At 43.5% G+C, this 144179-nt stretch overlaps 2 protein-coding genes across 2 annotated transcripts; both read right to left on the reverse strand.

The window, feature by feature from the left end:
• Nucleotides 1–35771: 35771 nt before the first annotated feature.
• On the reverse strand, nucleotides 35772–108834 carry LOC147894045 (outer envelope protein 80, chloroplastic-like). The gene is made up of 16 exons (XM_087384575.1): nucleotides 108081–108834; nucleotides 86310–86403; nucleotides 86003–86085; nucleotides 85815–85912; nucleotides 85658–85727; nucleotides 85480–85573; nucleotides 85252–85336; nucleotides 85091–85126; nucleotides 84798–84951; nucleotides 84543–84698; nucleotides 83721–83791; nucleotides 83548–83626; nucleotides 83344–83459; nucleotides 83106–83253; nucleotides 38086–38155; nucleotides 35772–36786 (listed from the first exon to the last, which is right to left on the reverse strand). The coding sequence occupies exons 1-16, from the start codon at nucleotides 108663–108665 to the stop codon at nucleotides 36632–36634; spliced, it is 2094 nt and encodes a 697-aa protein (XP_087240701.1). The 5' UTR covers nucleotides 108666–108834; the 3' UTR covers nucleotides 35772–36631.
• Nucleotides 88918–90603, reverse strand: LOC147894046 (uncharacterized). The gene is made up of 3 exons (XM_087384390.1): nucleotides 90329–90603; nucleotides 89615–89845; nucleotides 88918–89452 (listed from the first exon to the last, which is right to left on the reverse strand). Exons 1-3 carry the CDS (start codon nucleotides 90601–90603, stop codon nucleotides 88918–88920), a joined length of 1041 nt encoding a protein of 346 aa, XP_087240516.1.
• Nucleotides 108835–144179: the final 35345 nt, after the last annotated feature.

Genomic DNA, 144179 nt, shown 5'->3' on the forward strand with positions numbered 1-144179 from the left:
AGTATTTCATTACACAAATACACTTACAATTGGGTCTATAGTGTGGAAGATAAGTAGGATGATCTTGTAATACAAGTTCTTGGTGCATGTAGACATGTTGTATCCGAACCTCTCTGATGCATCTTGTGCCTTCCTTTTTTACTCTAAAATCTTTCAATTTGCCCTTCCAAGAAGCTTAAAAAGTGTTAGTTGATTGCTGTTTTCTTCGCTTGTTGGGTTGCATTAGAACCCAATCTCCTTTCGCCACTACTATCCTTTTCCAGCTACCGTCCATATTCACAGTATTGGAAACTTCTACACATGACATTAGTGAGGTAGGTCTTTGCGGAAGAGATACTTTGTACATCCACATCTTCACCAGGTAGAGTGATAGACCGCTTCCTAGTGGCACGACCAAAGTTTTTGGTTGCCATCTGAAATCCTCACTCTAATACCTGTGAAGTCAAAGAAACACACACTAAAATAGTAAGACATTAAAAAAAATTAACGAAATTGAGAACAAGTGAATAAACGGTGAAAGGAGCTTATTGTGTTGAAAGTTTAAGAGCATCACAACAACACTGATGCAACGAGGAATGCTTGTCAAAGAGAGAATGGAATGGATCGTCATGGTGAACGTAGAGGAATGGCATTGGAGAACAAGAGAAAGTGGATGATTGTTTTGGGTCACCATGTGGAAAGGTTTCAAAATGGAGCTCTGTTTCAATTTTGGGTCCACATCTCTTGATACAATAGGCAAACCGTAAAAGAATAAAAAATAAATCTTCTCATTAATGCCACACGCTTGTAACAATATAAAGTACTATTTTCTTTTCCATATTTGTGCCTTTTTTTGTGAAATTTCTACGTTACATTGGCCTTCTCCTCATTGGTTGAGAGACTTTTTTTTGAAACCCTAAAAGTCCCCAAAATGAGCTTCCTTTTTTCTAATGAGATAGATAGATAGATAGATATGTTATTGTGTGTGTGTGTGTGTGTGTGCGCGCATGCATGTGTGTGATACACACACACACACACACACATATGTACATACATATATATAGCTATCTATAACTATACATACATACATATATATATATATATATATATATATATATAGAGAGAGAGAGAGAGAGAGAAAGGAAAAGGGTGTGGGAAAATAATTAAATTAAAGAGATGACAAAAAAGAAGTAAATAAACATATATAGGAAGAACTTTGTATGTAGACTACTTGATTGGATAATTCTTCTAGAACTCGTCTTATAAAGGAAAGGCATAACTCATGGCATTGTATGAGAAGTCTAGACACTATCCAAGCAGTAGAAGAACCAAATCACAATGAGAACACAAGGCGGTCATGCATAGCTAAAGTAAACCATCTCTAAACCATGAATAACAAAAGTATATAGTCATAGAGAGGTAATTAACAGTTGGTCAAAACCCAATGCTTATGATGACAGTCTATCAACCATAGCTAGTACAAACCTAGTGCAAGGAGTTACAATAAGAAACATTATCATCAAGTGTTAAACTAAGCATGTAAGAAACCTCACCCAGAGTCTATGCAATCAAATTATACGAGTACAATTACAAGGCAAAAATACTTGGGTAAGCTTTCAAGCAAGCGCCATTAAAAAAATGTATGCAAAACTAAAAAAGTACAGAAAAAGTCAGGAGAAAAGGTAAGTGTCAATGTCCAAGACCAAGCTTGTAGGAATGTACATCAAGACTCATGCAAACAAATTGCATGGAGCAAAAAACCTCAAGTGTGTATTTGGTTAGGGGCCATTGCACAAAGCTAACCGTGCCAAGCACAAAGGAGGCAACACGAGAACTAGGAGTCCACAAGCCAAGGTTCATAAACTCATGAGTCCATGAGCAAAGGTAAGCAAGAGAGGAATCAAAGTCCACCATCAAGTAAAGACACGCAAATCCTCAGGCAGCTTGCCAAAGTGGGTATAAAGAAGAAAGGATAGCCAGTGATCGAAGCAAACCAGGGACAGAGAGCACAATGTCATAGAAACAAGGCACCAAAGAAGTTCTCAACCCAAGAGATAGCCATGTAGAGGGAGTTGCAAGTCTAGCTATTAAGGAAGGTCAAGGGGGCAACCATCAAAGCGACAAGCTAGCAAAACGGTTGGTAAGAGAGGAACGGAGTTAACATAGTGTTTAATGTGCAAGGCCCAATACTTCCAAAGTGCTAGGGTAGGAACGAGGTGAATGGGTAGGTAGCTACATACAAGCCAGTTACCAAGACAACAATGTAGGTCAAAAAGGAAGATGCCATAAGCAAAACAAGATTCTTATACGAGAATGTAATCACCAAATTTGGATGCCCCATTGAAATTGTGTAGGATAGAGGCACACATTTTGTCAATGAGGTAATCCAAGAACTCTTGTTTGGCTTTATGGTAATCCATAGAAAAAGCACACCCTACTACCCCCAAGGGAATGGACAGGCCGAATCCACCAATAAAATATTATGCATTATCCTCACCAAGGTAGTAGAACCACATCGTTTTGATTGGGCAAAAAAACTAAATGCAGCCTTATGGGCATACCGAACCACACTTAAGGTCAGTATAGGGAACACACCTTTTCAATTGGTGTACGGCCTTGAAGCTATTGTCCCACTAGAATTTGTAATACCGAGCCTACACCTAGCAGTACAGGAATGCATGGGAGATCATGAATCCTTGAAAGAAAAACTCTATCAATTGGAGAAGCATACAGAGACAAGACTAGTCACCTACCATGCCATGACAACAGAAAAATGCAAAAGAAAGGCATGGTTTGACAGAAATCTTAAAGCTAAAGACATCAAGGAAGGTGACTTGGTCTTGTTATACAATACCAAAGTACATAAGGGCAAACTCAAGTATCTAGGTCAAGGACCCTACTGAGTCAGAAAGATGAATCCCATCGGAGTTGTGCTACTAGAAACATTGGATGGAGTCCAATTCAACACAATAATAAATGGGAGCCAACTGAAGCGCTACTACTTCAACACACAAGCCATCCCCGATAAAAATGAATATTTGGGAAACCCAAGTCTTTCTTAGTTAGGATTAGATTGTATCATGAGCACTCACTTGCATATGTACATTTTCACACTTATAGGTAGCATCAATCGATTTCAACCTAGGGCTCAGAAGTGATGCCTGAGTTCCAGCCACCCTATGAAATCCCAAGAAAAAAAAAAAGCATATAGTTAGTAGTCCCCACCTAGCTACTAGGTCACGTGCACTCACACGCTTTTGCTTAGACACATAGTCGATTGCATGAGTAATTGTGCCACACACTTTCATTCCACACTCTCAAAGCATGTGTAAAAATAATATCTCTCACAAACACATACAAATGTCATACTTGCATGCCAACTAATCTAATGATCAATGGTACACCATATGCACATGGATATAGGTTCAAAAATAATGCCGCCACTAAAGAGGATGCGTAGAAAGAGCCCACCACCTCAACTACAAGATCCCCTCCAGATTTTGCAGACATCTACCTCCTCTCAACCACAGTGACCATAGGCATTTGTGGTTCAGAGCGATAGCTCTGAGGAGGATTCTGTGCAGGACATGGATGTTGGAAGATAGCATGGAAGCAATAGAAGATGGATACAATGAAAAGAAGTGCTCGTAGAATGAAGAACAATGAGAGCCATATGTAGGGCATCTCTACATGATCACTGACATCATCGATGACCTCTGACCAAAGGCCACCAAGCTCATCTACTCCCCTAGAATCTAGCGAACATCTAGATGGTATCTACTCCCACCTAACTATACCTCTAGCACACACATAGGACCAAAGGTGTGCTAACAAGGAGGCATGACCTTGATACATCCCAACAATGGAAACCCAAGAAGAACAAATGCCACCCCAGTCACCAGCCTACACAACCATTGACGGGGTAGTCGTTGGAACTTGTGTGGCCACCTACATCAACTTATGCTCATTCCAACACAACAACAACTTTCTTAGAGCAAAGGGGTCTGGACAGTTTGTATGAGAGCCTAAAATCCTTGGAAGACAGTCCTACAATGGCCACATACATCAGGGACTTTCTCCATTCTTACCACTCTAGCAATGCATAGGTTGGCAAGTATGGCACCATCACTATACATTAGAGCCCACTCAACATTATCCTCATCATAGTATAGTCATTCAAAGGGTCTTCTCACTCCCAACACAAGGTGCCAAATACCCTACAAGGCCTATTGAAGCTAAATTTCTCAAAGTATAGCCTCTCCTCACCAAGGGCACAATGTTCCATAGGGATGGCATATTACTGTGCACCATCATTAAACCTCGCCTCAAGCAAGTAGCACAATTCCTATCCACAATCTTGGGGTTAAGTGCGGCAAGAATCAATCCCTTCCACTCTGCACATTTTTTTTGCTGAGTAGGAAACTTAGTCATCTTTTTCACAAAAAAACTGGATGGTTCATTAGGCCTAAAATGTAAAATTCTACAGTTATTGGCTATAATCATCAAAAAGGAGCTACAGGAATGAGAAATGACTCTGTCCCAGTCACTAAAACCTATTGAGGAGTTGCACATTCCCTTATCACTAGCATGGGAGCCAGCACCAACTTTTTCTACTATCACATTGGCAAATGCAGATACATCAGAAGAAATGCCTATTTTGGAGGTCGGAATTGAGGAATTTTCCCTTGAGATGCTACATCTCGGTGCACAACTGCAACCAATATATCTCCAATAACACCAGCAACCAGAGCTTGAGGCAAGATCGGCACCAAAGCCTAAGGCTACATTGGCACCAGCACTGCCCATCAAGACCATGCCAGTCCATGAGCCATAAGGGGAACTAGTGCCAGATCAACAGTAATACTACTGTACCCAAGTGCTAGAAATACCATTGGAACAACCCCCCACAAGTACTATAGAATCATCAGGATGGCTACGTGGGCAGTCCTCATCACCGTCTGTCATTCTCCATCATCAAGCTAGCCAAATGATCCAAATGTCCGAACTATTCATTAGCTTGGCCAAGGAGATACATGCAAGAGAATTGGACAGATGGACTATAGCAGAAATCAAAGACCAATTCCAGGCAATCGCCATAGAGGTAAGGCACTTTGGGCACAAATAGATGAAAGAGGTTGAAGAAGTGTGCATGAACCAAGCTCTCTAAGCTCAAGAGAAGGAAGTGAGAGATGTGACCTCCAACCTCCACTAAAGGCAAACCCAGCTGACAGCAATAGTAGAAGCAATGGCAATCCTACAGACCTACTATAACTCCTTGACCTCCGCACATGCTCCACAAATAGAGGCATTGGCACAAGCTCGACTCACTCTTATCCACAAAGAAGAAGAGCTCTAGGATTGCCAAGATAAGCTTGAAGACATGCAATAGTCTTTGGCAATACACATGTTCAGCATTGAAGAGCTTACAAGGGAACGCAAAATATTAAAGGACCAACTTGATATTGTTAAAGAGGCCAGCACTTCACACACACGTCTTGGACCAATGGTCCCTTACCAGTGAGGACATTCATCAACAAGCAAAGTTCATCTTGCAAATGAGAAAGCTTAAGGAGGCATATACATCCATCTACCATAAATATAAAGAAAAAATGAATGAGATGCAATCCCAAAAGATAAACATCTCCAAGCTTGAACTCCAATTGCTAGTTCATAGCAATGAGGCAATGGAAGACAACATCAATGAAGTCCCACCACAATGCACAATGGTGGTTTTCCAAGAGCTTGTGACAGTTGTACAAGTGTAAGATCACCTCAATGCACAAGTGCTTGTCCAATGGAAGCAACTCCAAATCAGGATCATATCCACTCATCTGGGAACGTTCCATAGGGACCAAAACTCTACACATAATTTGCCAAGACTTGTCCGAAGATGAGAAAAATACCTTCTGCCTGTCTACACATGCCGGGTTCATAGCACTCAGGATGTATGCTTTCATCGCATATGTATGCCTCATGGGTAGTCCTCCCCTCAGGGTTATTGCTGGTTTGTTGCCATTGCTACAAAGGCCATCACTATTATTTGCAAGGCATGACATAACCAACATCCCACCCTTGCAGCAACTGATGATACCATCACACCAGTAAAAAGAAGTGTCAAAAGATGACAAGGGCCTATCTCACATCCAACTTCCCATATCTAACCACTCTCTCTGCCAAACTCATTTCCATTGCTGCTACCACCCTCTTAACCTTCCCTAAGCTTCATCCTAACATCTATTCCCTTCATTGTCTCTTTGCCCATGCCTCTCACCATTTTCCAACTAACCCAACAATCACAAACTTACGAGCCCCTCACACCTAGCTTCTTCCCTTCGCTTGCTAATCCTACCCTCGAGGATTACCAAGCTACTCAAACTCCCAAGAGCCTCATATCCAAGTGACAAGGAAGGTGGTTTGCTACCACAAATCCCAGACCTGTCACATTGCAAGTGCATATTGAACTGCCATCTCCTTAAGCGATTGAAATGCCACTGCGGTGTGGTAAAGAAGGGTGTAGTCATGACCCTTGTATCCGTAGCGGGAGTAGATGGCACATCCGTTGAGCTATTGGAGCCATGCCTCTCCTAGCGGTGAGTGCGTTTGTGATCGCACAATTTTGTATTCCCCTTGTGTGGGGGCCGGGGTACACTTCCTTGACGTCTTTGAGGGGGGGCGTGCCTATTGTTGTAGACACCTCTTGGGTAGTCTGTTGCATAGAGACATCTTCCTTCGCTTGCAAATCTTCAGATGGGAAGCCAAAGGGCATATGGATTGTGCCCGAGGGCATGCACTGTGAGTCAGAGGGACTGGTGGCTTGCGAGATAGGGGGTTGGGGGTTGAGGCCAAGCTCTGACTCAAACTCAAAAAACTCATTCTCCGAGTCCATAGGGAAAAGGATGGCAACTGAGTGAGGAGGGAATTGGTAGAAGAGGAGGAGCATGACATGAACTGAGTGTTGATTTGTTGTTTGGAAGAGGGTAGGGGGCAGTGAGATTTTTTACAGAATTTTGATAGTGTCTAGCTATAGCTGCTATGGCGACGACTTGGGGGGATAGGATAGCTTTATATAGATTTTGCTATCCCCACGTCTAGGGGGATGGCATAAGGCGATGGTCAGTGGGATATTGGGATGGTGATGGTTGGCGAGATATTTACGAGAAGAACCATAAGAATGAATGGAGGGCAATGACCGACGGGATAGAAAAAATGCGACGGTCGGTGGGGTCTGAAATGGAAATGACCAATGGGATATTGAAATGGCGATGAACAACGGGATACTAGTATGGCAACGACTGGCGAGATAGCTAAATGGCAATGGTCAGTAGGATAGCTAAATGGCAAACAACTAGCGAGATAGTGGGATGGCGACGGTGGTGACGGTCAATGGGATAACTATCTGACTCCTATCTGATAAAAGTAAGGAAAGGGGAAGAAGGGGGAAAGTGGAAAGGATAGGAGAGAGAGAGGGGGGAAGGGTCATGAAGGGGCGGTTGTGTATGTCAGACGTACGGGTGAGGCATGGGGTGGAGTGTGATGTCAGCATGCAAGAATACAAAAAATGCAAAATGGACGTACTAACCCTAATCACCTAGTGCTGACCGTGCATACGTGTAGGCATATGTGTAGGGAAGTGACTTGTGGGTTGCAAGTGCATTGGGGTGATATGCCTACCGTACTGACTCACCTAGAGCTGGACTCAATGAGTGATCATGTGGAATGCGATGTTGACGAATGTCACACTGCCACATAGCATGTTAACAACCATGTAGAGTAGGTGTCTAGCTTGTGTTTCATTCTGGTTGCTAGAGGTGCATTGGCATGGTGATGATCCCTTGCAATAATATCCTTTGTTGCAAGATAAGCGGGTTCTTTTGTGATCACCCTCGGTGCAGACACTTGCTCTCATGAGTCGAGCAACACCGTTGGTGATGTTATGATCAAAACAACCTTTGTTGGTTTGCCTTCGGACTTGGAGGGAGGTTCTTGTGTAACTCCCTACATTATAGGGGTCGGTTATTGTGTTGCTTCCTCGCTGTCTTGGGTGATGCTCATGTTGAGTTGTACGATTTGTGGTACTAGGGCATGTTCGGGACTCTGGGGCTTGGTTGTTGCGACTAGTTTGATGGTAGGTTCTTGTGGTACCGCATAGGGTTGACACAGGATCTTGTGTTACTATCTTTGGGACCCCTTTGGTTTGGGATTTGAACTTCAGTACCCAGACGACCTGCTTGTTGCCTTTGTAACTATCTTGGTCTTCTAAGAGCTTGGTGGCAAACTGGCACTTGGGGGGATGTTGCGGTTGGGGGGGTGGACTAGGGCCTAGGAGCCGAGGTGATGGATGGTGCTATGTCCTTCTTCTAGGTGGAGTTGCCCTAGAGAGAGTCGTCCCCAAAGTGATTAGGGATCCATACCCTACTTTGATCTTTTTGGGTCGTCGGTTGCTATTGAAGTAGCATTGAGCACAGAGAATAGCCTCTTGTACCTATTGTTCATGGCCTTCTTGAGTGGGCAACAGCAGTGGCGGAGTAATGGGAAATTGTATCTGGTTGCCACCCTGGTTCATACTCTACTCTTTTCAGGTTCAAACTTTCTTCGAAGGGTCAGGATGTGGTCAGGTTATGCTCCTCTGGTTGGGCTAACACACACCTGATAGCAAAATTGGAGGCATCTATGTGAACGTGGAATATTAGATTCCAATCCGAGGCTCTCAATACCAGTGCGGTGGCCAAGGCTAGTTTGAGGGTTTCGAAGGACTTCTGGCATTCCTTGGTCCACTCAAATAATACTAATAATTTGTATAATGGGCGGGCTATGTTTGCATAAAACGAGATGAACCTTTGATAGTAGCCCGTGTGGCCAGTAAATCGTTGTACTCCCTTGGCATTGGTGGGGGGTGGTAATTCCAAAATGAGTTTGATTTTTTTGTGGTCCATGGAGATACCAAAACTTTTGGCTAATGGGATCATACAACTTGTATGCTTTACTTTCTTCACTGTAGCCAACCATGATGCATTTGTGTGACTTTGCATCCAATTTCCTACAATGATCATCATATATGTGGGCATATGCTATGCAACCAAATATGCGAAGATGCCCAAGGTGTGGCTTATGTCCAGTGAATGCTTCATAAGGTGTCATACCCTGTATCAGTTCAGTAGGAAGCCGATTAAGCAAATAGTTTGCTATTGTTGCTATTGCTTCTGCCCAATACTGATTCAAAAAATGCTTCTCACTCAGCATTGCTTTAGCACTATCTACTAAAGTACCATTCTTCCTTTTAGCTCTCGCATTCTACTGAGGAGTATCTGCACAAGTGATTTGTCTTCGAATGCCGTGACTTTTGCAAAAGTTTATGAATGCTGAAGACATGTATTCACCTCCTCTATCTGATCTCGTGACTTTGATCTTCCTACTTGTCTGGTTTTCTACCATGGCTTTGAATTCTTGAAATCTAGAAAAAACTTCAAATTTCTCTTTCAGAAAGTAGACCCAACAATATCAGCTATAGTCGTCATCAATGAAAGTCAAGTAGTAAAGTGAACCATTGATGTTGCACGTCTGGGCATAACCCTATACATCTATATGTATCAAATCAAGAATACCTCATGCTTAAGAGGTGCTTCTACCAAAGTTGGTTCGCTTTTGTTTGCCGAAGTAGCATGCTTCATAAACTTTTCTAGGAAACTATAGCTTTGGAATCCTGATTGCCATATTCTGATTCCTGAAATCTAGCAAACTCTTGAAATTGACAAGACCATATCTCGTGCCATTTTGCAGATAGTGGCATCTATTGTGGTTGAGCTAACATGGCATGCAAATTTGGTACTATAGCTAGCATTTTATACAAGCGTCCTTCCTTGACTTCTTTTACTACTAGAGCTAAAATTTTTTGGATTTGCCTTTGATAGTGCATTCATCTCTATCGAAGATGACTCGATAGTTGTGTTCCGTCATTTGACCTACTGACAAGAGGTTCTTGCTGTTATAGGGTACATCTTTCACTTATCCTTTCGTACTAGTGAAATTGTTCATGGGGATAATGTCTATGCCTTGAACTAGATTCGGTGTATTATTTGCTGTGTAGATGACATCTTTTTACCTTGTAATGATTTGATCTCTATGAACCATTCTTGAGGATTTGTCATATGAGATGATGCACCACTACTATTGATTTACCAAGGATCCTGACCTACTTGGTCGACTTGATAGCTGAAATCCTCTTTTGTATTGAAATCAGTGTCTAGATACACTATATCAGTCTTCTACATTTCCTCGTTTGCAAGAAACATACTCCCATGTTCATTTGCAAAATGACTATGACTAGAATGTCCACCACGATGATTTCCTCTTTCGTGGAAATTCCCTCGATTATTGTTGGATTGACCGCCTTGGTCGTATTGGTTCTTGTGATGACAATCTCTTTCATAGTGTCCAAACTTATGATAGTAGTTGCACTGGATGTTTGACACATTGGTGGATGCATTCCCTCATCCTTGGAATCTTCCTCGATTGGAATGATTTTCTCTTTGTTGATTCTGATGTTGTTGAGGATGATGCTGATGTTGATTCTGACTTTGATGATGATTTTGTTGTTGCTAATGAAGGTGACCACTACTCTGGAATGATCTAACTCTTCCTTTACTTCTGCCTCTACTCTGTCTGTGAAGCTGTGAATGCCTGATCATTAGAATGACCTTTCTGTGCATGAATGGCCTGTGTCCTGAGCTCTTCACCAAGTAATACTGATTAAAGTTCTTCCAGTGTTGGAATTTGCTATTGGATAGCAATACTCTGGACTAGATTCTTGTATCCCTCTCCTAGTCCATTCAGGATGACTTGAACCATTTCTGTTGGATTCATGGTCTCTCCTGCTGCTGTTGCGAGTTGATTGTTGTAGTCTTTGATCTTGAGTACATAAGCATGACTGGTTTTACTATTGTTGCGAAAACTCTAGTTGATTTGGTTTCTCAGTGTGAGAATCCTAGAAGTGTTCTTGTACTCGTAGAGAGCTGTGAACATATCCCATGCTTCTTTGGATGTCTTGATGGTGTTTAGCTATCCTAGCATGACATCTTGCACATTCTGCTTGATCAGATTATATGCATACTTATCTTTCTTATCCCATTCTTCTTGTGCTCGGGCAATAACAGGAGCTACTACTACAGGTGTGGAAACTGCTGGTGTAGCTAGAGATCCCACTGTTGGTGCTGTGACAATAGGTGGAGTAGAGCTACTACTAGCTAGACCATCCAATAGGTGGAGTAGAGCTACTACTAGCTGGACCATCCAATGGTCTATGTGTAGATCCATCGACATACTCCCATTTGTCCTCAAGTATAAGAATGGTCTCCATTTGGTATTTGCATGTGCCATAATTGGAGTTTTCTAGCTTCATAGCTGCCTCCAGATTGAAGTTGCTAGATGTAGACATGGTGCAAGAGGTGTACTCAAAGTGTCGTGAAAATCACTATCTGAATCAACTGCAAAACACTTACTGTGGCAAGTGAAATATAAACTATCGGTGAAGGTAGAACTGCAATATATAATCTGATCTGAATTACAAGGCTTGTGGAAAATGATGCCAGGAATAGCCAAGAGGCTTTATAAGGCTAAAATGATGTGCACAATGCTGTGAAATAACCAAATAGGCTTTACAATGATGGTATTTGTGTGTGAAATCCCTCAGTAGGTCGATGTAGTTGCAGCAGAGTCTTTAAAGGCTCTTGGCGGTTCTCACTATTTTGCAAGCATTCTAGACGTCTTGGGATGTGCACTAGATGAAGGAAAACTAATGTACTTCGGTGCTCCTTCCCAAGTTCGTCTACTATCCTTGATGGACCTGATTTGGATCCCTTTTCCTGTGCAGCTCGAAGTCTTTGTAGTTCTCTAATGGTAATAATGCAGCCCTTATCCTATGCTCCCGTATCCTGGTGTGCCACTCCACATCGTGCGAAGCCCATGACCCTTGTACTCTCTATATCCATTGGGGCTGCAGATCTTAATGTAGGCGTTGCTTCACGCGTGCCATCAGATCGTGGTTAGGTGCTCTCTACCCCTGGTGTGGTAAGGTTCATGGAACCTTAGACATACCCACATATCCATTGTCGGGGCTCCTAGCACATTTAGGATTGCTTGTCATTTTTTGGTATATTTCTAATCAATGTCTATAATCGAAGGTTGGACCTCTATGGGTTCCAACCTTGGTATTACCTTGTCCTCTAATTTCTTGGGCCAAGAATGAAGGCCTTCTACCCCCCATGGGTACTAAGGTTCTCCAATTCGGAGTAAGTCAAAACATCGAGCGACTGCATTCGAGCGAGCCCAGAGTTCAAGCGATGCTTGTGATGAACTTTTTCTGAACCTATAGTAGCAATAGTTTTTTACTAGAAATGGTTGAATCTACATGACCATATTAGAGATTGTTCTTACTTATTTTTCATATGATTCTTGGCAACATACAAAGATAAAACCTACTATTGGGGATAACTGATAAGTCCATACAAGTCAGCAATGATTCAATGAATACCAAATGAAAATTTATTGGCAACATACAAAGAGAAAACCTATTATTTGATAAATAATAAATCCATGCAAGTTAGAAATCATTCAATAGATACAAAAGGGGAAATGTTGCAATGTCTACACCTCGAGGTAATCACTCAAAATTATGTAAGGTAGCACGTGAGTTGAAGGGGTTTCTTTATCTTGTGGACTTACATACAAACAAAAATAGTCCCATCCATGATATAGAAGCTCCTCCTATAAAAATCCTTCACAAAAAACTATTTGTAGCAGGGATGTTTTTATCGAAGCTATGCTCATATATTAATATAAAATCTTGGCATAACTTTTCAAGCTCCTTTTTTTTTGTTTCACAATATCAGTCGGATTTAGTACCTTTTAATATATTTTCTTTTAAACTTGGAAGAAAAAAATGTAAATCCTGTTGGTGAAACTTTACTTTTTTTTACATAAAAGTTTCAAATCCTGGCGAATGTTTCCAACATTTATTTTTATTAGGGCATACATACTTTCGATGCCAATATAAAATTTTAGATTCATAACGAAACTAACTTGAAAAAATCATCCATGATTTGTAGCTCATCAACGGCCTGTCCATTCCCTTGGGCGTAGTAGGGTGTGCTTTTTCTATGGATTACCATAAAGCCAGACAAGAGTTCTTGGATTACCTCATTGACAAAATGTGTGCCTCTATCCGACACAATTTCAATGGGGCATCTGAATCAGGTGATCACATTTTCGTATAAGAATCTTGTTGTGCTTTTGGCATTTGCCTTTTTGATTGCTTTTTCAGCCCATTTTGTAAAGTAATCAGTGGCCACAATGATGTAGCGTGCATGTGTTCCTTTTGCTGCTGGATGGATGGGACCCACATAGTCAATCCCCCATTTTTCAAATGGTTTTTGTGCAACAACTGTTGTTAGGGGTTTGAAGTCTTTGTGTTGTGGTTTACTAGTCTGTTGGCATACATCACAACCTTTTACATATTCATAGGCATCTGGGCCACAGTGCCAAGTTATGGCCCAAATAAAATGTGGCAAAAGGAGCCTCTCAAGAGGCCGCAGCCTCTTGGGCAGCTCCCGCAGCCTCTTGGGAGGCTCCTCCTCCCATTATCTTTTGCCTTGAAAATGGAAATTTCACAAGAAAAACACATACTCTAACCCCTTTCTTCGACCCCTCCTTCTTCCTTGACCCTTGCAAAAACATTGCAAAACATTTTTCAAAAATTATTGTTTGTATGTAAGGCAATTGATTCCTCACAATATCATGGGTAGTACAATAACTCTAAAAGTAAGCAATGCATGCTACTTTTTTAACATAAATCATCACACTAGAATGTCAATTTTATGAAATTCCTCGCTTGAATTATCACCTCGCTCAAACGCAGTCGCTCGAATTCTGGTAATCCTCTCCAATTCGCATAGCGTACGAATTGGGGGAATTTATCATCCATACCATATTCAAATTGGTGTTATTCTCATCGACCCCTAATCCTTGTGTAAGTATTAAGGTATTATACACCATAGTCCCCTATGGTCTGGCATTATTCATTGATCCCTCATTCAAGAAGGTCTCCTTTTATACCGGTTAACCACCCCCTACCAGGGGAAGGGGAAGGGTGTGTGTGTGTTTTGATTTAAAAGTCACATCAATAAATGAGCCATACTAACAAAAATTCTAACAAAATTTAGAATTTATAATCATATTGAGTTTGAAATAGGAACACAAGATTGGAAAAGGGCATCAAATCCATCAGGTAGTCCAAGTTCCAAGGTCAGGGTCCACTTACCTACCACCATCCAAACGAACCAATTGTTAGAATAATGAAGTTGAATTTGGGTAGACAAGTAATGTCCCTAGCTTGTTATCGCTTTACCAAAGAACATGAACAAACCTTTCAGAATTCTAAAAAAAAGGGGAGCTCTAACGAAAATTAAGAACATAGCAGGGTTTTACATTCTACAGAAATCTAATAAAGTGAAAAAAATCCTAAGGGGGGTAATCCATGCCCAAGAGTGAAGAAATGCATGAAAATATTAGTTAAAGAAGGAGGGTAATCCTCATCTATGAGTGGTATTTGAAGGCCAAACAAATTGTATTATTAATTTGGACAAGTTTTACAAAATAATAAGAAGGGTTGAAGGATTTAAAATTTAGGAGGGGACAAGAAGTTTAAATAAGGAACCCTTATGATTTTTCAATGAAGAATAAAAATGTTAGCTGAGGGGGGTAAAAATGAGACCCATAGATAATACAACAAGTCATCAAATCCTCATAAAAAGGCAATAAACATTAAGGAACAAAAATACAAATAAAGTTTATTTAAAGGAATTTAGACATAGTTAAAGGTTTAAACAATGAATGGGTTAAAACGGCTTTTATAAACTGACAATCATAAAGCAAAAATAAAATTATATACCATACAAATGAAAGCATACAATGAGATAACTTTTAAAAAATGAAAGAATAAAGTAAGGAAACATTAAAGAGAGTGTTAATAAATTGAATACCATTAGAAAACCAAAAGGGGATTAGTCCACATCTTAAAGATCATCAAAGGGCAGCAATCCACTCTCAACAGTGAAGGCCCAACCAATAACACACCATGGGATAATACCCATTATTATGTAAGAAGTTTTGCTCAAGGGGGTTAGTCCACGCCCTTACCAAAGACAATAAAACAATCAATCAACCTTTATGGTTACCCATTAATTATAAAAAGACTAGCTAATAGAATAAAGGTCTTCAACATAAAGATAAAGGTAGTAGTAAAATGAATATATATATAAATAATATATTTATTCATTTATTTATTTATGTATGTATTTATTTATTTATTTATTTATATCTATAAGTTAGGAAGGGGTAAATTTTTAAGAAACTCCCATGTAAAATACAACTAATTAGAGTATACATATGCATAATTATTAAGAAAATACCAATTAAAGACAAAAGAAAGGGGTTAGAGATTAACACAAATTTAGTTAAAGCATATAGAAAAACAAGGCCTAATATACTATAAAAACCTTACAAAATGAAGAGGAAGGTAAAGAGAACTTCACTGTACGTAACATAAAGCTTGCAAAGGGGCGTAAGGCTTGCATGAGGCCACTGCACACAACAATATATATATATATATATAAAGCGAAAGAAACATGCGCGGAGTAAGCTTGGAGGTAAAGAGGAAGAGACTTGTGTCTATAACGATGGAGCCTTCTCTTCTGCGAGCAAAATTCTGGATCAAGACTGACCGAGGTCAGGGAGTGCAGTACCCTATGAGGAGGAAGCGCCATCGGAGAGCCATAACGAGAGCCAGAAGGCAGAGAAAAGCTAGAGACGGGCAAAAAGACGGACCTGAGAAAAGGTTAAGGGGAAAGCTGCGCAGCTTAAGAGACAGTAGCTAAGCATCACAGCAGGAACTTGTAGAAGAGCGATCAACTGGAGACGAAGCGAGGTAAGGCAAAAAGGTAAAAAGGCTGAGTGGTTGAGAAGGGAGAGAAGCTTGCGCAGTGAATAAGGAACAGGTCGCTATGAGCGTAGAGGCAACACACAACAGCTTCGATCAAGGATAGACTATGGACTGCGTGGTAAGGTGACTAAGGGAGATAATGCCGTCTCACACAAAGAGAAAATGCCATCCCAATGAAATCTTTTTTTGAGAGGCTTGAGAATGAAAACAAGCGGTCGTGAAGCATCTTATTAAAAGTAATATCGACTAAGAGGTTGGCGATAGACGAGAGTTGTAAGGATGGGAAACCAACAAAGTGGAGGTGAAGGTTGAGCGCCTGTGTTGTAAACAAGGAGGACTAGAGCCCGTAAGCTAAAGCACGTAAAGGTGCCAAACAATGCACGAAAATGGCAGAGAATCCAAGAGTGGAAGAGAGCAGTGCATGCTACGTACCTGGATGAACACGGTCAAGAGTATCACGGTGAAAACAATAGCTTCAATCAAATAGCTACCTACCTGAATGAACAACGATGTAGACATTTTGTTTTGAGGCAACGCAGACCTTTAGTTCTGAGGCAAGGGAATAGAGTACCAGCAGTCCTGAGAGACACAAAGGGAAGCTAGAGCGAGCGAGCGAGGGAGGTAATAGCTAAAAGGGAAGTAAAATAAGTTCACCAGTGGGTTGTTTTGCATTGCTAGTAAAATAAGTTCATCAAACCTATGCTTGGCTCGGCACTCTATAAGGGGAGCATCTTGCCTGGGCCACATGGTTTATGGGTCTTGGTTGCTGAAGATGGACCAAAGAGCAACATCCAATGGACTTTTTGATTGATGAACCTATGTTATAGAATGCAAAATCTTGCTTTGAGTTTGCAATGTGTCTACATCTTGGTGCACCCTAGGAGCTGTGTCACAAAGTTTGTGAAAAATGGGATGACCACTTCACTGGCTTGCCTGATTCTACCATGTTTTCTTTGGCCACAAATGCCCATGAGATGTTACCTATGCTCTTGTTTAGCTTGATGTACTCAAATAAACTTCCTAGATGGATGTATGTGTTACATTATTGGGCCACCAAAACTGTGGATTCTTCTTGTCAGAGTAGGGTAGATTGAATACTTTTAGAATGATTTTTTTTCTTATCTACGCCTTCCTCTCTTCTATGACTAGCAAGATGTTGTTAATGTTGTAAGTATTGAGTTAGCACTTTTATGTCCCTTGTGCAAAAAGTGCATCCCAAGTAAGTGGTGCAAATATTTCTAGGCCATTGTTGCACAATTATCCTTCGCTAGGCATTATCTAATTGATTGGACATGGAGGAAGGATCCGTAAAATGGACTAGCAATCGTGCTACTTGTGAGGTACAGTGAGTGGGTGAGTCAAAAGAATCCACTAAAGAGAGCTTAACGCATGACAAAGAGGAATTCAAGGAAATGGAAAAAGAAATGGGAGCTTGTGTGTGAAGGGAGTTTTTGCATGCACAATGAGATATAATAACGAAATGTGGTGTTTTGTGCTTTACATACACTAAAGTGGAATGGATTGTATAATAAATTTTGTATGATGGTGCAATATGGCATTCTTGAATTGACACTCTTCCATGATGTGAACTTGATACACCCTTGAATAGATATAATGGCAAGACATGAAGGGAAATTACATGGTAAGGCTTCACCTTACTTCCATTAAATAGATTGGGAATTGAGTTCCTTTGCAAATTGGCCAGTTGTACTATGCCATTGGAGAATACTTCCACTAACTTGATTCATCCATTTCAAGATAGCTTTAGATTAGCTCTCATTGGTTTGCATTTGGTATTGTAGATGGGAACAGGCATGCCTTTCTTGAGGTGCTCCAAAGTAATATGCCAAGTACACCAAGCTTTCCTTGTCCAATTAAAAAACATGTTGTGCCCTTGTTGAAGTTATCGGTGGATGGTCGCAAGTCCTCCCAACTTGCATTCAACGAAAACTCTAAAGCTCATTATTAAAAATTCTAAGGACACAATGGGCCCTAAACCATAACCCATGAAGGGTAGTGACCTTGGATGCGATCCCATATGACCAAAGGTTAGAATGTAGTTTGACATCACAGTTTTGTTTGTTTGCATTGAGTATCTTCATGAGAATAGAATTCAGCACCTTGTTAGTGGACTCGGCAAGCCCATTGCAATGAGGGTAGTAGTTTGGTTAGCCACACAATGTATAATCAAGAAATCATTTACCAAGATGTTGAATTCTTCATTCATGTAGTGTGTGCCTAGCTACTATCAAGGGGCACACTACATGATATTCTCATAGATGAACTTGACACTCGTATTTATAGATGATATTCTCATAGATAAACTAGGTAGTGCTCCGAGTTGAGCAGAGTTGGTCACCACAATGATGTATTTATTTTGGGTGTGTTTCTCCAACAGCTTGAAAGTTCCCAAGAAATATATGCCCCATCTCTAGAAGTTATCCCAAGGCAACAAGCTTGGTTGCAAAGGCATGCGATCGTGTCTCTAAATGATGTACTCCTCCACAATCTAACTTGTATGATTTTTCTTGCCATTATCTTAGTGCAAATTTGGCCATTGGATGTGGTGAGTCCTTGATGCACCTCTATCAACACTACATCTCACTCATGGGAAGCACCCATCAACGGAGTACTCCAACCACACCTTGCTTATAAAGTTGTCCCCTAATTAGGCTGTATTGCCACGCTCATATTGCTAGCTACCGCCACCAACATTTTTGAGGCATGCCTTCTAGAAATGTACCTTTGATAGGTCTCATCATATTCCAACTCGGGCTTTCCACAGCAAAAAGATGGGCATCAAGTAATGTGGTGTTCTCTAGGTGCTAGGAGTTAAGAAACATAGTCAACTCCAACATGGGATTTTCCTAGCTTATGCATAATCCAAAAGTCAAACTCTTGTAATAGTAAGATCGAAAAAACCAATCTTTCTTAAAGGACTATTTTGTTAATTAGGTACAATAATAATTGGTGATTAACAAAAAATAGAAACTAGTTTTCGAGTAATTACTGATAAAACTTCAACACTGTATATACCATCCCTAAGGCATCCCATCTTATAGTGCTATAGTTGCACTTAGGGGGTCATCATACACCTCAAAAGATACACTTGATTATCTAGATGGCCATCAAGACAAGTTAGAATAATACCAATGGCATATCTTAAGGCATTAACATGGAAATGAATATTGCATCCCACCTTGGTTATTGGAGGATGGTTTTGTTGTAGCTTGATCTTTTGATGCCTTAAATGTTCTATAGCAAGATTGTCATCCCAATGAAAGTTCACCTCTATTTTTGTGAGTTTGTATAATGGGGATGCATAAAATATAGTGAGTTTTTGTGAATTTGTGATATAAAATGTATAAATTAGCATAATTCAGCTAGATTACTTGGCTTGAGCATTTCCTCAATAGCCTCTATCTTTCAATCCTCGGTCTCAATCTACCTTGGACACAATGTGGCCAAGCAAAATACCAAAGTTAATACAAAAAAAAACACTTAGCTATATTTAGGGAGGTTCCCACTTCATGGCATTTCTTGAAGACCTTTATGAGATGGGAGAGGTGGCTATCTTCATTCATATATACAAAAAAGTATCTAAATATACATCAAGGAATTTTTTAAACCATGAATTGCTATAAATTTGAAGGCGCAATCTCAAGCCAGACAACATGACTTTACATGCAAAGCATTCCCATTGGGTGATGAATCGCATCTTTTGTTGATCCTCCTACATGATCAAGATTTGGTTGTACTCAATAAAGTCATCCATAAATAAATATGGCTCATAGTCAACTACCTGGTCTAGGATGTTATCCCTGAATGGAATCAAGAATGGGTCTGGTATGTCCATGCATTTAGCTTAGGATAGTTGACACACAAAATCAGAGTTCCCATTCTTCTTTGGGAACACCAAAATGGGGATAATCGATCACTTCTGTTAATCACATATATGAATCCTAGTTTAATCAGTTGATCAATTATATCATCCTTTACCTACTTGGTATGATTTGGGTTCATTTGATACCTCTGCTAGCATATCTACTTTGCATTACAGACTAACGAGATCCTATGCTAGCAGATGGTAGGGAGCACACTTCTCAAGTCCTATAGTTCCATGCCAATACATCTCAAAAGTCCACGAACAAGGTCTTAATCTTGATAGCTAGGATGGCATCAACATCTAGCTCACTTTAGCTACTCAAGATGTCTCTTATGTTCCCAATTTTAGGTCTTACATGGGCTTTGATATCAGGTTCTTTGTACACACCGTCATCATATTGTGGCTTGGATTCATGAATTCCCTTCCACCTTATCTATCTTCCTCATAGAGCTTATACCCCAATCGAGGCATAGGGAGGGTGAGTTCAAGTTAATGACTAGTGAAACTATTGTAAGCTACATAGCCAAGAGCTATTATAAACACAACTACTTGATAATATAAACTGAGTACTACTTTCAAACTACTATAAATAGAGAACTACTTGATAATATAATTGATGTTGGGTTCTTCAACTATATGTCTCTTTCTACTCTAGCATTCTTTGCATGTCCATATAGTTTGCATGCTTGGTGTGTTGCTCTGTGTTAGTTATGTGACATCTATTTTGGTTGTTTTTGTAATGACTTTTAGCCTCACATAGCATCCCATAGATTATAAGAGATAGAAAGGTTATGCTGGCTGTTGTGTGCTAGAGAGTAGAGAGGGTAAGCCAATCACTAAGTGAAACTATTGTAAATTGCATAGCCACGAGCTATTATAAACACAAAACTACTTGATAATATAAACAAAGAACTACTTGTAAACTACCATATATAATCTAATTGATGTTGGGTTCTTTAAGTACGAGCTGTTATAAACAAAGAACTACTTGTAACTACTATATACAGATAACTACTTGATAATCTAATTGATGTTGGGTTCTTGAACTATATGTCTCTTTCTACTCTAGCATTCTTTGCCTGTCTCCATCTAGTTTGCATGCTTGGTGTGTTGGCCCGTGTTAGTTATGTGATGTCTATTTCATTTGTTTTTGTAATGACTTTAGCCTCGCATAGCAACCTGTGGATTGTAAGAGTGAGCATCTTTGTCTATGTGCTAAAACTTGGCCAAGAGTGATTAGCTAGCCAACCTGGGAACAAAGGATCAGACCATCAACATTTGGAGATCATCGAGGCTCTCAAGCAAGGCAAAGGCAAGGTAAGAATTGTAAAGGTAAAAACCAAGGACCATCACACAGACTCGATGCTTTTTTTTTGTGAAAATTAGATAAAGGATGAGTGCAAGTTGTGGCAAGAGACTTGGTTGATGCTAACGCAATCATTAGATCCCACAACCTAGCAAAAGGCTTGGAGAGAGCCCAGCCCCAACCAAGGACATTAAGTGGACAGAGAAGAAACAAGTGGCAACCAAGCTTGCCAAGGAGCTAAAAGAAAAAGCACCGCAATAGACTTGCCAACAGCACTGCCTTTGGTTTTATAGTCAGGTGATAGCCTGAGCCAAGTACTATCAAGTACTCGAGTCCAAAAGTGATTAAATAATGGGAAACCTTTTGTATTATGAAGGTTAGTCTTACAATAGTAGAACTACTTTAGATTGCCCCATACTACCAATAATTTTTCCTATAGCAACTCAAAGCTATAGAGAAACCTTAGATTCTAGCTTCACTTATCATGATTCTAGTCATTGACATGCCGATGATAGATGATGAAGTTCTAGTCATCACCATCAAATTCAACGAGCAAAGTATGCCTGATGTAATCATGGATGGTGGTTCAAGAGTGAATATCATTTCGGAGGATATTGCCAAGAAGCTAAAGTTGAATTATTTTGGACGGTCACCTTTTCGAGTACGTATGGCTAATGAGTGACCAATTGAGCCCAAAGATGTGCTTCAAGATGTCATTATCACCATAGGTGAAATTCATTATACAATCAGTTTGATCGTCATTTCTCTATATATGAATTCCTATCCAATATTGCTGGGTGGACCTTGGTTGAAAAGTGCAAAGGCATTGCATGATTGGGGATTTGAGATTATGATAGTAAAGACTAGAGATAGTGACGTGCAAATCCCTACCAACATGAGTAAAGTATCGAGAAGCATGATTAGGGATCTAAGATTATCATAGTAAGGATTGGAGATACTGACGTGCAAATCCCGACCAACCTAAGTAAAGTATCGAGAAGCTATCAACCCAAAAATCTAGAAGCAAAAGATTAGTTTTCGTAGGATGTTGCTGATGGAAATGCACATTTTTCTTCTGAAGAGATCAACATATTCCAAGTGGCTCTGATCTCAAGTAAAAGATAAATGAAGAGAAGTTGGCAGAACAATAGAACTTGTACCTAAGTCAATGACCTAAAGATGTGACTAAAGAACGTGAAATAGATGAGCCAAGGATCACAATTACTCAACTTGGTACAAAACACTTTGTTCCAAAGCTGCAACTTAGGAACTCAACATAGGCATGACCAAGCAGCCACTAAAGTGTACTCATTTGGTGGATGATCAACTCGAAGTTCTCATAACTTTATTTTTGCAATGTAAAGATGTGTTTGCATGGATTTACATAGATTTGTTGGGAGCAACCCCAAAAATATGCCAACATAGAATTCCATTAGTAGTGAATGTCAAACCTTTGTGTTAGCAAAGATATAGGATGAACCCTAATTAAGCAAAGCTAGTAAATGCCAGACTTGACCAACTCATCTGAGCAAGATTCATCTATGCAATTGATAGGACCCATTGGTTGTTTCCAATCATGGTAATACCTAGGAAGATGGCAAGCTCTACTTTTGTGTGGATTATAAGAAGCTGAATGCCAAAACAATGCTAAATCATTTTCCAATTCCTTTCAAAATGGAATCTTTAACTAGGTTGTAGGTCACAAGATGTATTTGTTTATGGATGGCTATACAGTGCTTGAGGACTAGTCGAAAGATACCTTTATCACAAAATGGGGTGCATATGTAACTAAATTCATGTCATTGGGTCTATGTAATGTACCATTTAGTTTTGCAAAATTCATTGTTTAGAATTTTGGGAATTATCTAACCGAGTTCAATGATTTTTGTCTTTATGTGGCTATTTCCTTGCATTTGGTCTATCTCAAGAAGGTGTTTGCCGGATATAGACAGGCTAGCATCTCTTTGAACATAGTTAAATGCATGTTTTGTGTACCAAAGTTGGTGTATTACTTGGTCATGCGATTTCAAAAGAGGGTATTTGAACTAAGCTAAACAAGATCCAAGTCATTGAAAAGATGCTTGAGCTTGAGATCTGACTCAATCGAGGTCCTTTTTTGGATTCATCATCTTTTATAGAAAATTTGTAATGGATTTTTCCAAGAATGTAGCTCCGTTATATGAGATGACAAAGAAAGATACCAAGTTTTAGTAGGTTGAGGAATTATCTGTAGCATTTGGTGAACTAAAGGAATAGGCAATCGAGATGCCTATTCTCAGACAACCCAGGTGGGAAGTGATTTTTCATGTTCATGTTGATGCCTTAGGATATGGAATTGGCATTATATTGGCATAGCCAAATGGAAAACTAGATTATCTGATGTACTAATGCAAGCTGATCAATGACACCTCTTGAGTGCAATTGTAGCATGACTAAGCAAGAAGCTCTTGGGATGGTATATAGTGTGTAGAAGTTGACAATATTTACTTGGAAATCCATTCATATTTTATGTTGATCACCAAGCCTTGCTTTATTTGATCAATAAAATAATGATTTAGGGTTACCACCAAGAGTTCGACTTTAAAATTATTTATAAGCAAGGAAAATCTCATGCAAGAGCGAACTGTTTCTCCCAATTGCCTACCTTGGATGAACCTAAAGGAGTCACTGTTGAGCTACCAAATGCTCATTTGTTTGCTGTGGATTTTATAGAGCCTAGTATGATGAGATGCTACACTATCTATCATAGGTAACCTTTCCTGAGCATGTGCAAAGATAAGTGCATGCACTTGGCTTTGGAAGCCTAGAAGTACAATTTGATTGTAGGATAGTGGCAGAAGAAATCTTGCGGTAATGGGGTTTACCTCATGAACATGCCATTGTTTGCCAAGACACACACTGGGCCCACTTTAGTGGCGGTGCTTGAGAATTTTTGCAAGCAAGATTATGGTGGAGCACTTTATTTAAAGATGTGCATGATCTATGTGTGGAATGCAATTTCTATCCAAGAATAGAGAGATTGCTAGCCCAAGATCACATGCCATTATAGCCAAGCTAATCATGGGAAGCATTCCAATGTTGGGGCTTGGACTACATGGTCCTTTCAATAATATGGCATAGTACACATAGAATAAGTATATCCTTGTGGCCAAGGATTATGCTATGAAGTGGGAAGAAGCCAAAGCCTTAAGAGATGTAGCATGACTAAGTTAATATTTTAGAACATTAAATGTAGGTATGGCTACCCCATTGATTTTGTTAGTGATCAAGGAATCTATTTTAGTAATTAAGTCTTTCAGAAGTTGACAAAGAGTTAATGGTAATGCAATGAGTTGCTTTGACATGCTATCCTCAGTGTAATGGGCAGGTTGAGTCAACCAATAATATTCTCAAATCAATACTCACAAAGATGATGACCACACATTGCAGGGATTGGGATACCAAGTTGCATGCTACACTATGGGCTTATTGCACAGCATATAAGATAACCACTAATTTGACATCTTTTAGGATGGCTTTTGGATTGGAAGTAGTGGTCCCATTGGAATTTTTGGTTTTGAGTCTTTGAGTAGCTACAAAACATCACCTTGCGGACTAGAGACGATTGCCCCAGCTAGCTGAGGTGGATGAGCTATGCATCCAAGGAGCATGGCCACAATACATGATTCAGAAAAAAAGGAATGCTTGGCATGATTGACACATTATGAACAAGAATCTTAAGAAAGGCATGCTCATTTTGTTGTATAATGCCAAAACTAGGGCCATTAAAAACTAACCTTACACTTGCATGGAATGGGCCCTACAAGGTCACTGAGGTCTTTAGTAATGGTATATATAGTGTAGCTAGAGGATTTACAAGGGCAATTGATTCCTGAGTTCTTCAATGGAAGCCGAGTGAAACCACACCAAACTTCGAATGGTTTGGTCATAGTATCCAAACCAAAGTATTTTGTGAGAAATTGCCATATGGTAACATAGATCTTAATCAAGACAAGACTGGTAGTCATCATTGGGTGGTCTTCAAAATCACTCTAGTCGAGTCGTCACATGAAGTAATTACTCCAACGGTGCATCTTCTCCATCAACTAATTATTGCATGGGGACTAAAAGGGCACTTTAAATTCTATTGCATGACACTTTTTAGTGTATTTTCCTCTTGCTTATGTTCTCAATGCCCCTAGCCTCTTTCACAATTGCTCTCCATAGTTGATGCCTCCTTTTGTATTGACATCATCTTTCTTGATGTTGTTATGGTTTCCTCTAATGCTGCTTCTTCATCGAAAGTAAAGGAGATACCTTGTAAGTGTAAGAAGACCTCCACAAAGTTTAAAGCACCACATCCAATTGGCAAGCTAGCAAAAATGCAACTAATGCTGAAGCTAAACAAGTTGAGGCCATTTGCGAACCTACCATGGTAGGAGGTTTGGGACCTTGAACTCTTGGAGACACATGATGTATAGGAGGATAGCCTTGACATTGAACAGCATCATGTTCATCTCTACAAGAGCCTACTTGGCACCATTTTTGTGATGCCAACTACACCATTGGCTAGCTGCAAGAGTTCTTCAACTAGAGTACTTTTTCTTCTTCATAGGGTTACTTGATCAACAAGGCCACTGACATGAAGATGCGTCCCTTCTTTTGGTTCGTATCAGAGTAAGAGCATAAGGTATATTCCACATGTATATGCTGACAAAGCCCTATTTGCATATGAAGATAAAGTGCCAACAGAATGGCTTGGCATTTTTCCCAAAAAAAAAATCACAATTATAGGCAGTTTATGGGAAGGCCAGATAGACTGCAAATTTGAGCCATGGTTGAAAAAAGTGAAGATCTCTCCTAGATCTTTTGAATTATGTGACATGGGACACTAACAAATTGCATATCACCATTTGCCTTGTTGTGCAAATTTGTCCACACTGACTGATGTGCGTCCTGGGCCCTATTTGCTGCCTCCCAAGATCAGCGCTTGAATCTCCACCGGTATGAGTATGATATCATGAGGATTCATGCAACTTGTAGTACCATAGTGCAGACATTGCTGGGTAGACATGAAAACCTGCAACCATGCCACATGAGAATTGAAGGAGATTGTAGTTGCCAATGGGTAGCTTCTCTACCTAGTGTAGAGAGCACTACAAGTAATTACAGAGAATCATATACTGGAAATACATGGGACACACTCATACAGAATGGAAATACACAACGAGGCACGAAAACAAAGAGAATACAAGAGGAAGACCCATCTCTATTTTGTAACATCCACAAAGAATGAATGGAAGATGCAACATCCAAAGACTCGAGTCACATGAATACATGAGTTTGGCTGACAACTGTCTCACCTGTTCGAGCGGTTGCAGCTACTCACACCTCTTGATATCCCTGCTTGACCCCTAATGCTATTAATGCCTTAACAATCCCTAACTAGGGAAGTGCTACGATGACAGCATTGATCCTCTATTCTATCTTAATGATGACAAGCCCAAGATGTAATAATAGCTAACTAGCAAGGAATCTGGGATAAGGGATTAGAAACCATATATATAATCATGCACTAGATTCCTCTCCAAGCCTTTGTTTTTGAAAGGCACATGCATGATCGAGTTGCCCCATGGATTGAAAAGGTGGATTACTATGAGGAAAAGCAAAAGGAGATGTAGGAAGAACTAGACAGCCTAAAGGAAGCACTTGCTAAGCTACAAATAAAGCACAAAGGCTTATCAAGGCAGCATCAAGAAGCTTTGGGACTGCAAAGAACCACATAGTCCACTATGGACTTGTAAAGAAGGCAGCAACAATTAATGAATCAACAAGGAGAATAATTCTAGTCCCTTGCCACTCCTACTATCAAGCTTCACAAACACCGAGTGTACAATGCAGCCTTCTGTAGTAAAGTGGCCACATTAGAGCAAATTCAGGCCATGTTGCACCAATTTGATGAGTTCCAGGAGCACCCAAGCATAGTCTCTTGGCACAAAGATCTTGACGATGATGAGGAAGGAGAAATTGGTCAAACAGGCCCACTCACAGTCTCACATCACACCTCTCAACCAATACAGAGTAGCCAATGGGCATGGAGACCATGACTATGGATCAAACTGGCCAAACTGCCCAAACTATTAGGGAGAACTCAGAGGAAGATACTATATTATAGGCCTTATTTCTTCTCAACTTTGATCCTCTCCATGTACCCTTTACTAGTACAGAGCTTAACTCCCTGAGACACTGTAAGAGCATTAGTACATAGACTCTCCCCTCCACCATCCAAAGGTAGCTATCTAGACGTCTCTAGAGCATGCATTTTTTGCGAGCCCCTGACCATTTCCAATGAAGTATTGGTTGTTTTACCCTCTCATGAATCAGGTGGCATTTTGCACTCTATGCCTAGGGGAGCCAATTTTCCCTTATTATATAGAGCTTTGTATTCACGTCTTGTACTAGCTCTGGCTCCCCATTTTTGGATTCCTTATGGCCTATGCACCGTTGGGAGAAATTGGGTGATCTTCCACCACATTTTCATTATATGTTTGGGCCTACCACCACAAGTTTGATCTAGTAGAGTGAAGGCAAAGGCAGAGAAGTTCAAGAAATCCTACCAGTTCGAATGTACAATAGACAAATCGATCCATGTGTCTCAATCGACTATGGCCAAATACACCTATTTATTTACCTACTAGCTTTAGTGATAGGCTCTACTATTTTATAGGCCACAACTATGTGACAGTATCTTTAAATTGTCTACAAAATCCCCATAGAGAAATGGATGCACCTCCCTCTATTCGCACACTTTACAAACCTCACCGTGAGGATGTGGGCATCATACACTCTAATGCTCTCAGGGTGACCCAATAGTGGATTAGAGAGTGGAACTAGTACTTGGAGTGTGAGCTCGTCAATATTGACTCACTCTATCCTTGGTCACTTGTGTAGACTCCTTAGCATCCATAGCTCCATCCATGGCCTTTTGCATAGACTCTTGAGCACCCAGAGCACAAGGGTGTAGCAGTTTTACTCCAAACATCCAAAATTCCTCACCCTTCCAGTGATTCGACCCTCATCAAGTGACCTCCTTTAAGTCTACAATGGCAAAGCCCATTGGCTCCCAAATGATGAACCCATTCCATGCCTTGCAATCTATATGGCTACCAAGTTTTGAACAAAGACCCATCCACATGCCTAGGAAATTGTGAGGACACAACAAATGCAAAGCTAAGGCAAAATGTTCACCAAGTTTCTAGACAACTAGGGTCAAGACTAGGTCAGGTTACCATGACAAGCTCGGATGGAGACCATGCATGAAGGCATGGGTAGAATTGATTAGCCAAGCGATACAATCTCAAGTTAGTAGGAAAAGCCAACACAAAATATGCTAGGCAACCAATCAATAGCACTGGTTTAACAGGGGTTTAACAAGTTTTGAGGCCTTTTTAGGAAGGCAGTACATCTCAACTGTGTAAGTCCATACGTATGTAGAGGATGAGTATGTGTTAAGGCATTAACAGTCTTGGGGTTCAAGCGAGGATACCGAGAGGTATGAATAGCCATAACCACTCAGACGGGTGAGACGATTGTAAGCTGGACTCATGTATTCATGCGATTCTAGTCGTCAAATGTTGTATCTTCCATTCATGCATCAAAGATGCTACGCAATAGAGATGGATCTTCCTCTTGCATTCTCTCTGTCTTTGTGCCTCACTATGTAATTCCATTCCGCATGAGTGATCCCATCTATTTCTAGTATATGATTCTTTGTTATTACTCGTAGTGCTCTTACACTAGGTAGAGGACCTACACATTGGCAACCACAATCTCCTTCAATTCTCATATGGCGAGGTTGTGAGTTTCGTGTCTACCAACCACAATGTCCACACTATGGTATGGCGGACCGAGTGAATCCTTGCAATATCATACTCAAATCGACAAAGATTTAAGCGCTGATCTTGGGGAGGTGATAGGAATTCGTAAGACCTAGGACTCGCTCTAGTCAGGTAGACGAATCTACATGACAAGGCATATGGTGATTTATAGTCTATTAGTGCCGTATGTCATTTGATTTGAAGGATCTGAGAGGAGATCTTGACTCTCTCTGGTCCCAAACTAGAGCAAGTTTTCATTTCGCATGCACACACTATTGCAAAGACCCTCAGAACCACTAGTGCCAATGACACAACAACCACGGTGTTAAACCACATTTGTTAACAAAGGCACCATTCTAATATCAAGACATTTTTGCAAATCTTATAAGGATCATAGAGTAGCTTATATAGGAATTGATGCTTTGGAGGCCTAAGTAAATTGTAAAGAGAGATAATAAAGGGAGTGCAAGGATGAAAAGGGTTGGCCCTCGCTTAAAAAGGTGAGATGTCTATAAGACCACAAGCTTGACTTTGGTCTCCACTTATTGTATTGCACATTGGGAATACAAGATTGCTTTCTCTCTATGAGTTGTGAAGGTTATCTTGTTTCCTTGATGTGCCTTTGTGATTGCCACTCTCCCCTCTTGTCTCTCCCCCTCCCTTCCCTTCTCCCATCTCCCTCCCCCTCACTCCCTCCTCATTCCCATCCCCTTCCCTCTTGTGGAATCACATTCCAATGGTCTGAAAGCCATTAGAGTGACACTAGCGGTTGGCAAGCACTTGCATTATTCTCAACCCGGAGTAGAGTGGAGTGGAGCTCACTGGCATATTGGAAACAACCCGAGTCATAGCCAAGACTACACATGTTTGGTGCCATTGCCAGTGAGGATAGCCAAGTACGGCTTCGCATTGTCTTCCGTTATCTACCCATTTCCCAATGCTTTCTAGCATAATTAGGAGTGTTGGTTTTGGAGAATACGATGTGGTTGAGAAGAAGAAAGAAGAGAGGATGTTTTTGCCCAATTTTGAAGCATTTAAGTAAATGTGAGTTGTTTAATGGTGTTTGTTGTTGTTAAGTCTTAGTAGAAGCTAACTTAGAGGATTGCTAAGGTGTTTAGGCAAGAAAATCATTGTGAAATGATGCTTTTGGGTGAATTTTGAGTTATTGGGAAGTCCAAACTGTCTATGATCCTAAAAAAATCATTGTGAAATGATGCTTTTGGGTGAATTTTGAGTTATTGGGAAGTCCAAACTGTCATATCATAGAAAAGTCTCCATTTTTTCCCCCACGTGTTTTTTGATCTTGTTTTTGGTTTTCAATAGGTTGATTAGGTGGCATAGGACTCCTAGAAGCTCACAAACCCTACTCAAAAACTCAGAATAAGCAAAAAAATAATCAAACTCCTATTGACAGATTGTGTGCAGAGAAGATGTTGCAATAAGTCTTACTGTGGCACCACATTGCAATAAGGTTAACATGAAGGGACCTTGCAATATAACGCACCGGACATTGCAATAATCCACCTAATCTTGACACTTCTAGCTAGCATTTAATGTTGCTAGCCACCTACCCACATTGTTAGGAAAGTCAACTTAGACATTGCAATAGGATTAATGCAGCACCCATAGCATTAGATAATGCAACGCACGGGGAGATGGTCACAACACAGCGTGTGGTGGGATGAACTTAACGCAACGTAGTTCAATCAATCATAACTCTATTCACAAGGAGATAACCTTTATGCATCACCATCACAATAGCAACATCGCAGCACTGTTGCATTAGCTGTAATGTAGCGTCCGGTCAAAGTTGCATGTGGGGCCCCTCTGGATTGACCAATTGCCTCACCTACATGCACCTGGGGTCTAGTAGGGTGCTTGCATTTGAACCAAAACCGGAGGATAGAGTACCCACTTTAGCGTAAGCTCTAGCTAGGAATCCAACCTTGAGCTCGCACTTCATACACGAGCCTCACCAAGCCAATATTTCAAGTTCTAAGGATTCCATGAGCTTTGATGGACAAATGGTTGAGAACCCAAACCATGGGGCCTCCATCATGGCCAATTCTAGTTCAATCCGATCCCATTCCCCCACACCTTCAACCACGGCCTCACATGGCTGAGGGAATCGATATCCAACATAATGGGAAGGTTTGGGAGGTTTGACCTTGACTTGGTAAATCCATTTGCAAGGCAAACCAAAGTGCCAAAGGAGCCTCAAGGTCCTCCATCATCCATACCAAAAATCCATGTGGAGTTTTCCCATTCCCATCGTATCGGTGAATCCTATGGAACCACATGTGCAATTCTATGAGGGGGAGAACCATCCTTTAGTGGCACTTGTGAGCCAAGGATGCCAACCAACTATCAACCACCAAATCCTACAATGAGTGAACAGACGAGCCTTAGGGGGACATGTTACTATGAACAATGGCTTCCCAACCCCCCTCTATATCAAACTTGGGGAGGAGGCTTAGAAGGCACTCCCTAGCCCAGGGATTGGTTTTCCCTTATTTGAGTGTGGAGGGCTTCGTTGAGCTTGATGTCCCTACTGAATTGCATGTAAGTAAGCTGCAAACTTTTCATCTAGCTCGGCATAATTTTTTTTAATCTATGGCAACCTGGTTTAAAGTCTTGACATTGTTTTTCTAGGCCTGTTGAACGAGATCATTTTGATTCTAGCTCTACTGGCACTTACTAATTGAAGCTAGAGATCTGGGGTGGTCTGCTTGTACGTTTTTGCTTGCTAGAGAAGCTATTTGCCCATAGCCTCTAGTGAGACTTTTTGGGCCCATTCTTCTACCAATTCCTATTCCAGTTGGAACCTATTGAACATGGATAGGAGGAGATCCATGGATATTAGAGCATATATCTCTCATCACCACTTTTATAGCTGTTTTGTTGAAGATTGATCGGTGCTTCCCATAAACTGCTCTTCCATTATATTAATCTTTAGAGCATCCTTTGAGTAAATATTTTGGTACTCTATGGTAGATTGGTAGCTTGGGGAGGAGCAATGGGCAAGGACCTTTCGTTGCTCGATCTAGTTTTGAATTGTGGGGTCGGCCATTGGTTCAAGAATATTTTTGCCTTCATTGTTGTAAGAAAGCTAGACATCTATTGAGTGTCCATGATTGGGAGTCTCAAATTATTCAAGGTAGGTGGTTAGACTACTTTTAATCACTTGGGCCCTCTTGGTGCAGTGGCCCTTGGACAGCTTGTTCTCAGATGATTGGGTCCTTGGAGGGCTTAATCCTTGCCTTTTTCCAATAGCCATGTAAATGCCATAGCTTTTTTCTTATTGTGCTCCTCCATAATGGTGGCCCATTTGGTTTTCGCTTTAGCCTGTGCTTTGGAGCGATGGAGAAGATGATGAAATTAGCACGCAAACGAATCTTTTTTGTCAAATTCTTCCGGAAGGCTGTGAAGTGTGAACAAGAGGCATGGGAGGACCTTTTGATCAACCAAGGGTTGGTTGATTATTGTGAAATCATTCCCAAAGGCCTGTGCGACTTCATGTAACACTCAGCCACCCTTCATCGTCTGTGAAGATTTTCTTAACTGCCAATGAACACAATAGAAACACCTTCTACCTCGGGTGGAGCAGTTCAAGAACCCTGAGTACCCTAGCTGGCTGCAAGCATACCAAAATCCATCCTCACTACCACAAATTTCTACAGTGCGGATGCACCCTTCTAATTACAGACATAACAAGATGAATTTCACTCGTGGCCTTTCCAAAGAGAAGAAGAAGAAGAGAGAGAGAACGAGAGAGAGAGAGAAGACTGAGTCGAATGGATGCATTGAAAACCCCTTACAAAAGCCTATAAAGAATTCAAAGGAATATAAGTGGACCAATCACCTTAAAATAACAAGGTAAATGATATATATCTATCATTCATTAGGCCTACCTGTGGGTGAGTGTAATGCTTAAGAGAGAGCATAAAATTGGAGGCATGAAAAGGAAAGAGCGTACAAAGAGTAGTAAATGCAAATGGTCCAAAAGTCAACAAGATGAATTTCATTGAGAGAGAAAGGGGGGGGGGGCGGGCTTACCTGGAGAGAGAGAGAGAGAGAGAGAGAGAGAGAGAGAGAGAGAGAGAGAGAGGGAGGGACTTGCCTAGAGAGAGAGAGAGAAAAGGAGAAGAGAGAGGAGAGAGGGGAGAGAGAAGAAGAGAGGGAGAGAGAGAGAGAGAGAGAGAGAGAGAGAGAGAGAGAGAGAAAGAGGACGAAGTCACTAAATGCATGCATTAAAGCCTCTTACAAGGAGCATACTTGGACCAATCACATTTGTACCAAAGTCATAAATACTAGCCTGCCAAAGTTGCTAGCAACCAATAGGAAATTCTCACCCCAACAAATAGAAATTATCAGGATTTTTAGCTTTGCAAAACTCGAGCCATTGCTACAGCTACCCAAAGGCAGGCCCCAAAAATTCTACAAATGCCTAATTTTTTATTTGCCAAATTTGAAGCATTGCTAAGGCTACCCAAAGGGCAGGCCAACCAGAGGGCAAGCCAAAAAAAAAAGTCTTAAAAAACACCTATTTTCCCTTTCTTATCGCACATCTTCACTAAGGCCTTTCTATGGGCAGGCCAAAAACCTCTTTGTTTCGTTCAATCACAGCAACCGTTGACATTCCATGACAAAAATGGACACGTCCGAGTTCAAGAATCACCCACCACCTTTAAGAGCAGTCACACACACATCTTCACTAAGGCCTTCCTATGGGTAGGCCAAAAACCTCTCTGTTTCGTTCAATCATAGCAACCATTGACATTCCATGACAAAAATGGACACGTCCGAGTTCAAGAATCACCCACCACCTTTAGAGCAGTCACGCTAGAGTCCAGACCCATGCATTTCATGGTGAAGTATGAGTTCTCTAGTGTGAATTCAATGCACCAAAATTGTAATCTAGCCGATGGGACTCTTCATGCTTTAACAATAATAATATAGTGTGAAATTGGATTTTCCTGCAAAAGTGTCTCTCCTTTCAAGAAGTCGACAAGGAGACAAGGTGGTCTGCAGGGCCTAATGGGTCCTCTACTTCCCACCTACTTGCTTCGAATAGTCATTCGTTTGTGGAAAAGTCTTCTCGTCAAGGATCTTACCCTTCGTCCCACCCTTTTCCCCTTGCTCGAGAGGGGTAGCGCACCCCAACGTCTCAAGGTCTTCTTCATGCACGCACTTATACGATTTAAGGTGGAAGCAACCCACTGTATGTCGCATGCGCGAACAACGTCCAAATTCAAAAATGATGTTGAACCCTCTCTTTTTAGCAAGAGATTCTATTTGAACATGATTCAAGATGGACTCCTTGTAGCTTGAAAAACACATGCTATACTTGTAAATGTAGGATCCCGTAGGATAGAATAGATGCATCTTGCAAGAGGTGTGAGAGCACATTGAAAGCAATATGGTAGATCTCTATTATGATTGTGAGAGAGAGGACTCTCTCTTATAGAAAGGGGGAGAAGGTAATACCTTCCCTACATAGTGGCAATCAGCCCCTACATCAGTGGGAATCAATCCCTACATCAGTGGAATTGCCTGTCTTACATCATCACTTAGGTCACACACTAGATACATCATAGCACTTGATGTGCCTTTACAACACACACAAACACACATCTGACTCCCCTAAATGCACACATGCACCATAGAGCAAGCCCTTGATCATACTTACCCCAACATAAAATGGTCCTTGAAGTTATTCAAAGTTTAGGCCTTTTGGCTCGAACACCTCCTTGGTACTTTACATCACTTTACAATAGTCTTTGAAAGCCATTGTCAATGCACGTTTGGAGAAGGTTGTAGAGGCTTGAAAATGTATTGGAAAAGGCCTTTTGGAGCTTTGGTTAGATGGCTTTGAGAGCACCTTGGAGTGCCTTGAAGAGGACTCCCAATTGGAACGTATTTCCAATAAAATGGAGCCTCGAAATGATTAAGTCATTAGAAGAAATACTTTGTGCAATTGCTAACATGGTAAACCCATGTGAAGCTCGATGATGATGATAGGATAGAGGTCACCGTGGATGAGGGAACTAGATTGTGTAGATTGACACCGTGTGTATGATCAATATGCGTCTAAGATCTCTTGATTGCAATGTCTCAGTTTGTGCTTTTGTATGTAAGCTCAAGCTCCCTGCAAGTTGAGGGGCTGGTTCTCAAGGCTATTGCTAAGCCAATCATCATCCCCCTAAATATGTTTTATCACTAAGAACTGAAAAGCCAACCATGTAACTCCTTTAAAGAGTCTTTCACAGAATCAAAATTGCCTCTTGGCACTTCACGATCATTTCTATCTTTTTTTTCCTTTTCTGTTTATACAAGAATGCTTACCTAAGGTACTAATTTCTTGGCACAAGTCCATTCCTTAATTTGAAGATGCCTCAAATCATGTGTGATGTTGAAAACTGTCTGCATGTTTCGTCTTTAGTAGATTTAGACCTCCCAACCTCTCTATAAGCAAAAATAAAGAAATCATACAGATGAGATACCTTAAACCCTCTCTAAAATACAAGATATCTGAACTTAGCTTATCAAGACCGAGGGGCATTGAATGTACATTGAAAGCCTCTGAATTTTCTGCATGGATTGCCCTGGTGAAGAAATAGATAAGGCATTCATATGGAATATAACTGTGAAATATAAATACAGAAACAACTTTAAGAGCTCTAATTCTTCCAATTCTAACTTCATTATCTGTGTGGAAATAGGATTAAAAGGTCAGAGATGAAGGTCAGATGCAGCATGCGGACAAGCTTCCTTATGGATAGAGAAAGGTGCCATGTTTTCACGGATTCATACTTCCTTTGCAAAGACCCTTTCACCCTGAATTTCAGACATTCCATTACCATTGGGTAAAGTCTGTAAACCCTTTGTTGCCCTTCCACAGGCTGGATACAATAACGCATGCACATATAAAAGATAATGAAAGAGAATGCATGCTAGCTTCATCACAAAAAGCCACAAACAAATAATGATACTCCAGATATTGAGTCGAATCCTTGAAGTTGCAATCATCATAGAGTCCCACTTTAGGAAAAACCCACCTACGTAGACAAGATGCTGAATGGACACATAGAGGCCAAAAGGAGCTCCTTATTGTTTAGTATTCCATTGTCAGGTACAGAACAGAGCTAAGATAAACTCTTCGAGAGTCTGAACCTCATGCCGGTCTCATCTCTGCAACTAAGGTAACAATAGGGGAAAGACCCTGTAGTATGATGAATTTCTGGATACCAGAGAAAAGGAAAAAGTTCCGTCGGGACGTTTCTTCAAGGTGCACTTCCTGTACACTCACAATCAGAATACTTGGAACCATCAAGCAGACTGCAGGGCCCAGAAAGAATCACAGCTTTGGTACTAATGCCAAAACAGGTACAGGAAAAATGGAATTCACACACCTGCACAAAAGACACTCCAACATGCAAATCACAACCCCTCCTGCTGGACAATTGTAACTCTAAGATCAGTGGCATTTTATCTGCCAATGATCAAGGTGTGTGAATTCACAGTGCTCCGTTCTGTCTCATTTGTTCCCATCTGTCTGCCAGCATGGCAAAATTGAGGTACCATGGCAAAACAATTATAAGGGAACCTCACTGTCAATTTCTGTAACCAATTCCAAAATGAAACCGCCGCTGATTGATATCATTCAGTGCATACTCCAGACGCAAGGGACCAAGGGGAGAGTCCACACGAATGCCAGCCCCATATCCAAATCCAGTTCCTGGTTTCCCACGGGCACCAGCAGGGTCCCCTGCAATTTGGTCATTCACTATCGCGTAAACAAACAATAGCAAAAACAGCATGGCTCCTGCTCTTTGATGACTGCACGACTCTCTTTCCCCAAAACTCACTCCCACACCGCCACACCCAATCCCCCCCCCCTTCCTCTTTTCCCAAAACTCACTCCCCCACACACACTCAAATCCCCCCCCTCTCTCTCTCTCTCACACACAACGCTACTCTCTCTCTCTCTCTCTCTCTCTCTCTCTCACACACACACACACTCACACTTTTGGCTCACACCAACACCCAATAGAGCTCTCTCTCTCTGAGAGAAAAATACGGGGACAGCATAGACATCCTGAGAAATCTGTTAGAGCATCCGGCCAAAAAGCTAGGAATCTACTTAAAAGAAGTCCTGGAACATCGCAATGAAGTACTCAGACTAGCACACTGGAACATCGCAATGAAGTACTCAGACTAGCACACAAGCTAGCTCAACAAGTACTCACACATAGCAGCTTTTGTTAGATGTTTGTTTCACTAGATGTAAAATACCACTATTAGTTAATAGTGGTCATCAGTCCCGAAGGGTCTCACGCAGACTTTAAACAATCATAGTCATAGTCATATCATCTCTCTCTCTCTCTCTCTCTCTCTCTCTCTCTCTCTCTCTCTCTCTCTGTCTCTGTCTCTCAGAGCTCTCCTCAAGGGGGACCGACAGAGACGAGGGGTCACCCTGGACATAGCCCAGAGAGTTCAGAGCTCGAGGAGACCTGAACTCTCTCTCTCTCTCTCTCTCTCTCTCTCTCTCTCTCTCTCTCTCTCTCTCTCTGAGCTCTCCTCAAGGGGGACTGACAGAGACGAGGGGTCACCTTGAGCATAGCCCAGAGAGTTCAGAGCTCGAGGAGACCGCACCCCCCCACCACACCGTGAGACGGCTCGACAGACGCAGATACAAGATATTTTCACAGCTCACCAGAGAGCCATCACTGTGCCGGGTTTAGGTTTCTGAGCCGCAGTTCCGAGGCCGACTGGAGTCAGCTTGTACTTGACTGATGTTTGACATATTATGATTTTGCTAGCATAGATTAGGCTCAGCAAGGGCCCTAGCGCGCCCTTTGCTCCATCACCACTGAGGCTTGTATGAGTCTACTTTTTTTGTGCACATAGGCACGTGAGGCCTCCCGCGGACATTAATACACCTCTCTCTCTCTCTCTCTCTCTCTCTCACACACACACACACTCATACCCACACCCAATCTCTCTCTCTCTCTCTCTCTCTCTCTCTCTCTCTCTCTCTCATAAACACACACACACACTCACTCACCTGGAACAGTCTGCCCGGAACCAAGGTCTGTACCGTAATCAGCAAAAATAGCACCTTCTACTGGTCCAAACTGATAAACAACAAACATAAAATACATATCAAGCATCTGGAATACAAAGATGAAGGGTACCACACATCCTGCAACCAAAAGTAAATTTATCAAAAAGACACACGAATGTGCATGCATGTAGGCACCCAAAACTAAATCTTCTTCCAAAAGCAAGCCTTTCGTAAGGTAAGCAAAGCACACAAAGGCCCAGGTTCAATATCTCAGCATCGTGAACACAGATAAAATGTTAATGGTTGCTAAGGTAACTAAAAGACCTATTATGCCAGCTCTAAGACTCCACTGCAAAACAAATAGTACAGGTCGCATCTATACTATTTTTCATATGGTATTCCCAAGATCAATATGCTGTCTTACTCTCAATTCTCTAAAGATGGACCAAGTGCAGCCATGACAATACCTGAATCACACTTTTATACAATGCTCTGAGTTTTCAAATCGAACACCATTGAGCACAATTGCATAGTTGAAGGCTGATGACACCTGCAAAGGGTGAGCAAAAGTCTGCCTTGCTCTCGATGCCTCATGTTTCCTCTGAAACTCTATGCCATCCTTTTGCATCTTCATCATCAGAATTAGGAACCCCTAGCTGGGCTGAGCCCCCAGCCCAACTAGGGGGTTAGCTCAGCCAGGGGGTAACAGGAGATATGGCCAGCAAGGCATGGCCCAGCCTACCTTCCTCCTCTTCAAAAACCCCTTCCACTCCAGCAGCCTCCAGTAACAAAGTCAGATACTCCACAGTGGCAGCCAGGACGCCTTCCCCGTATGCACATATATATGAACGAGGTGGTCTTTTTGACCAACCAATTCTTGGATATCATGAACAAATTTACTTCCTACAGGATCAAGTGAGAGAGCTGAGGATGCAGCTAACGGATGCCATAGCTAGAATTCAAGTCTTGGAAGGACCTGGTAAGAAGGAAGTCATTGACGAGGTTATAAAGTCATGCAATGCTTCCCCCCCTACCCCCTGTAGGCCATCCTCTGGTGGTTCTAGTGATGCCCTATAGGCCATGGTATGTGCCTTGTAGGCATAAATAAAGACACTTATAGTGTTAGTGTCTTTTAGGCCACATAGGACACTTAGTCCTATGTGACACCTAGGACACTTAGTCCTAGGTGTAGGTACTTGTACCTTGTACTCTTTAGTTTTGGATGATCCAAGTTTGACGTGACGGGTGTTCTTCTGCAACCCTTTGCTACCTGCACTCTCTCTCTTCTATCCGATCCTACAGTGGTATCAGAGCCCGGATCTGCTTCATGTCCCCGTACAGTCCGTACAACTGCCCCGTGCGTTTGCGTACTAGTTGCCCGTACATTTGCGTACCAGCTGCCCGTACATCTGATGTACCTGCTCAACGCCGTACCTGCTCAGCGCCGTACCTGCTGTACAAGCGCTGTTGTACAACATACCTGCATCGCACGTTCGTACCTGCAACGCCGTACTTGCTCAACGCCGTACTTGCTGTACAAGCGCTGTTGTACAACGTACCTGCGTTGCACATCCGTACCTGCATACAGTATTGCACCGTACTGTACTCCCTTGCGCTGCACCTTGCGTACCTCCGTACCTGCAGACAGTACTGCATCGTACAGTTTTCGTACAGCGTACCAGCACCCCGTACTGTCATCCGTGCAGTTGTGTTTACTCCTGGATTTGGTACAGCATTTGGCACGTGTTAAATCTCTTGCAGTCTTTTACTGTTTTTTGACAGTTTTTACTGTCAAACCCTAATTTCCAACAGAAAAATTTAGGGCTTTTGACATCTGGACCTTCAACCTGTCAATACAATACTTTTGACAAGGTTGACAACTGAAATCCTTCCAAAAACTGAAGTTTTCAGTTAATTTCAGGTTCAGGACTGTCACATTGTGCCACCTCATCACTCAGGTCAACAAAATTTGGGGCTTTTGTGTTGGAAGCTCAATTTCAACTGTGTTTGGGACAGTAACTCATATTTTTGCAGTTTCAAGCCTTGAGGCTATACACTGGGTCAGATTCGCATACATTAGGTCACATTTGCAAAAATTTCAGCAAAATTTGGGGCTTTTCTGCATTTGCCCTTTTTCTAGCCTATTTACCCTCATTAAAATTTGGGGCTTTTGCCAGATTTGCTGCTTTTGCAGTGAACATTGCCTGCCACAGTCACATTTGGGTCAAATCTGCATTTGCCCTTTGTTTGGGTCAGAAATTTGCAGATATTTGCTGTCATTTTTTGGACAGCCAGCTTTTTGCTGTGATAGCCTTGAGGCTTTTGGGTTTCGGATCTTTTTCAGGGTATCACATTTGCTATGGCTGGGAACAATCAAGATTTATTTGGAGTTCTTCGTGAAGATGATAAGTTGGATGGCACCAACTATCCAATGTGGTCTTATCTCATGAAACATATTCTTGTTGCAAAGCATTTGTGGAATATTGTTTCTGGGGCTGATCTGAGGCCAACCAATGCTACAGTGGTTGCCTGTACTGTTGGTCCTTCTGCAGGGGGTACTCCTCCTGAAGCCTCTTCCTCTAGCACTCCTGCTACTGCTCTTCCACTCAAGAACAGTCAAGATGGGATGCTGTTACGCTCTAGCCGAGGTAGCATGACCTCGGAAGAATCAGTCGACATTTCCCTTAGAGGATCCTGTTTGTAATATATCTGTTTGCGCTTCATGTAAATGATCGGGAGGGAATTAAAGTCAAGGTCCTAGGTGAGGGCTGATAGTACCAGACTAGGTGGATCTAAGGCTAAGGGCCTAATGCAAGAAATGTGCCTAGGGGCAATTGGAATTAAAGTATCCCAAGAGAGGGGTGAAAAGATGCATTAGGAAGGCCCTATGATGGTGACATGTGGCATCTAGATCCATCTAGGGAAATGGGGCTTGTTGGAGTTAGTGAGAAAAGGAGAATGTACCTTCACGTATGATTTTGGATTTCGACTCTCTGTGAGCTCTCACGCTTCAACACGATTTGGCTGGGAGGTTACTCTGTGGTGCTACTCCCGTGATTTGCTATAGTTAGTTGAAGAGATCGTAATATTTGGTATCAGAGCTCAGGTTGACGAGGGGATTACGTACGAAGAGGTTAGCGTTCAAGCTGGGCGGCAAGAGGCACGGACGGTTGATTCGGCTCTGCACACAGCTCGCACTATCTGCTAATTCGTCACGCAAATAGCTTGGAATTAAAAAAATTGGCTCACTCCTACGCTAACCAGCGGATAGAGTGGCCGCCTTTGCAAGCTCTTCTTCCGTTGGCTAATTTACAAAGAGATCGTAATAGAACCATAGAATGGATTTGGTTCGGTCGATGAGCTGTCTACGTGACCTTGGAGGGCTATGACTGTGGGTCCGTGAAGGAAGCAGGGTGGCACGGACGGCCATCGAAAGATTTGCGAAACAGACAGCGAATTGGCCCGTGGATTAACGAAACAGATAGCGAATGAGTCCTTGCATGTGCGACAGTTAGAAGCCACGCATTTTCTCGTTCGGTCGACGGAAAAAGCAAAGGATCGTAATATTTGGTATCAAATATTACGTAACTAACCCGTAGGCTGAGACAGACTCCAAATAGAGAGCAACGCTTTGGCAGAAGAAGCAAAAGGTGATATCATTTGCTATCAGGGACTTACGTGGAGGCTGCAGGCTTCGGGACATCTGCGCTAAGTGAAGACTCCAGGGGATTAAGTCGGGTGGCAGGAGCGAACAACCAGGGAGCAGTTCTTTTCCTTTCTGTACAAAATTTCAATTTACAGTTCATTCATTTATGTACAGCAGAAGGGAATCTGAAGTGAAAAAAAATAATTTTGTGGACAATCTTTGAGACTATGCTTGTGCATATGCTTGTGTGCTTCAGTCAGAGTTGATTTGCAGGAATTTCCCTAGTATAGGGAAAAGCAGTATTTGGATATATGCATGTGTCAATTACCTAGTCAGTATAATTGTCAGATTGCAGGTATTCCCTAGTATAGGGAATTGTGTCAGTTTGTAAATACAATGTTCTAGTGTGTTTTTTTTTTTTTTAAAGCAAAACACCCTTTGACCTGAATGGAAGCAAAAGAAGGAGCTTCCAGGAGGGACCCTGGTGAGTCAGGAGTCCGGCCGACCCATCAGGTGTCGCGCCCAGTAGCTCACACCTTATCTGGCAAGATTGCATTACTTGAGGATGCCTTGCAGCAGTTATTAGCGCAACAGTTACAGGCAAATGCAGGGCAGTCTGAACTTAGAAGAGTGATACACAGTATGTCTGCCAGACCTTCTCGAGATGAGAAAGGAAAGGCTCCAATGGAACCGGAGTCTAGTGTCCACACGGTCGAGCCTAGGAAGGCTAAAGTACCCAATATTGCCAATTATAGGCCGGAAAAGTATTCTAGTCGGATGAATGACCGTAGTTCTGATGTCATTGAGACCTGGTTACACAAATGAGACAAGGCATTCGCCATTTGTGAAATCAAAAATGATATCAAGAAAATCCGCGAGGCCACCCACATGTTTAGTGAGGCAGCGGATCGGTGGTGGATTAAACAACAAAAAGATGGTATTGCATCCACTACCTGGGAGGGGTTTAAAAGGGAATTCAGAAAACACTTCTAACCTCCTAACGAAGCATCCCGAGCTTGGGATCAGTATAGAAACCTTCGTCAGAGAAATTTGTCAGTGGCAGAATACACTGATAAGTTTCGAGAGAGCGTAATGAAGGTTGATGAACCCCTACCTCAATCAATCCAAGTGAAAGATTTCATATTTGGATTGAATGATCGGATTAAAATGGAAGTTCGGGCTAAGTATGCGAACACGTTGGATGATGCAGTAGCCATAGCCCTGAACTATGAAGATGCCAAGGGCAGCAGGCAGCGCAGGTCGTAACCCAGTATGGGTACCAAAAGAAATTTGGGTTTAAGAAGAAGTGGATTAGTAAAGGGAGTGGTTCTCAGCCGAGTGATCAAGCCAAGCAGGCGAAACCAACTGAAACTCCTAAATCAAGTACCACCATTGGAGTGAAGAGGAAAGTAACACCAATGGCAGCCCGGGCTTGGTCAAAGTCTCCCTTAAACCCAGAGCAAAGAGAAAAAGCGAGGAGAGAAGGCTTGTGTTTTGGTTGCCTTCAACCTCATCAGTGGAAGGATTATCCACGGAATAAGGATCGTCGGATGGCTGAGATGGTAGTCTCAGAATGCGACGTGGAAATGGAGGGAAGTCCCAGAGCGGAACAGATGCAGATTCAGCTAGCGGGATCTTCTCAGAGGTCAGTACCTTGTTTGTTATGTGTATCTGTTGCTAAGCTAGTAACGAGTGCACCTGATAACATCCTATCTAAGCCCGCAGCAACGGGGTATACAGCCTTTAATGATACGGAGTTAATTAAGATGAAAGGGCAAGTGGCCAATCATGATGTCATTGTGTTGTTTGACTCGGCGTCAACGCACAATGTGATTAACTCCAAGCTCGTGAAGAGGCTGAAGTTAAAGACTAACCCATCTGACTATGCGTATACAGTCAGGATGGCAGATGGAAGTTTAACTGAAGTATGGGACCAAAGGGTTACCCAGTTGGAGCTTCGTATTCAGGACTATGCTGAGAAGCTTGATTTTGAAATGACTAAGCTTGCTCATGCAGATATAGCCCTGGGTATGGCTTGGTATTCTAGGAAGAATCCAGCCATTGATTGGAAAAAGCACGTATATCAATTCAAGATGAATGATGTAATGTATGTCTTACGAGGTGAGAAAGATGGACCTCAATGACCGTTGGTTTCCGTGATGGAAATCCGAAAAGCTCAAGAAGAGTTTTCATTCCTTTGTACGGCATCGGTAGAGCCGGTTGATGATTCTTCGGCTAGCACTGATGTTGTTCAAAGTGGTGAGATGGCCAAGCTGGCTAATCTAATAGCAGAGGAGTTCTCTGAATGTTTTAGGGATGAGTTACTTTATGGGTTACCTCCAGAGCAGAATGTTCAGCATAAAATTGAACTGATCCCGGGGGCAGAACCTATAAATAGACCTCCCTATAGAATGAGTTTTACTGAAGAGGCGGAGGTGCGTAGACAACTGGAAGAATACCTCAAGTTGGGGCAGATTCAACCAAGTTTCTCACCTTTTGCTTCGCCAGTGTTTCGCCTCTGTATAGATTACAGAGCATTGAATAATATCACTGTTAAGCACAGATATCCGATGGCTCGGATTACTGATTTACTAGATGCATTACATGGAGCCGTGATTTTCAGCAAGATAGATCTTAAGTGTGGCTACCATTAGATCCGGATTAGAGCCGAGGATGTGCATAAAACCGCTTTCAAAAGCAGGTTTGGTCATTATGAGTTTTTGGTAATGCCCTTCGGACTTACCAATGCTCCAGCTACATTCGTCATGCTTATGAACGATTTACTACGTCCGTATCTCGGAAAGTTTGTAGTACATTTTATTGACGATATTCTAGTGTTCAGTAAAAGTATTACTGAGCATCGTGAACACTTAAGAATAGTGTTCAGTACTTTGAGGAAAGCCTGTCTTTATGTAAATAAAAAGAAAACTATACTGTGTATGGTTAGGCTTGAATATTTAGGATTCATAATTACTCCAGAGGGGGTAGAAATGGATCCAAAGAAAATGGTTGTGATACTGACTTGGCCGATGCCTTGTCCCGAAGACCCCAGGACCCAGGTCAATAATGTGACTATTGCCTATCATCAGGACCTGGAAAGCATGAGGGAGCAATATGCTAGTGATGCAGATTTTGGTGAGATTTTACAGCAAATGCAAGAGGGGCAATCCACCAGTCACTATTCCCTGAAAGATGGATATCTAATGAAAGATGATTGCCTATGCATCACCCAAGAGATGAGGAAAAAGATTTTGGAGGAATGCCATGCACCTCCCTATGCTGGACATAGAGGAATTACAGCAACAACTCTAGCACTAGAGAGGTATTTCTTTTGGCCAGGTTACTGAATGCCTTACGTGTCAGAAAGTGAAGTATGATAGACGGAAGGCACCTGGCCTACTTATGCCTCTTCCCGTGCCTCAGGCACCATGGGAAAGTATTACAATGGACTTTATGTTTGATTTGCCAAGATCAAAGTCAGGGAATGATGGGATTTGGACTATCATTGATAGATTCAACAAGCAAGCTCATTTCATTCCGGTTCGCAAAACCATAAAGGCAGATCATATGGCTAAGCTTTTCATGGCACAGATCTTTAAGCATCATGGTATGCCTAAGTCCATTGTCAGTGATCGAGATCCCAGAATGACCAATCTATTCTGGAGAGCTTTATTTGATAACGTGGGGATGAATCTGAATTTTTCTTCTTCTTTCCATCCCCAGACAGATGGTCAAAGTGAAGTAGCAAATTCTACAGCATTGGATATGCTGAAATGCTACGTGGGTGACCAAGGTTCAGACTGGGAAAAGTACCTACCATTGGTAGAGTTTGCTTACAATAATACAGTACACAGCTCTACAAGGAAAGCCCCCTTTGAGGTCATTTATGGGAAGGTGATTATGCCACCTATCCTGAGGACCAAGGATGAAATATTTGCAGCTGATCAGTTTGTGAGAGACCTCCAGACAGGTTACAGCCAAGTCCAGACAGCAATCGAAAGGTCTCAAGAGAAACATAAAAGAGCTGCAGATAAGCATAGGAGACAGTTAGATCTCAAGGAAGGGGATTGGGTACTTTTGAAGTTTGAAAAAGCTAGGCTCCGCAAGTTTAAAGGCAAACAGAAAGTGTATGCAAAGTTATCTCCCAGATACTATGGCCCTTTCAAGGTTACAGAAAGAATAAATGAGGTTGCATACAGGTTATCATTGCCAGAGCATTGGAGGATTCACAATGCATTCCATGTGAGTCTTCTAAAGAAATTCCAGGGGCCAGAGCCTGCAGAGCCAGTATCAGAGGATCCACCAGAAGTGGATGAGCTGGGGGAGGTCCTTCAGCCAAAGCAAATTGTGTACCATACTATACGCAAAGGCCCTCAGGGCAAGGAGTTTTACAGGTATCTTGTAAAATTCAAGAATTATACGGCATTAGATGCCAAGTGGATGGACGAAGACATATTATCCGATCATCCACAGCTTTTGGATGTTTACAAGGAAGCTTTTCAGTTGAGGTCAACTGAACAGAAGGCGAGGGGATGTCACCACAATGTGAATATCCTAAGTCAAAGTATAATTGACCATTTATTTGATCATAATTAAAGAGTTTTATTATGGTCAAAGAGTTCTTTTAATGGTCAAAGAATTGACTACGGCCAAAGACACTTGACTCTAGTCAAGTAAACCTGACTTCGGTCAAGGAGACTTGGTTTATTACCAAGAGGGTTAACTACGATTAACCAGAGAACTACAGAGCTGACTACGGTCAGAGAGTGTTGACTTCAGTCAACGAGACTTGGCATGCGCCAAGAGGGTTAACCACGGTTAACCAAGATGTGTCAACTTCAGTTGGAGACTTGTGCCAACTTCGGTTGGAGAGACTTGACTATAATTAAGGCGCCTCGACCCTTGGTCAAAGCCTCTTAATTATAATCAAGAGCGTTGACTTCGGTCAACCAAAGAATAAATCTATTTTTTTATATTTGTTATGTGTGCACATGTATTGAGTGGGGATGCCCACTGTGACTAGAATTAGTCCACAGTGTGTTATTTGCATGCAAAGCGCTAACAACTAATGGGTGCCATGGTGGTGCGCTTTAATTAATTGTTGCAGGCACTAGGAAGAGTTATTTTCCTAAGCGCTACGGGAGCCTAATCAGAGTCTAGGAGGCAGTTCGCGTGACCAATTGCTTCGAAGACTCCAAAGTTGCCCTTAGTGGCATGTAATTAGGAAAGTAATGTAGAAATTGACAAGTGGCTTGTTGCCAAGAAAGGGAGCCTGAGAGCTCTTGTAATATTATTCACGTTGGATTTTGTATCAGGCAGCTCTACGCTGAACTCTTGTAACAGATTCTCTCCTCAAGAAATAAAATACCTTCGGGGGGGTCCAGCCCAACATGTTGTCCTGGGCCCTAGCTGTGTGGAGAGAGAGAGAGAGAGAGAGAGAGAGCTCTTATGAGTGTTTCTGCAGTAAATTATGAGCATGAGGTTCCACGAGAGAGCTAGCGATTGCATAAAGAAATGAGAGTGTCTGTGCTGTCTTTTACGAGGGAGTATTTCATTGGCTCAGTATTTCATTACCTTCTCCGGACCTATTTTCACCATGCAGGCTCGCTTGAGCAGAGGGCACGCCTCGTTGGCCAGGCTAAAGAGGCAGTGTTTCCACTCACACTTTCAGGACCCTTGGACCAAGTGCTTACTTTTTGATTCCTTGGTCCGACCAGTAGGGATGTATGGCAACCCTTGTTGGGGTCCAGAGATTCAGAAAGGGCTCGTGTGGAGCGACTACAAGTACTCATGTCATCACAGATGATTTGTAGTAAGCCGTCAGTTCTTACCAAATTATCCAAGTTGAGTTTGGTTCATCTCCGTTGCAACTCCACGCAGCATTTTAGGTCATCACCTACCTAGATCGAGTCAAGGCATACGGGGATCGCACCTCAAGATGTAGCAGACTATCGTGTCTTGCATTCTCCTCTTCTATGGCTCTATCAGATGCAGGTGACCAGAGGTGCTGGTATGCGCACATAGTGAGGTGGTTTGAGCGATTGGGGCTCCACATGGACAGACTTCCCCCCTTCCTATATACAGCATTGATGCACCATTCTCCCCACTACAGTATCACGAGGTCAACCAGGTCATAAGTGGGGATCTTCTACAGCTACACACATTCTAGACCTCGTTGGAGCAAAGTGAGCTCCCAGTCAAGCTTAGTCTCTACAGAGATCATTGTCTACATATCTCAGATCAAGGGTTTATTGACCCACTAGGATATACGTGAATTCATTTACCCCATTCGCTAAGGATCTCTATTGGGCACTTTCGGTTCTCTTCACATAGACTCTGCATTGAGAGTGGTCGAGAGAGGGCTTGCCCAGGGAGAGACGTATATGCACATTATGCAATCTACAGGAGATAGACTCTGAGGAGCATTTCATTTTCAAATGCCCAATTTACTATGAGATCCGAGGACGCTTCTATTGTCTATTCAGAGATAGCTCTAGATTGTTTTCTCGGCTCCTCTCCTTTCCAGTTTAGAGATGCTTGGCCGCGTTCATCCATGAGGCAGTCAAACATCGTGAGCGCCTACTTCGATCACAAAGACAGGAGGGGCATACCCTACTAGACTCTTCGCAGAGCATGATCACAGAGTTCTTCCAGCCGGACCATCCAGGCTCCCACTCCACAGGCCCTAGACGCGATCGAGACCCAGATCCAGTGACACGACAGCTCAAGCAGAGGGTTGACACAGATATGCTTGGGGACATTTCCTTCTTGTTCAAAGTGCAAGTGCAACCGACGCCCACAGGCGGCCGACAGCATTCTATCTCTAGTTTTATGCTCTCGCTCCCCCACCCTTGATGAGGGAGGCTTAGAGTGGACCACAGTTGTGACATTGTATTCAGATGAGAGTATCAATGATAAATATGATGATAGTGACGATGGACGTGACTATTCGTCTGATATGACTATGTAGCATTTATTTTTTTGTTCTCTGCATGGGTGTTGATGCTCGTTAGTAGCTCCACCCTTTCAGCTTGCTTGTATCAGGTTTCTCAGTCTCATAGACCCATCGGTCTTCCGACGTTAATAAACTCCCTCCCCCTCTCTCTCTCTCTCTCTCTCTCTCTCTCTCTCTCCCCCCCCCGTCCGTACTTCTCCATCCGTACAGCCCATCAACAGCCTATCAGCAGCCCGCCACACGTCAGCCCTTCGCCTCAGCCAGCAGTTACCTTAGCCAACAGCAAACATACTAACCCTAACCCCGAGTTGGGCTAAACCCCCAACCCAACCCAAGGGTTAGGTTCAGCTAGGGGGTTCAAAAGACAGCAAATTATGGACTCACCTACCCTCTCCTCCAAGTCCCCCTCAACTCCTTCAACCTCCATCAGGACTCGGTACTCTACAGTTGCAGCCATGACACCCTCTCCTTATGAATGGAATTACCAACAAGAAGGCTCAAAACGACCCATCCTTGGGCAACAGGATCAGATTTTTTATCTGCAGCAAGTAGTGAGAGAGCTACGATTGGAACTGGCAGAAGTAAAGGCTCGACTTCACATTCTGGAAGGGCCTGGTAAGCAGGCAGTAATTGATGAGGCTGTAAAATCCTGTAAGGATTCCCCCCCTACCCCGCAGCTAGTCTCTACAGTCAAAGATCTGGATCACATTGAAGTACAAACTGCTAAGAAGGAATTGATTGTGGAAGTGGACACCAAAGCAAGTAAGTAAGTTTGATATTCAAGCAGAGATTAAAGAACACGAAGCTAGAAGTGATAATGCGCTGAAGATTAGAATAGGGGGACTCCCAGAAGATTGGTACAAAGAGGAGGATACATATAGTGAAATATTGACAAAGATCAAAGCAAGCTTGCCCAACATTGAATGGGTGGATGATGATGAGCAGGATGATGACGACTCCAGGCCAACTTCTATTATGCACTATAAAGGTAATGCAATCCTTACACTGAAGTCAAAAGATATGCGGATCAAGCTCCTTCAACAAGCAGAGGAGCTTACACAGACTCAACTTGCCTGAAAGGATGGAAAATGGGCACTTTACCGTGAAGGCGTAGCTCTAATTAGAGAGTTTTAATCAAAACCAAAAGACTCTCAGTCTTAAACTGATGTATGGCTGTTTAATCTTTCAGACTATTGTAGGTACTCTAAAATAATGTGGGTTGCTTTTGTACTCTTTGGGAGCTGCCATGTGCCCTCCCTAAAGCAGATGTTCTAGAGGGTTTCTTGCTGTCCCATAGACCTTTTGGTCTCCAATGGACGTTAATACTCTCTCTCTCTCTCTCTCTCTCTCTCTCTCTCTCTCTGTGGCCTGACTTTTTTGGCTTTTTTGGCCTGACTTGATATGATGTACTACATTAGTATTTCAGTTTATGTGTTTTCTAGTACTCAGCGAGGGCCTTAGCGAGCCCTTCGCTCCAGCCCACTGTGGCTTGTATGAGTTTACTTTGTTTCTTTTGTCCCATAGGCCCGCAAGGCCTCCCGTGCACGTTAGTACATCTTTCTTTCTTTCTCTCTCACGGAGGGGCATGGGCAGCGGGCTCTTGGGCAGGCAAGTTTCCGGAGACAGCACTCCACCCTGGACCACATTTTCACTTTGTGGGCTATCATTGAGGAGATGTCAGAAAGTCTTTGCTTCCTTTGTAGACTTTCGGAAGGCTTTCGACACTATCCCGCGATCCCGCTTGGTCACGAGACTACAGGAGATGCAGCTCCTAGAGGTCATGATTTGGGGGGTGATGACCTATATGAGTCCGTTCGAGGGAGAGTGCGCGCCCCAGGAGGTATATCAGAGTGCGTGGAGAGCACTATTGGGGTGAAGCAATGCTGCCCCCTCTCACCGACTCTATTTGGACTCTACATTGATGAGATCACATCTTTCATAGACCGCCTAGGGGGCGAGGGCCCACTACTGGCTGACCTGATGGTGCAGATACTGCTATATGCAGATGACATAGTACTCATATCATCCACAGCAGAGGGGCTGCAAAAACACTTCCAGGCTCTGGAAGTGTTTTGCAGAGAGAGAAACTTGACAGTCAACCTTGGGAAAACTAAGGTTATGATCTTCAACATTTCACGACCAGCACTCCATCGACATAGCTTTACTTACCGAGGTGAGCCAGTGGAGATAGTACAGTCATACACCTACCCGGGAGCGGTTTTCACTCGGCCAATCTTCACAATGACCCATGCAGCTGGAGCACGACACACACGAGGGCAGGCGCCTTGGCCCGATTGGAGAGACACTGGTTTCAGGCACACTACCAAGATCCACCGACGAAGGGCTGGCTTTTTTATACACTGGTAAGGCCGACAGCAATGTATGCAATGCCCTTTTGGGGATGTGATCTTTCAGCAGTGGAGTGGAAAATATTTGAGAGGCTACATATTATCATGGGGTCTAGGATGATTCGCATCAAGTCTTCAGTCCCTCACCAAATCATACAGGCAAAGTTCGCCATGGCACCTCTCCAAATTGATGCCATTTTTCAGACGGTGACATTCCTCCACAAAGTCTAGGCCCTACCTTCCTAGAGACTACTGAGACTGGCACTACATCGTGGTATCCACGTGTCTCCACATGGTTGGGCAGATTTGGGATCCGGATGGATAGATTACCCCCCTTTCAGTATAGCTTAGATGAGCTGATCCCATGAGAGATCAACCATATCATTCGGTTAGACCTCCTTCAGCTCTACACGTCCCGAACTTGGGGGGGAGGGGGGGTGGTCAGGAGTTCCCCACAAAGACTCGGTTCTATCGTGACCATTTCCTGAGGATATCAAAATATGGCCTCATCGTCAGACCCCAGTATCTTGAGGATAGGAGAGTATCGCATGCACTGAGGATTGCCATAGGACAGTTGCAAGTGTCAAGCATATGCACACATCAAGGAAAAGTGTGATGGCAGCAGGTGTAATCTGAAAAATATACTAGAGCAGCCAGCCTAGAAGCTCAGAAACTACCTTAAAGAAGTCTTGGAGCGCAGCAACAAAGTCCTAGGGCTAGCACATAAACTAACTCAGCAAATACTCACAGCATAGAAAGCTTGGTATCACTCCATGTAACTGAGCACTGTTTGTTTAATAGTGGTCACCAGTCCCTAGATCCTAAAGGACTTTCATACAATCATTTAGGAGGCGAAGTCGAGGCACTAGAAAGTCTACACTTGCTTTGTAGACTTTTGTAAGGCATTTGATACTGTCCCACGCTCCCACCTGAGCAGGACGTTACAGGAGCTACAGCTCCCAGAGATCATGATCTGGGGGGTTATGAGTTTATATGAGTCCGTCGTAGGGAGGCAAGAGGTCTATCAGATTGGGTTGAGAGCCCTGTTTGAGTGAAGCAAGGCTGCCCCCTCTCACCGACTCTCTTCGGGCTCTATATTGATGAGGTCACATCTTTTGTAGATCGCCTAGGCAGAGAGGGCTCACTTCTGGCTGACCTGATGGTGCAGATACTACTGTACGCAGATGGCATAGTCCTCATATCATCCTCCACAGAGGGATTGCAAAAACATCTAGAGGCCCTGGAGGTGTTCTGTAGAGAAAGAGACTTGACAGTTAACCTTGGAAAAACCAAGGGTATGATCTTCAACACCTCACCAGCAGTGTCCTGTCGCCATAGCTTCACGTACCGAGATGAGCCAATGGAGATAGTGCAGTCTTACACATATCTGGGGGTAGTGTTCACCGGACCAAGTTTCACGATGATTCATGCAGGTACAGCACAACTCACAAGAGGACGGGACGCCCTCACCTGACTAAAGAGGCAGTGCTTCCAAGCACACTTCCAGGACCCTCTGACGAAGGGTTGGCTTTTTGACACCCTGGTGAGGCCGACTATTATGTATGCATCACCTTTCTGGGGGAGTGATATTTCAGCGACAAAGTGGAAGAGATTTGAGAGGCTACAGGTGACTATGGGTTCCAGGATGATTCGAAGTAAGGTCTCGGTCCCCCATCAGATTATATAGGCAGAGTTTGCCATGACCCCTCTCCAGGTTGATGCCATCTTTCAAACACTGACTTTCCTCCGGCCTTACCCCAGTGGAGATTACCGAGGCTAGCACTGGAGTCTTCTAGGCGACTGGCAGAGAGCGGTGTTGATACAGCATGGTATGCACAGGTATCCACATGGTTTGGTAGTCACGACATTCAGATGGACAGACTTCCCCCCTTTCAGTACAGCATGGATGCACCACCCGAGATGATCCCGCGAGATGAGATCAACCGTATCATTCAGTTGGATCCCCTCCAGCTCCATACGTCTAAGACCTGGGGTGGAGAGGAATTCCCCACCAAGATTCAATTCTACCATGACCACTTCCAGAGGGTCTTGGAGCATGGTCTCATTATCAAACCTTAGTATCTCGAGGACAAGAGAGTCTCACATGCACTGAGGATCGCCATCGAGCAGTTGCGAGTCTCATCACATCAGCTGAGGATTGAGGCAGGGAGAGCTACAGGCATACCCAGAGAGCAGAAGATCTGCAAACTATGCCAGATGGGAGAGGTTGAGACACAGGAGCACTTTTTATGTGTCTACCCAGTCTACTATGAGATCCAAGGGCGATATCACTGCCTCCTTCACGAGGGATATGGCTTTGGTCTACTTACATGGCTGATCCATTTTACCGATCAGGTTTGGTGTTGGGCTGTATCTGATTGAGATGCGACGATAGAGAGATACACTGATGCGCCAGACCAGAGAGCAATAGGAGGCGATGCCATAGCTCCCCGAGATCGACAAAGCACAGACATGTGTTACAAATTTCTATGCATCTGAGTCAGCTACCGGGTTGGATGAGGGAGAGGAGCTTGATGAGATGAGAGCATAATGGATCAGCAGTAAGAGCTTCCGCCACGATGCTGCCAGACGAGAGGCACACACTCCACATGCTACACGGACAGTGACCAAAGCACGCACGATCGAGGTCCGGTCTATTTCAGCCCTCCTCAGAGGAGACCGCCAAAGACGAGGAGTCAACCTTGATGTAGCCCACCGGATACAGAGATCAAGGAGACCATGCCCTCCAGTGCATCCAGAGACAACTCGACACATGCAGATACGAGAGCTCCTTACATCCCATTAGAGAGCCACCAAGGTCTCTGGATATATGAAGCCTGGGCATGTACTAGGAGCTGTTGATACTCTTATGCTTTTTGCTACTCTACTATTTTGCTTACTAGTTTAGCACTTTAGCTTTCAACAAGGGCCTTAGTGAGCCCTTTGTTTCAGCCCACAGCGGCTTGTATGAATTACTTTTGGTTTTGTACTTTTGTCTCATATGCCCGCGAGGCCTCCTCCAGATGTTAATACATCTCTCTCTCTCTCTCTCTCTCTCTCTCTCTCTCTCTCTCTCTCTCTCTCAGTATCTTGAGGATAGGAGAGTCTTACATGCACTGAGGATCGCCATCGAGCAGTTGCGAGTCTTGTCACATCAGCCGAGAATTGAGGCAAGGAGAGCTGCAGGCATCCCCATAGAGCAGAGGATCTGCAGACTATGTCCAATGGGGGAGGTCGAGATAGAGAAGCACTTTCTATGTGTCTACCCAGTCTACTATGAGATCCGAGGGCGACAAGATGCAGCTGCTCCTTATGCGTGAAGGAGTTTGGGATGTTTAGGATAACAAAGTCGATACACTTGATCAGCCATAAGGCAAGTTATGGAAGCAACAGAATGCAAAAGCCATTGCCCTCATTGGTCTTTGCTTGGCCGACTCTCTCATCCATCATGTGGACTTCGAGTCAACAGCTAAAGAGATTTGGGATCGCCTTGAGACGTTATTTGGTAATAAAATCACCAACTCCAAAGTCTTTTTGAGCTCAACTTCTATGATTTGAAAATGAAACAGGGTGATGAGTTGAGAGATCATCTAGCAAGGTTTCAATCTCTTGTTCAACAACTCTCAAGTTTGAAAAGCGCGCTTGATGATGAAGATAAGATGGATGTCCTCATGAAGAGTATGCATGGGATATCACACTTTGAGCAAACTTTTGAAGTACTAAGCCTTGCCACTACCATGTTTGATGATATGGTGGCTCTACTCATTGAGAAGGACCGTCGTAACAAAGAAGCCATTCTTGCGTCTCCTGGTGATCAAACATTTGCTTCCACAAGCAAATGGAAGACCTACAGGAATATTATTTGCAGGTTTTGCAAGAGAAAAGGACATATTGAGGCTAATTGCTTCAAGAAGAAGGAATAGGAACAAGAGAAGCACCATGCCAACCTTCTTGTTGAAGAGCAAGCCGAACCTAAAGAGCCCCCTGAGGAGATGCATGCAGCCACAGCTGAGGTTCATGGCCTCTCTCTTGAGGAGCCTTATGACTCAGATTGGGTTTTCTAGGCCCTATATGCTATGTGTTTTTGTGTTGAGTCAATAACGGTTCTCAGCTAGGTTGTCCCCCAAAAATGATTGTATGGTTTTTTACTTTGGTATGATGGTATTGACCACCCAGTTCCAAGTAAGGGGGGATGACGAGTGATGGTCCACCCTTACCGGTCGCAAGCTGACTGAGAAGTCACTATCACACAGGAGCTGTTGGAAAGTTGGACTTGCTCTTTGTAGTTTTGCGGTGGAGGAGGATCGGTCTACTCCTTGCGTGTTGAGTCTCACACTCTTTGCTCTGGAGGGGGGTGTTAGAGATATCATAGCCAAAGAGTGTGTGAGATGTGTTGTGAACTTGTGTGATGTGTTGTACTAGGAGATCTAGTAGTGGTTTGATGTGCGAGTGCCACATGTCACCATTGGACTTATCCCATATGCACTTGGTGCTAGTATGTGTGTGTGTAGCCTGATGATGATGAATGAACGAGAGCCTTTCATGGTGTCTACATTTCAGTATCACTTCTTCCCTCCCTAGCATATCTCTCTCTCACTCTCACCAAAGAGGCACAAAGAGGGAATGGAGTGGATGGAATCATGGGGCATAACAGCGCTGGTATACCAGAAGATGCATGATTGTGATACAAAAAACACTACAGAACCTCTGGCGAGAAACCCGGGAACAAAAATGTAATTTTATAAACAAGAAATTAACTCAATGAACGGCTATAAATACCTCGGGGAAGATATATCAACATTTAAAAGGCATTTAATCTGCAAAATCAAAACTGGTTCACATGATCTCAAGGTCGAGAGAGGTAGATGGGAAAAACCCCGGATCCCCAGAGAGGAAAGAACCTACATAATCTGCCCCACAGGAGAAATAGAAAATGAACAGCATGTACCTCTGAGATGTAGAGCCTATGCACACATCAGTGAAGGCTAGAGGGACAGCAAAGAACTAAAAAATCTGCTGGAGCAGCCAGCCAAAAAGCTAGGAAGCTACTTGAATGAGTTTTTGGAACATCGCAATAAGTTACTAGGTCTAGCACACAAGCTAGCCCAACAAGTACTCAATAAATAACAGGTTTGTAATATTCTCTCACTAGATGTAACAGATCACTATTAGTAAAAAGTGATCACCAGTCCCATAGATCCATACCCTGCGGACTTTAACACAATCATATCATCTCTCTCTCTCTCTCTCTCTCTCTCTCTCTCTCTCTCTCTCTCATTCTCATACACTATGAAAGAGAAGAATACCCAACTCAAGAAGGCAATACCACAAATCGAATAGGATGAGAAGGACATATGCCTTATCACCCGAAAAGGGAATCAAGTACAGGTCTACTTCAAAAAAACGATTTCAAGAATCAAGATTCTCAAACAAACTAATTGGCTGAAGGGCACTAGAGTTTGGATATCTGCAGAGCTCACTCCGACTCAGCTCAAACAAAGAGCAAATGAACTTACCAAAGCGAAGGAAGCACGTAAAGAGGGCAAATGGGCAGTTTATCAAGATGGGCAGTGAAACCGGCCTCTAATCACTCAGAGGGCAGTGGAACTAAACCTTTAATCACTTCAGCACTTATTTACAGCTCACAAAGCATATATCACAACCATTAACCATTGCATGATCACCATTTGGCATTTACCCATTTGTTCACAAACAAAACCACTGAAAAAGGGATGGAGGCTAGAATGCCCCTGCTCAACAGACATAGACAAATGCACCCGATTGGCCCCAAACACCGTGGCGCCCCTTTCGGTATTTCTTTATATTTCACAGTGAAATGATTACAAGTTGCATCTGGGAGACCTTCCCTGCAACTGAGCACGCAGCCCCAATTCACTAAGCCTTCGCAAGGCTTTCAAGCATATAACACCATCACATAAGTGCACTTAACCCGTAGGCTCAACCCAAAGGCATTCTCTTTTCCGAGTGCAATTCCATTGGCTGTCCAGATGCAATCACACTGCACCCCAGCTGCACTCTCTTTGAGTGGTTTCCAGATGGCATTCACAAAGCTTTTCAAAGATCCAAAATAAAATCAGCAAAGTACCCAACCAAAGAATGACTCATGTAGCACTGCCTGGGCACCTGTGAGCCAAGAAAGAGGTAGCACACGAGGCCAACCAATAGCTTATGGCAAAAAGAAATTGCAGTAGCAAAATCACAACTCACCAAGCCCTGAAAACTCGAACCAAGTCCTCAATCGCCAAGAGGACATAGTAGCCAATGCCCAATTGCATTCTCAGCCAAAGAGGAGTGCAAAAGCATGAAGAAAGAGCATTTACAAGAGCCAACCAGCAAGAATTCCACTGAAAAATGCGAAAAGAAGCACTTCTGTCGCGAGGAAGTGGGAGTTCTTGGGCTCAAAAGAAGCGTGCTTCAGAGAGGAATGCATTGAGAAGGTTTTGGAGAAGTTTCATCGCCGGAAAGTCCTTCAAAACTGAGAAAAACCAGTCAACCAGCGCGTGGACCACTCGAAATTCAACAGAAAGCTGTAGCTTTGCAAGAGGAGAGGCCCAGGAGGCAGTAGAAGAAAAAAGGTCCAGAAAAAGCCACTTTTGCAAATTCGACCAGCAAAAGAAGTGCTCAGCTCTGCCCGTTCTACCAAACGCACGGAGGGAAAAGCATATCACTACGAAGGGGAGGCAGAGGGGAAGCCATCGGGCCAAACGGAAGTCGAGGAATCCAGACGGGTGAGGAGTTATGAAGAAAAACGGAATTCAGCTGAAGGAGGCTGAAAAACCAGTCCAAAATCTCAACAAAGGGAGAAGATGAGAGAGAAAACCACACATGTGAAGTTTAGAAGGCCCAGGAAGGTCCAGGAATGGCAAAGGAGCATGTAGAAGGCACTAGAGCCACCTGGAACTCTAGGGGGGCCACTGAAGGTACATGGCCCTCTAGGAGGCCCATTAAAAATGCCACATCATCATTTCCCAACAACCACTCTTTTAATTCCTTGGAATGCCTTTGGGCCTAGGGATTAATTACGCTTATGTGCTAGGCACCATGCCGCGTTTAATTACACATTATTAAGCCCACGCTTGGACTTTTAAAACCAAAGTTGTCACGGTCTTGTAGTACATTAAAGTACTTAGAATTTCACGCCCCCGTGACATACCCCTCGCTTAAAACAGCAAACCACAATTTGCTGCCCCAAAACACAGGAGCGAGCATGAAATATAGCATAAAAGAGTATACAAGAAAGCCGCAGCTATAGTATACAGAGACAGTGAAAATATGGCTAGGAGAGGCATGCATCCATCCATATATACTGCTCAAAATCTATGTGATCCTCGGCGATCAATAGTCAAGATGCATCAATATCATGAAGTCTCACAGCAGAAATACTGTCAGCTCAGTATCTCGGATGAAACATACAGTGTCATCAAGCGACCTCATGAAATCACAGTGAGCCTGTCTGTAGTGAGGGAGTGGAGGTGCTACCCCCCTCTCGAACATCAGGTAATGCTCCAGACGCTCGCTCTGCTGAACTACCTGTAGGAGCCCAGACCGCAGTCGGCTCTAATTGGAAAGCATCAAGGTAAAGCTGCAATATCCCAGGTGAATCTGCCAGTTCACCTTCCTCCATCCATTTCGCATCAAGTGATGGGTAATTTTGAAATTTTACCAAGTAGCGACGGATAACTTTACCCTTGATCTTTCTATCTCTGTGTGCCAGAATCTGCTCTGGGACCAGAAGTTCATCCTGTTCTTCCACTTCAGGCTGCACCTCATCAGGTACATCCTCGGGAATATCTCCATGATATTGCTTTAATAAGCTCACATGAAAGGCATTATGTATCTTCCAATGCGGAGGCAACTTCAACCTGTAACCTACCTCGTTTATCTTTTCAGAAACCTGGAAAGGACCATAGTAACGCATGTTCAGCTTTGTGTACAACCTTTCCTTGCCTTTCTTATTTTTCAGCCTTGCCTTCTGAAAACGCAGCAAAACCCAATCACCTTCTGTGAATACCAATTCCCTGCGGTGCTTATCTGCTGCTCTTTTCTGCTTGTCTTGACTTCTTTGCAAGGCATATTTAATCTTCTTGTAAGCCTCTTCAAGGCTTTCCACAAAACGATCAGTTTCGAAGATTTTCTCTTTTGTATGCAAAATGGGAGGTATCTTCCTGGCACCTTCCACTATTTCAAAAGGTGCTTTACCTGTGGATGTGTGCACCGTATTATTGTAAGCATATTCCAGCAAAGGCAAATAATGCTCCCATTTGCTTTTGTGGTCTGAGACATAGCATTTAAACATATCCAAGATGGTAGAGTTTTCCTGCTCCGATTGTCCATCAGACTGAGGGTGAAAAGATGACGAAAAATTCAGCGTAGTGCCCATATTTTCAAACAGTCCTCTCCAAAAGAGGCTAGTCATCCTCGGATCTCTATCACTGATTATGGATTCAGACATCCCATGATACTTGAAGACATGCTGCAAAAACAATTTGGCCATTTGATCTGCTGTAATTTTCTTTCTTACTGGCACAAAGTGGGCTTGTTTGCTAAACCTGCAAATTATTGTCCACAATCCATCATGTCCAGTAGGAGTACGTGGAAGATCAAACACAAAATCCATAGCTATGCTTTGCCATGGTCTATCCGGAATTGGCAAAGGGTGTAACAACCCAGGTGCCTTCTGCCTGTCAAACTTTACTTTCTGACAAACCATGCATGTTCTCACATATTCTTCCACATCTTTCCTCAAAGATGGCCAATAAAAGTATTGCTCCACTGCTGTAATTCTTGCTGTAATTCCCCTATGTCCTGCATATGGAGGAGCATGACTTTCCATTATGACTTTCTGTCGCATCTGATCAGTGACACAGAGTCGTCCATGCATCAAAATGAAACCCTCTTTCAACATATAGTGATCATGCCTTTGACCATCAGAAAGCTGTTCATAAATAGTTGAAAAATCAGCATCATTAACATACTGAGGATCTTTCATCATATCTAACACATTGTTGTAAGCAATGCTCACTGCTGAAACACTGGGTTTCTTGGAGACTGCTTCAAGCTGTGGTTTCCTGGAAAGTGCATCAGCCACGACATTTTTGTTACCCGGCACATGTACAATTTGAAAATGAAACATTGAGAGGAAGTTAGCCCATCTCATGTGCTTTTCAGATAATTTTCTCTGCGTGAGAAAATATCTAAGTGACTGATGATCAGTTTGCACATAAAAATCAGCTCCAAGAAGGTAATGTTTCCATGTGGTCAAAGCATGTATCACTGCTAACATTTCCTTCTCGTATGTCTGCAAGTACAATTCAGCATCTTTGAGAACTCTACTCTCATATGCAACCACTCTGCCATCTTGCATCAAAGTGCCTCCTATGCTGTTCCCACATGCATCACAAGTTACAGCAAAGGGTTTTGCAAGATCTGGCAAGATAATAACGGGTTCAGAACACAATTTTTGCTTCAGCTCTTCAAAAGCTGCATTTTCCTTTGGTCCCCACCGAAACGGTACAGCTTTCTTTTGTAAAGCATGCAAGGGAGAAGCAATTTCTGCAAAGTACTTTATAAACCTCCGATAGTATGAACACAACCCAAGAAAGCTTCTGACTTCATGCAGATTTTTCAAAATTGGCCAACTCCTTATGGCCTCAACTTTTGCAAGATCCATCTTGACTCCATCCTTTGACACTATATGACCGAGAAAATGAATCTCATGCATAAAGAACTCACTTTTCTTGGTGTTTATTAATAGCTTGTGTCTTTTCAACTCTTGAAACACAATAGTGAGGTGTTTCCTGTGCTCCTGCTCATTTTTAGAGAACACAATGATGTCATCGAAGAAAGTGCCCACAAACTTTCTGTGTGCTCTAAAAATTTTGTCCATCATTCTATTGAAAGTGGCAGGTGCATTAGTCAAACCAAAAGGCATCACAAGGAACTCATATAAGCCAAATAAAGTGCGGAAGGCACTCTTGTAGACATCTTCAGGCCGTATCCTTATCTGATGGTATCCACTTTTAAGGTCAATACGACTGAACATTGAGGAACCTTCCAACCGATCCAATATATCATCAATGCGTGGAATTGGAAAACGGTTCTTAATTGTGACTTTATTCAAAGCCCTATAATCAATACACATTCTCCAACTGCCATCCTTCTTTAGCACAAGCAACACAGGGGAACAGTAAGGAGAATTACTTGGCTGTATTAATTCCTTTTCCAAGAGTTCCTTCACTTGTGACATTATCTCTTCCTATTGTGCCTTACTGACACGATAGGGAGGTATATTAGGCGGTGAGCTTCCTGGAATTATATCAATTTGATGATCCTCGGGCCTCTTGGGAGGTAATTCTTGAGGAAGTGCATCTGAGAAACAATCCTGAAAATCTGAAATAAAAGCAGCCCTTTCTCTGTCTAAAGCAGAAAGAGTAGAGCCTTCCTGAACTGGTTGGCTGTCCTCTTTGACAAAAATCAAGTACGCTGAAATATGACGCTTTATTACATTGGAAATACAAGAAGCTGAAACTACAGGGATGGACTCCCCTTTCAACTTTACATCAAGTACATGATTTTTGCCTCTATGAGTTAAAGAAATCTTCTTGTTTCTCATCTGCACATCAGCCCCCACCCTGTACATCCAAGGCATCCCAAGCAAAGCATCACACTCTGGCAAAGGCATAATGTAGAAGTCCTCTGCATCCTGATATCCCTGGATATGCATCCTCAACTTGCCAATGATAGGAGTGACAGGTGTGTTGAGTTCAGGGTTGGCCATATCACACATGCCGGATGGCCCCATTTCCCCAGGCTCGATGCCAAGCCTTCCTGCCATATCACGAGTTATGAAATTTGCCTTTGCCCCAGAATCAAAGAAAAACAAACAATTCTGATTTCTGATTTTTCCCCATGCTCTGCACATCTCAGTCTTTTTCATTTCCTCTTCATCATGTGCATGTGGCAAACTCCCAATCACATCTGGAAGAAGTCCTGCATAAGGTTTAGGTTTTTTGCCCTTCCGATCAGCCTGTTTATCACCATTCTTATCATCATCTGACCTGTCTCTTTTCTTGAATGGGCAATCATAAGAGCGGTGTCCCTCTCCTTTGCATATAAAACATTTGTTTTGCTCCATGAGTGACTTTTTCTCTTCATCAGATAACTTGGTACGGGGCTGTTTATTAGGCTGTCCACGCCTTTGACCAGCTTTGAATTGGGCTTTTCCTCCCTTTTGAAACGGTCGTTTGCCATAATTTTTATTTTCAGATTTGATGTCCTTATCCTGGTGTTTGGCAGCCCGTTTGTTGTCTTCTTTCTTGCTGTCCATAAAGCCCAAATTCTTCTCCTGCATCCATGCATATGCTGTCCTTGCATTCTCAATTAATTGAGTCATAGAACCCACCTTGGTTTAGATGCAATAATCACGTAGCTCACTAGGCAATCCACAACAGTACCTCTCTATTTGCTCTTTCAAAGAAACATGCCTGTAAGAGCTCAATGGCAGCAAAACATCCCAAAACCTCTGGGTGAAATCATCAAGATTCTTGCAAAGTTTGTATGACAAGTCATGCCAGTGTGAAAGTACTTCAACTTCAAAAGTTGGAGTAAGCCAAGTAGAAGAGAACACTTGCTTAAATTCCAGCCAAGTAGTAGGTGCATCTCCATGAAGCATAAGGTTGGTGTACCACTTAAGTGCATTGCCTTTCAAAAATGTGGCAACCTTCCTCATCTTGGATGCTTCTGTAAACAAACCCCCAAGAAATGCAGCATCAAACTGTTGAAGGAATGTGAGGACTTTGTACCTGTCCTGTACTCCATTATATGTATCAAACTTGACATGAGAACCACCATCCTTAAATTCTTTATATACACTTGATATTGGCTGTCCCAAAGATGGCTGTATATTTGCAGCATTCCCTTCACTAGGGAGAGCCATGCTTGGCTGAACATTAGGCATGGGAGCATATGCTGTGGCTTGCATGCCTGGCTGCATTCCCACATTGTCATACATGACTTGTTTTCTATGCCCAATTGGCGGTGAAATCAACATAGCATCAAAGATCGAATCTGTACCAAAATATTCAGGTTGCTGCCTCAAATATGGCTGAGGTGGTTGAGCCACATTTATGGACTGCACATTATTATTTTGAGGAGTAGAAATACCCAAACCAAGGCCTTGTGCTAGCTGCTCATACTGTTGCACTGGCTGTACTTTTTGTACCTCTTTCTCAAGTGCTCTTTTGGGCGATTCCTCTCTCTTGGAAGTCACTGTCTGAGTCATTTTTGATGGCTGTCCCTCATGGGAAACTGATGCATGAGTGTGCTGTCCGCCATGAGAAGCTGATGCATGTGTGTACTCACTCTTTCCGTGCTTGTGCTTTCTTGATTTCTTCTTCTTCTTGGCATTTGTTTGCACAATCTGAGCCAAATTTTGAGCCAGCTGAGTCAAAGCAGTCACTGCACTTGCAAGCTGTGCATTCAACATAGTAGCATCATCTGACTCACTGCTAGAACTAGTATCACCGTTGAACTCAGTTGTAGCTTCATGTGTGGCCTGCTCAAAAGGCATTTGTTGTGCTTCCTGCAGCTGTACACTAGCTGGATCATTAAGGCTTTCCTGCCTTCTCCTTTGAGGAGTTGTGGAGCTCTCTTGCTCATAGGTACTCACCATGTTTATGGTTGTAATATTCAGCTGTCAAAAAGTGCAGCAAAGATATCCTTCCACCAAACTACCGAGGCCCACCTCTTGAGAAAGAGTGTGTGGTATCCCGGCAATGGAACCAATGAAACCGGCCTCTAATCACTCAGAGGGCAGTGGAACTAAACCTTTAATCACTTCAGCACTTATTTACAGCTCACAAAGCATATATCACAACCATTAACCATTGCATGATCACCATTTGGCATTTACCCATTTGTTCACAAACAAAACCACTGAAAAAGGGATGGAGGCTAGAATGCCCCTGCTCAACAGACATAGACAAATGCACCCGATTGGCCCCAAACACCGTGGCGCCCCTTTCGGTATTTCTTTATATTTCACAGTGAAATGATTACAAGTTGCATCTGGGAGACCTTCCCTGCAACTGAGCACGCAGCCCCAATTCACTAAGCCTTCGCAAGGCTTTCAAGCATATAACACCATCACATAAGTGCACTTAACCCGTAGGCTCAACCCAAAGGCATTCTCTTTTCCGAGTGCAATTCCATTGGCTGTCCAGATGCAATCACACTACACCCCAGCTGCACTCTCTTTGAGTGGTTTCCAGATGGCATTCACAAGGCTTTTCAAAGCTCCAAAATAAAATCAGCAAAGTACCCAACCAAAGAATGACTCATGTAGCACTGCCTGGGCACCTGTGAGCCAAGAAAGAGGTAGCACACGAGGCCAACCAATAGCTTATGGCAAAAAGAAATTGCAGTAGCAAAATCACAACTCACCAAGCCTTGAAAACTCGAACCAAGTCCTCAATCGCCAAGAGGACATAGTAGCCAATGCCCAATTGCATTCTCAGCCAAAGAGGAGTGCAAAAGCATGAAGAAAGAGCATTTACAAGAGGCGACCAGCAAGAATTCCACTGAAAAATGCGAAAAGAAGCACTTCTGTCGCGAGGAAGTGGGAGTTCTTGGGCTCAAAAGAAGCGTGCTTCAGAGAGGAATGCATTGAGAAGGTTTTGGAGAAGTTTCATCGCCGGAAAGTCCTCCAAAACTGAGAAAAACCAATCAACCAGTGCGTCGGACCACTCGAAATTCAACAGAAAGCTGTAGCTTTGCAAGAGGAGAGGCCCAGGAGGCGGTAGAAGAAAAAAGGTCCAGAAAAAGCCACTTTTGCAAATTCGACCAGCAAAAGAAGTGCTCAGCTCTGCCCGTTCTACCAAACGCACGGAGGGAAAAGCATATCACTACGAAGGGGAGGCAGAGGGGAAGCCATCAGGCCAAACGGAAGTCGAGGAATCCAGATGGGTGAGGAGTTATGAAGAAAAACGGAATTCAGCTGAAGGAGGCTGAAAAACCAGTCCAAAATCTCAACAGAGGGAGAAGATGAGAGAGAAAACCACACATGTGAAGTTTAGAAGGCCCAGGAAGGTCCAGGAATGGCAAAGGAGCATGTAGAAGGCACTAGAGCCACCTGGAACTCTAGGGGGGCCACTGAAGGTACATGGCCCTCTAGGGGGCCCATTAAAAATGCCACATCATCATTTCCCAACAACCACTCTTTTAATTCCTTGGAATGCCTTTGGGCCTAGGGATTAATTACGCTTATGTGCTAGGCACCATGCCGCGTTTAATTACACATTATTAAGCCCACGCTTGGACTTTTAAAACCAAAGTTGTCACGGTCTTGTAGTACATTAAAGTACTTAGAATTTCACGCCCCCGTGACAGGCAGGCACTCATTCGAGACTTCCAACCTAGACCCAAAGACTCTCAGTCTTAAACTGATGTTATCTAGACTTAATTCAGAGTAGTATTTGAAATGTAGTAGTTATGTTATAATAATTTTGAGCTGAGATGCCATGTGCACTGCTCGACTTTCTGATTTATCTAGATGTTGTAACTCATTTTGACATTTGGCACTTTGTCCCATAGGCCCGTGAGGCCTCCCGAGGGCGTTAATATGTCAAATGCCAAGGCTTTATTTGAAAAGATGGGCGTCAACCTCACTTGTGATTCAGCTTGGAGAGTGGCTAAGGCAGATGTACCGACAAGGCTCATGGTAATTAAATTGTGGACAGCAAATGATAGATCCACCCTCATGAACATGAGGACCACACTGAAGGGCACCAAAATCTATTTGGATGATGATCTCACACTCCTATAGCAAGAGCACCGGAGGAAGGGGATGTTGCGAGTTATGGCAGCAAGGCAAGAAGGGAAATGGGCAGCCTACAGAGACGGGAAGGTGATCATCCGAGAGAGGGCAGAAAGAGGGGAGCAGGAAGAAGGTGCAGTGAACAACACATGACAGTGTCAGACCCACGAGAGGAGAAAGAAATAAAGTTTATTAAAGTCTTCGGAAGACCGATGGGTCTATGAGACTATGAAAAACCTGATACAATGAGCTATGGTAGTGGAGCTACTAGACAAGCATCCACACCAATGCAGAATGCAAAAAAATGCAAAATGGCAGTACTAAGTCCTAAGTACAACATAGTCATGTCGGTAGTCGACTATATGTATCAATCTCAACATCAGCATCGACATCATCATAATCATCATCATCATCATCATCATCATCATCATCATCATCATCATCAACAGCAGCAGCAGAACATCAGGATGGATGAGGAAGTGGAGGCATGAGGTCAGCAATAGAGCATTGTCGGCCCCTCAAGGGTGCAGTCTTGGTAACATCTCCTGGTCGTAGCTTTGCGTCTAACCAGGGCCACTGTGACCCCCGTCAGTTGGGCACCGACCCTAAACAAGGAGGGGATGTCCCCAAGTATGATCTGTGTGTCAACCCTCTATCTGAGTTGTCGGGTCACAGGCTCCGGGTCACGGTCATGCCCAGGTCTCGTCTCGTGGGGGTCTATGTGATCTAGCTTAAAGAACTCCGTGATGGAGCTCTGAGAGGTATTAGTCAAGAAAGAAGTCTGCTCATGTCTCCGTGCTCGGAGTATCCTCTCGCGGTGTCTAAGCATCTCAAGAACGAAACCAGCCAAACACCACTGGTCTGGGTAGGAGAGGAAACGGGCCAAAACCCCATAATTATCTCTGAAGAGGTAGTAGAAACGCCCTCGGATCTCATAGTAAACGGTGTAGGCCATCTTCTCCCTGTTCTAGTGATGCCCTATGGGCCCTGGTATGTGCCTTGTACGCATAGTTATAGGCCCTTAGTGTATTTTGTACCTTTTATGCCACATAGGACACTTAGTCCTATGTGACACCTAGGACACCTAGTCCTAGGGTCTACCTACAAGTACTATGTACTTTTCTTTTCATTTTAGTCTAGTTGACGTGACGGCTGATAACTATCGACTCTTGTACCTTGTACTTGCTCTCTCGTTTATCGATCCTAAAGTGGTATCAGAGCCAGCCTTACACTTGTTTTCCAGCTCTCCTCAGCCCCTTGAGTCCTCCATTGCTCATTGGGAATCTGATCCTTTGCTGTGCAGATCCAGGCGCCCAGCTCCCGCGACCTCAACTAGACTCGGATCCAGGCGCCCAGCTCCCGTGACCTCTCCAAAGTCATCTGAAGGAGGCGTCCTGTTATCGCGACCTGTTCAAAGACCCCCACAGGAAACACCTGCAGCCACGCACTTATTTCGAGGTGCCTGAGGGCTGTTCCAGCTTTGCTCCAGCCGCCTTTTGCACTTCAATCTGCTGCAGCAGCTCCGTGGTCTGTCATACTCTACCTACAGAGGTCTTTTGGATCTCAGCCTTAAGTTCAGGGGACCAGAAGCTGATTCACAAGCAACATTTGCAGTCTTTTACTGTTTTTTTTTTTTTGGGACAGTTTTTACTGTCAAACCCTAATTTCCAACAGAAAAATTTAGGGCTTTTTGACATCTGGACCTTCAACCTGTTAATACAACACTTTGGACAAGGTTGACAACTGAAGTCCTTCCAAAAATTGAAGTTTTCAGTCGATTTCAGGTTCAGGACTGCCACATTGTGCCACATCATCACTCAGGTCAACAAAATTTGGGGCTTTTGTGTTGGGAGCTCAATTTCAGCTGGTAACCCTGTTTCTATACCTTGCTGCACATATTTTCAGTCTATTTGCTCTCTCTAATTCATCATCTGAGCAAGAAAAGGGACCGTGTTGCCTTGAGGCCCAGTTCAGCCTCCTGGAAATATCTGTAGTTAGCTCACAGGTGTTTGGGACAGTAAATCATATTTTTTGCAGTTTAAAGCCTTGAGGCTATACTTTGGTCACTTTGTCAGTGCATTTCTATCAGTACTATTTACAATGGCTGGGAACAATCATGACTTATTTGGCATTCTTCGTGAAGATGATAAGTTGGATGGGACCAACTATCCCATGTGGTCCTATCTAATGAAACATATTCTTGTTGCAAGGCACTTTTGGAATATTGTTTCTAGGGTTGATCCAAGGCCAGCCAATGCTACAGTGGTTGCCTCTACTGCTGGTCCCTCTGCAAAGGGTACTACTCCTGATGCCTTATCTTCTAGCACCCCTGCTGTTGCTCCCCCAACTCAAGAACAATCAAGATGGGATGCCAGAGATGCAAATGCACATTCCTGTATTGCTTTATCATGCAAGAGAATCATTATTCCACACATCCGATCTTGCCGGACAGCAAAGGATGCTTGGGACAAATTGGCTTCTCTTTATCAGATTTGCAATGAGGCACGTGTTGCATATTTAAGAAGGCAATTGCAGGAAGTCAGTATGAATGAAGGTGACTCTATGGATGCATACTTGACAAAGGTCAAGGACCTCATGGAACAACTTGCCAATATTGATGAGGTGGTGCCAAATTCTCAACTTGTCAGTACCACATTGAATGAACTGCCAGATACATATCAAGGGTTTGCTACAACCCTTCGATTAGTGGCCATGGGTAATCCAGACCACTACTCTTTTGATCAGCTAGTCACATTGCTTTTGTAGGAAGAGCAAAGTCGAGCTAATAGACAAGCTATTATTCCTGATCATGCATTTGCTTCACAGCACACAGGAAGGGGCAAGGCTTCCAAGCCTATGGGCAAGCCTAAATCTGCGCCTAACAGTGGCAATTCCTCCAATGCATCTAAAAATACAGCAGATAAGTCAAAGAAGAAAAGATGCAACTATTGTCGCAAGCCTGGACATGACATTTCAGAATGTAGGAAGCGCATGTTGGGGTTAAAGGCACATTGCCAACCCTTATATTAAAGAATTAAAGATAGGACACCTATGACTGTCTTAAGACAGTCATAGGGTAAACCTAATCCTAATAAAACTTAAGTGAGTTTGTGGTGTGGCTCACTCATCACTTCACACCCGCACTAGTGTGTCTCTCTCACTCTCTCCCTCTTGCTCTTCTTCCCCCTTCTCGGTCCCTTACAACTGGTATCAGAGCCTAACCTCTCTTCACTCCCTAGCCTACCCTTCCTTCCTAGCCCACCCTCAACTGCACCCACCGTACGGACAGATCCGTACGGCTGTACGGCGTCCGTACAACCGTACGGACGGAGCTCGAGCAGCGAACTGTGGTGCAGGGCGGCATCGCGAAGACAGTACGGCGGCGCAGGCTGCAGGGCGGCATCGCGAAGGCAGTACGGCGGCGCAGGCTGCAGGGCGGCAGCGCATTGCGAAGGCAGGGTGTGGGGCAGTGCTGCGGGGCAGCAGATCAAGGCGTGGTCACGGGCGCAGTTCGGGCGCGGGCTTTTTTTTGCATAGCAGCTGCTAGCTGCTAGCTTGCGCAGGGTGCGCAGGATCAGCCTGTGCACAGCACTAGGCTGTGCGGGACCAGAGCGCGCAGCGCGCACACTCAAGTACGGATTCCGTACCTGCTGTACGGATTCCGTACAGGAGCCGTACAGCCGTACAGATCTCCACGCAGGTACAGGAAGCTGTTTTCGGATTTTTGCACAGCAGGGAGATACACCATCTCGATTCATCCGGGATCTGAGTCCGCGTTTTTTTTTGGGAAGAAAAGAAAGATCAAAAGCTCTCTGCTCTTGATTCAAGGTTTTTTTTTTGTTGTTCTCAGAACTGTGCTATCTTGACAGTACAGCAAGTACTTTCCTTCATCTCGTGCTTGAGGTGAAGAGAACCACAGTGTGTGGTTGATTGCACATCTATTTTGTTCTGGGAAGGTAATGCCTTGATTTTGCAAGAGGATATATGCATTTACTGAGTGAAATTCTCAGTTTTGGGTGATCTTATCAAAGGGCTTTTGCCTAGCAGTTGGTGCATTGTATGCCTTAAAGCAGTGTGTTGCCAGGGAGCACACATCTGCTTTGTTTCCGCAGTGCATTTGGTGACATTTTCTTGCAGATCACATTTTTTTTGTGCAACACTCAGAGAACTTCAGTTGAGCCACGCTTGGCCAGGGCGCATCGAGTTTACTCGGTCCCTAACTGTCCATCGTTGACAGTGCTCAAAAGGTTCCTCATTGAGTGTTTGTACGTTGGGATCTGTGTATGTCATTTCTACACAGGGCAGTATATGCATTACACTGTTGGTTGACTTTGTCAGAGAGATTTTCATATTGCTTGCTACCTCAGTTTTGAGGTTTTCTCCACTTGATTCAGGTGTCAGATCAAGGGGCTTTTGCCCAGACTTTGTTTGACAGCACTTTAGTTACCTACAGAGATCTTCAGATGCATTTTCTCCCCTTGGTATAAGGGTGATTGCTTGGGATTTATCCCATTTACTGTTGCAGGTTTTGTGACAGGCTGAAGGATCATTTACTGTTTTTTGGGTGTTTGTCAAGTGGTTTCTGCAATTTAACTCAGTGCAAGACCTCATCTGAGGTGGGAGAAGTGATCAGTACAGTCAGTACAGCAGTGTTTTACAGCAGTGTTGGTGATTTTGTCAGATGATTATGCACTGTTAAGCACTTGTTGAGCAGCAGCAGTCTGAAATTACTGTTTTTTATGCCTCTTTGAGCTCAGAACAGTTTGTCAGAAGGTACAGTATTTGCAGGGACATTTACTGTTTTGCTGCAGATTTTACTGACAGTAAAAACAGCACCTTTGAGAGTGCTTCTGGCTCTTAAATAGAGCAGGCTTTTCTGAGAAATCAGAACTTTTATTCAGTCCTTTTTACTTCCAGGGAGTCAGGTATTTTCCTCATCTGATATGGCATCAGGAGGAGGGGATTCTTCAATTCTGAACATAAAGAAACTGGAAGGAGCACATAACTATGCATTATGGGCAGAACAGTGCTTGAATGTTCTTCTGTTAAAGAAGATTGCTAAGCCCATAAGGGTGAAGGGTGTCAAGCCATCTGATATGGCAGCTGATGACTGGGAAGACCTTGATTTGTCCGCGAGGGCAGCTATCATGCTTACTATATCAGACACTCTTGTGTTCAATGTACAGGCTGAAAAGACCTCTTATGGTCTATGGCAAAGACTAGAAGAACTGTATGCCCAAAAGAGCTCAGCCAGTAAGGTTTATTGGCTGAAGAAGCTGGTTGATCTTCGCATGAAGGAAGGTACAGCTATGACCTCACACTTGAGTGAGTTCAATGCTATCTTTACACAGCTGATTGCACAGGGGTTGAACCTTGATGAGGAGTTCAAGGCTACTTTCTTGTTGTGTACTCTTCCTGAGAGTTGGGACACTTTCAAGACCACCCTGTCAAATTCAAATGCCACTCTTATTTATGCTGATGTAGAGAGCTCTCTCCTTATGGAGGAGATGAGCAGGAAGAATAATGCGGGCAGCAAGTCTTCAAGTGCTTTGCAGGTACAGGACAAAGGCAGGACTCAGCAGAAGGGGAGATCTGCTAGTAAGTCCAAATCCCGCAGTCAGTCCCGTGGCAAAAAGGACATTGAATGTTTTTATTGTGGCAAGAAGGGACATGTGAAGTCAAAATGCTTCAAGTTCATACGGGATCAGAAAGCCAAGAAGGCTGAAAACAAGGATGCAGGAAATTCAAGCAAAGGCAAAGGCAAGGCCAAGACAGAGGACTTGGATGCAGTGAATGTTGCAGCAGAGGACAGTGACAGTGACATACATGATGTTTTATGCTCTTCTGCTGTAATAGCACATGCTTTGGTTATTGATGGCCATGACATGCACACCTGGCTCTTGGATTCAGGTGCCTCTTTTCATGTTACACCTCACAGGGAGTGGTTTACTTCCTACACAGGTACTCATGGAGTTGTTCATCTTGGGAACAACTATGCATGTCAGATTGCAGGGATTGGCAGTATACAGATAGTATTTCCTGATGGACAGTCATTTATGCTTGATGGTGTTCGCCATGTGCCGCAAATCAAGAAAAATTTGATTAGCACTGGCTTATTGGATGACAGTGGTTACCACACCACATTTGGGGATTCCAAATGGGTGATTACTGATGGCCAGACTGTGTTGGCTGAGGGTTTCAAGAGTGATACCTTGTATCCTCTTCATGTTTCCAGTGTTGGTAATCATGTTGTTGCCATAACCGAGCTGCCAAAGGTTTCATTGTGGCATAGCCGGTTGGGACACATGTCTGTTAAAGGAATGAAAGAACTGTCACATTTGGGTTATCTGCCGCCTCTCTCTTTTTCAGATTTGCCTACTTGTGATCATTGTATTTTTGGCAAGCATTCTGTGACTCCTCATAAGAGGAGAACTCCCCAGAATAGAGCACCACTTGATCTAGTGCACACTGATTTGTGTGAGATGCCACAGTTATCACTAGGGGGTGCAAAGTATTTTATTACTTTCATTGATGATGCCACACGTAAGGTGTGGGTCTATTTCTTGAAGCATAAGGGAGATGCCTTAGATGCTTTCAAGAGGTTTGTCGCTCAGGTTGAGAATCGGACAGGTCATAGGCTGAAATGCCTCAGATCCGATAATGGGGGTGAGTATGTGTCACATGCCTTTGTGCAGTTTTGCCAAGCAAAGGGCATCAAACAGGAACTCACAGCCCCTCATAATGCATCTCAAAATGGTGCCAGTGAGCGGATGAATCGAACTGTTCAGGAGAAGGTTCGATGTATGTTGTCTTATGCTGCATTACCCCATGGCTTTTGGGCAGAAGCCGTGCAAACAGCAGTTCACATTATTAACAGGTCACCAAATAAGGCTTTGGAGTTGAAAGTGCCAGAGGAGGTGTGGTCTGGCAAGCCACCCTCATATAAGCACTTACGGGTATTTGGCTGCGAGTGCTTTGCTCATGTACGCAAAGATCTACGCACCAAGCTGGATCCAAAGTCTATCAGATGCATCTTTATGGGATATGGTGATGAAGGTGAAATGGGGTACAGGTTATGGGATCCCGTTAAACGGAAGATTATACGCAGCAATGATGTCATTTTTAAAGAGGATAGTGTACACAAGGAACCCGTGCAACCTGTGGAATACAGGAGGGTTATTTATGATGATGTCGGACAGCAAAGAGTGCCTATATATATGCAGCAGCAGGCTGCTGCAGATCACCCTGTTCAAGAGGGTATACAGGCTGAAAATCAGCCACAAAATTTTGCCAATGATGCACCATTGGATGTGCCAACAGATGGGGCTGTAGTACAGCCAGATATAGTGGTACAGCCACCCGTCATGCATGATGAACAGGCTGGACAGCAGCCTAATGCAGAACATTTTGTTAGGAGGAGCTCCCGTGTACAACGGCCTCCTTCCAGGTTTGTTCCAGGAGCCAATAATGTGGCTGATTTTATCATGCTGACAGATTGTGGTGAGCCTTCCAGCTTCAAGGAAGCTATGGGAAGAACAGAAAAAAGGAAGTGGGAGAAAGCCATGCAGTCTGACATGGACTCCCTACTTCAGAATGATACATGGGACTTGGTGCAATTACCTGCAGGCAGAAAGGTTTTGCCATGCAAGTGGGTTTACAAAGTCAAAGTGGATTCAAATGCTTTACCTCGGTATAAGGCCAGATTGGTTGCCAAGGGATTTAAGCAGGAGAAGGGCATTGATTTTGATGAGATTTTTTCCCCTGTAGTCAAGATGACTACTTTAAGAGCAGTGTTAGCTCTTGTTGCTCATGATGACATGGATTTATGTCAGATGGATGTGAAGACAGCTTTTCTTCACGGAGATCTCCATGATGAGATCTATATGAGTCAGCCAGAGGGATATGCTGTTAAAGGGAAAGGGCAGCTTGTGTGTAAGCTCAAAAGGAGCTTGTATGGACTCAAGCAGGCACCAAGAGAATGGTACAAGAAGTTTGATGCCTTCATGCAGTCCCAAGGGTATCATAGGTGTGAGACCGATCATTGCTTGTACACCAAACGGGCAAAGGATGGCAGTTTGATGCTACTCATTCTATATGTGGATGACATGCTTATTGCCAGTAAATCTCAGCATGAGATTAGTGCTTTGAAGAAACAACTGCATAAGTCTTTTGACATGAAAAACTTGGGTGATGCAAATCATATTCTTGGCATGCGTATTACTCGTGACAGGTCCAAGAGACTTTTGTTTCTGTCACAGAAAGAGTATATTGACAAAGTACTGCAGAGGTTTAAAATGGAGGGGGGGAAGTCCATTAGTACCCCGTTGCCTCCACATTTAAAACTCAGCAGTAAGGACAGCCCCAGATCAGATGATGATAAGGCTGAAATGGCCAAGGTTCCGTATGCATCTGCAGTTGGATCTTTGATGTATGCCATGGTTGCCACTCGTCCGGATATTGCTTTTGCGGTGGGAGTCATCAGCAGGTATATGGCAAATCCAGGCAAGCGGCATTGGGAAGCAGTGAAAGGTGTCTTGAGGTATCTCAAAGGTACTAAAGACTTGTGCATATGCTATGGTAGGCAGGATGCATTGGTGCATGGTTTTACAGATTCAGACTATGCAGGGAATGCAGATAACCGGAAGTCTACTACCGGTTATATTTTCACATTTGCAGGAGGTGCTATATCATGGGTGTCTCGGTTGCAGAAATGCGTTGCACTGTCAACCACAGAAGCTGAATATGTTGCAGCCACTGAGGCTTGCAAGGAAGCAATATGGCTTACTCGGCTGGTGGGAGATTTGGGCATTACAGGAGATATGCCAGTTTTGCATTGTGATAGTCAGAGTGCTATCATGTTGGCAAAGAATCCGGTTTTTCATCAGAAGACCAAGCACATAGAAGTGAAATATCATTTCATCAGGGAGGTACTGGAAGACAAGCGTCTTGAGCTTGTGAAAGTACATACTGATGATAATCCTGCAGATTTGCTCACTAAGAGCTTGCCTACAGAGCGGTTTGCACATTGCCGCCACATCATGGGATTAGGATGAGACCATTCTTATTTTATGGTCCTGTATACAGTAACTGTATATTGCTGTAATTTTTATTCTTTACTCCCCTTTAGGCACATTGGCCTTTAGGTGGGAGGTTGTTGGGGTTAAAGGCACATTGCCAACCCTTATATTAAAGAATTAAAGATAGGACACCTATGACTGTCTTAAGACAGTCATAGGGTAAACCTAATCCTAATAAAACTTAAGTGAGTTTGTGGTGTGGCTCACTCATCACTTCACACCCGCACTAGTGTGTCTCTCTCACTCTCTCCCTCTTGCTCTTCTTCCCCCTTCTCGGTCCCTTACAGCGCATTGCTTCGGAGAAAAAGAAAGCAGGATTGACAGTTAATGCCTCACATGCAATTGAATCCCACGAGCCAGCAGATGCTTCACATGCACATGCTCTCCAGGATGATTGGGCATGGGCTGTCCATTGTTCATTTGATCCCTCCCAAGTTGATGCACTTTTTACTGCTAATGATGCTCAATCTTGGTATTTTGATAGTGGTGCTTCCAAGCACGTCACTTCTTGCAGACAGTTGTTTCATTCCTTAGCTAATGCACCTCGAGGAAGGACTGTCACATGTGCTAATAATGCTTCCTATGCTGTAAAAGGAATTGGAGATGTGCAGCTCACATCCATTTCAAGCCATCCTGTCACTTTGACAAATGTTCTTTTTGTGCCTAGAATTGAAGTCAACTTGATTTCAATTTCAGCAATTGCCACGTCAGGTTTCAGAGTGATTTTTGATGGATACAAATGCCTAGTATATGATCTTCGTGATGACAATGCCATAGTTCTCACTGGCACTTTAAAAAAGGGCCTTTATCACCCTGATGATCACTCAGCTGCACTCTCTATTGAAGCACTTGCTATTTCAGATTCACAGCTTGCTGAAACTCATCTTTGGCATGAGAGAATGGGTCATCTCAATTATAGAGCTCTTGCCAAGTTACATTCACAGGACATGGCAAATGATGTACCTCAAACTCACATAGTTTCCAAACATGTGTGTGAGGGTTGTCTTTTGGGTAAGATCCATCGGTTTCCTTTTCAAAAGAATTATCCAAAACTCTCACAAAGGAAATTGCAGCTAGTGCACAGTGATGTCTGTGGCCCAATGAGGACAAATGCCATTGGGGGGTACAAATATTTCATGACTCTCATTGATGACTTCACAAGATATTGCTGGGTATATGCTTTAAAAGCCAAATCTGAAGTGTTCTCATGCTTTCAAAGGTGGCTGAATATGGTTGAGAATGAATCAGGATGCAAGCTTGTCACCCTCAACACAGATAGGGAGGGAGAGTATATGTCAAAGGAGTTTGATGCATTTTTGTCTTCACGGGGCATTGCTCACTCATGCACTACTCCTTACACTCCTCAGCATAATCCTGTTCCTGAAAGGAAGAACAGGTCCACTATGGAGATGGCCAGATGCATGCTTAAGGCCAAGTCCAAGGCCCAATAAATTTTGGCTTGATGCAGTGATGTGTGCCAACTATGTGCTGAATAGATCACCTACAAGGGCATTGAAGACTGTTACACCTTATGAAGCATGGAAAGGCAGGAAGCCTTCACTTTCACACATGAGAGTTTTTGGGTCTCTTGCATATGTTCATGTACCATCTCAGCTGAGACATAAGCTTGATGACAAGGCAATCAAATGCATATTTATTGGTTACAGCCAGGAGAGCAGAGGGTATAGGTTATACCAACCAAATACTGAGAAGATTATTGTCAATAGAGATGTAATCTTAGCGAAACATTCGGCTTCTCCTCTTGTGGACTGCAAAGCTAAGCCAGAAGTTGACATGTTTGATGCCTTTGACTCTTGGTTACTGCCTTTGACTTTGACCAGCCACATGAGCCTCCTGCAGGCCCTCCAACAAGCAATGATCAGCCAGTACCCCATGCTGATTCGCAGGTTTCTCTTCCAGCACAAAATGATCCCACTATTCATGATGCACTGATTGAAGAAAGAGCTGTCAATAGACAGCAAAGGCAAGTTCCGAGATGGCTTCTTGATACATTGAGGGACAGCAAACAAGATCAGCCTTTTGCTGCCCGGACAAGATCAGGGAATAGACAGATGCATAGTCACTTCCTTGAGTTTGCACTCCTTGCTACAGCTTGCAATGAAGAGCCTTTGTGTCATAAAGATGCTTTTGACAGCAAAGAGTGGATGGTGCCAAAAATGACACATGCGAATTAGTAGATCTCCCTCCCAGCAAGCATGCCATTGGTACCCGGTGGGTCTACAAATTAAAAAGGAAATCTGATGGCAGTATAGATCGACACAAAGTCCGTCTTGTTGCAAAAGGGTATGCCCAACAACAAGGCATTGACTTTGAAGAGACATTTGCTCCCACATCCAGGATTACTACCATTAGATGTGTCATTGCCATTGCAGCCCATCATCATTGGCAAGTGCACCAGCTTGACATCAAAACTGCTTTTCTTCATGGGGATTTGCGGGAAGAAGTTTATGTGACACAACCTCTTGGCTTTGAGGTTGTTAATTCTGAAAACAAGGTATGCAGGCTTAAGAAAGCCCTTTATGGTTTGAAGCAGGCACCCAGGGCATGGTATGCCAAAATTCATGCACACTTACTATCCCTTGGTTTTCAGAATAGCCCCATGAAACCCACTCTTTATGTCCGTGGGAGTGGATCTGATTTTTTAGTGCTGATTTTATATGTGGATGATATGCTCATCATGGAACCAGATACTCAGCATATTGCAGCTTTCAAGGTTGATTTGCAGCAGGTTTTTGAAATGTCAGACATGGGACAGCTCCACTATTATTTGGGCATTCAGTTTGCTCATGTTGAGGGGGGTATCATGATGTCACAGTCCAAGTATATTGGACAGCTCCTCGATCGTTTTCAGTTCGAGGATTGCAAGCCAAATCTCTACTCCAGTGGACCCTGGCTTCAAATTTTCAGCTCATGATGGGAGCCCACCATGTGATATCACTCTTTACCAACAGGCTATTGGATGTCTCATTTACTTATGTCATACCAGACCTGACTTACAGTATGCAGTATCTCAGCTCACCAGATTCATGCACATGCCCAGTTCACAGCATTGGCAGGCAATGAAGAGAGTTTTCAGATATCTCAGAGGCACTCAGGATTTAGCTCTCTTCTATTGTGATCAAGGTTCACTTACCATGCATGCTTACACGGATAGTGACTGGGCAGGTTGTTCCGACACCAGAGTGTCACATACCAGCAATTGTTTTTTGCTTGGCAATTCATGTATCTCTTGGCTTAGCAAGAAGCAACCAACAATTGCCACATCTAGCTGTGAGGCTGAGTACAGGGCAGCCTTCACCGCTACAGTAGAGTATGTCTGGCTTCGATAGTTACTTATAGATCTTGGTATTCGCCAGACATCCTCCACTATGGTCTACACTGACAGCCAGAGTGCTTTGGCTATTGCGCATAACCCAATGTTTCATGCGCGTACCAAGCACATTGAAGTTCACTTTCATTATGTTCGAGAGTGATTGTCAACAGGAGACATAGAGTTGTCCTATCTTCCCACAGAGGACAACATAGCATATATGTTTACAAAGGCAGTTCCTCGTCCCAAGTTCGAATTCTTCCGACAGGCTTTACACTTGGTTCCCTTTGTTACATGATCTAACATACCTTGTACATTCATAGGTGGCTATATCCTTTTGGATGAACATGTGCCACCATGACCAGAAAATACCACGTATTCTGAGACGTTTCCAGAATACATCAACCCATACCATGGAGGGGGGTTTGTAGGCCATCTTCTCCCTGTTCTAGTGATGCCCTATGGGCCCTGGTATGTGCCTTGTAGGCATAGTTATAGGCACTTAGTGTATTTTGTGCCTTTTATGCCACATAGGACACTTAGTCCTACGTGACACCTAGGACACTTAGTCCTAGGGTCTACCTACAAGTACTATGTACTTTTCTTTTCATTTTAGTCTAGTTAACATGACGGCTGATAACTATCGTCTCTTGTACCTTGTACTTGCTCTCTCGTTTATCGATCCTACAAACGGGACACCTGAAGATAAAATGCTCCTTTGTCTCAACCTCCTACATGTCACACAGTGTGCATATGCACCTCTCCCTAGGTAACCGCTCTACTCTGCCGAGGTCTCGTCTCGTGGGGGTCTATGTGATCTGGCTGAAAGAACTTTGTGATAGAGCTCTGAGAGGTATCAGTCGAGGAAGAAGTCTGCTCATGTCTCCGTGCTCGGAGTATCCTCTCGCGGTGTCTAAGCATCTCATGAATGAAACCAGCCAACCACCGCTGGTCTGGGTAGGAGAGAAAATTGGCCAAAACCCCATAACTATCTATGAAAAGACAGTAGAAACGCCCTCGGATCTCATAGTGGATGGGACACCTGAATATGAAATGCTCCTCTGTCTCAACCTCCTGCATGTCACACAGTGTGCATATACGCCTCTCCCTAGGTAACCGCTCTACTCTGCCACTCTCGATACGAAGTCTATGTGAAGAGACCCGAAACTGCCAAAGAGAGATCCTCAACGAGTGGGGTAGGTGAATCTGCGTGTATCCTGGTGGATCAATGAAACCCTTCGTTGTGATATGTAAGAAGTGATCTCTGAAGAAGCCCAGCTTCACTGAAAGACCACTCGGGCCCAACCACGTCCAAAATGTGTGTAGCTATAGTAGATCCTCACAGATAACCTGGTTGACCTCGTGTGATAGAAGGGGAGAGAACGGAGCATCCATGTTGTACTGGAATGGAGGTAGTCTGTCCATGTGGAGCCCTAGTCCCACAAACCATCTCTCTGAGCATGCATACCAGCACCTCTGGTCTCCCCCTGCTGCAAGTGCCATAGAAGAGCACAATGCTAGCCATGGTATCCTACTACGCTCGGAGGTATAATCCCCATACTCCCTGACTCGGTATAGATACGTAATGACCTGAATTGCAGCATCTAGCTGTAATAGGGGTGACCCAAACTCCGCCTGAATGATCTGGTGAGGAACGGATGGCTTACCCCGGATCATCCATGATAACATGAGCACCTATAGCCGCTCCACCCTGACCCACTCTGTATCCGACAGGTCTGGCCCTCAGCATGGACTGCCATACATCCCTGCTGGACGGACCAAGGAGTCGAAAAGCAACCCTTTGGTCCGTGGATCCTGAAAGTGAGAGCGGAAGCATTGCCTCTCTAGACTAGCCAATGAAGCATATCCTCTGCTCAGGCCTGCATGCATCACGGGTCTCATAGTGAAGATGGATCCTGAAAAGACGACCCCAAGATAAGTGTATGATGAAACTATCTCAACAGGCGACCCATCAAATGCGAACTGCTCCTCGCACATGACAGCTCGAGATGTATTGAAGATCATAACCTTGGTTTTACCCAAGTTGACCTTCACATCATGAGACTCGCAAAAGGACTGTAGTGCGTCAAGGTGTCTCTGGAGCCCCTCTGCTGAGGAAGACAAGAGAGTCACATCATCTACGTAAAGGCGTAAAGCAATATTCGGATCAACGTGCCCACGAGAGAGCAACCTACCCCTCCCTGTGTCTGCATCACTGTCTCGAGCTCGTCAATGTAGAGGCCAAACAAGGTAGGTGATAATGGACACCCTTGTTTGACCCCGATAGTTGCTCATGATCTCGTCTGTCAATCCAGATCTTGTCCAAACTCTACCTGAAACTCGTTCATAAAGTGCCATGACAGCCCAGATGATCTCCTGGTCATAACCCAAATCCTGTAGGCGTCGTATGAGGCGGGCTCTCGGAACAGTGTCAAATGCCTTGCGAAAATCCACAAAGCAACAATAAACCCTCTGCTTCCGTGCCCTCGCCTCCTCAATGATACATCTGAGCGCGAGAATGTGGATGATATATGCCTTACATCACAGGTTTGAGCTAAGCATCACCTTCCACGTGAGGTAGAAATGATACGCGAGTATCGTGGTCTGGTCTGCCAGAACAAGCAGGCCTTCATTCGCCATGATGAGGAGTTGAATCTTCACAATTCAGCCAAGATTCTAGTCTAAGACTAACTTCCTTATGTTCTAACAAGATGTTCCACTTTCTCCTCCATAATATTCTCTAGGTATTGTGTCAAAGGCCTTCTAGAAATCCACAAAACAACAGTACAGAGCATTACTCTCCCTTAGCCTGGCATAGCCCTTATGGTGACCAAGTGGTCCATATTGGAGTACTTCGGTTCAACCTTGCCCTGTTTGCTTGTGCTATTTGCTGATTTTTGTTCCAAGTTTGTGCAAAGATTTCAACATTAGATTGCGTGGATCCTTGCATCATTAGCGTCTGTCCTTTTAAAATTAAGAACCATCTTGTTCATTTGCTATTCTTATGGGAATCCTTCATCCAGAACTTTATTAGCTATGCATGTGAGGATTTCTCTTGTTTCCTGCAAGCCCCTTTCAGCATCCCTGCCACTAACCCTTGTGGGTCTGGTGCTTTCCCATTTGCCAGCTTCATCAGCCTCATTTTTATGTCTTTAATTGTGATTATTTCATCCCTCCCTATCTGTTACGCAGTTCTTTACTGAATTGCACCATCTTATCGCACTTGAGAAATTTTTTGCAAGTAACTTCTTGAAAGATTTCCTTCGATGATCTTGCTGGTATTCCCTGTCCTTTGCTGGTCGATCCTCTCCATTTGGTGCTTTCGATCCCAGGATGCCTCCATGGCCTCTTCCATGTTGAACCAACCATTGCATGGCATCCTTTTGCTCATCCCGTTGTTTTTTTAAAGCATATACACAATCTCTTTTAAGAGCTTTTGACAACTGAGTGTCCATTTCTTTACAGCTGCATCTAGATTCACATGTGTTCGAAGCTTTTGTAGCTCTCAGCCGTATATCTGGGATTTCTCATGATAAATTCTCAAACTGAACTTGTTTTGGCTTGATGTCTGCTCCATGGTGTGGTATATCTTCAAGTGCAAACGAAATTGTCCTGTGGTGTACTCCAAATATCTGTCTGTAATTTATAAACTTTTTTTTTAATGTCTGGCTATGCAGGGGCTAGTAATGACATGATCTGCTAGACTGGACCTTTTTGGAGCCTTGCATGTAAAGAGACCTGTGGTGCTGAATGCATTCACTTCATTGCATATCTGTAGATCTGTGCAGATGTGTATCCACCAGGAATGTCATGCCTCTATCACCCTCTGTCACTCTCCCGCAATGCATTGCCTTCTTCAATGCACATTTTCTCCAGCCAAATGGATCTCTCCCCTCTGTTGTGACTGCCTTGAGTGCGTGCTTGCATTAAAATCTCCTACTAGAATCATCATTCCTTGTCTTGAGTACTTGTCGAAGTCTAGGGTGGCGAAAAGGCCTCACAAGCTTGCATGCTGCCATTCCGAAATAGACCATTCTTTATCTAAAGATGTACAACAGCAAACTGATGCCCCAACTAAGGACCCTGATCTCACCTATGCAGCTTCATATGGAAAAAATCCAGTTCACATCCATTCTTTTTCTTGTTCTCCTTTTGGGTTCACATCCGTTCTTGGATGATCGAGGACAAACACCAAAATGTCTGAACGTGTTGCCCATGATTGCTAGACAGTTGTACCCCTTCCTTTTTACTTGGGAGTAATCCTATGCACCTCTATGGCCTCTTCCTAAGACAAAATTGATCTCATGGATGTCCCTCTTTCATCAAAAAGATTCCGGCCTTTCTTCCTCACTCCCTACACAAGCTTCACTCACACAGGCTCTTACTCTATAAGTGATACCCCTTTTAATAAACCTATTGTAAAGGCTGAAGTATGCCTATATGAAAGGAGACAAGCAACAAGGAAATAGAAAAATGCCCAAGCTAAAGGCTGGATATGTAGTGGAACTTAAACCATTTGCACACTTAGCCCACAAATAGGAACCAGTTGTTTGCTACTGTCGGTGTATATTAGGTAAAAGCGAGAGCACCTCCAAACTCAAAAATAACCGCAAAACAAAAATACACAATTAATCAATTTGTGCAACTTTGATGCTCCATGTTAATCCCAGACAGCTGTTGGTTTGCCTAATATCCAAGTCCCATTAGATGGCAATCTTCATACACCACATGAACACCTTGCCAGCTCAATAAACATATGGCAACAAATTCAATTAGGGGAAAAAGCTCATCAAGCCATTGGCTTCTCAAGAGACAGAAAAACGAAGTTACCATTGGAACTGAAATTTCGCCACTTGCAACTATGCATGATCTGCCTGAGCCAACTGCCCCCTCCTCATAACCACGGACACTATTTGTACCTCCAATAGGGAAAGCCTCATGGGGAGCCAAATCTCCTACTACTGTACCGCCTGAAAAGCTGCGTACATTGAAAAGAGACCAATTTTTTTTAATTCATACTTCTGTTCCTGTATGATAATCCAAAAAGGACATGAACACTCGGTCCTACCTGAAAATGCAACGAGCAGGACCTATTTGAAGACCTTGTCTGGCACGGATGTTCAATCGGTTGAAAAACAGCCAGTCTTGTGCAATGGGCATCCCTTGCTCCACATTGAGAACAAACTAAGATATCACACAATACAAAATTCAAGATCAAGCAATGAACGCACTTGCCAAAGTCATTGAGAATCGATAAGGTTCAGTGACTCACTTGAGAAGAACCATGATCTCCAGAGTCGGTATAGACTGTTTCAAGCTTCGCAACAAGCATGTCATCATATGCTTTGCCACTGCAAAAACAAAATTTATTTCATGCAACAATCCCCAAAGCACTAGCACTACAAAAAAAAGGGCCTTACATGAGAAGATTCGGCAAAGAAGTACCTAAAAGTTAAAGGCCCACCATACATGTCGACAACCTTGGGGCATCCATTATCATCTCTAGCTCCTGCACGCTGAGAAAAAGCATGGAATCATAGGAGCATTCTCGATTTTTAAATATCAAAATACTAGGGGCCTAAATTAAGTATATGAACTTTACTGAAATTTGTAAGACTTTCAGACCTTATCCTCGTTTCAACTCCAAGGAATACATAAAATTCAGCTTGAACTTACTCTCTCTTTAATTCTTGCTACATTGAAGCTCCAATTCCAACGAAGTGAACCGACTTTCGAAGATAGCGAAGTGGATAAAGAGATACCAATGGATCTAGTTGATGCCGTTCGATCTAGAGAAGAAGATGAAGATCACGATATGGGGGAAGAAGGTAGAAATAGCGACGAAGAAGGTGGAGAACACGACATTGGGGAAGAAACAATGTCTCATGAATCACCCGATCGTGATATTATTGAAGAAGGTAAAGAGGATCAAGTCTTAGGTAGTATAATCCCTGATTAGGTAAGCTGGGAATAGAGCTAGGGATAGACTCATTATTGAGTTGGCTAAAGATGTAGCCTTTGATATAAATGCAACTAATTGATTCTTTTGCCATGGAGAGGGTTTCTTATCCTTGGTCCTTTCACTCCCTAGAAACCTGATTAAAAGAGCTCAAACTTTGCATCATAGCAAACAACAGCAAATCTTGCTGGGATTCCTTAATGGGGAAGGGGAAAGAAGGGAGGATGATAGCAATGTATTCCTAGTTACCTTAACACAATAAGAAGCTAGCTATAAATCAATCCCAGGAGCTATGTACAAACCCTAACCTGAAAAGATATACCAGCAGTTCCACTCCACTTTGGTCTCAAAGGACGGCTGTAATCCACCCCTGCCGTTAGCCTGCCAATTGTCACACCCCCATGTAAGGGGCCTGTTGATCCTCTTCTGATACCATGGACTATGGTTCCTGGAGTGCGGGAATTCTGTTGGAAAAGGAAAAGAGAGGATAAACTTTTGTAATAAAAACAAATCCTGCAGCAAACCCAGAAAAGAGGAAAGTGCAGGCTACATTGGAGGCTTACCTGAACAGTAATAGACCGTGACGTGCGTTTATCATCCCCTTCAATCCATGGATCTGTGTAATTTACTCTAAACATTGAGTCAACTTGACCCCTCTCCAATGATATATTCAGTTTCTGATTTTTCCCAAAAACATTTCTATGGGAATATGCAAAGCTGCACAAGAAGCATATTCCAATCCTATCAGAGCTTCAAGCTGCTCAGCGCTCACAAAGAATTGTGGTTTGTTACAGGAACTAGAGACAGGATGCTCTATTCTGGAAGCCCAACAAAACATGTTGGAAAAGAGACAAACCTGCCTATAAGACCTGATAGAGGGCCACTTGTAATGCTACACGCAACAAAAACCACTATTTAATACAAGAGCACAGTTATGATTGGAAATCTAAAAAGAACTGATTTCAAAAATAATCAAAGCCATCAAGGCCACAAGAAATCAAAGAAAGTTATCCCCACCCATTGCCTGATAAACCTCCCCCAGCCGAAAATCCTCCACTTACTCGCTCCACAACATTCATTGTCAGGTCAACCATACCTGTGTCTATTTAAAGCACGCAAAAGCTATGACTTAGAAATTCTCCTAACCAATAAAAGCCACAAGGATATAACACCCTTGCATGGAACATAAACATAGAAAACAAAGAAATTAATATAGTGTCTCTCGACATTATTCAAAAATATTACCACCAGCAGCCTGAGGAACGATGTTCACATCTTCCATGATCCCCATAGTCAGCACTGTTTCAACATCCCGCCTGCCTTGCTGCAAGCTGTAGACCTGCAAACTACATCAATGTTTGATTGAAAGGTCCATTTTCCAACATGTGAATTGTGATCAAAAGGCATTTTCCTCCATACTTGCCTGCCCTTTCTTGGTTGTGAGTTGCCTAAGAAGTGTCTCCGGGCGCGTCTTTCCAGTAGTTGGTTCTCCTCTGCAAGCAGAAAGAAAACGTTGGCAACCATGAACTTGGTTTGCAGGAAGAGAAGACATGAAGCAAAGGGATGAAGGAAATATGTACGTTTTCCTGTCAAGAAAACGGATGTTTATACTATTCACTACAGCCTCTGACACTTGGACCCGGATGATGCCCCCAGATAAAAGTTCAACATCTGTGACCTGCAAAATTCATTGTTTCACCATCTTTCTCAAACTGGGAAAAGCCAAGCACTATCAATGCCCAAATCACAAAAAGTAGCATGATCTTACTTGTGCAAAAAGGCCCCGTTCCATGTACCACCCGTTTACTGTGTCAAGCACTTTATTCAACCGATGGATATTTACTACCTTCCCTGTCAGGTTTTCATAACAAAAGTAAGCTATTCTAGCATACAACAGAGCAAGATATCCATTGCATGAAGACAATCTAAACAAGTCTAGCTCAGTATAAATCTAGCTATCTCAGGATATATCCTCTACTGGATGCCACTTCTACAATAGCTCCATCTGTGGCAATGCAGTCATGCCTCAAGAAAATAAACTATCTGAAAGTTTGATTCATACAAAAATCACCTACCAAATTCATCTTTGAAGGCATTTTCCACAACCTTTGAGGGAAGAACATTTGCACCGTCACAAATCAGTCCTTTAAGTTCATGATTTGGTTCCACCTTCAGATATTCTGAGAGTTAGTGCAACAGTTGCCAGAAAATCTAACAGGAATTAACACGATCCAAAGGACATTAAAAAACTCATTTACACGTGCATATTCAACCTTCTCCCAAAAAACAGACTTGTTATGCTTCTGCTCCAATACTTTAATGTTTTTCTCTAATCTTCTGGGTCCCAATTCCTAAAAGATCCCTTCATCCATCTTTGATGAGATGAATTAGGCAAAACAACATGAGGACGACACCAGCAAAAGAACAAATGTTTGAAAGAGAAGCCAAAGATCTACAAGGTGTTAATCATAGAACATAAAACCCTAAGATTAAGAACCAAATTTAAGAGTAGAAATGCTCAAGATTAATCCCAAAATTGCAATTGTTCAAGTGACAAAAATTAGATGACATTAACCCTTTTATAATTGATAGAATATGCATACCACATAAATATTTATTTGACCTCTTTATTTCTTTGCTGGTGATTTTATACTTATTTATTCAAATGTGAATATGTGCGCAGTACAGTCTCCCCTCCACTTTATCATTCCAAGTTTCACATAGCCTAAGAAATGGAGAAAGAGAAGGGAAAAGACAAACCCTGGACAAGGACAAGGAGAAGGGAAAGGGTATGGAGAGTACCAAAGACGGAGTCAGGCAAATAGCACCGCCACATAACGAGACAGCTCTACCTCAGCTCAGCTTCCCTCCTGGAGACTCCTCTAGCCCTAGGGCCCATCCAACGATTCCCCCTAGCTCACCTCAGTCTCCAACTCCATCCCCTCTCCCATTCACGCAGTGTATCTCTCCTCCCCCAAGTCTCATGCCCCTCAGATACCCATGCCATACCAGACTCCCTTAGCTGGTTTTCCTCCGACTCAAATCCCAATTAGAGGATGATCACAGATTTGTTCTCCAGTGACCAGAGCTAGGGGCAGCAAGGGATGAGAAAACTCTTTCTTGCTTTCTTTCACCCTTTGCCCTCCACTTCCATGTTACATGCATACCCAACATAGCAGCCCTGGCCTCCCTGATCTCCTTAAGTAGCTCCTCATGGAGATGCACCTTATATGGTGCTCGAGAGATAGAGCAGTAGAGACAACTAATCCAAACAGAGACCTCTAATGTCCGAAAGAAGGTAGGGGATCTCTAACGCCGAGCAGATTTGACACTAATGAGCAGCCCACTGTAGAGGAGTGAATCGCCACAATCCAGTCAGCTATTGAGGAGGTCTCCAAGTGGGTGGATGTTGTAAAACGAGAGCCTGCAAAGGCAATCGTTTCAGCCACCTTACCTGAGTGACAATATAGAGCTAATAAGGCTCTCAACATTAAATACTATGAAATTCCCCGCACCAAATGCTAGTATCTTTGTGACCTCCACCCTAAGCGTTTGGGTGGATGTTGTAAAACAAGAGCCTGCAAAGGCAATCGTTTCAGTAACCTTACCTGAGTGACAATATAGAGCTAATAAGGCCCTCAACATTAAATTCTATGAAATTCCTCGCACCAGATGCTAGTATCTTTGTGACCTCCACCCTAAGCGTATGAAAACATGGCATTGAGAGAGTATGGTGAGTAGAACGCAACGTCACCAAACACCAACTCCTATTGATACATTTCAGAGAAACCCATACTCGGCTGGCGATACAGCGCAAGCGTGTAGCTCTTCACCCACAGGTTCATATGGATGAGGACCTTACTCCCTTGCACGTAGAGAATAGGGGTTCTCTTACAGCAACAACAGGATGCTGCTCGTAAGAAGGGAAGTGGGTATTGACACACCTACCTAGAGAGGTGGAGTCTATGAGAATCAGAGAGCCGAGACCCTACCTACACCGTTTGGAAGTATAACATAAAATTGTGATCCATGACAAAAGATTGATTTATACATAGAGACTCACCAAACACCAAAGCTTTCACTACCACCAGTCCGTGGAAGCCAGCTTATTGTGACGAGACCATAGTCACAAGAAACGTTTCGTCCGTTTCGTTGTTTCGAGGTTCCGACAGGTTTTGTTTCGTTTCGTTTCGAATCTTGGGACGAAACGGATAGGTTTCGAAATGATACTTGATAAATACAAGGATAGGGGCAGATAAGACATGTTATATTCAAGTTTAGAGTGAACAAAGAGAAATACAAGTGTCAAGTGACAAGTCCTTAGTCAAGACACCCAGTGTCTAGCCTCTAGGTAATCCAAAACACAAACACATTCAGAATTCAAGTCTCCTTTCTCAAGTTTCAAATTTAGACCAATTAATATTTATGGAGTCAAAACTTAAAAGCATATTGACATTGGACATTGGATTCTAGCATCTAGACTCTAGAGATATGAACATCATTGATTCATTGAAATTTGAATCTAGATATATGAGTCATTACTTTCCAAAATGTCAAGTAAATATAAGTTCCCAAAATAGACATATGAAATAATAAGTTCCCAAAGTGACGAGTTGTAAGCTCAAACTTCAAAGTTCCAAAAATGAGTAGCATGAGTGATAACAAATCATAATTTGAAACTACTCAGTGCTCACTACTCTCTCTACCAAGTTCACTATCACTACCTGCATCTTCATCTGTGGATTCTGTGCCATCGGAACTCTCTTCCTCCTCTACCCTTGCTACCATCTCCTCAAAGGAATCACTACTATGACCACTAGTAGCAAGGGTACGACCACGATCTCGTCGGCGTCTATAACAGCGTGGTGAAGATGAAGTGCCAATGCTTGCAATCAAGGGTGGTGCACTAGTAGATGCTTGTGCAATAACCCTTGATTGCGAACGTGTGACGCGTCGAAAGCGTGCCTCATCCTCTCGAAGGAAATCATATGCTATATCCTCATCGCTGCGCCTTTGGATGAATGATATATCAATATTCTCCCCTCGAGCCAAGCCTTGCTCAAGCTTTCTTAGAACTTCAGGATCAACCTCTTTCACCTTCCAATGTAACACTTCAGCCCCTTCAGCCCCACTGGTACTTTCTTTGTCTTTGAACCGCTCCAAGAGACGAAGGTTGGCATTTACATAGACCAACCTATCAAGCTGTGATGTGCTCAATCTATAACATGATACATCACATAAAACGTAAATATTTTGAACTAAAACAAGATTGAAAATGCATCTAGAATCTAGATTCTAATTAGTCATGATTCGTAAAATTGGAGAAGACTCAAGACTCAAGAAATGCATCCAACCATTCATAACTTATAAGTTGGATTACCTATTTCTTTTCTTAGTATGGATGTCCGCACATATGCTCCATATGCGCTCAGCTGATCCACTAGTACAATCCTGTGATAAAACTCGAAGAGCTAATCTTTGCAAAGTGGGAGTAAGTCGCCCATTTATCTCCCACCATGATACAGCAAATTTCCTTTGCTCTAGACTCATAGCCACATCTCGCCTGAATTGGCTACGGTCATGAACATAGAGGACAGACTCTCTTTCAATCCTATAAGATGAGTCATGGACATTGCTTTAGTGTTAGATAGGAATTAGGATAATGATTCATGAAGTAGACTTTAAAGGCATGCATGCCAGAGTCAAAAGAGGTTGCAAGTAAAAGCTAATTGATCGTACAATATACTAGAGTCTAGAATTAAGAATCAAGATACTTAGAAGTTAGTACTCACATTCCTTGCTCTTTAGAGGGGATAAATGTATCCACATAGGATGTCCATCCATTCATAAGAACAATATCGGACCAATGACTTTCCTGCTTGTACAATGGATGCACCATGTAGGAAACAATATGGATTGGTTTATGAAACCAGTTCCATCTTTTTGTCCATATGGCACGAAGATCATCCACCCTGTAAATTGCAATATATTAAATTTCAATACTATGTATAAATAAACATTCTCTAAATTCTATGTAGCAGGCTAGCAGCTCATGAGTCATGATAGAATCACTAAAGAGTTTGCATCAGCATACCTATGACTTGAGAGAGATCTACAATTGAGCATACTCTCTTTAAGCTTTTGCATGTAGTGATAAAGATGACTCATTGTACTTCCCTCATGGTCAAATAATCTTAAAATGAAGTACAAAGATGCAATGGCAGCCTTTATGGCTGCAGCTTCTTCCCAAAACATACTGTCCAAGATGTATGAAGTGATTGTACATGCCTCCGCTTTGCGGCTTCCTCTCCAAGCTTCCCACTCTTCACTACAAACGAGACGCCTAAGCGCATCTTTCGTTTGTGTCATCCTACAAGTTTAGGACAAGTTAAGAATCAAAATTTGAATACATAAGTATTAAGAATTGAAAATTGAAATTAACTCTCAATTGGCTAGCTAAAAAAGGATGTTGACTTACCTTTGAAGAACAAGAAAGAGATAGCCAAATCTTGTCTTAGATGGCTTCACAAGATCATACTTGCATACTGCTCTGAAAAGAGCTAATGCAATGCTCTTTCTTGTTATGAACTTGATGATTTGGCTTGCTTTATTAAGAGTAGATTGCACCCAATCCAACTTGGCAATGTCCTCCATCATCAAGTCCATCGAGTGAGAAGCACATGGAGTCCAAACAATGCTTTTATAATCTCTCTCAACCAATTCTCCCATCTTGGCACAATTGGAGCCATTGTCAGTAATAATTTGGACCACATTTTGTGGCCCAACCTCCTCAATGGCATTTTTAATGTGTCCATAAATCCATTCCCCAGTGATACTCAAGCCAGGGGTGGAGGCATCAACTACACGAAGTAATGTAGTGCCAGCACAAGATGAGACCAAGATATTTATCATGTGGCGCCACCGCTGGCCACATATGGCAAGTCACAAGAATCAAGATCCATAAGTAAATCATACATTTGTTGTTAATACTAAAATCAGCCACCACAAATCTTACCAAAGACTCAAGAGTCAAGAGTGAAGGGTTGTACTTATAACTTACAGTGTCACTCCATCCATCTGACACGATGCTACAACCATATCGCTCCCAACAAGCTCTCAAACCCACAAGCTCCTCTTGAATCTGCCTCACTTGGTTTGTCAAGTGGGTAGTTCTCAAGGACTCAGAATTTGCTGGTTGTAGACCTGTAGCTCCTGCTGCGGCTGCTGCCACAAGTGCACGATGGAACTTTTGGTATGTTGGACATCGAGCTATGTTGAAAGCAAGGTCGCATTGATAGAAGAAACGATGCTCAGCTATTTGAGCCTGCTTCAACTTTGGAGCAAAGCTAGCATCAAGGGTGATTTGGCGCCTTGGTAGGTCTCTTCCCCTCTTTCTTGTTGTTGCAGCCTTGAGATGAATATGGGAGGATGTTGGGATCCTCTCATGACCCACAGCAACACTAACAAAGCTTGATGAATGTGAAGAAGCCACAACATGCGAGGGAGCTTCATCTGCATTGACATTGGGTAAAGACTCACCAATGTTAGAAGACTCCGGGGTGATATGAACTTGGGAAGAAGCCCCAGTATTACTTTGAGAAGGCACTTGAACTGAGGTTCTTGTTGAAGTAGAGGCCCCTCTTTTCAGCGCTTCACTTTCCTTGGCTTCTTGCACCTTCCCATCAATTATCTCCAAAGGCAAAGGTAGAAGGAGCAATGACCGGACCTCTTCAAACTTTGATGGCAATCCACCATGGGCCAAAAAAATACCTTCTGGAACATGAGTGCAGCCATGTGTTCCTTGTGCTCTCTCCCAAATGTAATGTGCCTTCACCCAGTTTGATGCCCCTCGAATTGTTTCCCCACAATACTTGCAAACCACACATTTTGTGCCAGCTAATGAGAACTGAATCTTGCCAAACATCACGCTGAGTGGGAGACTTGCGAGGAGGCATGATGGAGAAGGCCTTGAAATTTGGGAAAAAACAGAGAATTGGGGCAAATTGGGCTGTTGCTCCTTGATCCAGGTGCTGCTCCTTGAGCAGAACCAAAAAACAGCAGCAACAAAGGGGATGGTGGGCAGGACTGTCGATGGCAGCAGGCTGCAGGCCCTAGGCGTGGACGGTCACCGGTGGGATTCGAATCTCGATTGCAGCCTGCAGGTCGTTGATGGCGTCAGAGCGTGGGAGTCGATTGCACGCCTTGTGTTAGTGGTAGCTAGCAGCAGCTAGCTTGAGCCTTGCAAGCAGCCTGCAGGTCAAAGGAGCAGTGGCAGTGCTAGGCTGCAGGTCAACGGAGCAGCAGCCTGCAGGTCAACGGAGCAACGTCACGAGCCACAAGCTCACGTGAGCGCTCAGCGTAGGAATCATAGGGAGCAGAAGCGGGCTGCAGACTAGCAACGAAATCAGGCGGGAGGATCGCAATCGATTCACGAAGGGCAGAAACGAAAAAACGGGCAAAAACGCCATTTTGAGATTTGGGCGAAACACGCGTTTCGTTGGGAGCGTTTCGTATTGTTTCGAAACGTTTCGGCACGAAACGTTTCGTCCTGTTTCGATAGGACGAAACGCGTTTTCATGTGACTATGTGACAGGTACAAGGCACGGCTGGTTGCCAAAGGCTATGCTCAAAAAAAGAGCATAGATTATGAGGAGACTTTTGCTCCTACATCTCGGATGACCACCATCAAGTCAGTTATTACCATGGCTGCAAATTTTGTTTGGAATGTGCATCAGTTGGACATAAATTCAGCTTTCCTTAATGGGGACTTACAGGAAGAGGTTTATGTCAAACAACCTCTTGGCTTTGAACTTTCGGGCAATGCACTTCAAGTTTGCAAGCTGAATAAAGCTTTATATGGGCTGAAACAAGCCCCACGTGCATGGTATGCCAAGATTGATGCCTTCCTAGCAAGTAAGGGGTTACACAATAGTCCCACAAAAAGCACCCTCTACATCAAGAAGGATGGGGGGGATATTTTGGTCATCGTTCTTTATGTAGATGACATGCTGCTCACAGGGTCAAATGAGGAAATAATTGCAGATTTCAAGGCTGAATTGAAAGCTGAATTTGACATGACAGATTTGGGCATGTTAAATTTCTATTTGGGAATCCAGTTCATACAAGACAAGCATGGCGTTGTTATGTCTCAATCCAAGTATGTGCAAAAGCTCTTGGATAGGTTCAACATGCGAGATTGTAAGCCTATAGCCACTCCCATGGAGCCAGGGCTGAAGCTTACTATGTATGATGCAAGTGAATCAGTGGATGCCACATTTTATAGCCAGGCTGTTGGATGCCTCATTTATTTGTGCAATACACGGCCCGATATTCCGTATGCAGTATCTCAGGTGAGCAGGTATATGCACAACCCAAAGACAACACATTGGCAGGCTGTAAAACGCATCTTCCGTTACTTGCAAGGCACAAAGTCTTATGGCTTGATGTTTCCCAGGGGGGGTGACTTGCAGATGCATGCTTACAGTGACTCAGATTGGGCTGGAGACTATGACACCAGGAAGTCCACTAGTGGTAATTGTTTCTTTTTGGGCAAAGCTTGCATTTCTTGGCTAAGCAAGAAACAATCTACTGTGGCTACTTCCTCATGTGAAGCTGAGTACAAGGCAACTTTAATAGTGACAGTTGTATGTGTTTGGCTGCGTCGTTTGTTTGCTAATCTTCATCTCTTATTGAAGGGTCCTTCTCCAATTCTCATTGAGAGTCAAAGTGCTATAGCAGTGGCAAAGAATCATGTGTTTCATGCTTGCACGAAGCACATTGAGGTTCCTTATCATTATGTCAAAGAGAAGTTGCGTGCAGGGGAGATCAGTATGATCTATGTGTCAACGCATGACAATGTTGCAGATATCTTCACCAAAGCACTTCCACATGAAAAGTTTGAGGCATTTCGCAGTGCCCTGAACTTATCTCCTTTTTGCTTATTGATCACTTCCTTATACATCACATTGGCACTGCAAGGGGGTGTTAGAATTATTGGCATATTCTAGGCAGTGACCAATGTAATCCATAAGTGAGTTAGGGGCACTTTTCTCTCACTAGAGGTTTTTCCCCCTAACCACAATTAGTGGGTTAGTGTGGTTTTGTCACTTGGACAAAACCACCTCCTCACATGTAGTTCTCTATCTTATCTGTTGTAGTTCAACGTTTTGCTCTCAGCACACTCTTGCTTCTTGCTCCCACCTTTCAACAATGACACCGCAAAGTCATCCCAAAGTGCAGCCCCCAAAGACTGCCAGTGAGCAGTCAAACAAGCCCATGCCACGCCAAACCAATAGACAGACAAACAGTCGCCGCCGCCACAATGTGCACAAAGTTGTAGTCCACCCAGGAGAGCTGCCACGTGTTAACGCCACAACAGCAAACAAGCTCTGATACCACGTAAGCACACAGAGCATGCCAAGTGTCAAACAAGTAAGCACTAGGTACGTGGGGCCCCACACCAACAAAAAGGTTGGCGGGACTGAAGGAGGGTCTTATCACCTTTTAATATATACCAAGGTCCTCTATTTACCGTTGCACTTATGGGATAATTATCCCTTCAATGTACACGTGGATTTTACGGCAACCATAATTATGTAATTCATGGCTTAGCAGGAAACCAGGAGGGCTCAACAGTGCTTGCATCAAGGGAGCTTAGAGGGTCGGGGTCTAGGGACAATCCTAGGCCTAGGCAATAAAATGGATTGCAATGACAAGGCCTAAAGAGGCATAACGATTCTAAGGTCCATATGGACACATGGCACTCTAGCAGACTCCGCGTGGCAAGCACTGGGCTTAGGGGAGGATTCTAGAGTGAGCTGGAAGAAGGAGGACGCAGACAGAGAGAGGTGACCTCATGTGAAGAAGAATAGAGCACACAGATAGAGACTCGTTGAAATCCGTTTGGCGATGAATTAAGGAAAGCCCTCCTTGCTTGTAAGAGGTTTAATATTGGTAAAAGAGCCAAATGCTGTGGGAATGGGCAATTGAGACTCACAGATGAATTGCCTCTCTAGCCATCGCTTGAGTTGACAAAAAAGTCACATGGCTTTTTTAAAAGGTGGTAGAACCTTTGATGATGTGACGTCCTTCTGTTCTAAATCTCTGTGTGTGTAGGTCAACGAACTTCACGTCACACAAATTCCAAAGAAACTACTCTACCTTCATGGCTGCCAAGGTAAGTCTTATTGAAGAGACAATTCTTTCTTCTTCTTTTTTGCAGAGCAACCTGGCGGCTTCCGTTTACATAGACAATACATTTTAGGATTGTGTTCTTTAGAAGGATGATCTAGTTATTATCCTTCCATTCTCTGCCTTGTCTTTCTAGTACAAAACGTGTCTAGCATTGGTCTTAACCTCAAGGGAACTCTGATTATGTTTCTACTCAGCTGATGTGAGCTTTACTAGCATTCCAGCAACACTTCATCTGGATGCACAGATTGAAAAAAACAAGGAATCTCTCTTTCTTGCATGGATAAGGCGGCTCTCTTCCTTGCCTGAGAGCCCAAGTAAAACAGTCTGGGGTTCACAAAATCACCAAGCCTACTCATGCACGACAACTCTTTGCAACACAACAAAGATGCAAGAGCCACCTTTAACGATCCAAGCAAAAGAATTAGCATATGGTAATCCAGCAACCCATGGCATAATCACAAAGCTTTGACAAAATCTATAGTAGTTATCTATGTGTGTATTCTCTGCTCAACCCAATGGTGAACAAAGTACAAACATAGAACAACGCTTTGGCTGAATATGCAGTGGTGGTTGGAATGTTGGGAGTTGGGAGGAGTTCGACTTCATTTACGAAATGAGGATCCTACTTCTGCTCTGATACCAGTGCAACATCGTTTGAAGGCTCTACTTGATTGTCCAACCAGCCCCAAATTCCCAACATGAGCCTTGTAGAATTCTCCCTTCGTGTGGTCTTCTCCTATAATGACTTCCTTCAAGGTCCCTCTGGAATCATCCCTCCAAGCACAGCAATTGCCACTTGGAACCCACTTGAGTGCCATGTGTCCATAATGGACCTCAGTATTTCTATGCCCCCTTTGGGCCTTTGCATTGCACTCAATTGATTCATATTAATGAGTACATATTCAAAATGTGGAGCAAGCAAGAGGTAATTAAGGTGTGCATGCCTGAATAACAAGCAACAAGTGAACTTTTGAAAATTGATTCATATTACTAAGTACATATTCAAAATGTGGAGCAAGCAAGAGGTAATTAAGGTGTACATGCCTGAATAACAAAAACTAAGTAGGATGCTATGGGTTGGCTCGTGTATAATTTCAGTCAAGTTGTTGACGAGATGAAGAACCCCGTTGTTTTTTATTAAGTGTGTCAACAATAGTTTGGGAGTATTGGATAGCAACGGGTTGCATCTTGTGCACAAAGGAGCAAGATTTTGTTTTTTTCTTTGGCGCTGCAGCAGACATTTTCTCTCTACAAAATTGCTTGGTTCAGTTGCAAACTATTGTAGTTCCAAATGCTTCAATCAGACGTGGATCGACGAGCTAGTGACTCGATTTATAAGCAATACATGCTTTGAGGCTGCCACTGGAGAAATCACACAAGAACCAAGGGACGGGCAGCTTGTGAAAGACAATGACGAAGCCTTTTCGTGCAGTTGAGGCTACCTCAAATAACTAGGCACAGGAGCATCGGATTTGGAACACAAATAGAGAAGCCGATGTAGTCGATTCATCGACCTGCGTAGAAGCAGCTTGGAGGTTTGCGATACACAATACGTGACTATCCCGTAGGCAATGAGAGACGCAGATTGTTTTGGGACGGGACCAGAGAGGCACACGTTTCTCTTGGGCAAGAGCAGAAGGCGAACAAAGAAGCTGCATCATCATGCGACAAACTCGTCTCCATCGCAGTACATAGAGAAAAGACGTTACACAGAACCACGTCATCTTAAAGTTCTATTCCTTTTGAGAAAGCGAGGTCATTTTTTCTATAGCCCTCCAAAGTCTCCTCACGTTCCAAGGTTTTAAAGCCTCTTTATCTTCCTTTCTCCAAGACTTGCAGCTCCCAAGACTAGAAGCCTCATCTTTCATAATCCTTAACTCACCATAATTTAAAGAAAAGAACCAGGGCTCGTGTCGAGGAGTTTGAGACTTGGTGGCTTAGCGAAAGGCGGGATTGAAAGAAAAAATCATAAATCAAAGAGCGGAACGACTTTGAATCCATAATCCAAGACCTCGAACAAATACCAGGGAAGTGGGCATTATATTTATCTTTTTGTTATAAGGCTTTTTGCTTTATAATATCTGAAAATTCTCATTTTTAAAATGAAACCACCAATTTTCAATGGGAAAGAGAGAGAATGCAACAAGGATGCGATAAATACGCTCTTGCAAAAATGAGCAAGACTTCCATCGACTCAAGAATACCCCTCCTGAAAATCAAGTCGTGAAAGCGAGTCTCTCCCTTGGATATAAGACTTATAAATGGTGGATGAGCCTCATGGAAAGAGATAGAAAGAGCTTGGGAGGCTTGGGACAATTGTAGCATGGGTAAGAACACTTTAGTCCAGTACATAGCAAACTATCCTGAAGTTGAAACGAGTCAATGAATTCCAAAGGATAAGGGGTTTCGTGTGAGGTCTGAAAGACACCTACAAAGTTGAGGTGAGAAGAAATTCTCCCAAGACACTTAAAAAAGCAATTAAATATGCCCAAATGTACGACAATACGACGGGGAAATCCAAAGCTAGAATTTCGAAGCAAACAGGTTTTACTCCTAAGTTCAACAAATTTCCCAATCTTCAAAGGAAGGCGCACTTCAAGAAGGAGGCTTCTCAAACACCACCTAAGAAACCTCAAACACAAAAATATCCTCTCGATTATGAAAGGGCCAAGTAGGAAATCCTTGCTTCATATGTTTCCATGCTGCTTGGAACTGCCCTAAAAATAAACAAGCGGAAGCTAAAGCCCTAAATAAACCTCCACAAAAACAAGTACACGCAGTGCAGGTATTGCCGCTTAATGGTACTGAAAAGTACATTGAGGTAGAGGTTCTTCGTGAGGACAGCACCCACGTGTTTATATACCTAGATGAATCCAGGAACATTCCCAAACTCATCCTCTAAAAACACAACATAGTGCAGTTTCAATCTCACGATAGTCACTCATAACATTGAAAACCATAAACTCCATCACGCATAGCACTATGACATCCCCACTGACGTCATCAGTGCCAAATCCACACACCCACACATACTTGAGCATCCATTTATACAAAGTCTTCCTACTGAGTTTCTGTCGGCACTTCGAAGGTGAAGGGCAAACTCAGCCATGACAAAGGCTAGCACTAAAGGAGAAGGTTAATCAAAAAGTAGTCCAAATCTCTTCATTCAAGCTACAACTGCTTGTGAAGTCTAAACGATTTCCTTTTAGTCTCTCCCAAACAAGCATCTAAATCTAGCTGATAGGGCAACGCACCATTTAAGATAGAAAGAATTATCGCAATACCAGCAGGCCGCAACTTGGTCAAAAACTTCACAAGGTGAAATTTGTTGGAAAGGTCACCTCCCCATCTGTAAGCCCCCAAATGAGGAGTGCGTGGGGGAGGGAGACCTAGGGCAGGATGTGCCCAAGAGAGAAGAAAGAGAGGGGGCTGCCACATGGGCAGCACCTCACAGGATTGGAACCTGCAGATGGCGTCAGCATGGCGAGGGTAGTGGGCAGGTGAAGGGCCTGCAACAGACCCTGATGATGGCGCAGTACAGGCAGGTCAGGACAGCAGGATGTACAGGTGTACGGCGCAGGACACGTGGCTGGGAAGAGGACCTGGCAGAGGCGCAGATATGGCAGGATGAGCAGGCCCAGATATGCAGCAGCAAATATAGCTGTCAGTGGGCAGAAGGCAGGCCTTATATAGGCTGGATCTCTGCCTTGAATGGAGGGCCAAAGGGCCCTGGAAGTTTGGGCCAAAAGCCCTGAGGTGTGTGCCCTTTTTAGGGCTGCACCAGCCACAGACTGGTCGGCCAGTCTGTAGCAGGCTGGTCGGTTTTTTGTCAGCCCCCTTGGGGCCTATAAAAGGAGAGGCCCTGGGCCTCATTTCACATCCAACAGTTCAGCAGAACCAGCAGCAGACAGGAGCAGCCAGAAGACATTTTCTTGGGCCTCATCTTGGAGGTGAAGGAGAGTAGAAGGTGTGCTGCAGACTGAGCTCTCAAGGGCTGAACCTTGGCTGTCTCTCAGGGCAGCAAGGTGTTGTGATCTGGACGGAAAGTCTACAGAAGCTCAAGGTGGAGCACGCGGACTCGAGTCTAGAGATAGCCAGCAGATAGGAGAAGGACCTTGTGGTAAGATCAGAGGACCACATCATTGGTGGGACTCTGGATCTGTCTCTTTTGTATTGTGTCCATAGTTGTGGACGGAAATATATATATTTTGGTGGTTTCTCTATCTGGTTGGTTCATTGTCTATTGATGAGTCTGCACACCTATTGTATGCACATAAGTAAAGAAGCCTGTGATTCCACACCCACACCGCACACTGTGTGAGCTCCTGTGCATTACTATAAGTCTTCCGCTGCGTGTACCCTCTATTGGGTATTTTCTAACATGGTATCAAAGCCCAAGTAGGAGGCTCACAGGTGTGGGAGCCTGAAGGCAGGGACCTTGCTGAAGGACGACCCTGATTCAGAAGCTCTAGGGAATCGACTTCCACGACTGGAGGATTGTGCCCTTGCGAGAAGGAGGGTGACTCAGGTTGAGTCAGGTGCATTCAGAGTTCTGGTTTACTAAAATTGAGTTTGGTTGACTTTGTTGTGTGGTATAAACAGCAGAGATGTCGACCTCTACAGCCTCTTCAGCCCCTGCTTTCCCTTCCTCCTCCTCCAGTTTTCTCTCTTTCACTATCCCTAATTTTGGAGAGTCTGGGAACTTGGACGGGACTAATTACCCGATCTGGAAAGTGAAGATCCGGAGTCATTTAGTGGCTCGGAAGTTGTGGAAGCTAACCACGGGAGAGGAGTCGAAGCCGGAGGACATGGTGGACAGTAAAGGGGAGGTACTCATGGCAATAGACAGAGAGGAGCTTGAAGCTTGGGAAGAAAGAGATGCCCATGCCCTGGCAATAATCATAGGGACTACGGCGAACTCCATTCTTCCGCATATCCAGCTGGCCGAGACGTCAATAGAGGCGTGGGCCACCCTGAAAGATCTGTACGAGACAGACAATACCTCCCGGATTGTGCTTCTTCAGCATCAACTCTACAATCTTGATATGGAAGAAGGAGATACGGTACATAGCCATTTGACGAAGGTCAAGGTGGTGAGGGATCAGCTGGCAGCAATTGGTCAGAAGACAGACTCATGCCATCTGGCCTTGATGGTACTGAGGAGACTGCCTCGGAGTTTCAAGAGCTTTGTTACGGCTGTGACAGCAGGACAGAGGACCAAACCTCTAAAGTTTGAGGAGTTGTGTCCATTACTGCTACAGGAGGAAGCTCGGGAGAAGCTCTACAACGAGGATAAAGATGACGAGGCGATGCCGGTGAAGGATTCCACTGGCAAAGGAAAGGGCAAGCCTAACGGTGGCAAGTCCAAGAAAGACGACTCTGACGACGAGGGGACTTCGAAGAGAAAGCACAAGAAGAAGTGTTTCTATTGTGATACGCCCGGACATTTTGCAAAGGACTGCAGAAAGAAAAAGGCGGATCTGGAAAACAACAAGGAGTCTGACTCAGATTCAGAGGGAAAGGCCAAAGCAAATGTGGTAATCGAAGAGTTGTTCCTGGTGACATCACCGAGTGTTACCGAGGTCAGATATGTTGATCCAGAAATCACAGTAAGGATGTTTGACATAGAGATGTGGGTCGACAAGGAGTCAGATGCCTTTGTGAAGGTGAAGGACAACATGGAGCGCTTGGTACCTTCCAGGTGTGTGGCTGTTGACACTGACACGAGGGTGGATTCCATGGAAGGCCCTGGGGTCTCATGGTCAGATGGATGCTGGAGTTCAGAAGGGGACAGTACAGGATTACACAAGCGCTTGGTGGGTGCCTCAATGAGAGTTTGCTTTCAGAGCGAACATTCAGGTAGTACAACAGTCTAGTATATGTTTGATATTCTGCATTTGAGCCTTTATAGCATGCTGTGGAGAGACTCTGCTCTTCATTTGTCTCAGGTGATAAGAGATTGGAAGGAATTGGCCTTCTTCGAAGGCAGAAGGGGAAGTATTGGTGCTTCTTCAAATCTCGGACGCAGATTGCTAGAAGGTGATGGACAAAGAGTACCGAAGCCAGAAGAGTACTTGCTTGAGAACTCAGCAAGAGTTCATGGTCCAGGTTATCTAGAAATATTCATTGGTTGCAAACCTTGCCAAAGGAAGGACAGGTTGAAACAGACCCTCAGAGCATGGTGCCTCGAAGACTCCAGGTTGTTCACTCATTATGAGAAGGACGACTGGAAGATCGTGGAGGCTGGGTTGCTCGAGTTTGAAGGCAGGAATGTGACGAAAGGGGGTGGTGCCAGGAGGTGCTACCATAGATGGACCTGTGTACCAGGATGGTGTGCGGAAGCGGAACCGGACCTGGTGGAGCAGGGGTCACTGGATGAAAAGCCAGGAAAAGATTTTGACATCGAAGAGTTCCAGAGGACTACGACCAGGGAGTTACTGGAGCATCGTCATCAACGTGTTGGCATTGGGCCGAGATGTGTCGGTGAGAGGGGGTGTTGGAAAGGTCACCTCCCCATCTGTAAGCCCCCAAATGAGGAGTGCGTGGGGGAGGGAGACCTAGGGCAGGATGTGCCCAAGAGAGAAGAAAGAGAGGGAGCTGCCACATGGGCAGCACCTCACAGGATTGGAACCTGCAGATGGCGTCAGCATGGCGAGGGTAGTGGGCAGGTGAAGGGCCTGCAACAGACCCTGATGATGGCGCAGTAGGCAGGTCAGGACAGCAGGATGTACAGGTGTACGGCGCAGGACACGTGGCTGGGAAGAGGCCCTGGCAGAGGCGCAGATATGGCAGGATGAGCAGGCCCAGATATGCAGCAGCAAATATGGCTGTCAGTGGGCAGAAGGCAGGCCTTATATAGGCTGGATCTCTGCCTTGAATGGAGGGCCAAAGGGCCCTGGAAGTTTGGGCCAAAAGCCCTGGGGTGTGTGCCCTTTTTAGGGCTGGACCAGCCACAGACTGGTCGGCCAGTCTGTAGCAGGCTGGTCGGTTTTTTGTCAGCCCCCTTGGGGCCTATAAAAGGAGAGGCCCTGGGCCTCATTTCACATCCAACAGTTCAGCAGAACCAGCAGCAGACAGGAGCAGCCAGAAGACATTTTCTTGGGCCTCATCTTGGAGGTGAAGGAGAGTAGAAGGTGTGCTGCAGACTGAGCTCTCAAGGGCTGAACCTTGGCTGTCTCTCAGGGCAGCAAGGTGTTGTGATCTGGACAGAAAGTCTACAGAAGCTCGAGGTGGAGCATGCGGACTCGAGTCTAGAGATAGCCAGCAGATAGGAGAAGGACCTTGTGGTAAGATCAGAGGACCACATCATTGGTGGGACTCTGGATCTGTCTCTTTTGTATTGTGTCCATAGTTGTGGACGGAAATATATATATTTTGGTAGTTTCTCTATCTGGTTGGTTCATTGTCTATTGATGAGTCTGCACACCTATTGTATGCACATAAGTAAAGAAGTCTGTGATTCCACACCCACACCGCACACTGTGTGAGCTCCTGGGCATTACTATAAGTCTTCCGCTGCGTGTACCCTCTGTTGGGTATTTTCTAACAAAATTTGCATGTCCGCTAATATGGCAGAAGCATATGCCTAGATGAATCCAGGAGAATTCCCAAACTCATCCTCTAAAAACACAACATAGTGCAGTTTCAATCTCACGATAGTCACTCATAAGATTGAAAACCATAAACTCCATCACGCATAGCAGGGACTAGCTACTATGACATCCCCACTGACGTCATCAGCGCCCAATAGTGGATGTAGACCATAGTATAAAAATATGCTCTCACCCACGTGTTGCCTATCATTGGCAATGTGGCAGCCCCCCTTTGGACCTCGTGAATTAATGATGATGCATGGAAATATTAACAGGCAAAGAGTAAGAGTGATGATCAATGATAGTACCACACACAATTTCTTGAAAATATTCACTAGTTAAGAAATTGAAGTTGCCAAAGAGTCCAAGTGCCCATAAATATGTGCCAAATCATGCATATCATTGAACCGATGTTATTCTTGGTCAAGAATGGTTGTATAGTCTTGGGCATAGCTTACAACAGAGTTCTTTAAATAACTCCATTATGTTTGAAAAAGATGGTAGAGTCTTCCAGATTCACAGAGAACATGATGTGCCCAACTCTCCCCTTATTTGTTCGATGGAATTGGAATGACTTCTACAACAACAACAATGCGAGGTATACCTCTGTGAACTTACTTTTATAGTTTATTTCTGCTACGTCTGAAAAGAATAATTTTTCTCTTGATGTGATTAAAAAGTATGAGTCTTCATTTAATGATTTAATTGTTGAATTTAAAGATGTCTTTCCGAGTGATTTGCTTGATGGTTTACCACCACCGTGTAGACTTAGTCAAACGGAAGAACATAAGGTCGAAAGACAATTAGTTGAATACCTGAGAAAGGGCCAAATTCAACCTAGTAACTCACCATAGTCATCACCAATCTTACTGGTAAAGAAAAAAGATGGCACAATGCGTTTATGCATAGATTACCGAGACTTAATAAAAAGACAATGAAAAATAAGTATCCTATGCCTCGCATTGATGAGCTCTTTAATCAATTGCAAGGGGCAAAATCTTTGACTAAAATTGACTTAAGATCAGGATATCACCAAGTGCGAATTAGAGAAGAGGATGTCCCTAAGACATCATTTCGTACTAAGTATGGGCATTATCACTTCAAAGTAATGCCATTTGGTTTAACAGATGCTCCAGCAACTTTTATGACACTTACGAACAAAGTCTTGAGGCCATATTTAGGAAAATTTGCTGTAGTATTTTTAGATGATATCCTAATCTATAGTGAAACGAGAAAAAAAGTGGATATGGAGCTGTACACTAATGCATAATCCCTCTTTCCTTTAAAACTGGACCTACAACACCAGGATGTCCACAAACCACTTGCCAGCAGAACTAGATATTCGGCCTATACGTCTAGATGAATCCAAGAGCACGCCTAAACTCATCCTCTAAAAACACAACACATATTTCAATCTCATGATAGTCACTCATAAGGTTGAAAACGATAAAACTTCATCATGCATAGCAGGGACTAGCTACTATGACATCCCCACTAACGTCATCAGTGCCCAACAGTGGGATGTAGACTATAGTATAAACATATGCTCTCACACTACAAAACCACACACCCACACATATTTGGCCTATCAGAAAGGCTAGAAAGAAGGGATCGTGATGTCCCTCAACTCATGACAGACACCTCAGATCAGTGGCATCTTCAATTCAATCAACGTGGCTCTAATACCATGTATCTAGATGAATCCAAGAACATGCCCAAACTCATCCTCTAAGACACGACATAGAGTGCAGTTCCAACCTCATGACCGTCACAAGGTTGAAAACCACAAACTTCATGAAGCATGGCAAGTACTAGCTACTATGACATCCCCACCAACCGTCATCAGCCCCAACAGTGGGTGTAGACCATAGTATAAACATATGCTCTCACACCTACATATCCACATCCACACACACTTGAGCATCCATTTACAAAAATGACTATAAGAGTTACATCACTCTAAAGATGAGAGCATAATGAGCACCACAAGAATAATCAGCTCACAAGACAAATCCAGAGTCACAAGAAAGACCCAGACGAGATGTTCAAATAGATCCATATAGGCAGCGCACCCAAGGTGGATGCTCCTGTCTGATACTCCTCCATTGAGCTTCAATAATTACTTACGAGCCAAGAGCACTAGGGCTGCTGCCTATAGGTCAGTGCCAACTTTTTGCTATAGGATAGGTTGAACCAATTGCCCTAGTCAGATCACCTCACCTAACTGATCAGTCAATTTGACTGCCCCGTGACCCGTCCAACAAAACTTCAGAGGAGCATTAATCTCCAACAGTTAATACATAATGCAGAACATTTCGACTTTACAGAGAGATTGTTGGAAGGTTCAGACTCATATCCCTCACAAGCCAAAAATGTGAATAAACAAGGAAAAATAGGTCGAAAGCATAAAGGCATAGAGTGGAACATGGAGCTGAAGTACACTAATATGCACCTAATATGTAAATGGAAGCCAAACCCTACCCTAAGCATATGCCGGCCTTTTCTTGGTTGATGCTAGAATAGACCTAGGAGGCGCAATAGTGACCACCTGCACTTCGTGCATTCCCTTGGACACATTGCCCTTTGCAACCTCGGATCTACAGTTTGTGTTTAAAAAGCATCTCTGCAAACCTACACGTGGATGACTGACTGCTTGTAGCACAGCAGCAGCGAGCAGACTATCGCAGGGGTGATAGCCATCGTGAACCCATGGAGGCTGCAAGCCACAGTATTGGGAAATGTCCACCAATTCCAAAACGCTGGCATCGAAGTAAAAATCCAATGAAGCCTTCAGTGGGGTGTGGCTGTCCAAGTCACTAATAAGTGCACACATGTCACAGCCGGTTGATTGGCAGAAAAACTCATTGATTAGCATATGATACTGTTGGAAAGGTCACCTCCCCATCTGTAAGCCCCCATATGAGGAGAGCATGGGGGGGGTGGACCTGGGAACTGATGGAAGGCCACATGGGCAGCACTATGGCTCCCATGGGGGCAGAGATCAGAGAAAGAAAGGAGCCACTGATGTGACGACGACGTCAGCAACAGTACGGGGGATGCCACGTGGTTGTACGGGGCTGGAAGGAGCCCAACAAGAGGCAGAACCAGCAGGGCAGCACAGGCGCCTGCATATGGCTGATGGAGGGGGAGCCAGCAAGCCTGGTCGGCCACAGAAAGGGCTGGTAGGGCTGGTCAGAGCCAGCCTACCAGGCCTGATCCAAGGCAGGACAGGAGGGGCTGGACCCTGCAGTAAAATGGAGGACTTTATGCCCTGGAACAAAGGCATGGAAAGGCAAGTAAAAACCCTTATATAGGGCCCTGGTTGGGCTGGTAGGGGCAGCCAACAAGGGCAGACAAAAGTCGGCCAGTAGGCCCTTGACCAGTCGGCTATTTTGAGCAGGCCTTGGGCCTATAAAAGGAGAGGCCCTGGGCCTCATAATACATCCAGCAACTCAGCAAAAACAGGAGCAGACAGGAGCAGCCAAAAGCCACTCCCTTGGGCCTCATACTGGGGTTGGAGAGTTGAAGGTGTGCTGCAGAATGAGCTCTCTAGGGGCTGAACCTTGGCTGTCTCTCAGGGCAGCAAGGTGTTGTGATCTGGACAGAGAGTCTACATACGCTCGAGGTGGAGCACGCGGGCTCAAGTCTAGAGATATCCGGCAGATAGTAGAAGTACCTTGTGCTAAGAACAAAGGACCACACTCTAGTGGGACTTTGGATCTATTTCTTTTGTATTGTGTCCATAGCTTTGGACGGAAATATATTGTTTTGGTGGTTTCTATATCTGGCTGGATCATTGTCTATTGATGAGTCTGCACATCTATGCGATGCACATTAAGTAAAGAAGTTTGTGATTCCACTCCCCACACACACTGTGAGCTCCTGGGCTATTCTATCAGTCTTCCACTGTGTGTACCCTCTGTTGGTCAATTTCTAACAGATACTTGGACTGGGGGGACGTACAGCATGAATAAGTGGAAGCATAACTCTGAGCATCGAGTGACTGCTGGCAGAAGATCGAGGTGGCCTAGAAGGCAGGGTTGTGAGGTGTTCTTAGCATATTTCCTAGCCCTTTTTGGTCTTGGTTCCTACACCAACCTGGCTGACTGCAACTGCACACAAGCTTGCTGTTTTTTAACAGAAATCAGTCTTGAAGGGAGGATCATAAATCATGCTGTGGTGGCAAGTATTGGCCTTCCTGTTTGACAATAACAAGTCCTGAGATTTGACAAATTGACAACAGCAGGTTCCTCAGAACAAAAGATATCACATATGCAAAATATCAAACTAGATCCGAAGCCCCAATACATTAAAGCAAAGCTTCATCCAAAAGAAACAAACAGACATCACGACATAGTACTTTGCATTCCATGCAAAAAGACGTGCATCCTTGTTACAACAATGCTCTAAGCAGGAGCTGACAACTCAGGGCTCACGTCCCACCAAAGGCAATCCTGTTACATTAACTGCTCACCAGAACTCAAAGGACCATGTCGTATATGAAGTGCAAGAAAAAATTCATCATTCGTGACAAGGCAGTATTACAAGTACATGGTTATTGTGCCTTGTAGGATTCTCATAAGACATGCCATAAATTAACAGCTAAAAAGACATAAATGGATGGCCATGACCTTCATGAAAGGGCACCAACAGCCCATGATTCTTGCAAAAGGCCATGACTCATGTGGCAAGACACATAACTACTCTCGAAGGGTTGTACCTCCTCACTTGGGTGGCACAACTTCCACAAAGGCAAAGATCTTCAGGGTATAAAATGATGGCTCGTTACTTAAAGAGACTATACTTAATACAAAAATCCTTTCTGTCAAGCTTAGGTGGTGCATTAATATGCATGTAAATTTCAAATGTGCTCTACAGGAATGCCGCTTCCTGGAGCAAGGCCCCCATTGCAAGCTGCTCAGAACTTTTTTTCAACTTTTCCTTTTTTCGAATATATCGTGGTATACCCGCAATTAAGTGGGTACCATACGTTAATTTGCAATTTCTCTTTTAAATGCCAATAAGACCCCCCCTAAAACGCTGAAATGAAGACATCGCAACCTGGAATATGAGACGAATCCCATCTCTTGTATCTTCAGCAATCGGCATACACGCAGAGAAGTAGCCTGTCTCAATAATTCTGTGAACGTCCTCCTGGACCTCCTGTACTGTAAGAGCGGAGTTAGACTTGGAAGCCTTTAATGCAGTACTGGCAGTGTTCAACAGCTCCTTGTTTTCCAATTCCTCCCCGTCCTTATTCTGAACAAGAACCTCGCTGATAAGGACGCGCTCTTGCTCCTCACTGGACTCCTGCGAGCTACCGCTCCTCCGCTGAGGCTTCTGGGGGTTGGGAAGGTCTTTGGAGGCAGGGGGCTGAAACGCTGGCTGTTGGGGGTCAGAAACGATTGGGTCAGCGACGGGGGAGGCCCCATTATTGACAGAGAGAGAGGTACAGGAGAACAAGGGAGAGGGGGGGGAGCAGAGGAGGCGGTGATGGAGGAAGGAATCGAGGAGGTGGTGGAAATGGAGCAAGGCAGGGCGGAGGTTGGGGAGGGAGAAGCGATGGAGGGGGGGGGGGGGAGAGGAAGGGACAGCGATGGAGGAGAAGGAGATGCGAGCCTGCGAGGGGGGGGAGCCCCCCGCCATAGCTACCTAGGTACCTGTCTGTCTGTCTATACTTCACTCACTCACCTCTTCTACTAGTTTTCCCTTGCTCCTCCTCCTCCATCTCCATTTCCATGGACCTTAGCTTATTAGTCATGGTCGCTCGCTCGTTTGGGGCTTTGGCATCCACCCTTCACCTCCTCACCTTTGCTCCCAAGCGCCCACAACATGTGGGTGTGAGTTCCCGTCACACGTACCAGCTCAAGGCTCCATTTTGATCACCCCATATGGCCACCCTATTGGCAGTTATCACCTTGACTTCTATAGCATTGTATAGACCATGGTCAAGGTGCTCATATCCCTGGCCTTTTGAGAGACGCATGCCATTGTATAGATTGGGATATACTATTCATCCTGCATAATATAATGACTTACGTAGTTGGACTGGTGTGGAGGGCTCCTATATTGTGAGTAATCACTAACTAGGAGAGCATGGTCTGGCTGTTCCCAATCATTGGGTGGCTCCTCACCTGATCATGCGAGTTTTCCGGGGTGGTGGTGGCTAAGGACCCAAGATCAGTAGAGGTAGTGGAAGCTTTTGAGCCCTTTATTTCCCTTGATTGGCAGGAGGAGCTCCTTGGATGGTCAATTGTTCCTAATTGGATGGAGTAAGAGGTGCGGGCAAAGTCAAGGGAGCAGTTGTTGGTAAATTGGCTAGGGGATAACCTTTGGATAACAACACTGGGAGGTTTCATGGTTTCCCCATCAAGCACACTGGGCACAGTAGAGTGTTGGCGTAGCCCTATGGTGGGGGCACTTCTTGGTGGGATGGTTGCATGTGCATATGCCACACCACATGTTAAAAATAGGTGAGGATTGCTAGGGCCTTCCTTCGTCAATTCCCCCTTGAGTTGTTGGCTTAGCTGATTCGAAAAGTTGGTAGCCAACTCTTCCATGTTTACGCCCTTGGCAGGGGGAGTTGTCTCCTTGGCTTCATCAGCACTAGTGGTTTTAATACTTTGGGACATGTCTGATGAAGCATGGGGTTTCTCCTTCATATTATCCCCCTAGGCATATAGTAGTCTTGCTACACATATCAAACCAAATAGGGTAGGTGGTTGTGGAGCTTGGAGCACAGCCCTATAAGGAAGCATGGCAAAAGCTGTGCATCACTCATCCTTTCATGTGGCTTGTACCATGAATTTAGGTGCTTGATCCAAGCAATGGAGTTGTGGAGGGACTTCGTCTCCTTCTGCTTAACTTAGAACAATTGGTTTATAGGTCTCCACTTCGAACCGCTGGGGGCAAACCCCAGTATATTAGCATGTCCCCATTGATTTTTTCTTTAGGATTCATTGGAGATCATAATTGGTTTACTCCACCAAGAATTAGTATCCCTTCCAGTGAAGACTTGTGGCATGGCCCCCCTTCCTAGTGCTTGCACTACGCTCCTTATAACTTCGTCAGTATTAATAAGCACTGTTTGTGGCATAGGCAGTGGGGAAGACCATAGGTGGGCAGTACTAGAGGTGCATTATAGAAGGTTGTTGGCCATACAAACATAGGATTGGAGGTTCTTGACCCACTAGACCCTGGGACTAGCATTAGGCTTGGCCTTATTAGCGGCACTAGTGATCCAAGCACCATAAAAAACACATTGCACTATCACATCACAACACTCACCTCTGCCTTTGTACAAGATCACATCGACCTCACTAGCCCACCCTGCCCTAGACTTCATCACAACCATCCTTAGATGCCATTCCAAATATGCTCACCCTATATCACAAACATGGGCTTCTTTATTAGTGACCTAATTTTTGGGCAAGAATCAGACATCTCCCTACTTCCTCTACACCCCAATTTTAGATGGTGGTGCTAGATCCTGCAAGAGTCTTCACTTTTTCCCCCACTGAGGAAGATATCTTGGAGTTAACTAAACTGCTGACTTGGACGCCTGGCCTTGTAGTCCACATTCCTTGGCCAAAGGTCTTAGGAGCACGGGCGCCAAGAGGCAATAAGAACAAGAGACTACTTAGTATACAATAAGTTCATACAATATCCCTTCAATGGCATAATCGTTTTGTATTACAGGGTCTTAGAAGCCATGCAAAACATGCTTCAATTGGTTTCTCTACCTTTGAAACCATGCATGTGGCTTACCTTGAGAATCTAATTGAGGTAAGGGAGGATACCCAACTAGCTATTTTGAACCTACCAAACCGATGACTTGCCAGGGCTGTAAACTTCAACTTTGCAAGTGGATGTTGACATTGCCCTCCTTCAAAATACCTTACACACAACTCTCCTCTCAGAGGAGCCTATATAGCTACCTGCAACAACAGATCTCCCAGTCTAGGAGGAAGACAATACTTTTCCCATACACAGTGATGACCAGTCACAAGTGGAGCCTCCTCCATCAAACCCAAACTGTCATCATACCGTTCACTCCTGGACTTTTGATGATATCACAGACTTGAGCATGTGGAAGGGAAAACTACAAAGCTTTAACCTTCACATGGTCAATATCATGGAGGTAAGAGCTTTGACCAAGTTCATAGAGAAAAGATTTAAACGATGGAGAGCCGTAGATCCACATAAAATGAGAGGAGGCTATGAAATGCCAAGCATCTCCAATGTCTCTATAATAATAGATAACCATATTGGTCTACAGCCTACTTGGCGTATTCATTTTGGAAGTAGCCAGATTTTTGGGTAGTTTATTATTGTGCCAATGCGATTGCCACATTTATCCTACCTATAATCCTTCTCCGATGCAGGTGGAAATGGGACACCTTCAGGGAATTGCATGCGAATGACCCTAATGCAAGGTACAATTTTCATCGCTCTTCAATTTCTCCACCACTCTCAGGTTCATCTATCAAATACAAAACTTCAACACCACTTATGTGGAGGTTCTCGATCCCGCCGTGGTTGCCTCGATTCATTTTTTTGGGCATCTAATTATTTTGCTGTGGGACATCTTTGAACGAGAGCACCGATCGTTAAAGAAAAGCGCCTTAGCCTATACACAAAACTTGTGTTTGATCTGGATATGGGACCAACCTTCAAACAAATGCTATGCATCATCACATCAGGACATTCAAGTTTTTGGGAGTTACATCACCCATTTTGTTGAATCTCACAAAGACTACAGCGCAATGTAATGCAAGCCGTGCATTGAATGTGCTAGCTCATGTCGAACCCAAGGCAATTGCATGGATGGAGGAGTGTGACAGGGTGTATCATCAGAAGATTCAACTATCAAGGGCACCGGTGTTGCTCCCTCCAAATTGGGAAAAGACTTTTCATGTATTTGTGGATGCCTCGGATCAGCAATTGGCAATGTCCTGATGCAGGAGGATATGGTCGGATGGTATCGACTAGTGTACTACACCAACCCCATAGGCTATCCGCAACAGAGAAAAATTACTCGATGATGAAACAAGAATGTTTGGGAATGATCTGTTTTGTGAAGAAGTTTGGCCACTACCTTCTAGGCCACCCATTTGTATTTCATGTGGACCACTCAGCATTACTATACTTAGTGTGTGGTAGTAGGACCTAACCGATCGGCTGGTACATTGGATGCTCTTACTCCAAGAATTTAGTTTTAAGGTGGTGCATCAGCCAGGGTCGTAGCATACAATCGCAAACTACTTGTCCTGGCTTGAATTAGGGTACCTACAATTGGTGTTGAGGATGAATTCTTGGATGCGAAACTATGCGCAATGTTTCCAATAGATCCTGCCGGATGTACTTCCAAGTATCTTTTGGTCTTACTATGATGAAATGTTCAACTTTTTTACTATAGGTACCATGCCCAAGCATTTAAAGTTGGGATCAACGCAAGCGATTTGCCTTGTGGAGCCACGGATTTGAAGTGGTCGTGGGCCAGTTGTATCATCACAATCTCTCAAAAGTGTTACTCCACTGTGGGCTTCTGCATGAGCAAGATGCAATCTTGATTGAAGCGCATTCCGGGGTTGTAGGCGGCTACTTTGCAAGAGCCATCAATGCGAAGAAAGTGCTACAAGACAAATTCTGGTGGCCGATGCTACAGTGGAATGCTAAGAGATTTGTGCAAAGATGTGACATTTGCCAGAGATTGTGGGCCAGCCATCAGAACAGGATTGGATGCCCATGCAGTCGGTCTTGCTGTTGGAGCCGTTCCAAAAATGGGGTGTGGTCTTGCCACTGGAGCCATTCCATAAATGGGGTTTGGACTTTATGGGGCCATTCAAGCTAGTAGCAGCAAAGACCCAAAATTGCTATGTGCTAGTCACAATAGTTTACTGTACCAAGTGGGTAGAGGCCTAAGCATTGTGGGACCCAAGTGATTGTACAAAGATGTGTTCTGTGGGTTTGGATGTCTAATTGATATTGTCAGTGACCGTAGTAAACATTTCGTGAACAAGGTGATGAAGCGGATGACATCGTTCTACATGATCATCTAGAAGAAGTCATCTCTTTACTACTCACAAAGCAACGGACAGGCGGAGTCTATGAACAAAACGTTCAAGCGGATCACGATGCTACTGGTCAATGGGCATCGAACAGATTAGGACGAGAACTTGTTAGTAGCACTGGGCGGGTTGACACTGTTCAAGCTGGCATATGGCATGGAGGTCATTACACCGCTGGAATACATGGTGTCCAATTTTTGCATTGGGACTACGAAAAAGCTCCTTCCACAAGATTCCATGGAATCTTGTTCGAATGTGTTGGAGCAGTTGCACGAGGCTCAGATGAAGAGCTATTATCTAACGTAGTTGGTTCAGGCCTGCAAATAAGTGTAGGGTGGATTTGGCAGCTAAACATAAAAATTTCAAGTGTGGTTAACTGGTGTTGGTTTTCAATAGCCAGATAGGTAGAATACTGGGTAAATGGATGATGAGATGGTCTGGCCCATTCTGAATCTTTTATGACTGTGGATCCGCATCCTTCTACTTGGCAGGTCTACATGGACACATGTTACCACAGCTAGCCAATGGGTCGATTGAATTGTTAGCATCACGAGGGACATATTCAGTGCCCATTTCTAGTTAAGAAGGAGGCGTTAACAAGGACTCATTGAATGGATTAGTCTACATTCCATGTATATGTAAATGCTTAGCTTTATTAACTCTATTCACTCTTGGAACAAAACCCATATTTCTTTGTTACTGCAAAAACATCCCTCCCCAATGATTCAGTCTTACATCCCACTAATCCAACTAGTGCAACAAATAGACCACAAATTCATATTTTGGTGCATGAAATATTACTAAATGGTGTAAAAAAGCATGATAATTAACTAAATCATGCCTTGCCATTTGATTTGATATGTAACATGACCCCATTTGAACTTGTAAATCAAAAGACAAAAGGATGTGAAAGTCATGTGCGAGTCCCTATTTTGACCCAAAAAGTGACATTTTCACATCCCTATATCTTTGCAAGTTGTCAAAATTTGGTTGTTTTGGCCCAAAAGACGAGTTTTTGACATCCTTGCATCTTTTTACTGTCAAATCCAAATGGCATAATGTTACATATCAAATCAAAGGACAAGGCATGATTTAGATGAACATCATGCCTTTTGGCACCATCTGAAAAAATTGTGTACATCTGAATATGAATTTTTGAATTTTTGGCCGATTTGTTACACCAAATTTAAATAAAGGTTCCCATAATAGAGAGCAAGAAGACACTATCTAGATATATTGGCAAAATAAAATAAAATAAAATAACATCCTTTACCTTTTAATTTCGCTTGGGGGGCCACTCTTCATAGACCCATAAAGCATGTGCGAGCAAGCCTGTGTTAAAAATTACCGCTATTGTTGATTTTTACATTTTCTCACGTAATTGGTTAAACCCCTATACGCGTTTACATTTTCAATCTTAAAAATGTGACAACCCTTCATAAATCTACATAATATAAATTACGTTAAGTTGCTATTCTATAAATCCCCTCATGCACATAAAGGGCATGCAAGTCTCCCATTAAAAAAATACCCCTCAGTGCACTGAAGTGCTATGTTACATGTGTATGAGTGACTCCCCTGGGGCAATTGCCAAACCCAAATGGGGTCATGTATTTGGACTTGGACTGCTGCTCCCGCTACCCACCCTCCCCACCTTCTCCCTCCTCCCCTCAGCCCTTTCCGCCTCCACTCCTTGCCATTTTCTGCCTCCATCCCCGGCTCCTCTCTACCTCCACCTGCATCCCACCGCCTCCACCTCTGCCTCCCTCCCTGCCTCCTTCCCCACCTTTGCCTCCACCTCCACCTCCATCCCGCCTCCACCTTTGCCTCCTTCCCCGCCTCCACCTCTGCCTCCTTCCCCGCCTCCATCTCCGCCTCCTCCCCCGCCCCCCCTCAGCCTCCTTCCCGCGCTCTCTTCGCCTATGTTCCCGACTCCCCTTTGCCTCATTCCCCTCCACTTCCTCCCCCACCTCCCTCCCCTTCTTTGCCCCCTCTCGCTGCCTCCTCCTTTGCCTCTCCCTCTGCCTGCTCTACTTTCCTGCCTGCTTTCCTCGTTCCCTCCTCCTCTTTCCTCCCATTTCCTTTTTAACGGACCTCATTGTAGCTCTTCAGCCCTTTCTCATCTCTGCCATCGGCCCTCTGGCCTTGGGAGGATTCGGGTTTGGGTCGCAGGGGCTTCATCGAGGTGCTTCTTTCTTCAAGGGCTCTCCCTAGCCTCTTTGGGGGGTGAGGCAGCTTCCTTGCTCACCTTCTAGGTGGCTTTTTTTCTTTTCCCTTCTTCGAAGGTTTTCTGCTTATTCACATAAAGAAAATCTTGGTGGTCACCCTTGGTTTGGATAGAGGGGCTCTATGGTAGCACCCTTGAATCCCACAGCCACTGTTCTTAAGGTTGTCCTTTCTCCAGAGTTAACAAGCACGAGTACAACATGTAGTTCAATCACTTTAAGACAAGGCAGTTGTGGGCCTCACCCCCACAAGGAGACAAGTGAGAGAGTGGATCTAGAGGAGCTTTGCACTAGAAGACGACCACATCTAGGAGGTCACCATCTACAGAAGATGTGTCTTCCTCATCCAGCTAAGATCTCTTGCTATCACCTTGACACTTGTGGAGCAGAGCCCCATCCTCCTTGGCCCGCATCTAGTGTACCTTTTCCCTTGGTACCATGGCTTTACAGTGGAGGACATGGACATGACATACCATGTTCCGTGATGCTCTGCTTCTCGAGGCTCCCAAAGGAATTCAGAGCCATCCTCCCCTCAATTGGCAGAGCGTTTGGCATGGTGCTAGAGTCCTCACCAGATTTGGCAGCATCAGTGGTAGCAGCTGACCAAGTCCCAATGATCAGATTGGCGGTTGAAAGCCCAGATTCCCTCCCAGAGTTGATCCTGTTGAGAGTTGTGGTGCCATGAGCACATAATTAGAGGCTAAGGTATGGTATAGGAAAGAATCAAAGTAGCCACCCTAGGATGTGGACTACATGATGTGGAGATGTGGATTGAGGATATCCACAAGGAGAGATGTGGATGAGAGGATCCCACATGGTTTGACTATTCTAAAAGCTCTCTCTATATAAGAAGCCTATCATGCACTGTTGATTACACATATTGCAATAGATTGAGTGTTTGCTACTACCCTATGTCTCTCTTGTGGTGCTTTGATGCTCCTTGATCCCTCACTTTGACATGGTATCAGAGCTCCCTTGCCTTCCGCTAAGGCATTGCAATTCTTGAGAGAGTGAGAGTGATCGATAATTTGAGAGTTCTCTTGAGTGTTCTTCGTGAGAGTTCATTTCCATTGAGAGATTTTTGTCCATTTTATTGTAAGATATTTCCGTTCATTGAGTGATAATGAATTCCATTCATTCTCTCTCTTCCCGCGGTGAGAGAATTCTTCCTTGTTCAAGTGAGAGAAAAAGAGGTATTCGGTTGAGAGATTGTGAGAGCGAGCGCTTTCATTCATGCTGTTTGAGAGAGGAAGAGAGTATCATTGAAGGGATTTGTAAAGCAGCTCCTACTGCAACCGACTGGAAGCCACCTATCAACCCACTGCTCCATGCAGTTGAAGCTCTAACTACACCTCGACTCAGGTAGCAAAGGCCCTGCCTACAATACAACTCCAATACAACAAAAGGCCCTGCTACAACTAGCTCCCATAGTTGTCACTTGCAAGGTGGATGCCGTAGCTCTGTGCCTCGCTTGTGACACCGATATCCACGCTGCACAACCTCTGGCAAATAGGCATGAGAGATCCCGATTCTGCCCTTTCATGAGTCTCCTAGCCTGAGCCGAGTTGCCCACGTCAATCTTGTTCAACAAGAGAGGGGTGATTGTGAGGATGACGATGACAAAGCATCTATAGCAGAAGCCGAGTCTTGGCTCGCGGATGGAACCTGCAAGGTCGGGATGGGCAATGGTGGGTTCGATGATGAGATCAACATCACAAGCCTCCTCAATGACAATGTTTGTAGCACGAAATCTCCGATGGACAAGCTCCTCTAAATTCAGACTGCCCTACAGCCTACATCTCCAGCATAGGCGCAACTTCGAAGCGAACGCGGTTTCTTGCTCCAGCCTTCAAGCAACGTGCTTCGTGCTCGAGCGCATGCACATAGCTCCATAGCCGAATGGCTCTCAACCTTCCACAACTCCTATATTTTTGGCCAACTGAGCTCATCAAACATCGTTCAAAGAGCAGCATCAACGGCAACAGCAATCTTGAGACCCTCAAGGGGGGTACACTTCGATAGAGAGTGGAGATCTCGAGTCTACCATGCCATGTCTTCGTTGCAGGCAAATGGGACATTTAACCCAAAATTGCCCTCGTGGTCAAGGATGGGCTCCTCCCCCTCCACCCCCATAGGACAGGTAGAGTAAGGAGGCTAGGGCCTAGCACCCCCTCAGATAGGGCAGCAAGAGTCTTAGACAACCTGTGTGACACCTTCAGAGGGAGGTTGGCAAAAAGAAAAATAAAAGAAGCAAAGTGGCTCTCAAGCACCATAGGCAATGGGCTAGACACAGGGAGAGAGAGAGAGAGAGAGAGAGAGAGAGAGAGAGAGAGAGAGAGAGAGAGTAGGTGGAGAGATGCCCGTGGAGGAGTAGCTACAGGAGCCCTTGGTTGGGGACCCCTCCCCCCCAGTGGTAGGGGCCTTTGTCCAGCTAGGTGACTTTCCCATAGTGGAGATCCGTTGACCACAGTCACCTTGCATCAGCAGCATGCCTCAGGAGCTTCTAACATTGCGATGGCAAAAGCTGCAGAGGGTAGCTCGAAAATGGTCGAGAGGGAGGCAATCCAGAGCCCTAGTTTGCCTGATCAACATGGCGGGCCTGTGATTGTCCATAGTCCTCCCTGCCCCTCGGACCCCTCTCCCCCTCCTCTCGAGCTCCCCACTCCCCTTTCTCCCCCCTTGCCCCTCTTGCTACGTTCATTCTTAGCGCCCGCTGCCCCCTCCGTAGTAGCTTCTTCAACCTCCTCCCCGTCCTTCCCCCCTATCGTCCTGCCTCAGCTCCCCTGCCAGTAGGCAAGGGCACGACCACGTCCCCTTCTGCTTCCTCATCTTAACATCCTATCCCCCCCCTCTCAATCCTCCCATTCGGGGTGGGATACAAAGGGAAGGGGATCATCCTCCTAGTCCCAAGCTCCAACCTGATGGGCTCCCTCTTCTGAGGGACTTTGGGAGATTGGTGGGGCCTTGGAATTACCTAGAGATCCTGGATTCTTACCCTCTGCCATTGGAGGTGATGCTCATGATCTTGTAGCCTTGGAAAGGGGGTTCGATCAATGTAGTGAGCTCACAGACACATCCAGTTTGGCAATTCCAATTTGCCTCCACATGGTTGGAGAAGTGGATCCTAGCAGTATTTGATACTATGATGGGGGATCATATCTCATACATGATGGAAGATTGGATTGATCGTGAAGATGAACTGTTCCTATGTTCTCTTCTCTGCTGTTGCTGCTGACATCTCAGAGAAGGAGGAACCACCCTGCTTGTCCTCCCCAAACTCTAGGTTGTTGAACCAACAATCCAGGAGTCAACATCTAAAAAACACTCTATCAGTCTCCTCCAAAAGACTAGACGGTGTTGCCTGCACGCTAGGGCATAAAAATTCAAGATCCCAATCCTGGACTCTCCCATCCTCACTCCCATCCAAACTGCCCTCGCTGGGATAAGCTCACCCTGATCGTAGACCTCTGAGGCCATCACCTAGGAGATGAAGATGAAGAGCCCTCTGCTCCATCCTACGACAAGAGACCACACCTCCTAGCCTCTAGTTAGAAGAAGGTCCAATTTTACTTCTCGGTCTTCTGAGTTCTCGTGGGAACACAAACTTTTCTAGCTCATCTCTCTTGGTAAATTTCCTCACATCCATGCAATACTCTTCTCACACTGCTCTCATACCATCTTCACTTTGATACCAAATGTTGGTATTTGGACACAAATCAACTCTTAATGGAACCCACTCTTCATATATAGCATGAAATTATCTGAATCAACTTGAACAAATAGAGCTAAGATATCTTGGAAAATGGAATAAGATAGGAGATGAAATTTTCACACAACAATGTTTATAAATCAGACTTGAACACATGACCTTTGCCTCACCTCTACCGAGTTTGTTGGCAATACATAGACTGATAAAAAGATGAGCTAACAACCCTACGACACTGACTCACAGTAGCTGCATTGCCAAAGGAATCTTCTTTAAGCTATGGCTCATGGCTCTCTGGCTCGTGGCCTCGACAAAAGAACCTACTTCTTCGAGGAGACAATGTTTTGTTGTTGCCAGGATTCATCGCCATGCACCGCCTCTCATGCAATGTCTAGTTGCTTCTTACCATGTCGCCAAGTGTTTGCTACTAGCTCAGAGCTCCAATCACATCTCACTTCACGTATGGTCCAGTTTTGTTGGCCAGGCATAACAACCAATCCATGCATTTCTTTCAAACCTTAATCCAAACTAACTCCCAAAGAAGGAGTATTTGTTTTAAAGAAGGTATGTTATTTGAGACGTTTGTCCCTTATAACTACACCTTTGTGTATCATATTATGTAGAGAACCACCACAACTGTAATTAATATTACATAGAGCGTACTCAATTTATGGCTCTTTGCCATTGAATATTTAACCTTCTAAAATGAATGCAAAAAGACCCTATGGGCTTTAGTTTAATGGATCATCAATCCATAACCAATAGGAAGCCACTTATAGGGATGTGGCTCCTTTATTTTGGACAATGGAGGGGATTGGACCTTAAAAAGTGGAGACAAGGGACCTTACCCAAGTACTTTATTGAGTCATGGAGCTAATGTTAAGGAACATTACAAAAAGGTAGAAGTACCACATGCTTATAGGAGGCGAATGGTGGAAGTATGGCTACGTAGCAAATAATTAACTTGGAGAGCATGCCCTTTAATGCAAAAGAGGGTAAACCCTCCCTTCACGTCCAAGATACATACTCAAATGACTTCCACAGAGCTCCAAGGAAATCTTGAAACTTCACATGTCCCCACAGATTTAGGAGCACATCTCCATGTACTTTGGAGGCCATTTCTCTTGCCAGCATAGTGAGATAGCTTGGAATGCATGTAGACAAAGACAAATTGCAAACTTTGAAGGCACACTGTGGCAATATAGAAAGGGCAGGTAGAGGTGTGACACACGCTAGGAAAATCCAACTGTCTTTAAAAAGAGAATGGTGGATATACAGGCACATGATTCACTATGGTTTGGTAGCTTTTCTCTTTTGCATATTTCATTAGCTCAAAGTCATAGTGCACTCTGTGGCCAAAAGGAGATCGAAAAATAGAACCGTCATTCCATAAGCTACCCACCATCTGGATGGTGACACTAGTTGTGGGAGCTTAGTTGATATGCCTTGCTGACTCAAGCCATCTACCTTCTCCCGCCAAAAGCCTTCAGCCTTTACGTTGCTCGTTAAGGCTTTGATTGACACCACACGTCTGCTTACGGATAATTACTTATACAATGAAGACAACTGCTTACACAAAGGCTATAACCATGAATGACTATGTAAATATAGACAGATTTAGTACATGCTTTGCTTGGTTGGGCTCAGTTTGTTGTCTAACACAATGAACATTTTTGTCAAATGGATTTCTTTGAAGCCATTTTGTAGGGAGCATCACGACCCATGTAGACAATGTTGGTGGCAATCCTCTCCTTGATTCGTTACCTCTCTTGCCAATGGATAGATACGACTGCATTGGCTGTTTTGGCTTTACTTGGTACTAGCCATTTTGGCTTTATTGGCCTGCCCCCAAGGGTAGGACTTAGTACAAGCTTGGGGTTCAAAGGGAAAAATGTCCCTCAAATTTTGATGAAAATTCAATAAATTTGATTTTTTTTGGGCATCCATTGATTGGAGGAGCATGTGAGAATCCCATGAAATTCTCCACCTTTTTCTCTCTCTCTCTCTTCTTCATCCCAATCCTCCACTTTTTGCTCCCTCCTTTCTCTCTCTCTCTCTCTCTCTCTCTCTCTCTCTCCGTCTTCTTCTCCTTCTCTCTCTCCCCTGTCTTCTTCTCCTTCTCTCTCTTCCCTCCTAGCTTCCAATTCATCCCCTTTTCTACTCACCATCTAGGGCAGGCCACATGAATGAAATTCACCTTGTTATCTAGATGCTTGGTGCCTATGATGTTGCCCCCTGTGTATAACTGTTTATGTGGGTGTCTAGAAGGAGAATATACATAAATATTTTTCTTGAAGCCATGTTTATGTCCCTACTGGGATATATGGGAATGACCTTTTGATCACAGAATGTCTGCTCATTTCTTTTGTAATGATGAAGCATTCGCTTTCTCATGTTTTGCGGGATAAAGGCATTCTTAGCCTATGTTGGGAAACAAATGAATTTTGTTACGTTAGCTACCCTAGAAAATTGCACGCATCAGGTTGGGATGCAATCTTACACCTATAGGGAACGTCAAACAGAACAAATGGAGATGTGAACCTCGTTGAGTAGTCACTCCACTGCTATAGACTAGTTGCTATGAGATTTATAAGCACTAATCACCCATCCTAGGCTTATGGGCATATTTTATACCTATACCTATAGTTTATTTTCTTGAGATTGAGGCCCTTCCAAGGAAGAATATTTACAAGGGTGTTCTATATGTAACAATTATATATTGCTAATAGATGTAGCAATTATTAATTGCTAACTTTGGCAAATGTCCTACTTATTGATGCCCTTGGATTAATTAATGGTTCATCTCTACTTTGGGATCTTTGCAGATTCATCCAAGGTGAGCACATGACTTCATTCATATTGGACTTTAGAATCTTGTTTTCTACAATCAGGAAAAACTTGTTCTATTGGGCCTCTAAACTTTTATTACATCATTATCTAGTCATTGGTTTAGATTAGCCTGTGGTCTATTTGCACATTTCAAAGTCTATCATCTAGGGCTATTTGTAGAATTCTTAGACTTTGAATTATTATCTCTATCCAAGTATACAATGTGGCCATTGTGATTTTATATCATGAGGCTTTAAGGGACCTTTTAGAGTCACCTGCATAGAATTAATATTTATATTGAATGGACTGATGCATAGACTTAATTGTAATATTGAAAACTAGTGAATGCTTACAATGGATCAATGGGATATAAGTATGCCAAGGTGATATTTGAAATTTGGGACTTTGGGCATTCCCTTCTAGTTGGTTGGGAATACTCAAATGAACTTTGAACAAGTGACCATTGACTTTTATTTCATGAAGTTCAATAAACTTGTTGATAATCGAAGAAGCAGTGAGCTTATATGAGCAGCTTGCCCAATATATACTATCCCTAGCCCCCCTCCCCTTTGGGCTTAGTGCAAAAAGATGACTAATGCAAGTCTTCTTTGGTTATAGTAGTTATTGATAGGTTTGATCTATTTGTGGAATCCTAAACTCATCTCCTGAGGGGCATTGAAGACAGTGTGCAATTTCTCTTGATACCGTGTCGCAACTCGGAGATGCTGGCCGTTATGGTACACTAGTTTGTGCCTTATCTTGGATTATGTGATCTTTAGGAAATGTTTTGTCTAGTAGCTATTGTGAGCCATGTTTTTTGTCTCATGGTGATACACTGGTGTAGTTTAAGCACTAGCTACTGGTCAGCATTTCTCAAGTTTTGTTAACTCCCCACTTCAGCTCTTGGGGGGATTGTTGTAATAGATCCTCATGGGGAGATAGTTTTTGCAAAGTGATTGTTGAAGTAGGGTCAGTGATAGCATGGAGCGTGGAGGTGATTGGTTTTTAAAGGTGATTGGCTCATCAATGAAGAGTATCTGGCCAATGCATGCAAGTGTTGTGGTAGTGTCAACGTGATGGTTTGGAGATTTCATTGAGGCGGCAACAAAGGCGGGAACCATGCTGATTAATACAACTCGATGGTACACTTTCTCATTCTCTTTGTCCAAGCCTTAGAGTGTTTAGTGTCTATGTCGAATAAGCAAATGCTGCTAGGTAGTTTAGGGCAGTAGATCTAAGTCATTTTTTATAAAGACAACACTTCTTGTGATAGCAAAAAGCCCAATCGGTATGAGCTCTTGTTTTAAATGAATATCAACAATCTTGTTTGCTTTTGGTGTTAAAATATTCCTTGCAATTACTCCATTACAGTTCAATAATGTGTCTAAGCTCTTGTACAAGCTTTTGAGATTCGTGTAGCTCTTACTTTACATCATATTGTCTAAGATTTTCTATTCCATACCCTCATAGGATAAAGTGGTTCTAAAAGACATCATGTATATGTATCTCTCTCTCTCTCTATGTATATATGTATGTATGTATGTATGTGTGTGTGTGTGTGTGTTTTAGACTCGAAATGGCCCCTTTCCATAGTGAAATGAATACAATGTATCTCAAAAGAGAGAGCAATTGTCATTAATGAAAAATATTGAATGCTAATGTTTTGACAAAGGATAAAAAATCGTAGAACGCACAATTGTTCAAAAGGTTGCGCTTTGATAAGTCGTGGCAAGCATCACTTTTATTGAACAGGGGAGTCTGCATACCTGCCACCATCCAACAAGCAAAATAGTGAGAACTAGTTTTAACTTTGGTTGGGAAGACATGTGTCATCAACACCCCTCCCTTGTTATTGGAGTCACAAATAAAAATTGATGCTTTTGCCTACACACTTATCAAGCTTAAGTAGAGAAGATAATGAATTTTTGTAAAAACGTTTTGGTTAAATAAGGAGCAATGCTTAGCACTATCAGCCAAAGGTTTATGAAGAAAAAATAATGCACATTTATATTAAAAAAGTTAGTGCATATTGAAAAAAGTGAGAGAAAGAAAGGGTTTAATTAAAGGGAATGTGATAAGATGGGGGTGGCTTGAGGGGTGAGGAAAAGAAAGAAGTGTAAGCAAGAGGGAAGAATTGGGAGCAGAAAAAAGGAGGGGTTGTTGTAAGAGAGAGGGGGAGGGAGAGAGAGAGAGAGTGAGGGTTTTAAAGGAGGGGGCTTGTGAGGGAGTATAGAGAAACCTAAAGAGATTAATGAAACATTAAGGTGCCATGGAAAGAGAAGAGGTAGAGCGGCACAAGGTGAGGAGTCTTTAGTTATAAAGAGAGGTTAATGTAAAAAAAGAGGGGGGATTTAATGTATAAAGAAAGAAGGGGGGGAATAGATGTATTTGTATAGAAGGGGAGATTATTAAAATAGAAGGGGAAAAATTTAGTAAAAAGAAAAGAAGGGGGGGGGGTAATGAAAAATAACATGAAAAAAGTAACAAAACTTGTGTTAATAAAAATTAACGTGGAAAAGGTAACAAAACCTGTGAGTCAAGGAGGGAAGTACGAGGTGCAGCCGTCGACGGACCAAATAACCATAGCATGCATGAGGGACTGATGCCATAGTAGCTACTGACCAAGCTAAGTAGTAACTACTAGCAAGGCTTATTAGAGCCTAGAAGGAGGAAGTGCGCACACGAGTGAGGTGGGAAGGATAGCTTGAGTAGTAGATGAGAGCGACGCAACCAAGGAGTCTATGGAGGTGTGAGAGAGACTACAAGCAATGCATAGGGTAGCATGCTAGTGCACAAAAGATTGTGAATAGAGGCAGAGCACAGTAAGGAACACGGGCTGGGCAGTAGCTAGCTAGGTTGGGTAGTCATTAGGCTAGGCTAGGCAAAGTTTATGAGTGGGCAGTTAGCCTCTATTATATAGTTACATGAAAGGGGAGAGTTGGGGAAGAGATAGTTGGGGAAGGGTAGTCGGGGTGGAAGGGGGTTTAGTTAGAAGCATGTAGTAAAATAAATAAAAAAATAGGAGAAAAAGGTTTAAAGATAACAAAATTAGGGAGAGAATAGGGGGTTTGGAAAAAGTTATTTTATGGAGGGCACAGTTAGAATAAATGAAGGAAAAACGAAAATGAGAAAGCAAGGAAATAGAACAACCGAAGGAAAGTAAAAGATAATCGAATAAAATTAAGGGCAAATTATAAAAGTAAAAACAAATTAAGGGGAGAGGTTTAAGAGGGGCATGGAAATCAAAGGTCATGAATTAGAGAGGTAAATGTGAAAAAAGGTGAGTGCATTAGGGTCGAGGGGGGTAAATAAAAATTAAGGGGGGAATTAAATTTTAAAGGGGTTAGGTTGGCGGGATAGGAATTAGTTTAGGGTAGTTAGGGAAAGGTCTAGAGTGGGAGTTGGTTAGGGAGAGAAGGGGGTTAGAAAAAATTAGAAAAAAATATATAGGAAAAATAGAGTTAAGGTGGTTAGGAAAATTAGAGAAAAATAAGGGAAAATTAAGGAAAATTAGGGGGGGGGAGCTGGAAAACTAGCAAAAAATTAGAGAGGGGGTGGGGGGAAGGAAGGGAAAGGAAGGGGGGGGGGAATTAAACATGGAAATAAATAGGGGGAAAGGGATAAAAAGTAAATTGAATGTAAAGTGGGAAAGGGATAGTAAGTGTGTGTGTGTGTGTGTGTGTGTGTACCCAACTTAACCCTAGTAGGATACACCACACTAGGTGAGACAGTAGGTCATCACCTAGTGTGATGACCTACTGTCTACTCGAAAAGGAATAGAAGTATTTTTTAAAGGAGTGGAAAGGATGTATTAGTGGATGGAGAGTTTGAAATTCGACAAGTGAAGGTAATTGTTTAAGAAGAGGTATATGGTAGGTAGAAAGTTTAAGCAATGGTGGGTTAACCTAGGAATTATTTGGGATAGAAGTTTTTATTGGGGCTACTATGGGAATTGTTTGGGCTAGAAGAGCAAGATAAAAAAGGTAAGTGGGGAAGAGGGAATTGCTCAGCGAGCAAAGAAGTGAGTCAAGAGGCAAGAAGGCCTTAATAACTTAAATGTACTATGTGCAACCATCCAAAGTTATAGGGGAAACATTATGTGTGTGTTTTAGACTCGACATGACCCCTTTCCATAGTGAAATGAAAACAATGTATCTCAAAAGAGAGAGCAATTGTCATCAATGAAAAATCTTGAACGCTACTATTTTGACAAAGGTTAAAAAATTGTAGAATGCACAATTGTTCAAAAGGTTGTGCTTTGATAAGTCGGGCAAGCATCACTTTTATTGAAGAGGGGAGTCTGCATACCTGCCACCATCCAACAAGCAAAATAGTGAGAACTAGTTTTAACTTTGGTTGGGAAGACAAGTGTCATCAACACCCCTCCCTTGTTATTGGAGTCACAAATAAAAATCGATGCTTTTGCCTACACACTTATCAAGCTTAAGTAGAGAAGATAATGAATTTTTGTAAAAAATTTTTGGTTAAATAAGGAGCAATGCTTAGCACTATCAGCCAAAGGTTTATGAAGAAAAAATAATGCACATTTATATTAAAAAAGTTAGTGCAAATTGAAAAAAGTATGAGAGAGAAAGGGTTTAATTAAAGGGAATTTGATAAGATGGGGGTGGCTTGAGGGGGTGAGGAAAAGAAAAAAGTGTAAGCAAGAGGGAAGAATTGGGAGTAGAAAAAAGGAGGGGTTGTTGTAAGAGAGAGGGGGAGAGAGAGAGAGAGAGAGGGTTTTAAAGGAGGGGGTCTTGTGAGGGAGTATAGAGAAACCTAAAGAGATTAATGAAACATTAAGGTGCCATGGAAAGAAAAGAGGTAGAGAGGCACAAGGTGAGGAGTCTTTAGTTATAAAGAGAGAGGTTAATGTAAAAAAAGAGGGGGGATTTAATGTATAAAGAAAGAAGGGGGGGAATAGATGTATTTATGTAACAAAACTTGTGTTAATAAAAATTAACGTGGAAAAGGTAACAAAACTTGTGAGTCAAGGGGGGAAGTACGAGGCGCAACCATCCACGGACCAAATAATCGTAGCACACATGAGGAGCCGACACCATAGTAACTACTGACCAGCGCTAAGTAGTAACTACTAGCAAGGCTTATTAGAGCCTAGAAGGAGGAAGTGTGCACATGTGTGAGGCGGGAAGAATAGCCTAAGTAGTAGATGAGAGCAATGCAGTCGAGGAGTCTACGGAGGTGTGAGAGAGGCTACAAGCAATGCACAGGGTAGCGCGCCAGTGCACAAAAGATTGTGAGTGGAGGCAGTGCACAGTAAGGAACACAAGCTGGGCAGTCGTTAGGCTAGGCTAGGCAAAGTTTATGAGTGGGCAGTTAGCCTCTATTATATAGTTAGGTGAAAGGGGAGAGTCGGGGAAGAGATAGTTATGGAAGGGTAGTTGGGGTGGAAGGGGGGTTTAGTTAGAAGTGTGTAGTAAAATAAAATAAAAAAATAGGAGAAAAATGTTTAAAGATAGGAAAATTAGGGAGAGAATAGGGGGTTTGGAAAAAAGTATTTTTATGGATGGCACGGTTAGAACAAATGAAGGAAAAATGAAAATAAGAAAGCAAGGAAATAGAACAACCGAAGGAAAGTAAAAGATAATCGAATAAAATTAAGGACAAATTATAAAAGTAAAAATAAATTAAGGGGAGAGGTTTAAGAGGGGAGTGGAAATCAACGGTCATGAATTAGAGAGGTAAATGTGAAAAAAAGTGAGTGCATTAGGGTCGAAGGGGGTAAATAAAAATTGAGGGGGGGATTAAATTTTAAAGGGGTTAGGTTGGTGGGATAGGAATCAACTTAGGTCAGTTAGGGAAAGGTTTAGAGTGAGAGTTGGTTAGGGAGAGAAGGAGGTTAGAAAAAATTAGAAAAAAATATATAGGAAAAATAAAGTTAAAGTGGTTAGGAAAATTAGAAAAAAATATATTAGAAAAAATTGAGGGAAAATTAAGGAAAATAGGGGGTTGGGTGGAAGGAAGGGAAAGGAAGGGGGGGAAATTAAACATGGAAATAAATAGGGGGAAAGGGATAAAAAGTAAATTGAATGTAAAGTGGGAAAGGGATAGTAAGTGTGTGTGTGTGTGTGTGCACATGTGCGCATGCTAAGAAAACATCTCAAAATTGGTGCATCAAAAAACACCATAGTAGCAAATGACAACTCACATAGCTGAACACTATAAGCATCTTAAAAACATAAGTTCAGAAGAGGTGCAAGGCAAGTGCACCATAAGAGTTTTTAGAACGCCCAGTCTTGATCAGAGAAGGTTGCAAAATATGCATAATCTTATGAACCTGATGCTTCATATGCTTTCTCTTTTGAATCATGTGCTTTGTGCTCCTTTTTCTTCTGCCAACAATGCTCTTCATCATGTCCTAGCTTCCCCCAATGTCCACAACTCCTTTTCTTTTTTTAATTATTATTTTCCTTCGCTGCATAAGCTGTGTCACAAAATGTTAATGATTCTTCATGCCTTTCCTCACTAAGAAGTAAAGCTACACAACCTACGTCTTCATCTAACTGCAATATCCTTGTTGTCCCACTATAGTTTGAAGGTAGAATCTTCAAGAGGATTGCCTTTATATCATCAGCTTCAACTCCTGAACCAAGATCATGCAACTGCCTCAAAAGATCTTGGATTCTATTTAGGAATGTCCCAAGAGTTTCTATCTCATTCATCTTCAAATCAAAAAGCTCTTTCTTTAGAATTGCCTTGGAATGGTTTATGTGTACCCCAAATAAAGTTTCAAGGATCCTCCTTATGATTCAAGATCACATGTTTTCAGCCGCAAACATCAGACGACGCTGTCACCTTCTCCTAGGGAGGGGTCTAGAGGAGTGGTCTGCCACAGTAGGATGGAGCGGAGGGGTCTGCATCTCAGTCTCATAGACTTTGGCTTTAGAGGTCTATGATCACAGGAGGGCGAGCTCATTCCAAGACATGTAGTTTGGATGGGAGTTCGGATGGGAGAGTCCAGGATTGGGATCTTGAACATGTATGCCCTAGCATGTAGATAGCACCGCCTGGCCTTTTGGAGGAGGTTGTCAGAGTGTCTTCAACATGTAGACTCTTGGATTGTTGGAGGTGACTTCAACAACCTGGAGTTTGGGGAAGACAAGCAAGGCAACGCCTCATTCTTCGAGATGCTAGCAATAGATCGTAGCACTTGGGAGCAGTTCATCTTCATGATCAGTGGGGCAGAGACCTATGGAGAGAGCCAGATTTCAGCAGAACTCCTGGCAGCCTTCTCTTCTCCTTTGGACAGAGGAGACACGATGGATTGCTAGAGAGATTAGACCGTTTCTATGTTGGGGATTGGGCACTACACAGAGGTGGATCTACCGGGATTTTGGTGGGTAACACGATGTTAGACCACTCTCTAGTGGTACTTCACTTGGATCAGCCCTGCTGAGGTCTCCCCCAGAAGGGAATCTACATTCCAGAGGACAACCTGTAGAACGAGGAGATTCAGCAGGTCATGACAAGGATTTGTAGTAGTCAGAGATGGCACCGTGTGAGGGCTGGGCTATGTGGGTGGCTGATGCAATTCAGAGGAGCAGTGAGGAGCTGTAGGCTCACGCCCTTAGGTAGAGGAGGACCCTTCAGCAGCATGAGCGAGCTTTGAGGAGAGACCTCACCTCCATCGAGAGGCTCAAGGAGAAGGACCAAGTTTCTCAGTGGCTTAGTGATAGATTCGAGAGCACTTGTCTCGAGCTTCAAGACACGAAGCTATGGTGGGTTGAGTTCTCCTATCACTCCTCCGAGGCCCGATGGGTGCAGCAAGGGATAGGATGACAAAGCAGTTCTTGCAGACCACTGGGCCCCGATCGACAAGCACATAGCTACGGCATCTTCAGGACATGCAGCGACCCGCAAGAGATTCTAGACATGACCACCGGTTTTTATAGCCAGCTCTTTCAGATGGAGAGGATGACCCTAGCTGGTCTTGTGGCGTGAGAGCTAGTTTGGGATCACATTCTGACAGTAGTCTCATAGGACTTATGCAGCAGACTTGAGGAGCCTTTCATAGATGAGGAGCTCTAGGAAGCCCTCAAGGCTCTCCTAACCCAGAAGTGCCTGGGTGAGGATGGCTTGACTCCAGCCTTCTTCTGGAGCTTCTGGGAGATTATCTCCACCCCCCTTTCCGTTTAACTTGCCAGGAGATTTTTGACACATGCCTTCTTCCTCACTCCTTGAGCAAGGGGTGGATTTGTTTGATCCTGAAAGGGGGAGATAGGTGAGATATCTGACTATGGAGGCCAATCACTTTGCTTGATACTACATACAAGATCCTTGCCAAGGTCTTCAATTTGTGATTACGGCCCCATCTTACTGACATCATCCATGACACACAGACTGGGTCTATCTAGGAGTGCAGCATCCTGGACAACATCTTCACATTCCGGGAGGCAGTGGATTGGAGTCACAGCTACTCGTTGTCCTTCTCTTGGACTTTGAGAAGGCCTATAATAGGGTGGAGTGGTCTTTCCTAGAGGGCACTATGAGGAGATTGGGTTTCTCATACAGATGGGTCAGAAGAGTTTTAGCGCTATATGTAGGGAGCTCTAGTCAAATGCTTATCCAATGACACACAGGCGAGGCCTTTTCTCTCTCTCGCTCAGTTTGCCAGGGCTTCCCACTCGCTCCCTTCCTCTTCTTGTTTGTGGTGGAGGCTTTGGGCTACTATTTGAGATCACAGGTGGTAGGTCTCATAGGGTTGAGGCTCCCAATCAAACAGGAGGAGGAGCTACTTGACTTGGAGTTTGTAGATGACATGGCCTTGTATGTTGAGGGCACCACAATGAGTCTAAAGAGAGTTAGAGGTGTGCTGGCTATTTATTGTGAGGCCTCGGGGACACGGATCAACTGGATGAAAGCCATAGGCTTCTTCATAGGCTTAGAGGAGACACATGAGATTCGTGAGTGGGGGAGTGACTTTGGCTTCAAATGGCTACTGTGGCCCTAGACAGCGAGATACCTCGGATGCCAGGTGGGTATCGTCATCACAACAGAGCAATAGATTGCCCTTGTCCTTGAGAGTGTTTGGCACAAGCTTCTCTATTGGAGCTCGGCCAAACTCTCCCTAGCAAGTCGCGCCCTAGTGGCAAACCAGGTCCTTCTTGCCACGGCCTAGTATATCGCCTCCTGCTGGTGCTTTCATAGAGGATGCATTGGGCAGCTCCGACGGTTGGTACGAAACTTCCTTTGGGTAGGTTCAAATGGCATGAGGAACACTAGGGCCCGAGTAGCTTGGTAGACGGTGATCATGCCACAAGAATTGGGAGGCTTGAAGGTCATTGATTTGGAGATGTAGAGCAGGGCTCTTCTAGGCAAGTTGGTGGTTTGGGGCCTCACCCCAGGTGTAGAGCCTTGGAGGCTCCTCTTACAGCGAGGGCTTTTGAGGAACACCCCATGCATTGGGGGACAGTGGCAGCCTTCACATAGATGGATCTTCTCAGAGGCCCCCCTTACAAGGAAGGGCTCCCCCCTGATGAGGAGTCTTCATAGGGTATGGTAGAGACTGGTAGGGGGTCTCATCCATGCTTCACCCAGATGCAGAGAGGAGTTTGAGTGCCAACCCCTTATGTGGCACCCAGAGATCAGAGATCAAGAGGGACATATGTTTGGATAGCGGACTCACATTGGTTGGGCATAGTGGGACAGTGCCAGAAGGGTCCTTTGGCCATTGGAGTAGACTACCTATGGAGATAGAGGTGATGAGAGGCTTGATGCCCTCGTGCATCTGCGAGGGGTGGGACTCGCGGATGGGTGAGATTGACTTAGCCATTCCTAAGTCCTAGTGGGAAGGACTTCACGTTTGGAGAGACAGCAAATGGTTGGGGCAGTTTTCCCATATCGGTGCTCCCTTGAGGATCTTGATGCAACGCGGTAGCATGCACCCTAGCTTCTTTCGTGTAGGACCTGGAGGCCTACTTCAGCCACTCACTGAGAGCGAGATGGATAAGAGTCTTGATGGGATACACTGGCAGATGATCAGAGTGGTAGGACATTTGGGGAAGGAGTGGCACATTGACCCTCCCAGTATCTCAAAGCAGGACGCCTCTAGATGGTGCCTTTGGCTGTGGGAGGGTAGATCCCTGAGGGAGGTCTAGTGGGATCTGAGAGAGTGGTTCTGGCCCTCTAGGAGTGGCCTATTGAGCCAATGGATGAGGTGCCCTTCTTTTCCTACACCACACGGATTGGTAGGAGGCTTCAGATGGACTTGTCCAGGTGGACCCCCTTGAGGGTGAGACATTGGGTGACCCAAAGAGTGCCCCAAGATGTGACATGGTTGTGGTCGAGCTTGCAGCCGAGGAAGATCTCATACTTCTTTTGGTTGGTTGCCCATGGAGGCTTACCCATCGGCCCATGGTTGGAGCAGATGCGAGTGGAGGGGCAGTGCCATTGTTGCTCCAATGGTGTCCTGGAGCCTATCTCACATTGCCTGTGGAGCTATCGTAGCACAGTGAGGATTTGGATGGGAGCCCTTAGGATCATGGCACGTATGCAGAGTCTTCATAGAGGCTACACCTGGGGGATGGTGTTGACAGAAGGAGAACATGCATTTCATATTGATGAGATCTCCCCAACCTATCAGATACAGGGTCAGAGTATCCAGAGGATTGCACTCCATGAGGCAGTCCCCCCTGATAGCCTAGCTCCTCCTTCTCCTAGGGAGGACACTGTTTGGGAGGTGGTAGCCAGCGTCACGGCTTGGAACATTTGGGTGGATCACTGTAGTCTTGTGATGGGTGAGCACCCGGTTCCTTGGCTACCCTGGTTGCCATCTAGCATGATATCATTTATACTCTACGGTCCACCTGGGAGCGTGGGATTCCAGGCTCCAAGGTGACTTTTGAGAGGCTTGCTCATTTCTACAAGGCTTGGCATGCATGTGTTTTCTACATCTTCACTCCGTAAGGGATTCATTGGCTGTATGGTCCCCCCACTTGGCTGTTAGCCCCAGTTCCAGAGATTCCCTAGGCAGTGAGTTGGGTTTCTCTGGAACAAGCCGGTTTCTTTCTTTTAGCCTTTTCTGGTTTTTTTCCATACTCAGCACCTTTGGGGCTGCTATCTTGTATGAATTCTTTCAAGCATTAATAGAAGGTTCCTTTCTTAGGAAAAAAAAAATTCTCAAGGATCCTCCAACTCTCAGTTGTTGTGGACTTCTTCACATCGACATGGTGAAAGTAATCGATCTGAGAGCTTGTCCAATTATTCCAACTGCCTTGTAACTTTTTTAATTCCATGCTGCTCATTCTCACTTAGAGTCTGGTTTCTTCTCTATTCCATCCATGAGACCCTTGAGACCTTTCTGCATCAAATAGAGATGAGTAGACAATTGCCATGAAGAGAAATTATGGCCTGTGAATTTTATGAGGGTGCTCCCAGTCGACTTTTCCTTCTTTGTAAACTCCATTTCTATCCTCTAGAATCCTTCAACTAGTGCTCTAAAGCAAGCTTTAGTCTAAAATGTCTAGTGCCATTCTTCTCCTATGATAGCCTTTGCTTCTTGATTTTCTACAAACTTGAGGAAAGACAAGCACTTTATAACTGTTGCAAACCGACCTTCTCAACATGCAAAACCAGAACAAGTTCTCATGCAAAAATCCTCACAACTCGATGATGGTAATTTGGATTCTCACATAATCTCATGCAAAGTCCCAATGATCCAGCTCTTATACCATTGATAGCTTTTAGAACCACTTTATCATATGAGGGTATGCAATAGAAATTCTCACACAATATGACAAAGTATGAGATGTATGAATCTCATAAGCTTCTACAAGAGCTTAGACACATTATTCAATTGAGATGTAATAATTGCAAGGAAGATTTGAACAATAGAAGCAACCAAGATTGTTGATATTCATTCAATCATCCCAACTGGGCTTTTTGCTCATTACAAAAAGTGTCCTCTCTACAAAAATGACTCAAATCTCCTGACCCTAAGCTACCTAGCACCTACTTATTTGATGTAGACACTAAAGCTCGAGGGTTTGGACAAAGAAATGAGGAAGTGTGTCATTGAGCTATATTAATTAGCATGGTTGTCACCTCTATGAAACTCCATACCATCATGTTGACACTGCCACAACGTTTTCATACAGTACCTAGCCACTCTTTGTCAATCAACCAATCACCATTAGAGGAACAACACGACTGACAAGAGGTACTAGACAGCATCGCATAATCCAAGACATGCATAAACTAGTGTACCATATGAGCCACCATCTTTGAGTTGCCTACATGGTATCAAGAGAAACTACACACTATCTTCAATGCCCCTCGGGAGCTCTAATTGGAGGATTCCACAAAAAGTTCAAACCTACTAATAATTACTATAACGAAAGAAGATAATGACTAAGAAAACAACTCAAACCCATCGCCCCTCCTCCTTCTCCCCTTGTTGCTCTCTCTCTCTCTCTCTCTCTCTCTCTCTCTCTCTTTGTGTGTATATATATATATATATGTATGTATGTATGTATGCATGCAAGGATGTACATATATATATATATATATATAAATTTATGATTCTCTTTCTCTCTCTATGTCTTTTTGTCTGTTTGTCTATCTCTATATATATTATATATTATAATATAGAATACATTATAATCTCTCCCTCTCTCTCTCTCTCTCTCTCTCTCTATCTATCTATCTATCTATCTATCTATCTATCTATCTAGAGATAGATAGATAGATAGAGAGAGAGAGAGAGAGAGAGAGAGAGAGAGAGAGAGAGAGAGAGATAGATAGATAGATAGATAGATACATACATACATATATTGATAGCTATTAGAGCCAATAAACACGTGATTTGCAGCTTGCATGCAATCAAATTCTTCAACCAAAATTATGAGATTTTAAAGAATCCAAAGAGGAGAAAAAACGATGCAATATCTGAATAAAAAAATCTTCTGTTATCATGATGAGACAACAAGATATCTACTGCCTCACGTGTACTCGGTTTGTTGGCATACAATAGTGTAGACACACAAGTGACAAACTCTCTATCAACCCTATGATGTAGCTGCTTATTGACAAACTGGCTCGCGTAAGCCTTAAAGCCTTTGGACAAGAAGACCGTCATTTGTATCATGTCACCTTTTATGGAACCTCCTTGCTGTCTCCTCTCTCAAAATTGCCACCACATGCTAGAATCCATGAGCCATCATGGCTGCAAGGGATTTGCCAAGTGTGCACCAATGTAGTGGCTAGCTTGCATGGCCCAACCAGAACTATCGACCATCAGGGATTACCCAATCACAAACCACGTAGAGCTTCATAAGCCAAAAAAACTTCACCTTAGGCTCACATCAACCTCCCCATGAGTCTTGCTACCAACAATCCCCCGAGAAGACAAATGGGGAAGAGGCATATCAAAATGAACTATTGAACTAACTAGGAACAAACTATAAATTGAAAGGTTGAAAGTTTACCCACAAAGATCCAAAACCTCCCAACCAAAATGCAACACCCACTAAGAGCCTGACTACTATATCAACTGCATACTCGCTATGAGCGGATGCATTGAAAGAAAATATGAGATCACAATTCAGAAGGCCCAATCTTGATCTTCAAAACTTGTTTCAACCAAACTTACAACTTCTTCTTTTGATGTGATCCCTCAACTACACATGATTTCTCTTTAGTGTTGTCCTTTAGAAGCTCATCTTTCCACTTTTTATAGTAGTACTTCTCGATATGGCCTTCATGACCATAGTAGTGACATACCCAACTATCTTTTCATGATGCTTTCTTTTTCCCTTTCACCGTGTAGGCGGTATCATCGAATGGTTGAAGCAAATTAAAAAGCCACACAATCAAGAAAATATGCACTGTTGTCAAGCCTTAGAATCCTTTTAGTCTCATAATATTTTGAAGGTAAGGCCTTCAAAAAATTTTCCTTTTTTTCTATGCCCATGTTACAAAAAGGTAAGGCCCTTTTTGTCCTTTGTCTCCACGCCTGAACCCAGGTCATGCAACTGCCTAAGGAGTGATTGCATCCTATTGAGGAAGGTGCCTAGATTCTCATTTCCACCCGTCTTCAGATCAAATAGCTCCTACTTCAAAATTGCCTTGGAATGCTTCATACATAGGCTGCAAGGGATTTGCCAAGTGTGCGCCAATGTAGTGGCCAGCTTGTATGGCCCAACCAGAACTATCGGCCATCAGGGATTACCCAATCACAACCCACTTGGAGCTTCATAAGCCAAAAAAACTTAGCCTTAGGCTCACATCAACCTCCCCATGAGTCTTGCTACCAACAATCCAGACAAATGGGGAAGAGGCATATCGAAATGAACTATTAAACTAACTAGGAACAAATTGTAAACTAAAATGTTGAAAGTTTACCCACAAAGATCCAAAACCTCCCAGCCAAAATGCAACGCCCACTAAGAACCTGACTATTATATCAACTGCATACTCACTATGAGCCGATGCATTGAAAGAAAATATGAGATCACAATTTAGAAGGCCCAGTCTTGATCTTTAAAACTTGTTTCAACCAAACTTGCAACTTCTTCTTTCAATGTGATCCCTCAACTACACATGATTTCTCTTTAGTGTTGTCTTTTAGAAGCTCATTTTTCTACTTTTTATAGTAGCACTTCTCGATATGGCCTTCATGACCATAGTAGTGACATACTCGACTATCTTTTCTAGATGCTTTCTTTTTCCCTTTCATTGTGTAGGCGGTATCATTGAATGGTTGAAGCAAATTGAAAAGCCACACAATCAAGAAAATCTGCACTGTCATCAAGCCTTAGAATCCTTTTAGTCTCATAATATTTTAAAGGCAAGGCCTTCAAAAGATTTGCCTTTTTCTCTATGCCCATTTTACAAAAAGGTAAGGCCCTTTTTGTCCTCTGTCTCCATGCCTGAACCCAGGTCATGTAGCTGCCTAAGGAGTGACTGCAGCCTATTGAGAAGGGTGCCTAGATTCTAATTGCCACCCATCTTTAGGTCAAATAGCTCCTACTTCAAAATTGCCTTGGAATGCTTCATACATAGGCTACAAGGCATTTGCCAAGTGTGCGCCAATGTAGTGGCTAGCTTGCATGGCCCAACCAGAACTATCGGCCATCAGGGATTACCCAATCACAAACCACTTGGAGCTTCATAAGCCAAAAAAACTTAGCCTTAGGGTCACATCAACCTCCCCATGAGTCTTGCTACCAACAATCCCCAAAGAATACAAATGGGGAAGAGGCATATCAAAATGAACTATTGAACTAACTAGGAAAAAACTATAAATTGAAATGTTGAAAGTTTACCCACAAAGATCCAAAACCTCCCAACCAAAATGCAACACGCACTAAGAGCCTAACTACTATATGAACCGCATACTCACTATGAGCCGATGCATTGAAAGAAAATATGAGATCACAATTCAGAAGACCTAGTCTTGATCTTCAAAACTTGTTTCAACCAAACTTGCAACTTCTTCTTTCGATGTGATCCCTCAACTACACATGATTTCTCTTTAGTGTTGTCCTTCAGAAGCTCATCTTTCTACTTTTTATAGCAGTACTTCTCGATATGGCCTTCATGACCATAGTAGTGACATACCCGACTATCTTTTCCAAATGCTTTCTTTTTCCCTTTCACCGTGTAGGCGGTATCACTGAATGGTTGAAGCAAATTGAAAAGCCACACAATCAAGAAAATATGCACTGTGGTGAAGCCTTAGAATCCTATTTTGAAGGTAAGGCCTTCAAAAGATTTGCCTTTTTTTATATGCCCATGTTACAAAAAGGTAAGGCCCTTTTTGTTCTCCGTCTCCACGCCTGAACCCAGGCCATGCAACTGCCTAAGGAAGGTGACTGCATCCTGTTGAGGAAGGTGCCTAGATTCTCTGATTGCCACCCATCTTTAGGTTGAATAGCTCCTACTTCAAAATTGCCTTGGAATGATTCATACATACGCTGCAAGGCATTTGCCAAGTGTGCGCCAATATAGTGGCCAGCTTGCATGGCCCAACCAGAACTATCGGCCATCAGGGATTACCCAATCACAAACCACTTGGAGCTTCATACGCCAAAAAAACTTAACCTTAGGCTCACATCAACCTCCCCATGAGTCTTGCTACCAACAATCCCCAGAGAAGACAAATGGGGAAGAGGCATATCGAAATGAACTATTGAACTAGCTAGGAACAAATTGTAAACTGAAATGTTGAAAGTTTACCCACAAAGATCCAAGACCTCCCAACCAAAATGCAACACCCACTGAGAGCTAGACTACTATATCAACTGCATACTCAATATGAGCCGATGCATTGAAAGAAAATATGAGATCACAATTCAGAAGGCCCAGTCTTGATCTTCAAAACTTGTTTCAACCAAACTTGCAACTTCTTCTTTCAATGTGTTCCCTCAATTGCACATGATTTCTCTTTAGTGTTGTCCTTCAGAAGCTCATCTTTCTACTTTTTATAGTAGTACTTCTCGATATGGCCTTCATGACCATAGTAGTGACATACCCAACTGTCTTTTCCAGATTGCTTTCTTTTTCGCTTTCACAGTGTAGGCGGTATCACTGAATGGTTGAAGCAAATTGAAAAGCCACACAATCAAGAAAATATGCACTATCATCAAGCCTTAGAATCCTTTTAGTTTCATGATATTTTGAAGGTAGGGCCTTCAAAAGATTTGCCTTTTTTTCTATGCCCATGTTACAAAAAGGTAAGGCCTTTTTTGTCCTTCGTCTCCACGCCTAAACCCAGGTCATGCAGCTACCTAAGGAGTGACTGCATCTTGTTGAGGAAGGTGCCTAGATTCTCATTGCCACCCGTCTTTAGGTTGAATAGCTTCTCCTTCAAAATTGCCTTGGAATGCTTCATAATAGGCCGAACTCTTCATCATGTGGAGACTCATCAAATGAAAATAGATTGGTAGTTTCTGACTTTGTAGTTTCTTCCTTTTTGGCTTTACAATACTTTTCATGGTGATTGTTTTTGCCACAATGTTTGCATAGATTGAGCAATCTTTTGAGCGGTGATTAGTCTTCCCACAATGTTTGCAAGGTGAAAACTTGCCCTTCTGAATTTTTATGGCATATATACGTTGGCAGCAAGACTCATGGGGAGGTTGATGAGAGTCTAAGATTAAGTTTGTTTGGCTTATGAAGCTCCAACTGGTTCATGATTGGGTAATCCCTACTGGTCAATAGTTTTGGTTGGTCCATGCAAGCTAGCTGCTACATGGTGCACACTTGGCAGATCCCATGCAACCTTAATGGCTTGTGGTTTCTAGAGCGAGGTAGCAATCTGGAGAGATGCGGTAGCAAGGAGGTTCCATAAAAGGGTGATGTGATACGGATGATGTTCTTCTTGTCCAAAGGCTTCATGGCTTACTTGAGTCAGTCGATCAATATAAGCAACTACATTGTAGTGTCAGTAGAGAGTCTCTCACTTGTGTATCTACACTATTATATGCCAACAAACTGAGCACGAGTGAGGCAGTAGATATCTTGTTGTCTCATCATGATAACAAGAAGAATTGTGATTTGGATACTACATCGTTTTCTCCTCTTCCAATTCTGTAAAATCTCGTAATTTCAGGTTGAAGAATTTGATTGCAAGCAAGCTGCAAATCACGTGTTTGTTGGCCCTAATACCTATTAATGGTATCAGAGCAGAGTAACAAGGGTCCTTGGGAAGTCTATTGCTTTGTAGAGTGCATGGAGATTCCATGGGTTGGTTTGCATGTCAAAGAGCCCACTCAAAAAGGAGTCTCTCAAGCTAGAAGTGAAAGTCTTTCACAAGTCTACAGACGACCTCAAAGTAGATATGGTTGAAGGAGGCTTGCTTTAGAGCAATACTTGAAGGATAAAAATGGAACCCATGAAGAATGAAAAGTCAGAGAGCGCCCTTATAACATTTACTCATAAAAAATTTTCATCTTGGCACTTATCAATTCATTTCTACTTGATGCAAAAAGGCCTCTGGAGTCTTGTAGATGGATCCAACAAAAAGCAAGAGAGTGAACGAGAACTAGTAACCTGGGCATAGAAATATAAGGCAATAGGCATTGGAAGGGCACTTGGACCGGATTATTTCCATCGTATAGAAGTCTGCAGCAGAGAATTGGAGAATCCTGGAGATAGTCATTAATGCTCATATTTTCTCTCTGCACATTATGCAACTCCTACTTGAGTTGCATTTTCTTGACTTGCATATTTGTGCTATACATTTTTGTCAAAGTATCCCATGCCTCCTTCGGCGTGCTTGCATCCTGAATATGCACAATCATAGAATCTGAAATACTGATAGATAGCCAGTACACTCTCTCATGCCAGCCTTTAAATGCTTGCAACTCCTGTTAATTGGGAACATTAGGAATAACTGGTTCTTGTTTAGCTCTAGTAATGAACTCCCAATAGCCTTTTCCCTTGAGGAAATTCATCATTCTAAACTTCCATGCTTGGAAGTTGTTCTTGTCAAGCTTTTCAGTGACTATCTATGAAAGAGCATTAGACGCCATTACAGAACACTGCAAAAATATTCTGTCACTGCAAAAAACACAACTTTTGCCTTACAAGGGCAAATCTGCAAAACTGATGAAAGTCGTATTTGACCACACACTCACTTCCTAGTAATGATTTTGCATCAACAAGCAATAACAATGATTCTATCACTCCCAATATCTCTGCGCATAGGCATACGATGCAATTTTTGTGGCAACTTTTCACCGACTAGGACACCACGAACTTGGTTTGCTTTCTTGAGCTCCTTACCACAAACCAAGCTCTGATACCATGTGAAGAGAGTGGGAGAGAAGGAAGGAGTCTCACTTGCAGCTTCCTCACATACACAATGGGGGAATACACACAAAGGTGGAGGTTGAAAATATTTTTCCTCTTCTTAGTTGTGAAAGCCAAAAGAACTCTAAGTACAAAAGAATAGGTGAACCCTATATGTGGGTCTCAAACCAAACTCAGCTAACTAAGGTGGCATATTAACTGAGCCACTAACTAGAGTACATAAAGATAGATGTCATCCAGCTATTATTCATGGGTGGTGTACCGACCGCATTTGCAGCTAACAAGTCAGTGACATAAATGCACAACGGTCACCCTGGCATATCACGAGTGGAGCTCGATATCTCAACATAGGGTCCATCCACCTCAAGTTTTCATATCAAGATATTTGCTCCAAAATTCCTTGATGGGGTTACTGGGAAGTGGTATCTCATCAAAATCATACCCATCATTGGAACTTGGCATGGGAGTATGAATTGGATTATCCAGATCCTGATATTCAAAATCAAATACTCTGTCATTTTTTGCTGATGGAAGCACAAGTAGTGTCGGAGGTGATGATGGGGCAGGGAGAGAATCTGGGGACATGGGGGAGAAATATGGAAGAGTGTTACTTGTGGAAGGGGGAGCAAAGGGGAGGGGGGAAAGAACTGGGCAAATGGTTTGAGCAGATTGCGATAATCCCCAAGGGTAAGATTAGCAAGGGAGGGGAAGAAGCTAGGTGTGAGGGGCTCATAAGTTTGTGACTATTGGGTTAGTTGAAAATGGTGAGAGGCATGAGCAAAGAGACGATGGAGGGAATAGATGTTAGGATGGAGCTCAAGGAATGTTAAGAGGGTGGTAGCAGCAGCAATGGTAAGTGAGGTTATGAGGTTGGCAGAAAGAATTGTTAGATGTGGGAAGTTGGATGTGAGATGGGCCCTGTCATCTTCCGATACTTCTTTTTGCTAGTGCGATGGGATCATCAGCTACATGGGTGGGATGTTGGTTATGTCATGCCTTGCAAATAATAGTGATGGCCTTTGTAGCAATGGCAACAAACCTACAATAACCCTGAGGGGAGGACTACCCATGAGGCATACATATGCAATGAAAGCATCCATCCTGAGTGCTATAAACCCGGCATGTGTAGATAGGCAGAATATATTTTTCTCATCTTCGGACAAGTCTTGGCAAATTATGCACAGGGTTTTGGTTCATATGGAACGTTCCCATTTGATTGTTGGATGAGTAGATATGATCTTGATTTGGAGGTGCTTCCATTGGATAAGCACACATGCATTGAGGTGATCTTCCACTTGTAGAGTAGCCACAAGCTCTTGGTACACCACCATTGTGCATTGTAGAGGGGCTTCATTGGTGTTGTCTTCCAATGCCTCATTGTTGTGCATTAGCAATTGGAGTTCAAGCTTGGAGATGATTATCTTTTGGGCGTGCATCTCATTCATTTTTTCTTTGTATTGCTAGGTAGATGGTTGTATATGCCTCCTTAAGCTTTCTCATTTGCAAGGTGACTTTTGCCTGTTGAGGAATGTCTTCAATGGTATTCGACCATTGGTCCAAGACTTGTGCTTGTGAAGTGCTGGCCTCTTGAGCGACACTAAGTTGGTCCTTTAAGATTCTACATTCCCTTGTAAGCTCGTCAATGCTGAAGGCACGTACTGCCAAAGATTGTTTCATGTCTTCAAGCTTGTCTTTGCAATCCTAGAGCTCTTCTTCTTTGTGAATTAGAGTGAGTCAAGCTTGTGCCACTACCTCCGTCTGTTGAGCATGTGCGGATGTCAAGGAGTTATAGTAGGTCTGTAGGATTGCCGTTACTTGTACTGTACTATCAGTTGTGTTTGACTTTGGTGGAGGTTGGAGGTCACATCCCTCACTGCCTTTTCTTGAGCTTGGAGAGCTTGGTTCATGTGCACTTCTTCTACCTCCTTCTCATCTATCTACGCCCAAAGCACCTTGACCTCTATGGCGATTGCCTAGAATTGGTCTTTGGTTTCTGTTGTAGTTTGTCTATCTAATTCTCTTGCATATTCTTCCTTGGCCAAGCTAGTGAATAGTTGTGACATTTGGATCATTTGGCTCGCTTGAAGTTGGAGAATGACAGATGGTGATGAGGTCTGGTGATACTACTGATACAAGTGCTGCCCATGTAGCCATCCCGATGATTCTATAGTACTTGGGGGAGGTTGTTCCAATGGAATTTCAGTCCCTTGTGTACAATAGTCATACTATTGATCTGGCACTAGCTCCCCTTGTGGCTCATCAACTGGCATGGCATCAATGGGTGGTTCTGTAGCCTCAGGCTCTGGTGTCGATCTTTCCTCAGGTTCTAGTGCTGATCTTGCCTCGGGCTCTGGTTGCTACTATTGTTGGAGATATATTGGTTGCAGTTGTGCATCGAGTTGCAGCATCTCGTGGGGCAATTCCTCAATCCTGATCTCTAGAATAGGTATTTCTTTTAAGGCATCTGCACTTGTCAATGTGATAGTAGGAGAAGTTGGTGACGGCTCCCATACTGGTGAGAAGGGTATGTCCAACTCCTCAATTGGTTTTGGTGAGACTGGGTTAGAGTCATTTCTCTTTCTTATAGCCAATAAGTGTGGAATTTTACATTTTTGGCCTGATGAACCATCTAGTTTCTTTGTAAAGAAGATGACTAAGTGCTGGACCTAGTCTTGTTTTAGCTTTCTACTCAGCAAAACAAATGTGCAGAGTGGAAGGGATTGATTCTTGCTACACTTAACCCCCAGGATTGTGGATAGGAATTGTGCTACTTCCTTGAGGCGATGGTTCAGGATTGTGCGAAGCAATATGCCATCCCTATGGAACAGTGTGCCCTTGGTGAGGAGAGACTGTACTTCGAGAAGCTTTGCATCGGCAAGCCGTGTAGGGTATTTGGCACCTTGTGTTGGCACTAAGAAAGCCTTTTGAATGACTGTACAATCAAGAATAATGTTTAGTGGGCTCTGATGTACAGTGATTGTACCGTACTTGCCAACCTTTGCATTGCTAGAGTGGTAAAAATGGAGAAAGTATTTGATGTATGCAGTCATTGTAGGACTGTCCTCCAAGGATTTTAGGCTCTCATGCAAACTACCTAGACCCCTTTGCTCTATGTAAGATGTTGCTTCTTGGGAAAGAGCATAAGTTAATGTGGGTGGCTAAACAATTTCTAGTAACGCGGCCCCATCAATGGCTATGTAGGCCGGTGGTGACTGGGGTGGCATTTGTTCTTCTTGGTCATGCATTGAATCCTCTTTGGAGCTATTGCTCTGGACCACAAATGCCTATGGTCGCCGTGGTTGCGAGGATGTAGATAGCTGCAAACTCTAGAGGGGATCTCGTGGTTGAGGCGGTGGGCTCTTTCTGCACATCCTCTTTAGTGGTGGCATCTTTTAAGAACTTGCATCCATGTGCATGTGATGTACCATTGATCATTAGATTGGTTGGCATGCTGGTATGACCTTTCTATGTGTGTGTGAGAGATCTTATTTTTATACATGCTTTGAGAGTGTGGAATGAAAGTGTGTGGTACAATTATTCATGCAATCATCTATGT

This window comes from Dipteris shenzhenensis, chromosome 14 (genome assembly GCF_047967505.1).
Source record: "Dipteris shenzhenensis isolate YYH24624 ecotype China chromosome 14, Dip_SZ_1.0, whole genome shotgun sequence".
Lineage (NCBI taxonomy): Eukaryota > Viridiplantae > Streptophyta > Polypodiopsida > Gleicheniales > Dipteridaceae > Dipteris > Dipteris shenzhenensis.

Bases quoted from the DNA above. Each gene is read 5' to 3' on its own strand.
- LOC147894046 (XM_087384390.1), bottom strand. From the start codon at position 90,603: ATGACACAAACGAAAGATGCGCTTAGGCGTCTCGTTTGTAGTGAAGAG. The intron at 89,846-90,328 runs GTATGCTGATGC...CTCATCTTATAG, and splicing joins AGATCTCTCTCAAGTCATAG to GATTGAAAGAGAGTCTGTCC. The intron at 89,453-89,614 runs GTAATCCAACTT...ATCATGTTATAG, and splicing joins CATACTAAGAAAAGAAATAG to ATTGAGCACATCACAGCTTG.
- LOC147894045 (XM_087384575.1), bottom strand. From the start codon at position 108,665: ATGGCGGGGGGCTCCCCCCCCTCGCAGGCTCGCATCTCCTTCTCCTCC. The intron at 85,574-85,657 runs GCAAGTATGGAG...TGTAGTTTGCAG, and splicing joins TCACAACCAAGAAAGGGCAG to GTCTACAGCTTGCAGCAAGG. The intron at 83,254-83,343 runs GTAGGACCGAGT...CAATGTACGCAG, and splicing joins CCTGCTCGTTGCATTTTCAG to CTTTTCAGGCGGTACAGTAG.